A 137,500-nucleotide genomic window follows, 5' to 3' on the forward strand; every position below is an offset into this window, starting at 1 on the left:
CATTAATTCTTTGAAAATCTTCTTCTCTGCTCCTGGGTATTAAATAAACTAACTAAGTACATAGTTAGGATGAGCAAGAGTGCCTCTTCCAAAATTGTGAATTTCATGGCCCCTGGGTCAGGGGTTCTGGTGTTAGGGTGGGGCTCTATTGATTATAGAGCAAAAATGCATTAATTCTTTGAAAATCTTCTTCTCTGCTCCTGGGTATTAAATACAGTAACTAAGTACATAGTTATGATGAGCAAGAGTGCCTCTTTAAAAATTGTGAATTTCATTGCCCCAGGGGCAGGGGTTCTGGTGTTAGGGCGGGGCTCTATTGATTATATAGTGAAAATGCATTAATTCTTTGAAAATCTTCTTCTCTGCTCCTGGGTATTATTGAAACAAATTAAATACATAGTTATGATAAGCAAGGATGCCTCTTCCAAAATTGTGAAATTCGTGGCCCCTGGATCAGGGGTTCTGATGTTATGGCAGGCTCTATTGATTATAAAGTGAAAATGTTTTAATTCTTTAAAAATCTTTTTCCCTGCACCTGGGTATTATTTAAACAAACAAAGTACATTGTTATGATAAGCAAGGATGCCTCTTCCAAAATTGTGAAATTCATGGCCCCGGGGACAGGAGTTCTGGTGCTAGGGCAGGGCTATATAGATCCTTTAGTGAATGTGAATTATTTCTTTGAAAATCTTCTTCTCTGCCGCTGGGTATTGTTTAAACAAACTAAGTACATTGTTATGATACGCAAGGATGCCTCTTCCAAAATTATGAATTTTATGACCCCAGGTTTAAGGGTTCTGGTGGGGGGGGGGGGGGGGGGGGGGGGCTTCTATTGATTATAAAGTGAAAAAGCAAAATTTCTTTGAAAATATTCTTTTCTGCTTCTGGTTATAAAAGCAAAGACGCTAAGTGTATAGTTATGATGAGCAAGAGTGCTTCTTCCAGAGTAGTGAATTTCATGACCCCTGGGTCAGATGTGTTGGTGTGAGGGTGGGGCCCTTGATAATGTAGTAAAAATGCATTAATTCTATTAAATAATCCTCTTTGCTCCTTAGTGTTAAGCAGAAAAACAAAGTGATTAGTTATGATTAGCAAACTTATGTACCCAGGGTCAGAAGCTCTGGTGTTTTTTTGGGGGGGTGGGGGGGGCTCTATTGATAATATAGTGAATCTGTAGTAAAAATGCATTATTTTTTTAAAAATCTTCTCTGCACCTGGACATATCTGAGGCAAACAGTGTAAAAATTTTTATAAGGAAGGGAATTTTTACCAGATTTTTGAACATCTGGACCATTTGGTCAAGTGTTCTGGTCCTGGCCAGGGCTCTATTAGTTTGTATTCTACTGAGAGGAGTTATTCCCCTTTGCCATTTACTTTTGATAATTTATCACTGTAAATAATGTACCTGAAAGGTAAATAGAATAAGAGAAATATGCAAAACATTTTATTGTATAATACAAAAAGCACTTTCAGAGTTTTAATGATCAGATAGACTTGTAAGTAGCAGATAAATAAAAATGAGACAAAAATAACTTGTCTTATTAGATGTTCATCAAAGACCAAGAGAGGCCAATGTAAGACATTTCATCAAGGGATTAAAATAGTACAGAAGCATTGATAATTTGTTAATATACTATATGGTGATAGTGATAAATGGGGAACAGATTAGAACCTAATTTATGAACTGTTTATGAATATTAAGACCAATTATTTTGTTGATCATGTTCACCCTATTTTTCTTGCTTTTGGGCAACAAAGCTTCTTATTTCAGTTCATTTTATACTCTATGCATCCTTTAAATTGTTGTATCATACTCAGGTGACCGATAAGGCCCTTGGGCCTCTTGTTTTTTGTTTTTTTTTTGCAAAATATTGCTTATAGGGTACATGTATTTAAATGTAGTTAAATCCTCCAACAGTTTTCAAGATGAAAATATTTTTATTTTGCATTTCAACTGAACATATATATCAGAGATGTGCATATCATTTGTATTTTGATTTTTGGTATAAATATATAAGAAAAATACTGTGGAATCATTATTGTTCATGGAAATTACTAATGTTGGTAGATTTCACTGGTCACCCTTACTTACAAATTTACATCCCCACAAACGTTTATGTTGTAAATATATTGATTCATTGAATCTACCATATTAATGAGTAACCCATTACCTCCACACAAACAAGTAAAATATTGCTTGCCCCTGGACATCGATCCCCACGAATTAAATGATTCCACAGTACCAGCTGTTAAACTTTTATGCCCCTGTATTGAAAATTCGGGGGTAAATAGTTTTTGCCCTGTCCGTCTGTCTGTTTGTCTGTCTGTCCACAAGAACTTTAACCTTTCCCATAACTTTTGATTGGTTGGAGCTATGACTTTCATAATTCACATGTGTATTCCTTGTGACAAGACCTTTCTTTGGGTACCATCATTTTTGACCTTGACCTTGGAGTTTGACCCACCTTTGCAAAAATTTTTGAGACTTTAAACTTGGTTATAACTTTCGAACAGTTGGTGCTTGGGCTTTCAAACTTCACATGTGTATTCCTTGTGACAAGAGCTTCCTTTGGATTCCAACAACTTTGACCTTTTGACCTTGACCTTTGAGTTTGACCTATTTATGAAAAACTTTAACCTTGGCCATAACTTTTGAACAGTTGGTGCTAGGGCTTTCATACTTCATTTGTGTTATTCTTTTGACATGACAATCCTTTGGATACCAACCACTTTCACCTTGACCTAGGAGTTTGACCTTCTTTTTAAAAAAACTTAACCTTGGCTATAACTTTTGAACTGTTGGTGCTAGGGCTTTCATACTTCACATATGTAATCCTTGTGACAGTACCTTCCTTTGGATACCAACCACTTTGACCCTTTGACCTTGACCTAGGAGTTTGACCTACTTTTGAAAAACTTTAACCTTGACCATAACTTTTGAACGGTTGGTGCTAGGGCTTTCATACTTCACAAGTGCATTCCTTTTGACAAGACTTTCCTTTGGATACCAAAAATTTTGGCATTGACCTTAATCTTGGAGTTTGACCTACTTTTAAAAAAAAACTTTAACCTTGGCCAACATGTAAACATTTGGTTCTAGGGCTTTCACATTTCATGAACATGTGTATCACTTGTGACAAGACCTTCCCTTGGTGCCCCATTGACGTTTTACTTACTTTTAAAAAACTTTAACCTTCGCCATTACTTTTGAATAGTTGGTGCTAGGGCTTTCAAATTTCACAGGTATATTCCTCGAGACAAAACCTTTCTTTGGGTATCAACATTTTTGATCTCTTGACCTGAAGTTAGACTTGCATTCGAGAAACTTTAACCTTCGCCATTAGCTGCCATATGGGGGCATCAGTGTTTCACAAACACATCTTGTTTTTAGCAAGTATTACATATATGGTACATCATTTGTGATAATAGCTCCTTTTGCAGGTAGCAAGAAGGAAGTTTTTATTTTGCAGATTAATTGTACATATATTAGAGATGTGCATACTACTTGGATTTTGAGTTTTGATCATTTACTGGGAAAATACCATTTGTTGAACTTAGTCAATTTTGTGCAAAATATGCTTATAGGGTACATTGATTTTGTTGGGATATCATCTCCTACAGTTTTCAGAATAGAAAGTTTTTATAATTCATGTGAAAAATATAATTTACTGTTGATACAAAGGAAAACATGGTTGATGTCACATTGACAGCTTTCCCCTTGTGTTATGTTAATTTCCTTTATTTTTTGGGTGGAAGGTGGGGGGATTTAAGCCCCTCCTTTGTTCCCTCCATTTTGCTTTAGCCAGTTCTGTTCCCATTTGTCATTTATTATATCAACAATATTGTTTCATTATTTTTCATTAGATGTTAGATATACGTTTAAAATCCTTCCCCCCTTACAAATTGGCAAAAATAAAACTGCAGAAAAAAGTAGCCGAGTAAAAGGATTTGTCAACAGAACTAAAATATATAAAATGTTTGATAACAAAAGAATTTCTCACTGCTATACTTTATAACATCTATGTAAATCCGTACCTTTCAGGACTTGTTTGGCAATAGCTGGAGAGGATTTCGTTGTTGTGGGTTCAGATACAAGGTTAAGCCAAGGATTTTCTATCCACACAAGGGATTTACCCAAAACATATAAACTGTGAGTATTAGTAACAAACAAAGAATTTCATTAAAAAAAATTAAAGGCATTTGTTCATGTTGGTATCACCAAAATATTTTTTTTTAGCAAAGCAACTAAAAAAAATTATCTGCCAATAAGGCAATTTTTCACAAGATTTTGTTGTATGCAACATTTTTAGCTCACCTAAGCTCATAAGCTTTGATCAACAATTGTTCTGTGTTTATTTGTCGGTCTATTTTTAGTCTGCATATTTTCATTCTGACTGTATCCCTATCACATTCTTACATTGTCATCTTTTCCAAAAAAAATTCTTTCAATTTCTAGTTTCAACCTAAGTGTTGAACTTAGACATCTGTGTTGTAATAGCTGATTATGAACTGGGATATAGTATGTGTATCTGAAAATATCACCTTTATACTTCTCAATCTTTTTTTCAGAACAAACTCAACAGTGTTAGGAGCTTGTGGATTTCATGGAGATGTGTTAACTCTAACAAAAGTTTTAAATGCTCGATTAAAGGTAATTTATTACTTGTTTAAACTTGAATATGAATTTCTATATGTCCGTCTTAAGACCGGACATACTATATTATGGCGTTGGTAGACAGACACCTCGGCCCAACGACACCTCGGCCCGTCATGTTTGACACCTCGGCCCTGACAGGTCAGCCCAAAATTATTGACACCTCGGCCCAAGGATTTTTTTATTTTCAGAATTAGTATCTGTATTCCCTATGGTAATATAAATGTTTGTATGTATGTATGTATAATGACGATATGTAAACAATAAATAGGAGCAGATAATTTCAGAATTGTTGAAAGAACGACAGCATAGATATCAGCTAGTATCTATATATATTGAGTGGGAGGTAGGAGGCCTATTTATTTATTCATTTTGTTGCTTAATACAATGCAACTTTAATTTATTCATTTCATGATGTTAAGAATTCTTTTTTTGGTTAGGATATGTTAAAAATTGCATATAATCTAACATTTTTTTTCACTTAAAAATTTTCTGAGGGTCTTAAAAAGACTAACTGGTTTTCATTTTTTTTTTTTTAATATTTCATTCAACTAATCCCTATACATGCATTTATAAATTTAAAATATGATTAAAACAATTTAAAACGAAATCTGTATTAGTTGTTGACATATGTATTTCTATTAAAAATATCAAGCACCCAATGATGGACCTAAGTTCACTTGATTGACGGGGGTACACAGACCAGGTAAATCTGAAGGTGGTGCTTATTATCTGGAGCTTTAATCCTGCTCGTAATTAACTCCTCATTGTCACCACCCCATATGACTCTAAAGGATGCGCCGTGTCTTCTTATTTGTTTAACGATTAGCACTTTGAAATGGATTGTCTTTTTTTAATTACCGTCAATTTACTCTCGGAAGATTATTCATTTATTTTCTTTCTCGCTTCATGGATATATAACAATATAATCCATCGCATAATCCTCGTATAGTCCCTATCATAATAAAAATACTTCAGAATATATTGAATAAATATATTCAAAATAATATATTTTTGTTTGTGCCGAGGTGTCTTTTATGTGAGCCGAGGTGTCTCAAATCTTGGGCCGACCCGTCGGGGCCAAGGTGTCAATGGGCCGAGCTGTCTGACATTCATGGCGTTCATGTCCGTCTGTCTGTTAGTTTTCATGTCCGGCTCATAACTTTAATATTTTGAGGACTAGAATTATCAAACTTTGTCAGGTGGTACATCTTGGGTAGAAGGTGTGTCGCACATTAAAAATAGGTTGCTGTGACCTGTAATCAAGATGCTATGGCCAATTATGGAAAAATCCTGTCCGGCTCATAGCAAGAAAACTAACTGACATAGAATCATCAAATTTGATCAATTATTGTATCTTAGGTAGAAGGTGTGTCGCATCCTACTTAAAGGTCATTGTGACCTTCAATTAAAGTGATTTTTTTTTTAAAGCTATATTTTTTAACTTTTAAATTATGCAATCCCTACAGATGTAAGATTATTACAGTAACCTTAATTATTAAAAAGTGTTAAATCAAGAAGTTACACATTTTTTTTCACTATATGCTTTACAGCAATCTGTAACAAATATAATGTTTCTTTCATGTCAATAGCCAAAGAAATTCCACTTCTCCCATGGGTGTAATTATCAAGCAATGGTCAAGGAGAATTTTGATAACAGAAAATTTCATGTCGAATTAGAGATTAATTAATTAATTAGTGTAAGGAGATTTCTGGCAGAGTATCTCTGATCAAGCAGGTGTTATCTATATATGTCTTGGGCATTGGGCAGAGAAAATCTAGCCTCTAATTGCAATTGATAGTTTGTCAGATTAAATAGTCCTTATTGGCTAGCCATTACTTTCAAAATAAATTTGTTGTAAAGTAATGAAAACTAATTTGATATTGTGCAATACATTATTTTTTTCAATTTTAATTTTTCTATCTCTACAACAAATTGTAGTGTCATGTCTCACTATGATGACAAGAATAAACATAAACATACTAAGTATTTAGATTTTTTATTAGGCTATAGTATTGTTAACCATTCATAAAAAATACAATGAACAAAGTTGGTAAAACTTTAACACAACCAGCTGAGAAATATATGACGTTTTATCTGTTTCCTATTAATACCTACACCATAGGAGATGCACTTCAAATATTAGAAATGGAAAAATCATTGAAATCTTTGTATCAAGGTTGACATGATTTTCTTCCTTGCACTCTAAACTGTTTATGATAATTGAACAATATTTGACAGGCGTATCATATGCTGTGCAGTGCACTTTATTTTGATAGGTAAGATAGAATGGTAGCAGGATGTTGAAAATCGTGGATATATCACTTTAACTCTAACTTTTATGACTTGTTATTAGTACATGTATATGTTTTAACTTTACAGATGTTTGAACATGAGCACCATAAAAAGATGACTACATCAGAGATAGCAGCCATGTTGTCCACTATGTTGTACCACAGGAGGTTCTTCCCTTACTATGTAAACAACATAATAGCAGGACTAGATGAGGAAGGTACTTCTGTTAGACAAACCTGAATATTGTACATGTATCTGTGCACATATGAAAAAAAATTATTCATGTACTTTCAGCAATTATCTGACAATAAGATTTTGTGCCATACATGTATTTCAATAATCGTAACACTGAAATTTGTAAAAATAAATAATGTTAGTTGTTTGTCCTAGTTTGTTTTGTTCAATCCAAGATTGTCTTTGACAGGTAAAGGTGTAGTGTACAGTTTTGATCCGGTAGGGTCCTATGGATCAGATGGCTACAGAGCAAAAGGATCAGCAGCTCCTATGTTACAGCCATTGCTAGATAACCAGGTATATTAATTTCGAGACCTGCTTCAATACTCTCAGAATCTTCCGTTAGTGTAGGTTAAATCCTTATGATCTTAAGTTTGAATTCATAATCTATTATTTTTAGGAATGGCAATGGTTAAATGGCACTAATCGGTCTGAAAGATCATAATTGTTACATTTTTCATAACCAGTTAGTTGATCGTTTTTGTGGTAAATGTACTTTTGAAATATTTTCTTAATATTAAACCTCCTATGCAGCTTGTTTAATCTTGAAATTTTAAACCTCCTATGCAGCTTGTTTAAATCTGAAATGTAGCAATCAACCAATTAAATAATTCACAAGACACTATGGCAGTCAAAACAAGTCCCCATATTTTACTAGTCATTATAACCCTGAAAAATAATCAAAGTTTAAGTACCCCTGTAGCTACAGAAATCTGATTATCATAGTTAAGCATTTTTTCAATAGATTGTTCTATATAGATATAAATTGAATGTCATAATTCATTAGAAAATTACAAGCAATTTGTATCTGTTCAATTAACCAGTTACTCAATTCAAAGAATTTATGACTAACAGGTTGCACAAATTTTTCCGATTGCCATCCCCTAATTATTTTCAAAAATTTCCAAGAAGTTAATCATTTTATTCCACAATGAATGAACAAAAAGAAAATGTTCATGGACAAAATATATGGTAAAGTTATCATTAAGGGTCAAATTTTTGTTGATGTCATTTATACGGCTGCTTTTTTTAGCTCACCTGAGCTCAAGTAAGCTTTTCTGGTCACCTCTTGTCCGACTTCTGTAAATTTTTCACTTTGTTGAATTTTTCTCAAGAACCACTGGGCCTCTAAAAGCTGCCTCTTTGAATCAAAATTGACACAAAGCATCTTTGGGTAAAGGAAATTCTAAATTGTTGTAAGTGCTATCTATAAAATTTTCTTCATTTGGAAGGTTTAGTAATATGTACTGGCCCGGTATTTCAGTTCTTTTGAGAAAGCAAAATTTTATCGACAAGATTTTTTAAAAATTTCAGATTGGACTAAAAAATCAGCAGAATGTCCCCCGAGTACCACTGTCAAAGGAAAAAGTGGTGAAGCTGGTAAAGGATGTGTTTATATCAGCAGCTGAGCGTGATATTTATACTGGAGATGCAGTGGTGCTTCATATCATTACCAAGGATGGCACAACCACAGAGCGTTACCCACTTAGAAGGGATTAACCACAGGGAACATTCGGATTATCTCTTATAGTGCTATGTGAACAACTTAAAATGTTACATGTGATTATGACGTGCAACTCAGTGTTTATTTCATAAAGAAAATTGGAAGTACATCAGTAAAAGATATCATTTATTCATTAAATTTTGTAAGAAACAGATCTTAAATTTTTAATTGTGGTGAAATACAGTGTCCCTGGAATTTCATTTTTTTTTGCACAAGAATTCCATGAGCCATGACCATTGGTCACATTTATTTTTATGAAGGTTAGTAGATGGATATATATTAGGGATGGCAATTGGATAAATTTTTGTAACTGGTTAGTTGCAAATTTTTCCAACAGAATAACTGGTAAACCAATCAGATAAAATTTGTTTGTAATTTTTTTTTTATGAATTATTCAACTTATATTCTTTCAAAGCAATTTATAATCAGAATTCTTTACCTTTTAATCAAAGTTAAAAAAATTAACATGAACGTTTATTTCGCAAGTTATTGCAAACAGGGTCAAACCATATCTTCACTGACATTCGTGTCAATTTTCTTACTTTTTAAAAAATGATTTCATGACCACTGATGATGACTTAGTAACTTCACATATTATTCTCAAGAAATCACTCTGATGGCATAGATGTTCTTAGAATTGCAAGATATTTTACTGAGATTCTGAGAATCGCAAGATATTCTACTGATAGATTCTGAAAATAGCAAGATATTTTAATGATAAAATGTAAAGTTTTGAGAATTTAGTGCTATTAAAATGTTTCCAATGAAGGGGGGGGGGGTTCTGATCAGGCATACACTAGTTCACTATTGAATTGCACAATGTGAACTAGTGTACCATATTAAACAAACACCTCATTTCTTAATTGTGATTGCTTGGAGTTAGGTTTTTGTTCTTTTGTTTTAAAAATTTGAGGTCCCAAATTTTTCTTAATATATTGCCAATCTGTTAATGTTGGTGGCATTCCACTGAATAAATTGCAAAGTTTTGTAATGATTTGTTTAACAAAATTAATTACCCAGTTAAACATTACTCAGTAGAAAATTAGTTGTTGTTTTTAAAATATATAAACTGGATCAAAAGTGGATAGGATTTTTTGTACAGGGGTATGTAAACTTTGATTACCTGTAGTATTTAGGGTTATAATGATTCATTTGCTAATTGCTAGGATATGTTTTGCGTATTGTGAATTTTCGACTGGTTGATTGCTATATTTCAGTTGGAGAAGATTTTGTTGTGGTGGAAGTGCAACGTCATAAGCGAAAATCAAAATTCGATCACACTTACATTGCACAGAAGCTGTTGCAAACTTGCAATGGCTCTTCCATTAATTGTAACTTACCCGAAGGATAATACAGGGATTTTGAAATACAAACCCTTATTGCAGTCAAGGCTAGGAGTTAAAAAATGTAAATATAAGCATTGAATCATTATTTTTTGAAAGATACAGTCTCATATTTAATATGAGACGCGTTAGCGCGTTACGAAAATTTGTTTGCAAACACCGTTGCAGTTATGACTCATAACTGCGACGGTGTGTGCAAACAAATTTTCATAACGCGCTAACGCGTGTTATTCAATTTGTTTGCACACGCCGTTGCAGTTACGAGACTATATCTTTCAAAAAATAATGATTCAGTGCTTAATTATCACATCACCACTGACAACAAAAATTTTACCGGCTCATTGGGATGTAATTTTGAGGGTAACTCCTATACATATTGAATGCAAAGATGTGTTAGCAATTAATATCATCGTTCATGGGGATATATAAATTTAATTTCCTATTTTACCAACCATTGAAACATTCATCAAAATCAAAAATTGATACAAAGAATTATTATCAATATGCATCTTAGTCTAATAAACTTGTATGCCATGTGATAACAAAATCAGACTAAAACTGTAAAAGAAGTAATAAACATTTTGAAAGTATTAAGTAACCATGGCAACACCGTTCACTGAACTCAAAAACCAATAAACAGAATTATGTGTCTTAGTGTAGTCTACTTGCGTACCAAGGTAAATTGAAATTGGACCAAAACTGTAGGAGGAGTACTGTTTTGAAAGAATGTCAGAGAAATTTCAGTCTTAGTAACCATGGCAACACTGTTCATCAAAATCAAAAACCAATGAACAGAATAATGTATCTAAAGTTTACTTGTGTGCCAAGTTATACTGAAATCAGACCAAAACTATAGGAGGAGAAGCATTTTAAAAGTAATTTACGGAAATTTCAATTTTTAGTAACCATGGCAACATCATTCATTGAAATCAAAAACCGATAAAAAAAAAAGTGTGGCCTACTTGTGTGTGTGAAGTTATAATAAAACAAGAGGCCCAAGGGCCTAGAATCGCTCTTCTGAAAATTGTACAACCTATAATCTCATCTTTTTTAAGCCTCTTGGTAACCTATATATAAGAATAAAGCCTTGAAATTCCAAAAGTAGGTCAGCATGGCAACAATTGACAAAGTTTAATAATTCCAAGCCAATTAGCATCTTAAATATTTAAATTTAGCCATGAAGTTGCAAAAGTAGGTCACAGTGACTTACTTTTTGGTTGATACACTCCGAGGATGCATCAACTAACAAAATGCATCAAGATGAATTGGATGCATCATTATAGTATATGTAATGATACATCATTTTGGTCAACTTTGAAGTGACCTTGAGACCACGCCTTTTGTCCCAGGGCGATGCCTTGAACAATTTTTAATCTACATCATATCCTCATCCTTGTTTGTAAGTTTGGTGATAATCTGCCCAGTGGTTCATGAGAAAAAGATTTTTTAGCAACCAGTACTTTTGATTTTATTTTCCTACATGTAATTATCTCCCCTTGTTTAAGGGTTCCATCCCTATTTTTAGTACAAATGAGAGCCCTTGGGCCAAGGATACTCCGTGACAAATTTGAGAAAAATTGGTCAAGGGTTTCTTGAGTTATGGCCCATTTTCCAAAAAGTTCACAAATTTTGGTTATTGCTCTATATAATCTTTTAATAATATAATTATAGTTATACGACAGAATGAAATTTTTGGTGACTAGACACTCTCATGAAAATAAAGTTCTCGCAAATAAACAGTGATGTACACTATTACTTCTGAGGGGCAGTGCAATGATACAAGATTATTTTGTTGTTGTTTGACCATACTTCACTAATAAAGGCTGGTGAAAACATACAAGCAAAAACCATAATAAGTGTAGAAAGATGTTTATTACATCCATAATACAGATGTTCAATAAAGTCTGATTGTAAAATTGAAAAATAAATGGTACAAAACAGACATTGGATGTGGTGAACAATATTGATAAGAACCCATCAACCTAAGTTTTTATCAAAATAACTTGTAAAACAGTTTAAACTCGAACAGTAAAATACAAAACCATCAACCTTGCTTAATATAAAGAAGCAGAGTGGCAATTTGCATGGATCTGTCATTTTTCTTTACAGGTACAGTTAAGAAGCTTACAAGTATAATGACTCTATCTGCGCTGACAGTTTATATTACAAGATTACCACATCCATGTTCAAGTGTGGGCCCCAGAAAGGGATTCATCACTTTTTGGGGCCCCCAAGCGGTTGGCCCTTGTCTTTGCCACGTAATTTCATCCCTGAAAATAATTTTTTAAAAAAACAAAGTTAATTTTCTTTTCTACCATAAAAGCTACAACAATGTGAAATTTTTCTAATGATAAAATGCTAATTAGTTAAGCTTTCTAAAACTCACCAAGAACTCTCTCCATTTTGGCTAGTACTTGTTGGTTAGGGATTGCCTTTCCATTTTCATATTCAGTGATGATGTGGACCTTTTCATTTATTTTCTGAATTGAATAATAGAGAAACCATTATATGGCATTTCAAAATTAATTTTAAACCAGATATATCTGATAAGACTGTAGATTTACTGGTTTGTACTAAGAAAAAATGTACTTGTGGGGTCTTTTTTTAAGTTCTACATTAAATACAGAATCCTTAGGTGTATCTTAGTATAGGCTGTACCATGTTTTATTGAAATCAAACCAAAACTGTAGGAGGAGAACACTCTTTAAGATTTTAAAAAAAAAATTCTGTATTTAGTAATCTCACCAACATCTTAATGAAATCAAAAATTGATATTTAGAATTACATGTATATACATGTACATTGGTTTGATCTACCTGTGAATTAAGTTCAATTGATATTGAACCAAAACTGTAAAAAGAGCAAAGATTTGAAAGAATTTTGCAGAAATTTCTCCTTTTTGTGACTGCAGCAACATTTCTCATTAAAAAAAAAAATGGATATCCACAGAATTATGTATTTTGATGTAGTCTATTCATATTCAATTTATATATATATATATATATATATCTAGATTATAGGAAGGGTAGCATTTTGAAAGAATTCCACAAAAAAATTGCCTCTCCCCCTATAATTTTACCAATTATACTGTACAGTAGAAAACAAAGCTAAAATAATTCGTAGTGGTGCACCTCATTTAAAAATAATTTACAGTTGTGCACTTCATTTATAAAGTAAGACAACATTTCTTTCTTTGTCTAGGAATGTCTGTTAGGTTCTGCCCTCCCAAACAGATATTGCTTCCTGAGGGCCTGGAGATCCCTAAATAGGTCTATATAACTTGTAATTTGACTTCTTTTTATCCTTTATATCAATTCCAGATATTAATGTATGCTTTACTTTGTTCCTTATCTTCCAGGAAATGGCCAGGTATACACTATTCAAACCTTGCTTAATACTTATTTGTACATTTATAGTTCCCCAGAAAGCCAGTGACATGCCTAACAATCAATAAATTACAGATCCATGCATAAACATTAGAATTTACTGAAAAAAATGCAGAATAATAGAAAAATAAGAAGATATATAAGTAAGTTGGTTAATTTTTTGTTTATTACACAACATTTTTAACAAATTATGCTAAAATTTACATTTGACAATCTTAGGATATCTGTTTAAAACTTGCAGCCAGTTTTAAAGATAAACCTTCAATTGTTCAGTCTCATACAAAAAAAAAAAAAAAAAAAAAAAAAAAAAAAAACAAGATGTGTTTGTGAAACACTGATGCCACCGTATGGCATCTTATGGCGAAGATTAAAGTTTCTCAAATGCAAGTCAAACTCCAGGTCAAGAAATCAAAAATGTTGGTACCTAAAGAAAGGTCTTGTCTCAAGAAATATACCTGTGAAATTTGAAAGCCCTAGTACAAACTGTTGAAAAGTTATAGCCAAGGTTTAAGTTTTTTTAAAGTAAGTAAAACAGCAAGGTCAAGGTCAAATGGTGCCTAAGGGAAGGTCTTGTCACAAGTGATACACATGATCGTGAAATGTGAAAGCCCTAGAACCAAATGTTCAAGTGTTATAGCCAAGGTTTAAAATTTTTAAAAGTAGGTCAAACTCCAAGGTCAAGGTCAATGCCAAAATTGTTGGTATCTAAAGAAAGGTCTTGTCACAAGGAATGCATATGTGAAGTATGAAAACCCTAGCACTAACTGTTCAAAAGTTATAGCAAAGGTTAAAATCTTTCAAAATTGAAAAAGGTCAAGGTCAAAAGGTCAAGTTGTTGGTATCCAAAGAAAAGTCTTGTCACAAGGAGTAAACTGCATAGTATGAAAGACCTAGCACGAAGAGTTCAAAAGTTATGGCCAAGGTTAAAGTTTTTTTCAACAGTAAGTCAAATTCCAGGTCAAGGTCATAGGGTCAAAGATGTTGGTATCCAAAGAAAGGTCTTGTCATAAGGAATACACATGTGAAGTTTGAAAGCCGAAGCTTCAACTGTTCAAAAGTAATGGCCAAGGTTAAAGCCTGATAAAATTTTGCAAAAGTGGGTCAAACTCCAAGGTCAAGGTCAACAGGTCAAATATGATGGTACCCAAAGAAAGGTCTTGTCACAAGGAATACACATGTGAATATGAAAGCCATAGCTCCAACCAATCAAAAGTTATGGGCAATTTTAAAGTTTTTGTGGACAGACAGACAGACGGACAGGGCAAAAACTATATGCCCCTAAATCTTCGATTACGGGGGCATGAAAACAGATTTCAGTATAAAAATAAAAATTTTATTACAAACTGGGATGCTAATCTTAAAATTAAATTTGCTTTTTTTATTGAACATGTAAAAATTAAAAATATGCAACAAGACAATGGCTTTACATTTTTATGAAGAATGAAAACTGCCTTTAAAAAAATTTAGTCAAGTCACAAATAACCAATAATGTATAATAAATAGATCAAAGTTTTTAAATACCATGGACCAACACCTGAAATAATAAATCTTGAGCATAAGTATCTTTTCTTGTAAAATGAATCTATGCAATCTACTCAATTATTGCTAGGGATTTTTAAATGAACCTTGATGTGTTTATTTCAGGTTGTGATTTCCCACTTTGCTATCATTCTGACTGTTCCATTCCACAGAGAATTGCATCAATTCACAGGAACATTGAACAACCTTCTCAGTTTTGTCTGACATGAATTACATTTCTCTGAAGTTTAAGATTTGATATATACATGTATTTAGTGATGCCTGAACAGGCAAATCTAAATTCATTTATTTAAAGGATACTTACTCTTAGCCCCCTTATAAATTGTAAATATACCCCTGGCCAAAATGGCACCACTATTTTATCTAAATGTATCTAATGTAATGGTATATATCTATATGACATGCAAGGAATAAAATACAATTCAATCAATACTTAGAAAGTTATCAAATTTACAATTTAGTAACATAATTATTTAACCATATCATTTTCCAGTTACTTTGACTTTGGAATTTAACATTCAATATTCTATTTAAAGTTTCCTAAGTTATAACAGTGAACACAGTATAAATACTTCAATGCCCAACCTTGTTATCTCGAACTCAATGTGACCAAGAAAAATCTTCAAGATATTGGAGAAATCAAGATATTGAGGATAAAATACTTCAAGAATAAGCAGTTGGGACTTCAAATTACTTCGACATATCCAAGGTATTCGAGATATCAGTGTTTGTGATACTGAAGTTCAACTGTATATATAAACAGTGGTTTTAAAGAATGAAGATACATACACATGTGACCATAAATATATAATGTTGCAATATAGTTGACTATTTTGTGACCATAATCATAAATTGTGACAATATAGTTGACTATTTTTTTCATTCCAGTTATACTTTACTCATACTTTGATTGGGTGATTAACTTGATTTTATCCCAGTATGACAGCATTTCAGTAATTTTTCAGTTGATAATATGCAGCAAAATTTTGTGAGTCATATAAGCTATTCAAAGGAACATGAAAACACACTCACTGTAGCCAGATCTTTCTGAGTGAGCTTCTTCTCACTGCGTCCTTGCTGGATCAGTTTGGACACATCCATGGAGACTGTATCATGATGGAGCTCTTCTGTTTCACGGTCTAACTTGGCAGTGTTCTTGTCTCCCTTAACTTGTCTGTTATGACCACCATCATCTGTGGAAAAGATACATATAAATGAAACCCTTAGTGGTTTTATATCACACAATCATTCAATTTTAGTTAATAAATATTTTTACATTAGATCATACGGGACAAATCTTTTATTTTAATGTCATTGTATTCAAACAGGAAGAGGATGTATATGTAGAAGTCTAACTCACATTTCTTTGAAGTTTCCACAGTCAATCCTTGTCTTTGGGCTGAATTAATAGCCTACAATTGTCAAATATAAACAAACATCTGTAAAATGTGCAATTTACTGAAATATTTTAATGTGCAATATATTAAATATGTCTTGTTTTGTGTTGTTCCAGATGCATCATTCTTGAAATGAAAGCTTTTTATGATAATGTGCACACAGATCATTAAAAAATTACGCAGACTCTGTTTATATTATTTTACTCTTAGAGATGTCAAATAGCAATGAAATTTTACAGAATCATACTTCTTAAAAATTCATGTAAAATTTTTGTATTTTTTTAATACTGATTTATTTCTCCTTAAAAAAAAAATGCCGTTTTGATATACAGTATGCCAATGGTGACCATGGTGACATAAGGAGCACAGCAAAAACTTTCAATCTTAAAACTAACTTACAGAATCAAAAATGATACTTTATTTTCTATCTATAACTTGTCTGATTATTAGAAAATTTTCTCTAAAGCTTCTTAATTTTTTTGTTACATTATTACAAATTTAGATTTCTAATGTAATATTTGAAGTACCAACAAAAATATTATAATTTTCCTCTAATGCGTTCCCTGCAAATTCAACTGTAAAAATGATGTCCAGTGATTTGACTATTATCACTGTATACAATGGGTGAAGCGGGGAAGTCCCTAAAAAGTATGGGGGAGGCGTTTTCAGAGTATTTGGGAGTTTTAGGGCTTCTGACAGGTAAAACAGCAAAAGCAAGCATCTATCTTTCAAATGCAACAATTATGGCCTGTTCAGGCTATGCAAGTCGTAGATTGTCCAAATCATGCATGCTTTGACCACTTGATTGCCCTAAATATGAAATCTTTCAAATAGTTCTGAAGTGTTTGAGATGTATAAATAATATGGTAGCCAGACAAATGACCAAGACAAAGCTCAACTACTGCTGCCTTCCATGGGATATTTGTTTTTTGTAAATACATCTTACATATAATAAAAAAGAAAGATGTGACCTACATCCCTTTTCACTCCGAGGCATGAATTCAAAATATACTCCTCTATATGCTGAAAATGCTTCCCAGTAGTTTTTAGTGACTCCTCCGTGTAACCCATTGTATACAGTGATTATCAAATTGTTTATAGTGCTAGGGAAAATACCAAGTGAACAGAGACCCAAAATATGCTTGATGAAACATGTAGTATCAACACTGATGACACATGGAATGAATTCTATTGTTAAACTAAACTGGGTCCATGGGACAATACCATTTTAATGACAGAACATTCTAATATCTGGTTGATAATGAGTCAACCTTTCTGACCACAAAATATCAATAAAATTGACAATGAATTGTTTTAGACCAAGTGACACAAAGGAGAGAGAATCATAATTTATGCCATATTGTGGCATGTAATGACAATGGCCACAACGGAAACAGACCCGCTGTTCATCAGTCATGTACCAAACAATCACATAGAGTGAGACTAATCACGCATTCTAAAAGATCAGACCAAATTACTCCAACACTGATCCATCAGGGCCTGGGAAGGGGCCGCGCCATGCGCCATATGCGCATACTGTCGAAAAATGGCGCAATGAAATAATGGTGCGCAGCGCCATGCGGTGCACCCCGCAAAATGCGGGTATGCATGTTTTATTACTTTGTAAGTTCATCGCAGTCCGCGCTATCTGTATTCTTCATCGAAGTTAGATGGAATCTTGATATATTATATAATAAAATCGGAACCATCATTCGGTATATTGACATCCACTGGCATAGAAACAGTTTTTTTTCCCCATGTTGTTCGATTCGTAAGTGTCAATTCGTTTTCGATGGTTGACCACAGCTTTACCAGTTTACGAAAGTCACGCACATGGAAAATTTATATACCTTAAAATGAAAAACCCTTTCAACGAAGTCCACTTATTTTAGCCTGTCCCGTGATCTCTAAATCGTCATCGTTAAAAAATGGTGCTTTTGGTTTAAATACAATTTTTCTAAATACTAGTTGGTTAGAATCTAGATGACGATTGACGGAAAAATCATTTGTACTAGTCAATGTCATATGACTTGTCAATTCCTATCGCATTTTTCTTTTTAATTTTCCTAAATTTTATTGTCAGAGATATATGCATTATCCTATAGCATCATACTATGATTTATTTTGAATGGCCCCAATATATTTCCCCTCGGCCCCTTAAATTTCAAAATGGCCCCATCATTTTACGAACAGTGGGGCCATTGGCCCCACCTGTTGCTTGACCTTCCCAGGCACTGATCCATCTTCACTTGCTCTCAGTTCAATACAGGATCCAATATAAAATCCTTCTACACACTTTCAAAACTAGGGTTGGATACCGTTAAGGATGAAACGGTACGATACCATACTGGTATTTTTAAAACGATACGGTATTTTTAACGATACGGTACTATACCTCGATGAATGAGAAGAGAGCTCATTTGATAACAAATGTGCTTTCACCAATCTTCAACCATTCATTGTTATAATCTAAAATGAGTTTATAAACTATGTTATATTTCAATCTTTTAATAAATCATCAACAAAACAAATAAATTGAATCTCAAACAAATTAATTTAACTTGATACAGCTGACCGCTTCACCCAGTTGCCACTTGCTAGGACCAATTTTTGCTTGGTCGCACTAAACGACGAAACATTAAAAATGGATAGATATGCACATCACATTTTTTTTGCGACATTTTGCTTTTTTTTATTAAGGTCTTCCGTTCCAACGGAAGACCTTCTACTGATTCTGATGGTTAAGATTATTATTCTTTTTTTTTTCTTCTTTTTCCTAGACGCCAACTTTGAGACCTCACATCTCGCTCATTTCTCAACGGATTTTGCTCAAATTTGCAGAGTTTATAGACGTTACAAAACTCTATCAGAATGCTGTCAAACAGTTCAAAAAGTCACTTCCGCTTTTGAGTTATTGCCCTTTAAATGAAAATTTATTAAGCTTCATTTCCAGACAAAGGCTCCGAGACTACAAAAGCTGGAGCAGAAATTCTACCGAATTTAGATAATAGAAAGATTGAAGTTGTGCACATCGGTTTTTGTTTTTCGATTTCTGTATTAAAAATGGCGCTAATTAGGGGTCAAAATTTAGAACGCCTAAAAGAGCGAAAATTTAGACATATTTTCCTTTGTATCTTTAAAACTAAAAATATTTTGATAAAACATGTAGAATAAAAGTTGAGCACAATTTCAAGGCCTTTCATTTGACACCACTAAAAAGGGGCTGGCCCCTCAAATTAGGGATCTGGAGCCCTTTAAAGTTTTTGCTTTATAACTCAAAAACGGTAAATATTTCGAAATGGCTGTCGTTAAAAAAGTTGTTCTTTAACATCTTATTGATTTCATGAAAATGTTATTTTGTTCGAGTCTTGTGTTTTAAATGCGCCAGAAGCTTGACCCATATACAGGTAACTGTTTTCATTCAGCAAGTAAACGAGAGCTTTTCATGCGGGTAACTAAAATAAACTTACTATAAATAATAAATCTGGCTACATTAGATGCTAATATTCTTTAGAATAAGGTTCTTGAAGTGTTTTGTGCTTTATTTCCAAGTTATTTTTTGACAACTGTTCGTTTTATTTCATTTTTTTCAAAGTCGAATAAACCAGTCTACTAAAAAAGGGGAAAAAAGATAACCTTTTCTTCTTATCATATAAAAACAAACAATATACTGAGAAAATAAAACATTGAAGCATAGACTATTTACAGCCATTAAGTGTGCGCCTTTTACATTCACCTTGTGTGTTTACAATTATGTAACACCTCCCTCGATAGCGCGTGGCAAAGGAGGTCACCGGGGATCAATCGGCGTGTGTGATCCAGCGACCTAGTCATACACAAAACAAATAAGAGAATGGCCATTCCAAATTCATTTTGTAAACTAAGTCATGAGTGGATAAATATGTTGAATCTTTCAGATTATTTCATAATATCTTTGATTAAATCGCAAGTGCATTTTATTTAATATTTTATTCGCTGAATTACAGGAAAGTTGCATAGTTATTTTTATAAACAATTTATTTCTCGATATCGAGTTAATATCTGTTTTATTCATAATAAAATTCAAAATATGTTACCTTAATAAATTCCTACTAGTAATGGAACTTTTGAAACTTAAATGTACATGTATGTAATCTAATATACGTTCTTTTGTCGACGCCCTTAAAATGTACAACTGTATATATACAGAGCGCCCCAAATATATGCATATCGAGCGTATGGAAATACAAAATCCCACATTCACACGCGCCTCCAAAATATGTAGAATGAGACATACATGTACATGCGTAACTGTATTTGAATATTACAAATTAATTAGACACCTAACCTTGAACAAATTATTTTTTTCTACTAAACTTGTTATTGTATGCGAACAAAATGATAAACATGTAATTATTTATAGATTCCCATTATTTTTTCTGAAAATCAGAACACATTTATCAGCTCTCTTAAGGTTTTACGGATACATACAATGTACACGCATGCAAGTACAGAACATGCACGTTTAATTTATAAGTGCATATGCAAGAGCGCCCCAAATATATGCATATCGAGCGTTTGAAATTCAGAAAAATTCTAAATCCCAAGTCTTTTTTTCCCATTATCTTTGCAATAAAATATCGGTTAAACTGAAATGATTTTATTGATTTACAACATATATTAAAGTCAGTTATAGGTCCGCTGAGTTGATCATGAGTTGTTTTCATAACGGGTAGTCCTCCTGGCCAGTCATCGTCACGGTTTGTAACATCGTAATTACACAGGTAAATACTAAGATGTCAATCCATATATTTTCCATAAGAAATGAATTACCGGGAGATGTCTCGTTTTCTCTGATCATATATTAATTGACAGCGTTTATGAACAGCTGTTAAAACACAGACCTTTGTAAACCGGTAAATCACAAAAAAGAAAAATCCGAGACAAAAAACAGAAAATATAAATGTCTCTGGAAATAACATTGCCTTTAGATAACTAAAATAAATCAATGTCCGCCGATTTTTGAATTAATCTGAACATTCATTGATGTGTACCTGTACAAGCAGTGTGTATATTTTTTATGAAGCCTTCGTCCAAACGAACAATATAATAAATCTTGAATGAATTAACTAACCCCTCAGTACACACACATTCGACTACACCTGAAATCTAATCAAAATCAGATCTTTTTTACGGCCCGAAATTCTGATAGTCGCTGTATTTCTAATCTGATTGACTATACATGTACAGTACAGGCAACGCGGATCCCGTATTTCCCGCGTCCCGTCGCGGTATAAACACAACGCGGGATTTGGCCAGGTGAGACAGGTAAACCGCGTTCCCTCCGCGAGAAATTCATCACCTACCTGTCCCCGCCGCGGTTAAATCATCGATCAACTAGTATCGTAAACAAACGGGAGTTATCTCCCCGAACAGGAATTTTGCGAAATTCCCTCTTAAAAAAAAAACAAATTAAAATCCAGCAGTGTATGTATATTTATGAAAGTATTTTCTTTTATTTCGCAAAAGGTGAAAATAATGAATGAACAAAAAAAAATTGTAAAGCAGAATATATTTAATCTTTTTTTTTTAATTTTATTTATTATTATTAATTTTGTTAAGTTATATATCAATACTAAAGCGACATCTTTTTTTAAATAGTATCAAGAAAACTATTTATAAGCTGAGTCATTTGAGAGTTTAACGTGACAAATTTTAATATCGGAAATATAAGTTCTAATAACTTCTCTTTTCAAATTATATGCGATCTGCAATGTTACATACATGTACACGTGCTAAACAATAGTCAGTGCGAGTTCCGATTAACAGTTTTCAGCATTCCTATGAGGAAAAAAATATATCTATATACTGTTCATGTTTTTTTTTTTTTTTTTTTTTTTTTTTTTAACCAAATTTAGAACAATATAATTCATTTAAATAATTTCACTTTACTGTATTAACAGCTGATTAATGTGCAAGCATTTCCCTGAAATTTTCGAATGACCGGAAAGCTGTAATATTCGATGGTGAGCGTTTGCAGTGAGTGGGCGCGTGAACGTTATAAAAGATATCAATAAAATATAACAATTTTTTTCCCCTCGATATTTACTTCTTTTGTAAACAGTGGTTTGTTTTTAATTTAAACATTTCTCCAATTACAGAAGATGGAATGTGCATGGTGATGAACTTCATAAAACAATTAAAACGGGGGGGGGGGGGGGAGATATATCACTAAAACTTATTATTCTCAATAATACTCAAAAAAAAAAAAAAAAATCAATGCCAAGCTTACTTGAATATATTCTGTTTCTTTGTGTATTAAGTATTAGTCGCGATCATTTTCTGTGTATAGGGATTAGCAGAGCAAGAGCAGGAAACGGCATGCCCTAGGGGTTTCACACCTGTCCTAGAGTACCTGTGGTAAATTTCTCTGCATGTGCAAGGCGTTGTCTAGCCATACAACACACCAGTCCCTTCAACGTTTCATTATTTCTTCATTTTCAAATGTAACTACAACCATGAAAGATACGCGAGTCAATATATACTTTTTTTTTTACCCTGAGTGTATATTAAAAGGAAAAAGATCAATCATACTTTTAAAACAAATTAATAGAGTTTAAATGAAATAAAAAAGATCAAATTAAATTATGTTTTATTACTTTTTTTAAAATGCCGACGGGCTTGGTATTTATGTTTCTGTTTAACATATATGTACATAAGTAGAATGTAAAAAAAAAAAAAAAAAAAAAAAAAAAAAAAAAACGTACAGAATGTTACGGCACGTGCAACGTTTTTCCTTCGGTCAGTTTATTGATTTATCGAGTCCATCGATTAAAACAAAATATTCATGATAGAATTTCAATGAAATGAATTGCTTCTGGATTATTTTTTTTCCAGTTTCAATATGTCGTTTCTGTGAACAGATAATATACTGTAGCCGATTTATCAGTTTATTGTCCAGTTGTGGACTTTGACTAATTCTACGATCAAGTTTCTGAAAAACACCGAAATAGTGACAGCCACAGACACTGTTTAAGGTCTTCCGTTTAAATAGCACGATTAAAGACAAAAATATCTACCGAAACAAGATATAATAGCATATTTTGGTGACATGTGGTAGGTACATGTATATGATATTTTAGGCCCGATATCCAAGAGGGGTCCAGTGTTAACAAATGGAAGTGACTTACCTTCTCTATTTCATAATACCGCGGGTATGATTTTTTAATAAAACGTTAATTCCACGTTATTTTTATGGATTTTCCATATGGAATACATTGTAAATGTGTACTAGAAGATTAATTTATGGAAAAAGACGAATAAAAATATTCTTGGACTCCGGGGTGTATATTGGGGGGGGGGGGGGAGGGGGGTCCTGTCCACAAGCACCTGTACAGCATTCAAGCTTAAAAGACCATTCAAACAATACAAATCAGGAACAGTGCAAATCTTTTGAAATCAGAGGTAGAATCAAGTGCCATGGATCTGTCATGTTGTAAATTTTGAACTTACCGGTTGTCAGTATTTACTGCCGCCTGGTAAATTCAAAATTTATAGCATGAGAGATCCTTTTCATGCTAGCACTTACCCCGACACGAGACCTTATACGGTCTCATCCAAAGGACCGATCTCCACGTTTTACTACTTATCCAAACTGGACATAAAACATTCTCATTGAATTTTTTAATCATTATGTTGAACCTAACAAATTATTCCGACTCGCTGTATGATCTGAAAAAACATGGCTGAACTTATCCATTCAGAAACTCACAGACTGGGATTGCTTTTAACCAGTGTGTATTATGGCCTTGATGCAAGGTCATTTGGTCGAGTCAAGGCCACTGACAGAGAAACTGTAATTTCGCTACCGTATTTGTACTAGTGAAACATTGCTGGTATCATGCAGAGTGTGACATGGCCTTGACGCAAGTTCAAGGTCACTAAGGATTAGATGTTTTGACTGTATGTATGGACTAAAAGAACATGACATGTCACTGTGAACTTTTCAAGTCGTAACACACACATTGGGTTTTATGACGAGACTTTGTCATCGTTTGACGCAAGGCATTTGGAATGTTCAAGGTCACGTACATTCCTTTACAGTTTTTCCTAGCGAAATATTGTAAGTTGCTTCCCCTTACAAGATTGCTTACATGTATAACTTTAGAATGTGGCATGACCTTGACTCAAGGTCACTTCTTCCTTCCGCAGCTCCAACGGAAGACCTATTCGTTGCTTTGCAACGAGCTCGCTCTAGTTTACAATTATTATCAGTTTTTATAAATAAAATTAAAACACAATTAATGTGAATGTTTTTTATTTTTAAATATATGTATTGATTTACCTCGAATATCGGCAGTCAAAAGCAAGTATTGTACTAAGCATCCAATTAGCCTACCATTTCAATGCACGGAGAATTTTATTTTGGCGAGTCTGGAATCTCTTTTTTAAAAATCATTTTGAATGTATTAAAATGTTTCAAAGATTGGGAAATACCGTTATAAGTACCGGTATTAAATGAAACGGTATTTTACCGGTATTTTTGAAGTAACTATTCGGTACAGTATTGGTACCGAGTACCGGTATCCAACCCTATTCAAAACCCTTCATAGCCTATCCCCAGTCTACATGAGAGACATCATGACTGTTTAAAAAAGAAACTTAAACTTAAACTTCCATCATTAGATATCACTGATAACACATTTAGCAGCTACTTGAAGAATTTCTACATAAAAAAAATGTTAATTTGCAACTTCAGAACATTGAATTCACCAAATGTGGTAAATTATTATTTTTCAGTCAAATTAGAAAGAACTATCAATTACAAGACTACTTGAAATTTCCAATTAATAAATCTGCACGTTCTAAATTAACAAAACTGAGAATTTCTGCACACTCTTTAGAAATTGAAATAGGCAGATATTCAAAGCCTTGTATCCCAAAAGAATCTCGTTTTTGTCACTATTGTAAAAATGTTGTAGAAAATGAAATACATTTCATATATGACTGTCCTATATATAAAGATTTGCGAAAAAAGTATTACCCTTTGAACATCTATAATTTAAATGATAACATGTTGAAGGAAAATCATTGTAAAGTACTTTGTAATCCTGACAATGCAGTTCATTCTAGAAGACTATGCGAATTTTTACATGAATGTTTTGAATTGCATTCTAAAAATAGAGCACAATAATATATATTTAATGCATTAATTAGTTTATCTCTGTCCATATTATACTGTTTATACTATTTGCATAATGATTATGTATAACTTCAAGTTGTAAACGTAGTTGACTTCACTGATTTGTACACTTGCATATATGTATGTACTTTAGTATATGTTTTAGTAATCTGAAAACACACTGTATTTTTCATTTCGTTTGTAACATGGTTGTATGCCAACATGTTTGGTGAATCAATAAATTGAATTGAATTGAATTGAATTGTTTATGACCCACCACGATCACTACGTTCAAAATCCTCGCATTTTCTCCAGGTACCTCGGACACGCACGAAAACATACGGAGACCGTCGTTTAGACAAGGCCGCATGGAGTCTCTGGAACTCTCTGACTTTTAAACTTAGAGAATGTGTTTCACTGCCCAGTTTTAAAAAGGCAGGGTTCGAAATTCACTATATACAACTCGCAAAACGCGAGTTAGAATTCCCAAATTGCGAGTTAAAAATTAGGTAACTCGCAAAAACTTGCGAGTTGAGTTTTTTTTGCATTGAAACTGTAGCAAAATTATATAATATGACAGAACACAATACTTTTGATTTAAATCAGTAATTTAAATAAAAGTTACACTGTAGTTGTATTTTGTGTATTGTACAGTAGTTACTTTTTCCTTAAGTTACATGTATTTAATTTATATAAATTTAACTTTATATGAAAATTGCGAGTAGTCTTATAAAATTGCGAGTTCACTTTGTTGGTACTCGCAATTATTTGCGAGTTGTAATTTTAGGGAGTTTCTAACCCTGAAAAAGGATCATAAAACCCACCTATTTTTAAACTAGCTTTTAATTTGTGATTTCTTAATATAAATATGGCTTTATATTTAGATAGAGACATTATGATTAATTTTATTCACATGTCTTTTTTATGTATTTTAAACATTGTCTCTTTTTATATATTTTAATTGTAAAGCGCATTAGAGGACTCAAATTGATAGAGCGCTATATAAATTTTTATATTACAATTACAATTGAGTTTGATTACACTGTTTTACAGTAAAGGATGTGTTATTAACATGCAGATAACATTTACACCATGTTAAATTTCACAACTTAGTGAACTTACATCATCAAATTAAACTCTATATGTAACATTAGGATATTTTTTGTATGCTCTTCATCAATGTATCTCAAATAACTTTGAAGTGAAATACGACAATACAACTTCATTTGAATTGTAACAAATAAGGTTTGATAAATAGTTCCAAAATGCTGTTTTTTACGACTGATGTAATCCAAACATAGGGTAAACAAATGGACTATGTTACCTGCTGAGAACGCAATTGACTGGCTTTGGGTTGCTTTTTCCTAATATAAGTGACTTCATCCCACTCTGCCGTTGCCATTTTTACCAAATATATACTAAAATTACAAAAAACTAAAGCGTTTTTATATTAAGTTTGTTGCACAGTTACATGCAATGGCGTGTCCTTACTTTAGTGTTTACCAAATTAAGAAATGATGTCGTGAAATGTGACCTGGGTTTAGTAGATCTAAGATATTCTAGAAAGAAAATAGTGATAAAACAGTTGATAAAATAGATTTTAAGAATTGATTGAGAATTTCATAATTTCAAAACAAAAATTGACAAGGTCATTTTATTGTTTTACGACAACCAACAATATGGCGATTTCCAGTACCCCAAACTGACTTGACTCAGCACAGAAAATTTCCGTCTGTTTCACTTTGTGTCGGTGTATTGGAAATACTCAGTGTAGAGTAGGTATGGTAATTTTTTTGGTTTATTTTCAATAACAATGACGATTTCATTGTTTTGATAATTTCGATATCTACTGCCCGCACTGGTCAGGTCTGGTACAGTCAGCAGGTCCAGCACTATCTCTTGATTTAGCAATATATAGCTTGAAAAAACTATATAGCTTTTTTAAGCTATTCAAAATAGCTTGATAAAGGTATTTATTTGCAGTTTTTCACAATAATGTTTTTCATAAGAATTAGAAATAGACAAAAAGTTGCACATATATGTATTATGGGCAATCAGAACAACAGCCGAGATCAAATATAGTTTGAACATTGTAGCTTTTGAATTAATGCAACTGAAAACTGGTTCTCTGTTGGAATATTTCTGAAATTGTTGAAGTAAAATACGGATGCTTTTTGCTTTCATTCTATAAGGACTTCGAGACAGTGCAACTTTACATGATAACTTGAAGATAACATTAAAAAAAGTACATTGTAAATAATACTATACCTCGATGAATGAGAATGAGAGCTCATTTGATAACAAATGTGCTTTCACCAATCTTCAACCATTCATTGTTATAATCTAAAATGAGTTTATAAACTATGTTATATTTCAATCTTTTAATAAATCATCAACAAAACAAATAAATTGAATCTCAAACAAATTAATTTAACTTGATACAGCTGACCGCTTCACCCAGTTGCCACTTGCTAGGACCAATTTTTGCTTGGTCGCACTAAACGACGAAACATTAAAAATGGATAGATATGCACATCACATTTTTTTGCGACATTTTGCTTTTTTTTATTTACAATTATTATCAGTTTTTATAAATAAAATTAAAACACAATTAATGTGAATGTTTTTTATTTTTAAATATACGTATTGATTTACCTCGAATATCGGCAGTCAAAAGCAAGTATTGTACTAAGCATCCAATTAGCCTACCATTTCAATGCACGGAGAATTTTATTTTGGCGAGTCTGGAATCTCTTTTTTAAAAATCATTTTGAATGTATTAAAATGTTTCAAAGATTGGGAAATACCGTTATAAGTACCGGTATTAAATGAAACGGTATTTTACCAGTATTTTTGAAGTAACTATTTGGTACGGTATTGGTACCGAGTACCGGTGTCCAACCCTATTCAAAACCCTTCATAGCCTATCCCCAGTCTACATGAGAGACATCATGACTGTTTAAAAAAGAAACTTAAACTTAAACTTCCATCATTAGATATCACTGATAACACATTTAGCAGCTACTTGAAGAATTTCTACATAAAAAAAATGTTAATTTGCAACTTCAGAACATTGAATTCACCAAATGTGGTAAATTATTATTTTTCAGTCAAATTAGAAAGAACTATCAATTACAAGACTACTTGAAATTTCCAATTAATAAATCTGTACGTTCTAAATTAACAAAACTGAGAATTTCTGCACACTCTTAAGAAATTGAAATAGGCAGATATTCAAAGCCTTGTATCCCAAAAGAATCTCGTTTTTGTCACTATTGTAAAAATGTTGTAGAAAATGAAATACATTTCATATATGACTGTCCTATATATAAAGATTTGCGAAAAAAGTATTACCCTTTGAACATCTATAATTTAAATGATAACATGTTGAAGGAAAATCATTGTAAAGTACTTTGTAATCCTGACAATGCAAAAAGCTGGTCTTACGCAGTCTAATGTAACTATTTGCAGTTGTAGTGTTTTCTAAGTGATTAAGGTAATTTAATTATCTTGAATCTTACTAGGGTACTGAAGATCCTTCTGACTTGTATACCTGAGTTTTCATATGAACATTTGCAGGCCAGTGTCAGATTGCATGCAGGTCCAGCACAATCTTGATTAAGGTATATATATCTTGAATTAGCTATGTAACAGGAAAGGAGAAAAAGTATGTCTGGACCAGGAATAACCCAGGACCCCTGCATCAGTAGTTAGGTACTCTAACTACTGAGCTGCCCAGGCAATATCCACGGCCCAAAACCATCACATTCCCCCCTCCTTAAATTGTCTTTGCCCTCAAAGACACAACCCATGTTCTTATTTGCTCTTGGCAGGGCTTTCACCTACAGCCCAGGGGTGGTCAACAACACTAAATTAAGTAACAGGAAAGGAGAAAATGTATGGCTGGGCCAGAATCGAACCTGGGACCCTGCATCACTAGTCAGGTGCTCTTCCAACTGAGCTACCCAGGTAGTCTGAAATATCTGATGCTTTCCAAGCATTTTCACGATTTTGATATTTAATATGCCAGGAAAACGTCATAATGAAAAGTGGGAATTCTCTGCCTCAAAGCAGTTGCGGCATTCTCAGGTCCATTTTCGATACATGCAAACTGAATTATATGTCTAACTCACATCTTCGCAATAGTAGAATACTTCTAGTACTTACCAATATCCCTTTTTATTGTTCCTTTGTAATAGAAAGTGTCTGGTGAAAACATTTTATCAAACTGTCGAGGTTTGTTTGGATTTCCTGCATTTTGAAATCTTGTGAGACCTGTATTGAAATGTGGAGTGATATTTTCTTTTAAGTGAAATTAATGAGAACTAGAACCATTGTGCTTTTGATAAGTTTGACATTTAATTCTATTTACAAGTACTGAAAATTGAGTTCAGTTGGGGATGGCGATATTTCAACTATTCATAATGCCTTCGGTTCTGAGATTTTCCTGGCATGTCAAATATCAAAATCATGAAAAACGCCTGGAAAACATCAGATATTTCAGACTACTACTGTGGTCGATATGCACAGCCCAATCCATTCCAGCATTCCACAGTTACTTCTTGTAATGAAAGAAATTATAAAGGAGGTCAATTCTGGTCAACAAGATAATTGATTAGTAATACTTCAGCTATATAGCTTTATAAAGCTATTCAAAACTATATACATCCTTGAGTGAGGTGATGCACAGCTAGGTATGATTAACATTGTGCAAAAGTATCACTGACAGGTGTGGAAAAATATAACAGAATAGATTAATGAATGTGTTACACATGTGGCCTCTTATTTCTGTTCTTTAATAATATATAAATGAATTATTTTATTCATATGTCTTAGATGTCATGGGAATGATACCATGATATTGTAGTGTCTATATGTTAACTTATATTTATCATTTACTATACTTTTATAATACAATCCCGAATTTCCTCGATGAAACGAACCCGTGTACAATCATCCGTACTATAAACGGAGAAGATCCTGAAACAGACTCACCTTAATGTTACCAAGGCATCATTCTTTGACTTTATTTCAACATATGATGTATGCACAACCTTATAATTACTCCTAATCACTACTTTTTGTTCGAGCATAAACTTTGTGTACTGCAACTCAAACATGGCGCCAATCCGTGCGGTACCGTACGTTTTGCGCGTGGTATAATTCGCACTTACCAACTGAAAGGTATAAAACAGACGAACAAACGGCCAAACGGCAGTAGTGTTTAGCTGCTCACCTGGTATGGAGCCACAAGAGCCCATCAGAATGGTAATCATCCCATTATTACATTTTGTGCTACCCATTTAAGGTTGGGTAAGTCTGATGCCATTTCATACCCAGTACTTTTGGGTCCTCATCAGTTTCATTGGGTAAAGTTTCATTGGGTAAAATACCCATAACAAAGTTCTTAGGTATTATTGAGTTTATATTTGCCCATATTATAATAAATTTATGATTGTTTAATTATTTTAATTTTATTCTAATAAATTTATAGAAAACTTGCAATCCTTCTTTATTGGGTAAATTTCAGAAATAAGAGACCCACAAACAATATTTGTAACGTAACCCATCAAGCGGGTAAAAGAATATTCAAAAACAACAGCTATACCCGAAAACGTTACAACTGGTGTCAGAAGTGGGATTTCCATTTTCTTATTTCTGTTTACCAAATTTTTTCCATTATAAAAACAAAAGGATTTTTATATTTTTATACATTTTTATTGACCCAATATATTTTTGTACCCAATAATCACTATGGAAACTGAAGAAAGTTTTGAAGTAACTTTTAAATCTCGATCATCTTCACCCAACAACTTGGAGGATGATAGGGTTGCTACACCCATTCCCAATCCTCAATCCTCATCAAAGGCATCAGATATTGCCCAACCTGTGAATGAAAATCAATTAGATGTTATCATGTCTATTATGCAAAATGTAAACCAACAATTGTTGGGAATGACAAATGAGTACCAAAAATTGAGACAGCATGTTGATGATTTGGAAAAAGAAATTAAGAGTCCTACTCAAGATAGGGGAGACAATCATCACTTTCCAAATTTTATACCCAGACCCATTCACCCAGTCAATTCTTATGATGATTTCCATCCCCGCATTCATTCAGACTCAGTGTATGGACAAAGGGAATATAACCCAAGCACAATGTCGGGTACCCATTATTCCCACTTACCTGAAATAAACAGGAATGAAAACAGAATGCCATCCCCATTTATACCCAAAACCCATGTAACAATAAAACCCCAAACATTTGATGGCTCCGAGGACTTTGACGAGTACCTCGCCCAATTTGAAATTTTAGTTGACTTACATGGGTGGGATTATAAAACAAAATCTCTGTACCTTGCCAGTAGCCTTACGGGTGGAGCCCGGGCCCTACTGAGTGAATTAAATGAAAATCAGAGGCGAGATTTTAACTCCCTTGTAAAAATCCTAAACAGAAGGTATGGTTCTATTGAGAGATCGGAAATGTTCCGTGCACAACTCAAAACCAAAACTAGGGGTCCAAATGAGTCCTTACCCGAACTGGCCCAATCTATTAAGAAACTAACCCGCCAGGCCTACCCAACAGCTGACCCAACCATCATAAGCATTCTGGCACTTGATCAATTTATTGATGCCCTACCGGACCCAGAAATGCGATTGAGGTTAAGGGAAGCCAAACCCAAAGATTTAAATGAAGCAGAGATACTGGCCATTAGATTAGAAACCTATAGATTGGCAGATGCCCAAAGAAATAAAACTGTCAATACTATTAATGAAACTGACCCCATTTCTTCATTAAAGCAAGATAATCAAGACTTACGGGATGACTTACAATCCCTTACCAGAGAAATCAAAGCCCTTATAAGAAATGGTCCAATGCCTACCCATAATTTCGCACAAACTCCCTACGTGCATCAATCAAACAATGGCTCTTACCATAAGCCAGCTAGACCCAACTATCCAAACAAGAGACCAACAAATTATGGACCCAGACCCCAGGATTCACCCAACCACAGAAATTTTAACAGTGGGAACCATTACCCCAAGAACCCCAAACAAAGTCCTTTCCGACCTCAAAGACAGGGAAACTACCCAACGTCGAATTCGGGGGTCGGAAGTCGACAGGTTCAAGGGGCAGGCCCCAACACTCGCCATTAAATATGGCTCAACCTCTCCCACTAAAGTCCAAATCCAATGTTGAAAATGAGAATTTTAATGAAGTAAAACCTGAGAAAGAAATCTCTTGTAATACACCTACCCCCAAAGAAATTTTAGTGGGAGATATAAAAGGGGGAAATGATGGAATTTATATTATTGGGAAAATTGGAAATATACAAACAAGTATACTAGTAGATACGGGAGCTAGTGTGACCATTGTCAGTACCCAATTCTTTGAAAATTTAGATTCTATGGAAAAGCTCCAAATTACCCCAGTTTCTATCAAACTTACATCCGCAAGTGGTAATGCAATCCCAGTTAAGGGAGAATGCCCAATCAAAATTTCCCTTGAAAATTTTCAAGTCACCCATAAAGTACTTGTGGCTGATATACAAAACCCATGCATATTGGGATTAGATTTTATGACCCAAAATTCATGTGACCTTTATGTGAAAAAGATGAAACTAAAGGTACAGGGTATAGACATTCCCTGCTTTGGTAAATCTTGTATAGAAGATGTTTCTTGTAGCAAGATAAGTCTTGCTGAGGATATTGAAATTCCTCCCCATTGTGAATATGTTGCTCCCGCAAAGGTAGATAACCCTTTATTGATGGATGAGGTTGGAGTAATAGAACCCATCCAGAATTTTGTTGAAAAATATGAATTGTTGATTCCCCAAGCCCTTGTAACTGTAGACAGAGAGGTCACAGTTCGTTACATGAATTTAAAAGATGAAAGTATCAAACTTTACAAAAATACCCAAATTGCCACAGTCAACTGTGTTGACAAAGTACTAGATAAATGGGAAGACCCAGATAACACCCATACCCTTAATACTCTTAACCCAGAGCTCAACCCCCAATTTCCAGATCACTTGCAATGTATTGTTGAGAAACTCCCCAAAGAAATTACTTATGAACAAAAACAAAAATTGGAAAATCTCCTTGTTGAATACCAAAATAGTTTTTCTTTTTCCTCCTCTGACATGGGTCTAACTGATCTGGTTGAACATAAAATTAATACTGGAAATGTTCCTCCCATTAAACAACCCCCAAGAAGAATACCCTTAGCAAAAATGGGTGAAGTAGAAAAAGAAATTGAAGATATGTTAAATAAGAGAGTAATAGAAACCTCTGATAGCCCTTGGAGTTCCCCAATTGTCCTAGTTAAGAAAAAGGACGGGTCCATAAGATTCTGTATAGATTACAGAAAATTAAATGATGTAACAATCAAAGATAGTTACCCAATCCCCAGAATAGATAATACCCTAGATGCCCTAGCAGGATCCAAATGGTTTTCCACCATTGACCTGAAGAGCGGGTATTGGCAAGTTAAGATGTCTCCTGAAGACAAACCCAAAACAGCATTTTCCATACCTGGTGGGGGTCACTGGCAATTTCTAAATATGCCCTTTGGTCTGTGTAATGCAGGCGCCACTTTTGAAAGACTGATGGAAAAAGTCCTCTCCAACTTGTCCTGGAAAATATGTATGGTTTATTTAGACGATATTATCATACTCTCTAAAACCTTTGATGAACATATCACAAATTTGAAACAAGTTTTCGGTAGGTTAAGATCAGCAAATCTTAAAATGAACCCCAAAAAATGCTGCCTACTACAGGAACAAGTTTCATTTCTGGGACACATTGTGAATAAAGAAGGAATTTCCACAGACCCATCCAAAATTGGATCTGTTCAAAATTGGCCAACCCCATCATCAGTTAAAGATATTAGAAGTTTTCTTGGGTTATGTTCCTATTATAGGAAATTTGTTTACAAGTTTGCAGATATTGCCAGGCCCCTCCATAAACTTACAGAATCAAAACAAGAGTTCCGTTGGGACGAAAACTGTCAGGAAGCTTTTGACAAGCTCAAAAGAGCCCTAACAAGTTCCCCAATCCTGTCCTACCCTAACAATGAAGGATTATTTATCCTTGATACTGACGCTTCCAATAGTGGATTAGGCGCAGTACTTTCTCAAGAACAAAATGGTATAGAAAAAGTTATCTGCTATTACAGTAAGGCATTCAGTGCTACTGAAAGAAGATACTGTGTCACTCGCAGAGAACTTTTAGCTATAGTAAAATCCATTAAAAATTTTCACCATTATTTGTATGGCAGACCTTTCAAAGTTAGGACTGACCACGGTTCACTTACCTGGCTCCTAAACTTTAAAAACCCTGAAGGCCAAATTGCCCGCTGGTTTGAATTTCTGTCCCAGTATGAATTCAAAATAGAACATAGAGCTGGTAGATCTCACAGCAATGCTGATGCCCTCTCCCGAAGACCTTGTCCTGATAACTGCAAACACTGTAACAAAGCAGAAGAAAAATATGAGCCCGAATTCAACTCTCTTTCTTGTTCTACTGTGACAACCAGATCCCAAAATGCCACCCAAAGTATCCATCTTGAACATAATCCCAATCCCCAAGAAATCATTAATATTAAAGAGTCACAAAGTCAAGACCCCATCCTCAAAACCATTATAGAATGGGTAAAATCCAATGAAAGACCCAAGTGGGAAGAAATATCAAATCTTAGTGAAACCCATAAATATTATTGGGTTAGATATGATTCCCTAAAATTCTTACATGGTATACTCTATCATATCTGGGAAGATGTCCAACCAAAATATCAAATAATCCTACCCCAATCCCTGAAAAACTTAGTCTTCCAACAGTTACATGATAGTGTTACTGGTGGCCATCTGGGTGTCCGTAAAACTCTGTCTAAAATCAGAGACCGATATTTCTGGCATCATATGTCTGAAGATATTAAAACCCTCTGTAGAAAATGTGATATTTGTGAATCAAGAAAGCCCCCCTATAAATTACCCAAAGCACCCCTACAAAAATATGTAGTGGGAGCACCCATGGAAAGATTGGCCATAGATATTATGGGTCCACTTCCTCTTACTAAGAAAAAGAATTCCTACCTTCTTGTAGTGGGCGACTATTTTACTAAATGGGTGGATGCTTTCCCCATCAAAAATCAAAAAGCCCACACTATAGCTAAAATACTTATCGAAAGAGTTATCTCAGTATTTGGTGTACCCATGGAAATTCATTCCGACCAAGGTAGATCCTTTGAGTCAGGGTTATTCCAAGAAATCTGCGATATACTCGGTATAGTTAAAACCCGTACTACCCCATATAGGCCACAGTCAGATGGCATGATTGAGAGAGCAAATCGCACTATAGAGAATATGCTCTCTGCTTTTGTAAACAATACCCAACAAGATTGGGATGAATACATACCCTTACTTATGATGGCATACAGGTCATCTATCCATGAATCTACAGGAGTTAGCCCAAACGAAATGATCTTTGGTAGACCAATCCATCTACCTGTTGATCTAGTGCTTGGCATTCCAGACCCTGAAATACATAAGCATAAATATGGATCTGAATTTGCAAATCAATTGGCAAACAAACTAGAAGTTATTCATGACCATGCCCGCAACCAAATCCAATTATCAACAAAACATATGATTAGGGAATATAGTAAAAAGGTTCACCAACACTTATACCAAGAAGGTGATGCCATTTGGTTTTACTCCCCAAAATATGAAAGACATGGTAAAAAGTTATGTAGACCATGGACAGGGCCTTACCTTATCATGGAAAGAGTGAATGATGTTATTTATAAGATCAGAAAGACTCTAAAACATAAGCCCAAAATTGTCCATCACAACTTATTAAAACCATATAAGGGAGATAACCCACCTTTTACTGCCTAAGTGATGATTGGATCCCATATTATCTTTGACCCCCTCCTCAATTCATTTTTACATCTACTTAGTTTGAGTCCTTCTTTTAAATTACAGATCCAGAGATATGCATGCACCATTTGCGATAAGGAATTTGCACTACCAAATCACTGTGAGAGACACATTACTGCCACTCATTCAGGATTTGGACACAAATGTTCCTCTTGCGGACTCATCTTTTCCAGAACGGATCAGAAGCATGGTTGTTCTGGGTATACCTTCCAAATCACAAAGAGAGCCACTGGAACGTTCACAGGTGATGAGGCGCTGGAATTTCAAACATTTCAAAGGAACAGGTCCAAGTTCTGCCAACCTGTACAGAGGCCTGCCAGATCCAACCTTGGGAACACAAACCTGGCCCCCTCTAAAAGAAAGGCGAAATTCACAGAGCCTTTAGTTCCCAAGAAGAGGAAGCATTATGGCCAACCCCCCAACAGACCGTTACCTAAATTACCGTCCCTCATGGATATTTCCCTCTGTTCCACTGCTGGTGATGCATGCCCCCCAGTTACAGAACCAACCAGTACTACTTCAAGTTCCTCCACTTCCACATCGTTCACCAGCTCAACTCTAACTAAAGTTTCAACTTCATTAATCACAACTTCAGCAACTTCCACTAAAGTCAGTCCATATTCAACCAGCCTTGACAAAGACCTTTCACTGTCTTCAGATTCAGACTCCTCGTCCACAAGCTCCAACCATAACTCAGCATATGACAAAGACACTATTGTTTAAAAAAAACAAGACCAAATTTCAATCCTCACTGATGGCGTTATCGACCCACCACAGGAGTACACAATTCCGGAAACCACGGCTGTGCCATACCAACCTACCAGTAAACAGGAACTCAAAATCAAGGATATAATTGCTAGACAGAATGAAATTATCACTTTGAATGTCGGAGGCACTATATTCACCACCACAAAATCTACTCTACAAGAGGATCCTTCTTCGCTACTGGCCGCCCTCTCATCAAAGATTTCAGGACCATTCTTCATTGACCGGAATCCTAAACACTTTCTCATTATCCTGGATTTCCTTAGGAATGGATGTCGTGTGTCTGACATTGTCCTTCCCACTAGTTTACAGTCCATAAAGGAACTTTACCAAGAGTGTACCTTCTATGAACTAGACAACCTTGCAAAATACTTGGAACCACTGTTGAAGTTTGCCCCACTTCAGTGATTGACCTACAAATATGTGGACATTCTAAAGACTCAGTGAATGATGTGATTTAATGTATAAGCTTTTATATTAGAATCTATAGATGCTATATCACCATGTTTTCTTTGTATGTATAACTATTATTGCTTGAATGTTATTGTTTAAAAGTTATTCTATTGTTGTAAAATGTTTTTCATTGTATGTTATCCCATAAAATGTTGTAGTTGAACTCAAAAAAAAAAAAAAAGACTGTGTTTTCTTTAAATGGAGATTATCCCATAGAAACAAGTCACATTACTTTATGCGAGTTCTTACCTGCACGACATTCGGGACGAATGTTACAGAAGAAGGAGGGCTGTGTTACACATGTGGCCTCTTATCTCTGTTCTTTAATAATATATAAATGAATTATTTTATTCATATGTCTTAGATGTCATGGGAATGATACCATGATATTGTAGTGTCTATATGTTAACTTATATTTATCATTTACTATACTTTTATAATACAATCCCGAATTTCCTCGATGAAACGAACCCGTGTACAATCATCCGTACTATAAACGGAGAAGATCCTGAAACAGACTCACCTTAATGTTACCAAGGCATCATTCTTTGACTTTATTTCAACATATGATGTATGCACAACCTTATAATTACTCCTAATCACTACTTTTTGTTCGAGCATAAACTTTGTGTACTGCAACTCAAACATGGCGCCAATCCGTGCGGTACCGTACGTTTTGCGCGTGGTATAATTCGCACTTACCAACTGAAAGGTATAAAACAGACGAACAAACGGCCAAACGGCAGTAGTGTTTAGCTGCTCACCTGGTATGGAGCCACAAGAGCCCATCAGAATGGTAATCATCCCATTATTACATTTTGTGCTACCCATTTAAGGTTGGGTAAGTCTGATGCCATTTCATACCCAGTACTTTTGGGTCCTCATCAGTTTCATTGGGTAAAGTTTCATTGGGTAAAATACCCATAACAAAGTTCTTAGGTATTATTGAGTTTATATTTGCCCATATTATAATAAATTTATGATTGTTTAATTATTTTAATTTTATTCTAATAAATTTATAGAAAACTTGCAATCCTTCTTTATTGGGTAAATTTCAGAAATAAGAGACCCACAAACAATATTTGTAACGTAACCCATCAAGCGGGTAAAAGAATATTCAAAAACAACAGCTATACCCGAAAACGTTACAAATGTGCAGCTGATGGTACAAGGAAATACTATGTTTTCAGTATGATATTTGCTCTGACTCTCTCCTGCAAATGTCCATATGGCTAGGATAAGAGTTGGAGGAATTTGATTGCTAAAAGGTTCAATGAATGTCTTGTGAAAGCTTTTCTGTTGCATATTTTTTTTCAATTGTAGAATAATAAATAAAAATGATAGATGTAACAGTGAAAACTCTGGACTCTCAGAATAAGAGTTTCAGTGTCGAAGAAGAGGTAAGTGACTGCTGAAAATGATCTGACGAGAATTTTCATATTATTTATAGTCTGTTCCACATGAGCATTTCTACCTTATTTTGTTTTGAAGGAAAATGTTGATATAATCATTAAAGTTTTACCATCACCAAACCATTTGTAATCTGATTGGATACATACAACCATATAGCACAACTTTTAAAAGCCTTTTCAAATTAGCAAGGTTAATTTCAGCTGTAAAAAGGAGTCATTGTTATTTCCAAAGATCATCAGATTGTGATTTCCAACTTGATTCTGAACATGTGCAACATCACATGATTAAAAATCATGAATAATGATAGATATGTTTCTAAAGTATTAAATAATGTTAATTTCCCATAGACTTAGAGTTTGTTGCTGATTCAATATACTAAGTACTAGGTAATTTGAGGGTTGATTTGAAACCAGAAAGTTTGGAAAAAATATACTTCATTGAAACTTCAATGAACTTCAGTTTCAAACTAGTTTTTGAGGTCAAGGTATTTTTGTATTTTGAGTTCTACTGCAAAAGAATTATGTGGTGTGTGGTACAGATTTGTCAAATTTCATATCGTAATACATGTACTTGTTTATTGCATCTGAAATACATATTTCTGTTGGTTTTTCAAAAAGATGACTGTACGCCAGTTTAAAGAGAAAATAGCTGACTCAATTGTAAGTAAAGCATGCCTGTTTCTGATAAATAATATTTTTTTAGCTAACCTGAGCTAAAAGCTCAAGTGAGCTCTTCTGATCACATTTTGTCCATTGTCTGTCTGTAAACTTTTCACATTTTCAACTTCTTCTCCAGAACCACTTGGCCAATTTCAACCAAACTTGCCACAAAGCATCCTTAGGTGAAGGGGATTCAGTTTTGTTCAGTTTCTGTCAGGGGGAGATAATGAAGAATTAGTGAAAATTTGGTGGCATCTTTTAAAAATCTTCTTTTCAATGTAAGGACAAAATAATTAGTAAATGGGCCCTGTATGATAATGTATACAACAAGTGATCAAAAATGTTTTTGTTCTGTTTTTTTTTTTGGTTTTTATATCTTCACCTTTTGGTATATCCTTTTTTTTTTTTTTTTTTTTTTGATAAATTGCATGATTAACTGTCATATGTCTACATTTGTGTATATTATTTTATTTTAGAAAGTGCACTGTGCGAGTGTGTGTAAGTGTGATGGTGAGTGGGTGTAAATTGTGTGGTATGTGTTTGTATATATAGGTATGAAAAAAGGCTTCAAAATAAAGCATTAAAAAAAAATTCTTTTCAAGAACTACTGGGCCAAAAAGTTGAAACTTCTTTGAAACCTTCTTTACATAGTGTAGATTCAAGTTTGTTGAAATCACAATGGGGCTTCAAATTTTTACATAGGAATATATAGGAACAATCTTCTTCTGTAGAAAAGCAAAATGTAATAAGTCATAATTACATGGAAGCAACATCAGGTACTGTGGATTCAAGTTTGTTCAAATCATGACCTCCGGGGATAGGGTGGGGCCACAATGGGGGATCAAAGTTTTACATAGGAATATATAGGAAAAAATCTTCAAAAATTTTCTTCTCAAGAACAGCATAGCCATGTTTAATCATATTGATATGGAATCATCCTCGGGTAGTGTAGATTCAAGTTTGTTCAAATCATAACCCCCTGGGGTAGGGTGGGACCACAATGCACTATCAGAGATTAGCAGATGGATGTATGGGAAAAAATTCTCTAAATCTTTTTTTCAAGAACAGCAAAGCTATGATTAGTCACATTGATATAGAAGTATCTTGAGGTAGTATAGATTCAACTTTGTTCAAATTATGACCCTGAGGGATAGGGTGGGGCTACATCTATAAAAATCATGACACCTGGGGGTAGTGTGGGGTTACAATAGGGATCAAAGTTTTACAAAGGAATATATACAGAAATTCTGCTAATGAAGAACAGCTGGGCCATATTGAGTCAGGTGAATGTTGTGGCCCATTGGCCTCTTGTTTAATGTATACTTCAGTTTGTTAAAACTCAAGCACCCTTTTTACAACCCGGTACAATAACAAAGTAACAAGTGTTCCCCTTTCCTAGTTTGTGAGCACTCTAGGTGCACAGTGTCTGTTGTTTAATTATGGTGCATCATTTTGAAAAAGTGTATATGTATTGAATAGAAAAGAGATTAAGTTCTTTACTATCCATTTTTTTTCAGAATATTTCTGCAGACACACAAAGGTTGATTTTCCAAGGAAGGGTTATGCAAGATGAAAAGCTTTTGAAAGACTACAGTAAGCTCAAGTTCAAATAAGTTTTAGTATCTACATATAGCACAATGTAATAATGTATTTGTGTCAAAAATGAAAATGTTTAGATGTATTATAAGGGAACCAAAGTGTTAAGGAGATGTGAAATATGTTAATTAGAGATCCTTTCTAGCAGCTATGATTTTCTATTAAATTTTCTAAGCTACCTTTTGGCATTTCAGTCTGGAATATTGGAGGGGGTGGGTTAAATATTCTCAAAAAATTAGTCAGAATGTGTATGTGTTGGTTAAAACAGCCAGATATGGCATTTTGAAGATGTGAAAAGCTGGCTATTGATGAAATGTATTTTTTTTTCCTGTTAGATGTACATGGAAAAGTGATACACGTTGTTCACAGAATGCCACCAAGTTCTAGACCCCCAAGTTCATCACCTGGAGGTGCGACATCCTCCCACCGGCCTCCTGGGGGTAGAGATCTGAACAGTTTTGTCATTGGATCAGTGTCTGTCCCCTCTGATGCAGTGGACACAGATGAAATCCAAGTATGTATTGATTATATTTAAAAAACCATGTTCTGTATAGGAGAAAAAAGTTTTGTTTACTTTTGTAACCAAACCTTTGTAGAAATTGACAAAATTCATTGTGTTTATTTGATTATGATTGTAGGCTTATTTACCAATAGTCTTGGCAAGTAATTGTTATGTTTGGTCCACATTTTTTCATTTCTTGTTCATGACTTAATTTTTTGTTGCATTTGTATTTAGGAGTCTTGGATTTTTTGTACAAATTACATTCTTATTAAGACATCTTAAATTTGTTAGTACCTGAATGTAACATTTTACAGTCTTGAAGTTATTACCTTTTGGAAAACAAAAATCTTAAATAAGCACCATTAAATGCTTTTATTGCTATTTAACTATGCCGTGTAATTGTATTTATCAAGTTTTTAATTATTTGCATTTGTCCAGTTTTTGTTTTGTGTATATGGAAGTGTTCATATTTGACACTAGTTAACATTTGTAACAATAATTGGTCTACAGAACATTGTACAAGATGCCATCAGTGGAATGGGGGATATGGGAAGAAATGCCAGAGTGTCTACCAGAACATCAGTGAGTTATTTAAATAGGAAATCTCTGAGTTGTTAAGGCTATTAGAAGATCTCTAAATTATTAAGACTTGTTCAATTTCAAAACAATTGTCTATATACCAGGTGGTGTAAATGTAATTTTTAAAGTGTAATATTTTATTAACTTCAAAAGCTTTGTATGTTCTCTTTTTTATAATAAGATTTTGCCTTAAATTAATATATGATGTATATAAAAATGGCAGTTTTAAGAGTCGTCATTGATTTTTTTTTCATTATTATTGCAGAATGATGGATCATCAGTAGATGTACATATACATTTGGGTCAAGGTCAAGGTCAGGTAGAGAGTGAATCACAGCAAAGGATTAACCATGCCAGACAGATGTTACGAATAGCTCAAGAAAATCTGCAAACACTGGAGGTAGGAGTACATCACATAGAAGAAAGAAACTTCAGAATATTGACAGATGACACAAAAAATGAATGCCTGGATACTGTGGAATCAGTAAATTGGGGGGGGGGGGGGGGGGTAATTTTCATTGTTTTACGAGGTATAAAGACACCCATGAATTAATTTCCACCACAAAATGTAAAATATTATATACATAACTACCCAAAAATGTTCATCCACGAAAATATTAAAATGTTAAGAAATTTTAAACTTTCTATGATTTTTAAAATTCTACCTTTTTGCTGTCACCCTGATAAATTTAAAATTTTTAATCACTTTCTAGGATATTCTATTGGATATTTTACTTATAATGATAAACTTGGTTTAGTTTTTATTTTCATGATATTTGATGAACAATATCATCTATCCTCAAATGCAAAAGCTTTATTGAAATGTAATGTTAAAAAGTTTAATTATTTTACTAATGACCACCCTTTTAGAGCTGTAAATATTCTGTAATCAAGATTATATTTTAGAACATATCTTAATGTTCAACTTTCTGGTTTTTGTTGACCAGAATCGTCAGAGAGGAAGTGAAAGAACAGATGCTTCAGAATCATCGGCATCAAATGGCTCTAATGCCACACCACAGAGACCAGATCCACCCCAGCAATCAACTGAAGAGAATAATGATGTTGCCATGGAAAGTGAAGAATCACAGTCATCCAGCCAATCACAGCCACAAGCAAATCAAAACAACAGCCAATCACAACAGTCAAGTCAGGAGGGGACGGGATCCTCTCAAAGTGGAGCCACACCAGAACAACCCAGGATGGTGTAAGGATCTTTAATTTTCTCTTTCTTAATCTTACCTGAGAAAGTTACATTAAGTTATATATGTCTATATGCCCATTTTGTATGCCGGTAGATATATGATTTTGAAAGACATTGTACAGATTAGTTACCCTTCTGCCTTTCGTGGTTTTTAGCTAAATTTTCTTATAAATTGTATGATGTTCTGTTCAGTGCATACTCCTCTAAAACAGAGTGTATCGGTATGTGTTATACCTACATATACATTTTCTCAAGTGGTATACAAACCAATCTTCCACATATTTTAATCATATACATGTAAATCTTCTGTATATAGAGTTAATTCTCGAAATATTGCCATTCGATTCATCGCCATACTTGCAATAATGCCATGATATTTCAGGAATGTTTTTCCTGCTATATAAAAGTCTCTTTATAATGCCAAATTCACATACCGCCATCCACTACCCTGTTTTCACAACGAACGTCCATTTTAAAGTGTCCATTATCTTTATATAACGCTGCAGGTGCATGTGGTCAGTGAAGCATGGCTAATTGGTTGTCACTACCTACAGATCACTGTAAAAAAGACAGACAAAGTGATTAAAGAATTGAATAGACATAGTAATTAGAATTAAATATTCAATAATTTTTAAACAAGAACTTCACGACATTTGACACGGCAGGTTTGGTTTTTGTTTTTTGTTTGTTTGGTTTTTTTTAGTATCAGATGATCAGATTTACGTGCATGTACATGTATTTATTTTTGAATCACGTATTTTATTTTAAAACAAAATTATTGTGCCTAAAAAAACTATTTGAAGCATTTTCAAATTTTGAAGTGAGTTTTTATGTAATGCAATTGTTATAATGAATATAAACGCTAAATGTTTTATTTCCAAGAATGGCAATTCTATTTCTTGTTTCCCCAAAGAAGGGAAATTCAACTCATTGCCAATTTCATTATACCACCATGATTTCTAAATTACAAAAGTGGCAGTTTATCGAGAATTGACTATACGTTTACAACTACTTGTCCATTATTATTTTGATATTAAGGAATTCTTTCAGTCACCATTGTATATCAACACTGTTTTGTACATATGTATATAATGACTTGTCAGATATTACTTTGATATGCTATTTTTCTTTTCAGTCGCCCTCATATATCAGCTTAGGTCAGATATGACTTTGATATACAATTTTTTTCAGTCGCCCTCATATATCAGCTTAGGTCAGATATGACTTTGATATACAATTTTTTTCAGTCGCCCTCATATATCAGCTTAGGTCAGATATGACTTTGATATACAATTTTTTTCAGTCGCCCTCATATATCAGCTTAGGTCAGATATGACTTTGATATACAATTTTTTTCAGTCGCCCTCATATATCAGCTTAGGTCAGATATGACTTTGATATACAATTTTTTTCAGTCACCCTCATATATCAGCTTAGGTCAGATATGACTTTGATATACAATTTTTTTCAGTCGCCCTCGTATATCAGCTTTGGGAGAGGTACTGAATGAAGTTCATGAAATAAATCGGCGATTCCAACCCTTCCTTGAACAGTATCAACGACTTCTGCTGGATGATCCTGAATTGTCAGAACAGGTTCAGACCCATTGTTTTTAGAATCTCCTTTTAGAAGTTTATTGTTCTCTAGCTGAAAGTTTGACTTTTATACTCTAAAAATTTGGCTGTCACCAGAGAAATTGTGTTTCACATGTTGATGTTATCGAACAATGTGGTTTGTTTTTAATTAGTTATCAGATTACATTACACTGTACTTATTCATCACACTGTAAAGACACAGTGTAGTTAATTTTCAGTATAGTTTACGTTTCATTAGCTAGAAGAAAATATCATTGTTAAATATGAACAGGTATTCAACAATTACGTTATCTAAAAATAATAAATTATGAGGAGCAGCCCATGAGATGTGGTCTCATTGTAGTCATTAACACATTTAAAATTTTCAAATAAATGAAACATGTATGTATGATTTAATTTCAGTTGTATGTATTTATTGTTAAATATAATGCATATGATTTTTCAACAGGAAGTACAGGAAAATACCCAGCTTTGTAACTTAGTAGGGGAAATAACTCATGCGATCAGTCACTGTTACCACAATTTGAGTGATTTGATGATAGATCTAAATCAAGCTCGACCTCGACACTTATATGCTGCATTTATCTCCCCTCCTGTCCAGACAACCCTCATACATCAGCAAACTATACCAGTACACATCAATGCGGTAAGTTTTCTACATTTAGTCTGAATTTTTATATAGTAATTTTGTTTATCATAATGTTTTACAAGACCCTCTGAAGTTTTGAGAGTTTTTACTGGTGATTAAATCATCAATTAAATTTATTGAGTCTTACAGTGAGGGTTATGATCTCAATCAGATTGGTTTTATCATGAAAAAGTGATCATTTTGTGACTTGTAGTCTCCTCGTCAGAGTCCAAGAGCTGGAAGAAGAAATACTGGAACTCAGTCAACTGTGTCCACCTCATCAAGTTCTACATCCACCCCTACACCACCCACAAATGCTGCTGGATCTCAGGTAGTCAAAGATGAAACAAAAAGTTATTGACTATCATAAATAGAACCATGAAAAGTTGATGTAATGGCAATATAATTGTCAGTTTTATTAAGGGAATTCTATACACTTGTAATGGTTTGGGCCGTGGATATTGGCCTGGGTAGCTCAATCGGTAGAGGACCGGACTTAGTGATGCAGTGTTCCCGGGTTCAATTCCCGGTCCAGCCATACATTTTCTCCTTTCCCATTTCACACTGCTTACTAAGGAGTTCTGATTCTGTAGTATTTTTATGCAGTTACATGTACATTAATCTGCTCTTACATGTAGATCTAAAACAAGCATTCTGAGAGTATTGCATTAGCAATACTAGTCCCCTACTGGCAAGTGTAATCTGGTTCACGTTAGGAATTGAAAATGCCATAATTCTGTCAAAAATTAATGAAGTGGAATGAAATGCAAACTTGATATATAACTAATCAGGGTTAAGCCACACACCAAAAATCAGCTCAGTAGCTGAAAGCGTTTAGAAGAAAATTGCGGAAAACCCTTAAAAATTGAAAAGGCCGTAATTCCATCAAAAATCAATGAAGTGGAACGAAATGCAAACTTAATCTGTAACTCATCAAGATACACTCACATACCAAAAATCAGCTCAATATCTGCAAGCGTTTAGGAAAAAAGTGCGGAAAACCAAGTGGGACAGACTGACAGACAGACAGAGGGACAGACAGACAGAGGGACAGACTCAGAGGAAACCTATAGTCCCCTCCAGTTTCGCCGGTAGAGGACTAATAACATAAATTAAATTCTAGTGTATTGCATAACTTGTAATCAGTTCAAACATTCTTAACATTTTATAAGGCCAAGCATGTATCTTTCCCATTTATGTAAGCAACAGTGATTTCTGTTCAACAACTCCATGTATATGATATAATTTTCTCAATGTTAAAAAAGGGTCCTTATGAATTTTTGAAGCATAGCTAATGATTATCTTTCTCTGAATTCATGATGTCTGTTTTGGAAAAATGCATACAAAATTGATTTGTAAGGCAGGTAAGGAATTAATTTTAAAAGATCACAACAGGTTAATTACTTTCTTTTGTTTTGCAGACAGAAAGAACTAGCACCCAATCCACAGGGACAAGTACAGGGCCCACTTTTACAGCTGGGGTGCCCCAAGCTGGTGCCACAGGGAACCCACCTGAGGGCTCAGAACCTTTGTTCCAAATGATTGACATGGGCCCAGATTCTGTAACAGAGATTTCTGCTCACGTCATTACGACGGAGAGGGATATGCCAACAGGTTCTATACAAGGTAAGTCCATAACAACCCCACAAAAACAGGCTTTAATAGGATATGGGTAAGATTTTTAGCTCACCTCTACGAAGTTGGGGGGAGCTTATGTAATACCCGCAGCATCAGTGTGTCAGGTTAATGTTTTTGGAGCAGATTTCTTTTCAAGTATTTGTATGCCCTATGTTAATCAGAGATGCATGGAGGATGCTTCTAGTACGTTTTATTGTACCAGTCAAGGTTTCAGGTGCTGCAATTTTAGCAAAAGAATGACCAGGTTAATGTTTTTGAAGCAGGTCTCATTTCCAAGTAACTATAAGCCCTATATTGACCAAACTTGCGTGGATGATACATCTAATGATGCACACTACTGGACTTGCTGAGGATGCTGGATCCGACCTACATTTTCAGATGAGTGACCAGGTTAAAATTTTTTGGAGCAGGTCCATTACCAAGTAACTATAAGGCCTATCTGAACCAAACTTGCATGGATGATGCATCAAGGGATGAACACTTTAAAACTTGCTTCAGATACTGGATTTGACTTACATTTTCTGGATGAGTGACTTGTTTTAAGTTTTTAGATAAGACCATTCCCAAGTAACTGCAAGCCCTATAAGACCCAAATTGCATAAATGTTTCATCTAGGGATGCACACTACAAGGTTATTAGTCCCCTACCAGTGAAACCGGAGGGGACTATAGGTTTCCTCCGAGTCCGTCCGTCCGTCTGTCTGTCCCACTTGGTTTTCCGCACTTTTTTTTCTAAACGCTTGCAGATATTGAGCTGATTTTTGGTTTGTGAGTGTATCTTGATGAGTTACAGATCAAGTTTGCATTTCGTTCCACTTCAGTGATTTTTGATGGAATTACGACCTTTTCAATTTTTCAGGGTTTTCCGCAATTTTTTTCTAAATGCTTGCAGATATTGAGCTGGTTTTTTGCATGTGACTTAATCTTGGTGAGTTATAGATCAAGTTTTCATTTCGTTCCGCTTCATTGATTTTTGACTGAATTATGGCATTTTCAATTTTTAGCGGGAACCAGATTGCACTTGCCGGAAGGGGACTAATATTGCTAATGTAATACTCTCAGAATGCTTGTTAGTCCCCTACCGGTGAAACCGGAGGGGACTATAGACTTCCTCTGAGTCTGTCCGTCCATCTGTCCGTCCGTCTGTCTGTCTGTCTGTCCCTCTGTCTGTCCCTCTGTCTGTCTGTCAGTCTGTCCCACTTGGTTTTCCGCACTTTTCTTCTAAACGCTTGCAGATATTGAGCTGATTTTTGGTATGTGAGTGTATCTTGATGAGTTACAGATCAAGTATACATTTCGTTAAGCTTCAATGATTTTTGACCGAATTACGACCTTCTCAATTTTTCAGGGTTTTCCGCACTTTTTTTCTAAACGCTTGCAGATATTGAGCTGATTTTTGGTATGTGACTTTATCTTGATGTGTTATAGATCAAGTTTGCATTTCGTTCCGCTTCATTGATTTTTGATGGAATTATGGCATTTTCAATTTTTAACGGGAACCAGATTACACTTGCCGGTAGGGGACTAGTATTGCTAATGCAATACTCTCAGAATGCTTGTTAGTTTAGTGTGGGACTTTGCCTTATTTAAGACACCATTCGTTGAGGTGAGCTCTGTAATCTCTGATTACCTATGTTCATGTCATGCCATAACAACCTTACACAAACAGGCTTTGTTCAGAATAAGGGTTCCATAAATGAACAAAATACTATGCACACATTTTGTTTTTGGGTAAGAATTCTAAACATATCTATGCAGGGCAAGATCTTTGAAATAGGCCACAATCATTAAATATCACACAAATAAAATTTGATAAATTCATCTGTCAAGCTTCACAATGCTTATTTGTATTCATAACATATTTATGCAAAATACTTTCAATAATGTGCTTAAAATTACATTTTGGTGACAAACATCAATTTATGCACTGAGGGCATCAAAATATAGTACTCATTTAAAGTAAGAATACATGCACTACCTTTTTATTTGTACCTTTTATATACATGTAAATACTGAAAAAGCTGCATGTATGAAACTGTTCAATTTTATTCTATATGTGTGTTTCTTTTCAGTACCAGCAGCCTCCTCTTCTGGTGGCAGCATGCCAGCCATACCTCCTGATTTGATCCAGAACATCGTATCCTCAGTGATGATGGGGACTATAGGTATTTAATATAGATTAATACACACACATAATGCAGCAACTTTATCAATTTCTCTGTCTGAAGCCACAGAATAAGAGAACTGAATTTGCAGGAGCTGACATCATCAGTTACATGAAGAGTGTGTCCTTTTCCTTATTTTACAGTAGGAAATCTGGACAGAAAAACTTTAACTGTAAATTGCTTATTTTCTATTTAAGTCATTGATTTTCTTGTTGATTCAAACTCTGCAGACATTGCTTTTAAAAACTAATCATAGATTGCATCATTTAAGTTTTTTGAGATTTTTATGGCAGGAAATAATCATTGAGGCATAAATTCTTTTTTTTTTTCGTCTTTGTACATGTTCTTAATGTATTCTTATGGTGTGAACATGTGCATGCAAGGCTTTTAAAAGTTTGTTCTCGGAATCAGTGTTGGGGTGATACAAGGGGTTTCAAAGTTGTATATACAGATGCATGAAATATATCGAAAAGAAATGTTTTGAATTTAGACCCATCTGGAAGAGTGCAAGTAAATCTGCCTGGATCTAGAACCTATGCTGAAGCTGCCACATCTACCCCAGTAACAGCAGTTCCCAGCAATACATCAACATCAGAAACTAATTCAAGCTCTACACAGACAAACCCTGGACAGACAAACTCTTCAGAGACCCAGACTGCTGCCTCCGTTACAAACACTTCTGGCACCCAGACTCGTCCTCGTGCTGCAGCATTTGTAGTGCCTGGTTTACCAGGTGGATTACCCCCGGGACTTCCTGGTATACCTGGCATAGGAGGGATGGGGGGAATGCGAGGAGGGGTGGATCCATACTTACCCTGCTCTTCACGACATTTCCTCAGACAACAAGTCAGAAATGCTGCTGGACAAGGAGCTCAAGTACAGGTCAGTTGTTTGACAAGTTCCAAGGATTGTAATTACACCTTGAAAAGATTGTTATGGGATACAATTATTTGATCATATACATGTACATTCAAAGTACTGTAAATCACTTTATATTTGCAAGAAATTTATGCTCGCATAATTAAGTGACACTGCTGCTTGCGAAAATTTGATTCTCACATATATTTTTATTGTTAGGATAATATAAAACTATAACCAATATTTCTGAAAATTATGTCTCTCGTATAAATACAGCTTCTTGCGAAAATAAGGTGTCACAAAAATTTGGAGATCTACAGTATTGAAGTATAAAATTGTTTATTAGAATTCTTTTGGAGTAACTATGATATGCATGATGAATTTTCAGATAAGCATGCCAAATCTAATGGCAAATGTAATGGGTCAACTACAAAGCCAGCAGAGTGGACCCAGAACAACAGGAACAGCTAGTGCCATGCCCAGCTCAGCACCCAGAACAGCAACAAGCACTTCTTCTACCGGAGGGTCAGCACCATCAGCCCGAGTGGCAACAACCTCCACAGGATCTTCTACATCCACATCAGGGTAACCTTGCAGTAAATAACCATGCAATTTTCCATTTCCCAGTAAATAAGCATTAAATTTTGTACCTCCTCGTAAATAAGCATGAGATTTTTTATCGCCAAGTAAATAACTGTGAGATTTTGTTCCTGCCAAAAAATAACCATGATATTTTCTACCTCCCAGTAAACAACCATGAGGTTCTGTACCTCCCAGTAAATAACCACTAGATTTTGTACATCCCAGTTTATAGCCATGATATTTTCTTCCTCCCAGTAAATAACACTGTGAGATTTTATACCCTCCTAGTAAATATTCCTGAGATTTTCTTCCTCCCAGTAAATAACGAGGTTTTCTTCTATTGACCATATAACATTTTTTAATCTTAGGAATTTATTTTTCATTCCACCTACTTATACGTGTATCTACACTAACTTTTCTTACATACAAGACTTACTGAATACTTGTGTAAAATCAATGTTTCAGAAAAAGTTTATTAGATGATAACTCCAGCGTATTCATTACACATACAATGTATAATTGTAGTTCCTCATCATCATCTGGAATTCCTCCTAACTTCCAATTTGCCCAGTTTCCTGGTGGACCAGGGATCCCCAGTGTCTCTATACAGATGGGAGGTTTGCCAGCAGGAATTCCATTTCCACCAGGCATGTTTGGAGCAGGGCAGATAGGAAATATGCTAGGAAATATGATGGGTATGGTTGATTTTTTGTTTTGGGTTATATATATATATATATATAGAGGATATTCAATGTTTTGTAGATGAATATAGAATTTATTTCATGAGTGGGACAGGACTTTTTTATATTTTCATGAGTGCGAAGCTCAAGTGAAAGTATCAAAAAATTCTGTCTCACAAGTAAAATAAATTCCATATTCATCTACAAAACATTGATTTTCTGTTTATTACATTTTCTTTGATTTTCCCTTTGACTGCCTTTTCGTAACACGGTGTCATAGGCTGTGACGTCATAGTTGAGTGGTTGAGGCGTCATAGCTAAGTGATTGTGAGATTGAAAAACATTGTAAACATGGATTTTTAACAACATATTTGGAGAAACTTTGGCAGTTTTAGTCTCCGTCAGGATGATGCATTTACTCTATCTTATAACAGGCCAGGTTTTTTTTTTTTAAAACACTCTTTGTGATTGGTAGGAAAATCGAAAGTTTTGCCGCACTTCTGATATTCTCACACTGTGAGAATACCATTTTGATATCCTTTCAAAAGTTGATACTCCAAATCCATGAAAATTGGTCCCCATGAGTGCCTGGTATGCACACATTACCATACTTAATTAATATGAGAAAAAAATTATCTCTTTTCATAGTCTTTACTAAAGAAATGTTCCAGTATAAAGTTGTATAATTGGCTTGTACTGTATGAGGGAAATTCACAGTGATAGTATTATATTCCTGCTGATGATACATACACATAAATCTGAGTATTCTGGAAATTGTAAATAAAATTACATAATTTTTTATATACCAATTGATATGGATATTGATATGATATTATAAGATTGATATGGATTCAAACTTTGATTAGGTACCAAAGGAAATATAAGCAAATTATACACCAGCTAATTAAAATCCCCATTCAGTATTTTTTCTACTCTAAAATATTTAATTTTTGATGAGTGTATGGGTTGTTATAGGAGGTTTAGGAATGATGAGGCCAGGCGCTCCACCAGGTGCCCCTGCCACAGGAACAAGAGCACCCCCAAGCAACAGACCCCCACCTCAGCCCCAGGGAAGTACAAGTACTCCTGCTGGAGGTCCACAGACAGGGGGAGGAGGACAACAGGGAGAACCTGTGTTTGTTCAAATGCTGAGGTCAATGCTGGCAGGAGCTGTAAGTTCAAGTCATAACCAAGCACAATATGTTAGTCCTGCACAGTATCACACCACATACATAAAGCTTTGAAATTCAAAATGAGTTTTCCTGAATTTTAAAAATGAGATTGAGTTGATTTGAATCAACTGAGATAATTTTGGATTACCATATTAATTAAGCAGATATTGAGTTTTCCTATGTTACTAGCTTATTCCATGCATTCCTACCCTGCTTATCCTACAGCAACAGCAATCTGGCTCCCCCACCACCCCTTCTACTACAGCCTCCACCCCTGTTGGATCCACCTCCACAAGCAGCACCTCCTCCTCAGCTTCCTCTAGCACCACAGAACCAGTGATGACTGATGATGTGTTTGCTTCCTTGGTTCAGGGAATTAGCGGGATTGTAACCAGAACAGCACTAGGACAAGGTCCCCCAGAGACCATCTCTACTTTCCTATCAAGCCTGGGAGAAAATCACCAGATTGTGCCGGGAGAGGGTAAGTGTATTATGATGTTATATTTCATCTGTAAACATACTTTCATCAACATGTATGTGCAAATGATCCTTTTAAGATCTACAAAGGCTACAGCCTTCACCTTAGTTACTGTAGCCCTGCTGTGCTTAAGAATAAGAAGATTTTTAATAGATTTTTCTTGTACAGTTATTCCAATGTACAACTTTGATCCTATTTTGTGGCTACATCATACTCCTGGGGGACATAATTTGAACAATTTAGAATGTAAGCAACCTCAGGAAGCTTGCACATAAGTTTCACCTTTTCTAGCCCAGTGGTTCTTGTGAAAGAAGATTTTCAAATATTTTTTCCTATATATTCCAGTGTACAATTTTGATCGCCTATTGTTTCCCCAACCTGCTCCCAGGGGCCATGATTTGAATCAATTTAAAATCTACACTACCTCAGGAACCTTTCACATGTATGAAAGTTTCACCTTTTTTGATCCAGTGCTCTTGGAAAAATGAGAAGATTTTTCAATGAACCCTTTTCTCTTTTTTTGTCTTTTCTCAATTATCTCCCCTTGGAAGGGCCTTGGCCCTTCATTTTAAACAATTTAGAATCCCCCTTACCAAAGCATGCTTTTTGCCAACTTTGGTTCAAATTGGCCCTTTGTTCCCCCCAAAAAGCTGAAAATGTGAAAAGTTTATAGATAGATGGGCAGCTAAAACAGACAGACAAATGGATACCGAACATCTGGTGATCAGAAAAGCTCACTTGAGCTTTCAGCTCAAGTGAGCTTAAAATGTATACTCAGATTCAGTATTATAGGACCAGTAGTGACGTCTTAATATTAATATGTACATGTACATAGTAATTGATATAAATGGTTAACAAGAATAAAAGTTGTTGCTGTTACCACTGGTGGAAGAGATGTATTACAGATAAATATACAGAGTAGTTTACAGATAAATATACAGTGTAGTTTACAGATAAATATACGTGTAGTTTACAGTTATTTTTAGCTCTTCTGAGCCAAAGGCTCAAAGAGCTAATGCTATGGCCATTTGTGCGGTGTGCGGTGTGCGTAAACTTTTTAGAATATGGGCCATAACTCAAGAACCCCTTGGCCAATTATTGTCAAATTTGTCACAGGGTATCCTTGGCCCAAGGGCTCCCTTTTATACTAAAACTGGGGTTGTGACCCTTTAACAAGGGGAGATAATTAGGAAAATAGAAACAAAAGTACTGGTTGCTAAAAAATCTTCTTCTCAAGAACCACTGGGCAGATTATCACCAAACTTACACAAAAGGATGAGGATATGTTGTAGATTAAAATTTGCACGGGGATTTACCCTGGGGCAAAGGGCGTGGTCTCAAGGTCACTTCAAAGTTGACCAAAAATTACATTTTATTAAAATGTTGATATTTTGCTTACTATAAGGACTAGGATCATCAAATCTTGTCAGTTGGTGCATCTAAGGACCTCATATCATGTTGACTCAAAAGTAGGTCACAGTGACCTACTTTTCAAATTTTGCGGCCATTCTTTTTCATAATGATTTAGAGGCATATTTTGAACAATTTAAGGCCTATGATCATAAAACTTTGTCAGTTGATGCATCTTGGGTCGTCAAAGTACGTCACTTAAAAAGTAGGTCACCTTGACCTACTTTTTGAATTTTATGGCTAATCTTTTTTAAAACAATTAAGGTCATTAATTCGAATACGGGGAGGCTTAGAATCATTAAATCTTGTAAGATGATGCCTCTTGGGGCCATAAAACATATTTATTAAAAAGTAGGTCACAGTGACCTACTTTTTGAACTTTGCAGGCATTCGATTTCAAAGCGTTTTAGAGGCATAATTTGGACATTTTAAGTCCTATGATCATAAAACTTTGTAAGTTGATGCATCTTGGGTCCTCAAAAAAGGTCAACTGAAAAGTAGGTCACCGTGACCTACTTTTCAATTTATATGACTATAATTAAATATTTCAGGTACTAATTGGCTTAGAATCATCAAACTTTGTCAGTTGATGCATCTTGGGTCTTCGGAGTAGGTCGACTAAAGAGTAGGTCACAATGACCTACTTTTGAAAATTTATGGCGTTAATTAAATATTTCGGGTACTAATTGGCTTAGAATCATCAAACTTTGTCAGTTGATGCATCTTGGGTCTTCAGAGTAGATGGACTAAAAAGTAGGTCACCGTGACCTACTTTTGAAAATTTATGGCTTTAATTAACTATTTCGGGTACTAATTGGCTTAGAATCATCAAACTTTGTCAGTTGATGCGTCATGGGTCTTTGGAGTAGGTCGACTAAAAAGTAGGTCACCTTACCTACTTTCTGAAAATTTATGGCTTTAATAAAATATTTCGGGGTACTAATTGGCTTAGAATCATAAAACTTTGTCAGTTTATGCGTCATGGGTCCTCGGAGTACAACAACTGAAAAGTAGGTCACGGTGACCTACTTTTGAAAATTTATGGCTTTAATCAAATATTTCGGGTACTAATTGGCTTAGAATCATTAAACTTTGTCAGTTGATGCGTCTTGGGTCCTCGGAGTACAACAACTGAAAAGTAGGTCACGGTGACCTACTTTTGAAATTTTATGGCTGTATTTAATATTTTTCAGGAATTATTTGGCTTAGAATCGTCAAAATTTGTCAGTTGATGCATCTTTGGTCCTCAGAGTAGGTTGACTGAAAAGTAGGTCACTGTGACCTACTTTTGAAAATTTATGGCTGTAATTAAATATTTTGGGTACTTATTGGCTAGAATCATCAAACTTTGTCAGTCGATGTATCTTTGGTCCTTGGAGTACAGCAACTGAAAAGTAGGTCACGGTGACCTACTTTTGAAAATTTATGGCTTTAATTAAATATTACAGGTACTAATTGGCTTAGAATCATCAAACTTTGTCAGTTGATGCATCTTGGGTCCTTGGAGTAAAACAATTGAAAAGTAGGTCACTTTGACCTACTTATAAAATTTTATGATTATAATTTTAAAAAATATTTTAGGTATTAATTGGCTTAGAATCATCAAACTTAGTTGATGGGTCCTCAGAGAATGACAAGTGATAAGTAGGTCACCATGACCAACTCTCAGGTACTAATTGGCTTAGAATCATCTTGGGTTCTCAGTGTGTGAATTGGAATTTCAAGGGTTTATGTAAATATACAGGATACTTCGAGGCTTCAAGTAGAAGTGATAGGTTGTACAGTTTATCAGAAGAGCGATTCAAGGCCCATGGGCCTCTTGTTATCAACATATCAGTAATGTAAATCTGGCTTTAGTGCAGTATTAGTGTTAGCTATAAATCTCTTTCTTCAGCAGGTTTCATTCACGATGTTTTCAATGTGGTATCCAATCACCTGACCTTCCCACATCTAATCCAAGTATTTTATGGATCGGGTCAGCCTCTTGATCAGCTGAGGGGACCACTACAGCAGTTCTTCCGAGATAGGATACTGAATGGTCGGGAGGCGAGTGCTGAGAACATAGTCCAGGCTGTAGATACTCTTGTTAATGATATGCAGGAGGAACTTACAGAAACTGCTGTAAGACAGCTTTAAATAGAAACATATTCTTAAAAGTACCCAACATATCCAACATGTACAATTGAGGAAATATTGTATGTTTTAAAAGTCTGGAAAATATTCACTTTAAGTTACTGTATGCTTCATTCAATTTGAAAAAAAGAAAGAAAAAAAACTTGTTAACCATTATGATAGCTACATATATGTACGGTACATGTAACTACCTTAGGATATGTTTTAAAAAAGCAGTTCTCAAAAATGTATTGTTTGTTTTTTTCAGAATGTTTCAGAAGTAAAACCACAGATCAATCTAGTTGAGACATGGAATAATTTTTTCAGAACACAGTTAATAAGCATCATTACATTCATTATGAGAGCGGGTAAGTTCACCAGTTTATCAGCATTACTGTGGAGAATCGGTACGGACTTACATGTAAATTGTGTATCCATTATAATTGTTTTATAATCTGCTACAGAATCTGATGGAGGATTTGGTCAGGAGTTGTACAATAGAATGAGAATGGCGCTCTCCCTGCTGATAATTCTGACTCAGCACTGTTTAACCGGAGGCATGGCAGGTCTCCAGGCCCTTATACAAAATCGTCTGGTATGTCTCCCTTATTGTTTGGAGAAGTATTGACACAATGTGAGAAATGTGCATTTAATACAAGAAGAAACAAAACTCACAGAGACACTGTTTAGGGCAAAACAACATATTTAACGTGTATCTACTGTAATCTCCTCCTTGTCAGAGGCTAATTGATGTGCTTATCCATGTTTTCTTATTTACCGTTTATTTGTTCCTTGCTAAACATTTGATTCTTATTATGAAATTAAATTTTAAAAAAATTGGTAATCATTTTAAGTACATTTTTAGCTCACCTGAGCCGAAGGCTCAAGTGAGCTTTTCTGATCACATTTTGTCCGTCGTCCGTCCGTCCGTCTGTCCGTCTGTCCGTCTGTCTGTCCGTCTGTCTGTCCGTCCGTCTGTAAACTTTTCACATTTTTGACTTCTTCTCAAGAACCACTGGGCCAATTTTGACCAAACTTGGTACAAAGCTTCCTTGGGTAAAGGGGAATATAAATTGTTAAAATGAAGGGTCAAGTCCCCTCACAAGGGGAGATAATCAAGAGAAGACAAAAATAGGGTGGGGTCATTAAAAAATCTTCTTCTCAAGAACCACAGGGCCAGTAAAGCTGAAACTTATATGGAAGCATCCTGGGGTAGTGTAGATTCTAAATTGTTCAAATCATGACCCCCGGGGGTAGGGCGGGGCCACAATGTGGAATCAATGTTTTACATAGAAATATATAGGAAAAATCTTTAAAAATCTTCTTCTCAAGAACCACTGGGCCAGAAAAGCTGAAACTTATGTGGAAGCATCCTGGGATAGTGTAGATTCTAAATTGTTCAAATCATGACCCCCGGGGGTAGGGCGGGGCCACAATAGGGAATCCAAGTTTTACATTGAAATATATAGGAGAAATCTTTAAAAATCTTCTTCTCAAGAACCACTGAGCCAGAAAAACTGAAACTTATGTTGAAGCATCCTGGGGTAGTGTAGATTCTAAATTGTTCAAATCATGACCCCCGGGGGTAGGGCGAGGCCACAATAGGGAATCCAAGTTTTACATTGAAATATATAGGAAAAATCTTTAAAAATCTTCTTCTCAAGAACCACTGGGCCAGAAAAGCTGAAACTTATGTGGAAGCATCCTGGGGTAGTGTAGATTCTAAATTGTTCAAATCATGACCCCTGGGGGTAGGGCGGGGCCACAATAGGGAATACAAGTTTTACATTGAAATATATAGGAAAAATCTTTAAAAATCTTCTTCTCAAGAACCACTGGGCCAGAAAAGCTGAAACTTATGTGGAAGCATCCTGGGGTAGTGTAGATTCTAAATTGTTCAAATCATGACCCCTAGGGGTAGGGCGGGGCCACAATAGGTAATACAAGTTTTACATTGAAATATATAGGAAAAATCTTGAAAAATCTTCTTTTCAAGAACTACTGAGCCAGAAAAGCTGAAACTTATGTGGAAGCATCCTCATGTAGTTTACACTCTAAATTGTTCAAATCATGACCCGGGGATGGGGGGGGGGCACAATAGGGAATCCCAAGTTTTACATTGAAATATATAGGAAAAATCTTTAAAAATCTTCTCAAGAACCACTGGACCAGAAAAACTGAAACTTATGTGGAAGCATCCTGGGGTATTGTAGATTCTAAATTGTTCAAATCATGGCCCCTGGGGGTAGGGCGGGGCCACAATAGGTATTACAAGGGGGGAAGTCTGGTAATGAACAGCATGGCCAAAGTTACTCAGGTGAGCGATGTGGCCCATGGGCCTCTTGTTTGTAAAAGTATATTGAATATTGTTTTCCAGCAATACATCACACGAGGTGTGAATCCCATGATTCAACAGTGGATGATAACTGTGACTACACAACAGTTAAATCAATTCCTGCCAACAATTACAGTAACTGAGACTGACATTACAACTTACCTGGTCCTGAAAAAAGAAAAGAAGGCGGAGGAGGCTGCCAAACTGTCTCCCATGGACACCACCTCTCCTGGGGCCTCACAGCCAGAGGCAGGCGAGAGCAAGGTCTGCACAGGCTCAAGCTACATGTACCTCTCTTAATCGTGTGCTTAATTAATTAACACTGTCACCTTCATATTTTAAATTTTACGAAGTCATGAGATTTGCAATGAGATTTAGATGTAGTCAACATTTTTATTTTGAAGGATTGTATGCATATAAGATGAGATGGGTAAAAAAAAGACACCATTATTTAAATGTTTAGCTATTAATGTTCATGTTGATCATGTTAGCAGATGGATGTAGATATGTCTAAGCCAGAGGAAGCAGCTGCCCAACCCAGCACTAGCCGACTGGTGAATGGCAATAACTCCAGTAACAAGAAGCCTCTGACTACCCCCAAACCAGAGCCAGCTGGGGCTGCCATGAGCTCAGAGGGCTGGGATAGAGAAGTCCCTGCAGTAAGTTACAGTCATCTGTTACAGAATCATACAAATCATTGTGAGAATCAGCATACATGTACATGATTATTTCTGTTTTAACAGGAATGGGTGCCAGTGATAAATGGTGATGTTCAAAAACAAAAGCAACAGAGACACCAGCCTCCATTTAGTGATGCCTACTTGAATGGAATGCCCCCAAAACGTAGAAGAGTGAGTATTGATAACATTATTTAAAGTAAGAATTAAATGGAAGTGGTAGATTGTGCATTTACTTGCACTAGCTGTCTTCTGGAACTCTTCAATCATTTCAATACCTTATTTTTGTTGCATGAAATTCTGTTATTTAAACAAGTCTGTATTTGATGACTGCTGATGTTTTCTATGCAAGTATACAATTTTAAAATAATGATCTTTTTGTAGCTCATGACACAAGACAGACCTGGAGACCTTGCCAATACTCCGCAGTCCTTAACAGATCAGCTGACTGAAGCAGTGAGGGTTGCGGGGGTGGAGCCTATCAGTAGCATGGAGAACCTGAGGACAGAGGCTAGTACCGACACAGAGCTACAGTCAGCATATGAGGAACAAGTTCATAATGCTATATCTCACAGAGTGTCTCATGATACGGACTACAACAAAGATCGATTCCCAAACACGGAATCTTACTTTAACAATGATGATGATTAGTTCAGCTTCTAACTAAAACTTAACACCCCAGAGTAAGCTGTGTTATGTTCATAAATACATCGGTGTTTGTTCTATTTACATCATCACAGTCATTTCGTGGATTTCAGAAGAGTTAAGTTGGCAGCTTCTACACACTGACAAGTACAAAACATAATGATGTGTATTAAGTGTGGTGATTTTTGCCATGGAATGATTTGCTAATAGAAAACTTTTACTGCATAGAACTTGTTAAATTTTAATTGATGACCAAAATAATGGAACTTTCTGTTGTCATATTTTATTGGAATGTCCTGGAATATACAGACATTGTACTCTGATTAATTTTATTTATTTTAAATAATTTTTGTCATTGAATTGCATATTAAATTTTAAAAAACTTTTTTGTCATTTCTTATAGCGTAAATACAATTTTATCCTGTTACATTTGGTTACTGGTTACCAAAATTTGATTGGTTCATGGGTACGTAATTTCGTGGGTAACATGCATATTTTATTAAGATAAATAAATCAACTACACTAAATGTATGTGAGTTTCGATGTTCATCAGGTCGTTAAATTGTGGGTAAGGGCTACTTACAAAATCCAGGGACATTGATCCCCTAGAACAATGATGATTCCACAGTATTTCACATAATCAGAAATACATGTACATGTATGTCCTATTGTTTAAATGAATACTAATTTTTTTTTTTTTTAATTTTTAATACATGCCTGTATTTTCAGAGCAAGAAACCCTTGGACCTTGCTGTCCATTTTTGTATCATCCAGCAACTTTTTCCTGATAAATCTTTACTCTTAAAGCATGATTGTGATGTCATTTTTAACTGGGTTTTCCATAGGAAAAATCCAGTTACATGTATTCAAATGTTGGCCTGGCAGCTGCCAAATCGGTACATCATTTGTCTGAATAACCCCTCCTACAATTTTCAAAATGGGAACATTTTATTATTTTGCAGATGAATTGTGCACATATCATTTGCATACCTGTATTTTGTTTTTGATTTTTTATTATTTTATGAGAAAAATACCAGCTATTGAATTTTGTCATTTTTTGGCAAAATATTGCATATAAGGTACATCATTTGTCCGGATAACTCCTCCTACAGTTTTCAAGATGTTTTTATTTTGCAAAACATCTGTCCGAGATGTACATACTACTTGAAGTTTGATTTTTAGGTATTTATGGGGAAAATACCATATGTTGAACATGGTCTTTTTCTATGCAAAATATGCTAATAGGGTACATTGATTTTGTAGGTATGTCAGCTCCTACAGTTTACAGAAAAGAAAGATAATTCATGTGAAAAATACAAGAACACTTTACACAAAAGAAAACCCAGTTTGCTGTCACATTGACAGCTTTCCCCTCATTTTGTAATTTAATGGACAACATGTTGCCCTATATTTACAAGCTAACCTGTAAGTTAGAAACATGTTTACATGTACCGTTTTTATGCCCCGCCATGAATATGTCCATGGCATATTTATACTGGTAGTGTTTGCCACATCCGTCTTCCATCCTGCCGTCACATTTTGCATTTAGCTCCGTTTCAAAGAAGATATTCAAGATATTTTCATGGAACTTTGTGTGCTGATACATATTGGTGAGAGCTATTCATCTGCATCAATGACTTTGACTTCACTTTGATTTGTGTTTAGCTCAGTTTCAAGGAAACAATGCACAATTTTTTTTTAAATTTCATTTGATGATACATATTGATGAGAGCTATACAGTAGCATCAACATTTTTTCCCGAGGCCTTTCCTCTGACCTTAACTTCTTTTTTCATACAATACAGTTTCAAAGAAAATGTGCAATATATTTTAAACTGCATATAGAATTACTTATTAGTGAGAACTATTCAACTGCATCATAAATGTTTGACTTTGACCTTTCCTTTGACCTTGACCTCACTTTTCTTAAATTTGAAATTTAGCTCAATTTCAAAGAAACTATTCAAGATTTTCATCTAAACATATATACTGATAATTATTCATGAATAATATTCTACTGTCCAAAATGATCACCTTGACCTTACTTTTCTTTATTTTGCCAGTAGCCCAGTTTTAAAGAAACTTTTCATTTTATGTAAGCTTATGTAGTGGCAGGATTGACACATAATTGTTAAGAATTTATCAACTGTGTCCAAATTTGTTTACCTTGACATTCCCAATGACCTTTGATTTTACTATTTATTGTGTACAAACCTCTGTTTTAAAGAAACTATTCAAGATACTCTCTATCTTCTTCATATTCTCAATTTTTTTCATACAGGAATGGACATTGCAGATTAAGTTGAGCAAACAGAATATAAACACAAATAAACAGTTAAATATTAAGACTGCATTGCAGTTTATCAGAGACCACTGTTAATTCCTAGAAGTCGCAACGAAAAACACAATAATCCACGAACAAGAGGCCCAGGGGCCACATCGCTCACCTGAGCACTCTGGCTAGGAAAAAGCAGAAATCAGTCGAGTCTTGAAAAGTTTTGATATAAAAGTGGTTCGAGTGGGGGGGGGGGGGGGGGTTAAATTTGAACTTGAATCTATACTTCAAAGGGATGCTTTTGAATTAATATGACAAATAATGGTTATGCTGTTCTTAGGAAGACAATTTTTATTGATATATCATTTGTATTCCTTTGTATAACTATGATCCCCTGTTATGGTCCCTCTATTCTCCTGGGGGGGGGGGGGGGGGGGTCATGATTTGAACAAAATTTGAATCTACATTACCTGAGGATGCTTGCATTTAAATATGACTAATTATTGCTTTGCTGTTCTTCAGAGGAAGAATTTAAAAGGCTTGCTTTTTCCTATGTATTCCTATGTAAAACTTTGATCGCCCATTGTGGCCCCACCCTACCCCTGGGAGGTCATGATTTAAACAAACTTGAATCTACACTTCCTGAGGATGCAACCATTAAAAAAAACAATCATGGCTTTGCTGTTTTTGAGAAAAAGATTTTTACAAATTTTTCCTATATATTCCTGTGTAAAACTTTGATCGCCCATTGTGGCCCCACCCTACCCCCGGGGGTCATGATTTGAACAAACTTGAACCTACACTACTTAAGGATGCTTCCATGTAAATATGACCAATCATGGCTTTGTTGTTCCTGTGAAAAAGATTTTTACAGATTTTTCCTATGTATTCTTATTTAAAATTTGGATCGCCCATTGTGGCTCCACCCTACCCCCGGGGGTCATGATTGGAACAAACTTGAATCTACACTACCTGAGGATGCTTCCATATAAATATAACCATTCATGGCTTTGCTGTTCTTGAGAAGAAGATTTTTAAACAATTTTCCTATATATTCCTATGTAAAACTTTGATCGCCCATTGTGGCCCCACCCTACCCCCGGGGGTCATGATTTGAACAAACTTGAATCTACACTACCTGAGGATGCTTCCACATAAATATGACCAATCATGGCTTTGCTGTTCTTGAGAAGAAGATTTTTAAAGAGTTTTCCTATATATTCCTATGTAAAACTTTGATCGCCCATTGTGGCCCCACCCTACCCCCAGGGGTCATGATTTGAACAAACTTGAACCTGCACTACTTGAGGATGCTTCCATGTAAATATGACCAATCATGGCTTTGTTGTTCTTGTGAAAAAGATTTTTCCTATGTATTCTTATTTAAAATTTGGATCGCCCATTGTGGCCCCACCCTACCCCCGGGGGTCATGATTGGAACAAACTTGAATCTACACTACCTGAGGATGCTTCCATATAAATATAACCATTCATGGCTTTGCTGTTCTTGAGAAGAAGATTTTTAAACAATTTTCCTATATATTCCTATGTAAAACTTTGATCGCCCATTGTGGCCCCACCCTACCCCCGGGGGTCATGATTGGAACAAACTTGAATCTACACTACCTGAGGATGCTTCCATATAAATATAACCATTCATGGCTTTGCTGTTCTTGAGAAGAAGATTTTTAAACAATTTTCCTATATATTCCTATGTAAAACTTTGATCGCCCATTGTGGCCCCACCCTACCCCCGGGGGTCATGATTGGAACAAACTTGAATCTACACTACCTGAGGATGCTTCCACATAAATATGACCAATCATGGCTTTGCTGTTCTTGAGAAGAAGATTTTTAAAGAGTTTTCCTATATATTCCGATGTAAAACTTTGATCGCCCATTGTGGCCCCACCCTATCCCCGGGGGTCATGATTTGATCAAAATTGAATCTACACTATCTGAGGATGCTTCCATATAAATAAGACCAATCATGGCTTTGCTGTTTTTGAGAAGAAGATTTTTAAAGAGTTTTCCTATATATTCCTATGTAAAACTTTGATTGCCCATTGTGGCCCCACCCTACCCCCGGGGGTCATGATTTGAACAAACTTGAATCTACACTATCTGAAGATGCTTCCATATAAATATGACCAATCATGGCTTTGCTGTTCTTGAGAAGAAGATTTTTAAAGAATTTTCCTATATATTCCTATGTACAACTTTGATCGCCCATTGTGGCCCCACCCTACCCCCGGGGGTCATGATTTAAACAAACTTGAATCTTCACTACCTGAGGATGCTTCCATATAAGTTTCATATTTTCAAGCACAGTGGTTCTTGAGAAGAAGACTTTTAAATGATGCCATTAATTTTTCATGAATTCATGATTATCTCCCCTTGAAAGAAGGCGTGGCCCTTCATTTGAACAAACTTGAACCCCCTTCACCCAAGGATACTCTGTGACAAGTTTGGTTGAAATTGGCCCAGTTGTTCTGGAGAAGAAGATGAAATTGTGAAAAGTTTACAACGACAACGACAACAACGCCGACGACGACAGACATGGACAAATTTTGATCAGAAAAGCTCACTTGAGCCTTCGGCTCAGGTGAGCTAATAAAAGCAGTAAAGTTGAGTTATTTTGATTCAATATCAATTGTTTTCTTAAAGAATAGATACAAGTTGGAAATTTTCATTCAGTAATTTAACCCTGTGTAATGCATTTTCACAGAATAATAGAGGAAGTGTCAGAATGTATTTTACTTTGGAAGTCCAATTATGTTAATTATGATCAAAGAAGATCCAGAATCTTTGTTTTTTTCTATGTGGAACTTTCTGTTTTCTTGAACCAAGGAATTTAACTTGCTTTCATTTTGTACCTATCTTTCATTTGCTCTTTATTACAATTAAAGTAAATTAAAATGGCATTTGTGACCTTTCTCCGGGTGAGAAGCACTTTTGTTAACCAAAACTTTTCTGTCAGCTTTCTCCCCCTAACACAAGAGCAGAGCAGACCAAAACCCCATGACTAACAAAGATGTTTATTGATATATTTCTTGCTTATTGGTAACAGATAGTGTAGAACTAATATGCCACAAAGACAGCAAAGCTCTCAATATGTAAAAACTGATTTTAAGAAAATATTTTATTGAAATAGAGTATGAAAGACTTTCAATGTACATGTAAAACAGAGCACAGTTTCTTTTGAACCATGTCTCTTGTTTCTGTATCAGGAATAGCACAGGAAGTTTTCTGTAACCCAGTCAACTGATCCCTACACATTGTATCTATGGCAACCTTTCCACATAGGTCCTCCACCTGGCAAACAATGTCCAACAGCAGTATATTAACTGAATCGAGCATTTCTGGGGGGAAATGGCCTATTGCCATGGTGATATGTGAGAACACATGATTAAGCAGGAACATGCAGCAGCGGGGTGAAGTAGTTGTTTCTGACAAAACCACATTCTGTAATTTAAAATTCATAAAACATACAACTTCTAAATAAACAGTCAACTTTTTTAAAAAAAACTTGTTCGTTCGAATAAATTATTGAAAACTAGAGGTATTGTAGACATTATAAGTTGACCAGGCAGAATCTTGAATTCCGATTTAGAGGATTCCATGAACATTTTTGTTATGATGGATCTAATCAAAAAAAACCTCAACATAGGGATTCATGTGTAAAGACTACAAAATGTTCAGCATTCCATGCCAAAGAGTCATAAAGGGAAAGAACTTGCACCATACTTTAAATATCGATTGTATTAAGTTCACTTGGTACATGTATTGCCCAGTCAACTAATCTTGAGAGGATAATACTGACATCCTTAAATGATATAAAAAAGAACCTTATGGCAAGAATGCACTTTTTTTTTAAATTACCGGGGTACATGTATATGTGGGTACTTGTAATGGTGGTATAATAATTTCAAAACAAACAGATTGTTATAGACCCCTCTCTTCAAGTTTTCTCTGTAGGGACACAAATGTCACTTTTCTTTATCAACAAATACATGTATACTTTCTTGTAGTTAAAAATTTAGAAAGGTTGTAACTTTTCTTTATTTACAAATATTACATTTTTTATGGTTCAAAAATGAAATATGACATACCTTGTAGACAGCCATTGCAGACCTGATACAGTGTTCCACAGCTGGGGGAGGGAGCTGGCTGTGTGTTTGAGATAACAGCCTTAGGACATCACAAAGTAACTGAGATAGGGGAAGCAACTCTGAAATTTCTGAAACAAAAAAATTAAACGTCATGATTATGGAGTGCATCATTTCTTATGATATTTTTCCTTTACTTTTTTCTATTCAACTTACGGTATCTACCGTTACAGATTCATACATTAACCAAAACATCATGATCAACCTGATTTTTAAGTGCAGTAAATTATACATGACACCTGTTAGATTAAGCAGTGGCAATATTCCTGACATCTTAACAGACACACAAAGATGACCAGACCTGACCATTCCTCTCAGGAACTTGTACAACCGAATACATTCCTCCGATATTAAATGTGGTGTTACCTGAAAATATAAAAGAATTAAATTCCATACTCTGTCAGTCAAGTATGCAAAAAAAGTAGCTTGTTTAGAACTACAATATACCAACTTTCCATTGTGGACTTCTTTTTGTCCTTTCTTAATTTAGTTATTTAAACATCATCACCTATTGACTATATATCTTTCCTGTTGTCATAATTGAAGTTACAATAAAATTTGATGAAGAATCTTGAAGAAGATTTTAATATTCACAGCCCTTCTCATAACAGCCAGCATTTAAATATCAATAATTAAATAATGAACTTATTCAAACATTTATAATTTGAAAATCCTACCTGTAACAGAGTTAACAGTAGTGTTGGGTAATTGAGAATCCACCTGTCATGAAGATAACCTCCAATCATCTGAGAGAGTACCTCATGTTCAGCAACGAGTCGCAAAAAATTCCTATAATCTAGTTCTGTAATACAGATACCGAACACATAAACAAATAATTCCAGATGAGTTCAATACGTAAGGGTTAATGTACGAGTAGCACTCCATTCCTTAAAAGTAATGGAGCCGAGGCCCTGAAGGGACTCAGGCCCATTGCTTTTAAGGAATGGAGAGCTGCAAATATATTGACCTTGCTTAAAATCCTGACCATTGTTTTAAATGCTTGTAATTTTTGTTTGTCAATTAAGGAATGTTTTTAAGTTTTGTGTGATGTATTGGTGTGTAAATCACACAGACTTGTCACGTAGGCATATTTCATGAACCGCGCTAGCGCTTCATTAAAAATATGCCTACGTGCAAATCTGTATGATTTACACACCAATAAATCACACAAAACTTTAAAACATTCCTTATATTTACATTTTACAAGTTAAAAAGAACCAATAATATACTCAATATTTAAATTTCTTGCTGCCCTATATCGTTATATTTTTATTAATGTCTCTGTAGCCTCATTGTGACGTCACTTTAGCGCGAGTTTCACCGTGTATATTTCTACGCGTGAGTATACACAAAAATGACTTTCAAATCAATTTCACAGTTGGCTTAGTAGAAAAACACAGCAAATGTAAATATTATATAATAAAGGTATAATTTAATAAATACACTGTAAATATACATTTACCATATTAGTAAAATTTAATTTATGTATTGAGGGTACGGCAAAGAAAGTGTAGTGTCATGTAGTTATTAAAAACTTCTATCCTTCAACAGCTTCATTATAGCGAGATGCAGTGTCTGACTACCAAAGGGAAGGTGCAAAGTTTGACTCCCTGGAGTGCTACACTTTTTCTTAATATGACAATATAAGTTTATCAAATTTTCCAAGTTCTTGCCACAGTAGAGTCACGGGATAGAGATATTGTACACAACAAACACTGTTTTCAATGTAAATTGCAACTCTCCATTCCTGAAAAGTAATGGAGCACTCAAACAAAAGAGTGACGTCACGAGTGGATTTTAATTGTACTAAAACAGCCATTAACAATTTCTACTCACCTTGGTCTGGGTGGAGAAGATGTTTGCACAGAGTATCACAAACACTGTGAAACTCTTCATCTGTCAGACATACATGTAAAGTGGCCAGTCTGACAGTGCAGTCATAATCCATAGTGGTTTGTACAATCCAGTCAACTAAACAAAAGAGTTACCTTAAGGATTAGTGTTTCTGTTGTTAATCTGTCCTGATGCACATGTACATTGTAAATCATCATACATGTATATTTAAAATTCATTTTTTTCTGAAACTAATTTCTTCTATTGCGAAATTATTCTCTATGCTATTTAAAAATTACCAAATGATAAAGCATACAATTAATGGGGGTCCTTGCATATAAATGTGACTGTTGTTGAACTTCTGTTTAAACAAAAACAAAATTGTAAAGGCTTATTTAACTAGCCATATGTAACAAAAAAAAAAATTGACATCCTGTTTTTCCCCATCCAAGTCCCAATGACTTGCCATTGCACAAGGATGTACATCTTAAGTTGCTTTTTCTGGATCAACGATTTTCACTAAAGTACCAGTAAATAATTGTTGAGATTATTAAAAAAGAACATACCACAAAATGTCTGCTTTTCTTTAAACTGTCTTAGAAGGTTTAGAAAGTCTACTACTCTTGGTTTAATGTTCACATTGTCCGTGTTATACCACAGAGCCCTGCAGTTCTCCAGTATTTCAGCAGCTGATACAAGGCTCAATGTGAGGTCAATGTTTGATTTCCCTTGTTCCAGAATCTCTACCAATACTATTTTCCCCAGATCTAGAGCAAGTTTCACTGTCAACTCTGAGTCTTGACGTCTATGTGAAGACAAATGAGGAACTACTACAGAGAAGTAGAATTCCTCTGGATCTAGCACTGCTTCCTTGCCTTGCTATAATGAAGTAATGCTGATTACAGAACAAGTTTACATGAATTGCTCTTAAATTCAGGATATAAGAATTTCTATTTTTCAAAACTACCTTTATGAGATTCTGGAGAAATTTGATCATCGTGTCCTGTTCCTTCTGAGTGAGAGAGTGAGAAGTCAAGAAAGCATCCAGTCTACAGCAGAGCACACTTCTGTCTGAATCCTCACGAGATAAACACAGTTCTTGTAGTGTCTGCAGTATCTGTGTAATAAATACTGAATTCTACAGCATTTCTATATTATGTTATTTCTATATTTATTTATCTAGTCTATTTGTATATTGTAAAATCTTAAAAACTTCATGCAAAATATTGAATATGTAACCGAATGAAAATACTCTTTTATGTTTAAATAAATTACATGTCCATGTACCGGGTATATGCACTTTGTCAGTCTGGTGGAGTGTTTGTATACATGATAAAAGATAATCTGAACATACTTACTGAGCACACAATGTTTGCCTGTACTTTGTACTATAATGACAATGATATTATGTATGAAGTAAGTTGTACATACTGAGTATACAATGTCTGCCTGGTGTGTACCACCTACAGCTCTCTCCAAAAGTTGGCTTACTGTCAGATCAGCATTTTGTAACACAGCCTGATGAATCTCTACCAGCACCTAAACAAACCAGTAGAAAACATCACTTAAATATCACAAATCACAAACCAGTAAAAACTAAAAAGCATCACTTAAATATCACAAACCAGTCACTTAAATATCACACACCAGTAAAAAGCATCACTTAAATATCACAAACCAGTCACTTAAATATCACAAACCAATAAAAAGCATCATTCATCACAGGAGAATTTTCAAATCAAAATATCTACTTCACTCATAGCACATGTAGATATTGACATGTTTATAATCAATGACACATATGCATGTTAAATGACTCAACTGGTTTTTCATAGTAAAGATTTCACTTAAATTAATGTTAGCATTGACCTAGAGTATTACCTTTTCTTCCATCGCTGAGGTGAATTTGTTGAGGATTTGATTTAAGGAAACATGGGTAACTGGCTGGGGTTTGGGCCACTCTTTGTAGGTTGTGTACACATGTACAATATGCTGGCCACGTGATGGAAGGTCAAGCTGACTAAAACTGTCCATCACCAACTGTAATAAATGTGATTCTTAACAGGTGTTTAATTATGTCCTCTTTTGGAAATGAAAATGTAATACAAGAAGAAAAAAAAATAGCATTTCTTACTAAGAACCCCCTCCCTCTCCCACATTTAATAAGGAAATCTTTGGTTAGGAAACAGGATTCAAAAATACATTATTTTTAACATTCAATTTGCAAAAGTACCAGTGTTTAGACTGTTTTTTTCACTTATATTTGTCTCCAATTTCATTTTAAGAAGGGGAAAAAATTACCTTTGTCAGCTTTTCTAACTGAGTCTCTGCAAGTTTGTCATTTAATTTCCACACAAGTTTATACAAATACAGCATTAGCTCCTTCTCTGCTAACAAGTCCAGCTTTAATTGTAAAACTGATAGCAATCTGTGTGAAAAAAGTTTTAGGTAAGCATGAAACTTTTCAATTCTTGTGCAAGTGAATCAAAGACATTCATTCAGTTTACTGTGGAATTGAGAATACAGTCAGTTAAATCTTATACTAAAAAACAAAACACACTCAAAAATCAAAAATAACCTACTTGTCACATGACCAAAGTGAAGCAATTGGACTTGTCACAAACCTCAACAAAAAGTCTACAAAAATTTACACAATATTAGATACATGTACATGTATATTCATTATCAATAATCATTTTTTAATTAACCTTACTCTAACAGATGCTTGCCTTGGAATCTTGGTTGTCTCTCCTGAACTCGCCAAACTGCCGCTGTGATTGATATATCAGGGAACATTTCATCTTCAATGTTCACACTGTCTAACATTGAGGATAAATAACTGCAAACTGTCTCACTGTCATCTTTAACATTAGGGTCACATGTTCCTGGAAGCAACTGATTGATCTTCCTTACGAGGTTTCTACTATCAAATTTGACTTTGACTTTGTTCAAGTCTGATTTTTGATCTTGGTTTTCTGAATACATTAATATCTCACTTTCACAAATATATACCAATCTTAATTCAGAATCTGATGACAAAGAATCAAGTAGTGAACAGCATAATGTTGGACCACCTAAAGACATCAATTTAATAAGAGAAGTAAAGAGGCATTGTAATGAAAGATTTTCTCTCAGATAATTGATAACCTCGTCGTTCAAGTCAAAAAAGCATCCATGTATGTTATCCTTCATAAATTTACAGAAGTAGTCTTGGAAGCTTAAACTTTTCTCTGAAGTGCTACTCTTGGTGGCAATGGCATTTCCATCGAACCATTTTTGTAAATTTTGGATACTTTCTACTTTGTTGCACAAACACAGTAACAGAGAGATTTGATAGAAACAAGTTGTTATTATAATAATATCTTCATTTTCTAAGGGTGTCTCTTTTAGATTGTCAATTATAATACAACACTGAGTCAGAACATCTGACAAAAGAGATAATGCTCCCTGAATATTGTCTTTAACACTGTCAGATATCAAATATGACACCATGTGTTCAATAAAGCAAGCTCCTAACTTGAGATCACAGATATTATGAGTGTCTAGTTGGTTAAGATATCCTATTCCATCACTGATTAACTGACTTGAAAAATCATCTCTTAAGTGCCACAGAATCTGAAATGAACAAATGTAAATAGGCACTGTAAAATAAAAATGCTCTGCTGTAATTAATTGAAAATCATTATGCAGTATAAGAGGTCATATCTATTTTTTAGTATCCTATGTCTTTCTAGTTTTGTCATAAAGTGATTGCATCTTCATATCATGTGCAGCATTAGAAACAAATGAAACAATTTGAGAGAGAGAATTTATAATGTAAACTAATTATAGCGAGTGTAGCAAGTGGCACGAAGCGCCGCTCGCAAAGTGAGCTCAATAGACTAACATGTAAGAACAGAGGAAATTTGGGATGACAGGCCAATTTTAGTGTGAAACCTTCCCAGAATTCCCTCACTACCAGGATTCCATGCGATAATGGCAATAAAAAATAATATAAAATATAAAAGGCCATTCAGTTTGCCGAGAGCTTAAAATTATCAAAAAATAATTGCATTTACTATACAACGTATTTCGTTAAAAATTGCACTAGGCCTGCAGTCTCGTTCTACCAGATGCTCGGCTGTCTCCGTAAATTCCGACGTCATATGACGTCACAGTCTAGACTGTCTCATGCCCTTTGGAAGTTTGAAGAGGCAGATCAAAGTTTACAAGTGTAATTTGATGATACAACTGCGCTTGCCCCAACGGTCACACCGTAAAACATATTAGCAATTGTTTTTCAGCATAACATGTGCAGTAAATTGAAGATGCTATAGGTTTACATTTCATTATTTACAGTATGGGTACTTGCAACCTGTTTCTACATTTATAATATACCTCCGTCAAGAATCTATGCCAGCTGCACTCCTTCACAAGACTGAAGTACAGTGACTTGCTGATAAAAGGCAGAATGTCCGACAAAACATCTTGACTGTCAAGCTTTTTTGGTTCTATCCATCCATCTTTGAAGTTGACCTCCTGCACTGAGTAAACAGTGGGCTCATCTGGCAATTTCTCATAATGTGAAGCCAGAACCTTGTACAAAATTACTGAATGAATCCTCTTACTCCACCAAAACTGTAAATAAATAAATAAATTTAAAAAAAAAGAGAGAGATATTCATAAACAACTTATGTATATTATATACACCTTATAAATAAAACTGAAATCTGTTTTTTTTTTTAATAACAATTTCCTAGCAGGTATACCTTTTGCTTCGGCTCATTGTCTTCCTCTACCCCGTTCACAATCTCTTGTACAGCTAGTTTAACTATACACACAGGTTTCTTGGCTTTAGTCTTATCACAGGCCAATTTTTTCTCCTTTTAATAGAAAAGCATGAAACATGCAAATATCTTTTAAGCCATTTCTTACTCTCGATGAGAAACTGAGGAAATTCGGGTTCATTTAAATGGAGCTTACCTGTTTTTCAACCAGTTGAAGAGCACTCTGGAGAATGACAAATTCAGTACAATACAACATAGTTGAAATTTACAAAAAAACATCGCTTTCTGTGTCAATAAAGTTGTAAAAATAATAGCGAGCGCAGCGAGCGGCGCGAAGCGCCGCTCGTCACTGCGAGCTCTAACGACAACGCCTGGGCGAAGAGAAAATTCGGACTACTGCACATTCATTCAATAGAATTTTTTTCCTCAGTAATTCTGACCCACAATGCATCGCTTCTTGTTCTCGCTGCTAACTTCGTTCATGCGGTGACAACAACTAAAATTTCACAAAAAATAAACTCACCTTAATTTGATGGTATTGCATGCAGATAGTAGATTAAACGTTCTTTGTTAAAATATTTGCACTTTTTAAACTTTGTTTATGGAAATGCAGCTAACCAATCTCTACCCAGAGTTATCGTTCCACTTATAGCGTTGTAGCGAAGCGTAATACGCCCTCTGGTGAGAGATTGGCAGCTAACATACGTCATGTGACGTCACAGTCTAGGCGTTCCAAATGTCTCGTGCGGTTTGAAGAGGCGGATCTTAAAATGAAGTGAACAATGCGCTCGCCCCAACGGTCGCACCGTCAACATATTACATTTACTTAACCGCCAGTTAACGTTTTGATAACATTTACATGCTTCTACAAAATTTATCTTTAGCACACAAGAGAAGTATCTTGATAATTTGGTCTTTAACGGATTCGTTTATGTGTGGTGTGTGCTCTAAACACAAATTGCATTTTTTTTAGTTTGATGTCACAATATATGTTATTGTTTTATATTACCTGCCACCTATCACAATGGATAAAATTGTAACCTATTTTTCTATTTTAATTATTATAAAAGTTACGATTAAATTGTATGAAAAAAAAAGAATTAATTTTATTAATTATGTTTCAAATAATAATTTACGAAAGCCTAGAAGGGTCAAATAAGAAAATAAAAAAAATACTTAAAAAGTCGTAATAACGAGATAAAAAGTCGTTATTACGAGATAAAAAGTCGTTATTACGAGATAAAAAGTCGTAATTACGACTAAAGAAAGTCGTAATAACGAAATAAAAAGTCGTTATTACGACTTAAGAAAGTCGTAATAACGAGATAAAAAGTCGTAATTACCATGATTACGACTTTAGAAAGTCGTAATAACGACTTTTTATCTCGTAATTACGGCTTTTTAATTTTCTTATTTGACCCTTCTAGGCTTTCGTAATTATTTTCATAAGCCCTCTGCCCACTCATATAAAATTTGACTCTGAAGGGGGTGGTGTGTGTGTGGAGGATTTTGGAAATAATTATCTGTCCTTGAAAATGTTGAAAATAAATAATCTGTCCTCAATTAAAATAATCTGTCATTTCCCCCGTTTTCCTCCCCCTTTTCAAACTTTCCTCAATTAAGAAAATAAATTCAATTCAATTCACTTTATTGACAATTACCATGTCGGCATACAGTCATGAACAATAATAACATAAAATAAAATGGAATACATAATCTTTTCCTCATCACCTTGAAAATATATAATCTACGAAAGCCCATTGAGCTCATTTTCGTAGATAAAAAAATATATTTTTCGCGTTATAACGCGAAACTTTCGCGAATAAACGAGTAACTTTCGCGTTATAACTCGAAACTTTCGCGTTATAACGCGTAACTTTCGCGAATAAACGCGAAACTTTCGCGAATAAACGCGTAACTTTCGCGAATAAACGCGAAACTGTCGCGTTATAACGCGTAACTTTCGCGAATAAACGAGAAACTTTCCCTGTAAAACAGAGACATTTGCATAAGTCTACAGTTTGTTTTACTTTTTAATGATCTAGTTTATTCATTACAGTGAAAAACGAAAGACTATTTTGAACTTGGATTATCACGAGCTGAAATTTTATGTTTTCTCGCCATTGAATGTGTCTTTCCTCTTTCTAAATCTTTTTTGCCGTCACATTTTGTCTTTCTCAATGCTGTTCAATACAAGTGTTGAAGCATATAGTAGAGGAGCGAAAATACAAGTCTAATTTTAATTAGATTGAACATTCTATGTAGAATTTGAAATAAAAGATCTCAGAAAATTGACAACAATGAGGTAAATTTGTATTTCACGGAACAATTGTGTCACATCACATGAGTAACCTAATGTGAAAATTGGATGACAAATATTCGTATTAAATATTTCATAGACTCACTGAAGAAATACAACATTGTATTTTAAGGTTGCACCATTTGGTCATACCATTACTTACTAAAACATTGACAATTTATTCAAAGAAAGCAACGAGTGGAGATCTTCCTGAGAAAAAAAATTAGTCTACAGAATTTCTTGGATTCAACAAGTGAAAAACAAGAAAATCTTTAAAGAAATATTCATTTAATTAATTAGTAGGGTTTTGAGATTAAATGCAAAATCAACACTAATCTATCCATTTCTCGCATCAATTCTCTTTTATATCTTCTGAAGAAATGTCATTTATAAATTCATAGAAGTCCCCCTCTGCGTTCATGTTTTTTATCTGTCAGTCAAGAACACAGGTTCCTGAGTAACATGACTATATATGTATAATTTCGCGTTATAACGCGAAAGTTTCGCGTTTATTCGCGAAAGTTACGCGTTATAACGCGAAAGTTACGCGTTTATTCGCGAAAGTTTCGCGTTATAACGCGAAAAATATATTTTTTTTATCTACGAAAATGAGCTCAATGGGCTTTCGTAATAATCTGTCCTTCACTGGCATGAAAATAAATAATCTGACAAAACAAATTTGCTCCCTCCCCCTCCTAATCAAATAATTGACTTATTGAGCGGCATTTTTTCTCTCTCCAGAAATGGACTCCTCTTTGTGGGAAATATTGATACCATTCTTTCCAGAGTTTTGCATCACTGTATAGAATTAACAGGTTTTTCATGCTCCCCCCCCCCCCCCCCAATAGAAAACATATAGAAACATAGCTACTATGTGCTTTGTGTCCCCTCAGTAATAACGTCTGATATGACCTTATTTTTATTTATTTGCGTGTCAAGGAATTTTTGGTAGTTGATAGTGCCCCCCCCCCTCCCCCCAACTGAAAAAATACTAGTATATGGATGTGCTCCCTCAAAGGGAAATTGCTTCCTGCAGGTCTGTTTTTGTGGCATCTTGAAAATAGCGGTTCCGTTTCCTCCCGACTTCGTGCTTTGCCGTTTTAACGACAGTTCTTAATTTGTATTTAACATTTCCAAACTATAAACCACGTATCTCTTCCAATTCTATCATATACATGTATAAGCATTATATAAATTATACATAAATTTAATTTTGTGACTTATTATAAACTGGCAATTGACCTAAAAGCTGTCATAAGTCATAGTTTTAAACATCTGCAAAATGCAATGGAATAACAATCCGTAACATGTATATATGTGTCGCAAAGGATGAAGACTGGAGGAAATATGCTGAAAATAGCCCGGGATGTTTTCCTTGAGGATTGAATTTCGTCAGTTTAGTTCTAGAGCATGCATCAGGATATCATTCAAATGCACATCATATATTTTCAAGTTTGGAACAGTCACCACCTGTAGGGTGGAAACATCTCTCATACTTCAGCTTGACTTGCCTTCTAATAATGCTTGGCATGGAACAAGCTCCAAACAGTTCATCTCAAATAATTTATCATAGTGGTATTTCAAACCAAATATACATGTACCTTGAAAACTAAATTTGTGGATGCTTGTCATGATGAGCTTCAGATGATGCACCTGACCTTAACATTACACTCAACCAACTCTGATTAAAGGCTGACGACACATACCTCAAATATCTGATTTTGTATCTCATTATATTTATAATTATTTGTACTATCTGATTACTTACTAAATCTGCCTATACTACGGAGGCCCATTTAGGACCTATCAACAAATATTTTTGATTTCGATATAACGAATTGTGGAATTTGTTGTATTGAATTTAATTCGTTATAACAATTTCTTTGAATTCGTTATAACGAATTTAATCTGTTACAACAAATTTATTGAATTCGTCAAAACGAATTCAAAAATTTGATACAATGAATTAAATTCATTTAAACCCATTCTAAAATTTGTTATAACAAATTTAATCCCTTTAAACAAATTCTAAAATTTGTTATAAAGAATTAAATTCGTTTAATCAAATTCAACAATCAGGGCCTATAGAAAAATATATATGAATTCGATATAACGATTTGTTGATTTCGTTTTAACGAATTTTATTTGTTATAACAAATTAAGGAATTCCTTTTAACGAATTTAATTCGTTATTACAAGTTTTAGAATTTGTTATAACAAATTTTTGAATTCGTTATAACGAATTCAACAAATTTGTTATAACAGATTGAATTAGTTATAACAAATTTAAGGAAATTGTTATAATGAATTAAATTTGTTATAACAAATTTAACAATTCGTTATATCGAATTCAAAAATATTTTTTGACAGGTCCTGAATGGGCTTCCGTACTATACAGTGTATGTTGCATATGTAATCTGATGTCAGCTTCTGTGCTCCCTTTTGATATTATTTCTGAGTAACTCCAATTAAGGGCAGCATTTATGACTGTTCAATGACATAAAACCCTCCATTCATCATGAATCTTCCTACGTTTTGTCTGGTGAATGATTCAAATGCCGTATCTGACCTACAGTGTATGTTCAAGTCACCAAAGAAAACGAAACAATTTAGGTCATTGTAGGCTTACAGGTGATGTACAATCAAAACTTGATAGACTGGTGTAAAAAGGATGCTTTTTACACAAGATTCAAATTATACTATGTTTTAAATGTACTCACAAAAGAGTACTAATTGCCTACGTAGAAGTTTTAGTAATCGAAGTCTTAGTATGAGATCAAACAACATTTATTTCCTTACAATAGACATACCATGATATGAACCATAAAAATGTTAAATAAGGTACATGTATGTATTACAGTAAAGGTATATCATTCAAACAAAGTCAATGATATGACATGATAAAAAATAGTTTCTAACTCAAGATAAAATTAATAGCAAGATACAAAACATATAATAGGAAAAAACATGTATATGATAGCACAGAGATCATGGCATCTATTTTATATGAATTTCCATGTATACTGTAGCTAGTACATTAGGAAGACCTTAATTAGGATTGCTAGATAAAATACTGGTACTAATCCTTCAGAGGGATATGTATATGGCACAACCTATTGTTAAAGGTTTATAAATAAAATGTCCCTTACACTTTAAAATTGATTAAATAAACATGCAAGGATTTCACATATCAGGTAAGATACAATGGGACTTCATTCCCTTCTTCAACAGATCTGAGGATTTTCCATCTCACCACGCAAGTCAGACCATTTCTCTTAAAACTTCAAGTCAGACCCATTGCTATAGAGGATTTCCCTAGTACTGCCAGGTAACAGGTCAGGTCCTTCTCTGTAGAGATTTCTGTAAAACTTCCAGGAAACAGGTCAGACCCATTTCTGTAGAGATTTCTGTAAAACTTCCAGGTAACAAGGATGGACATGTGTACCATCAAACACTACAAAATAAAAATATTTCATATAGTTTTTATAAATATTTCTAACAAAGTTTCATCTGTTTCTTTAATTATTTTTTTCAAATTATCCCTTGTTACTTCACGGTGTGTGTGTGTGTGAGTGAGGGTGTGTTTGTGTGTGTGTGTGTGTGGGGGGGGGGGGGGGGGGGGGAGGGGGGGTTACAAACCAAAATACACCAAAAATGCTTATTTCATCATTTTATGACCATTTTCAAATAATATACAACTATACACTTTTACTTAATGACTCAGATATATTTTGACCGGAAAGATTAAAAGGCCATTTATTAAAATCCATGAATAATTCAAAATCAGGTTAAATTTTAAAGACCTATTTCAATGGAAAAAATTTAACCCTCCTCCCTTCCTCTTATCAGAAAGAGTTGTATTTAACAGCAATCAGTTAATTAAACTGGTGTTAGTGCTATCAGTCATTTATCTATGAAGTCAACTTTGCATTCAACAAAAAGATTTAATAGCAAATATTTCAAACTTGCTGAATTATGAGCGTGTAAAATGTAGACAGAAATCAGTAGTTAGCATTTGCAGTTCATATTTAAGTTTTCGCTCATTGATGAGTTTGGACATTGAATTTCTCTCTTCCAAAACTAACCATACTGCTTCTTTAGCTTTAAGTCTCCATTTTCCTTAGTCAGCAGACTGTCCACAAAATCTAGCCATTTCAAACTGGTCTTGGACAATTTTTTCATCATTCTCTGGTTAAACTGCATAACAACATCCCTAAAGATAGTGTAAATGGAATTTAAAGATAGTGTTAACAGAAAGTAAAGATAGTGTAAACTTAATGTAAAGATAGTGTAAACAGAAAGTAAAGATAGTGTAAACTAAAGATAGTGTTAACAGAAAGTAAAGATAGTGTAAACTTAATGTAAAGATAGTGTAAACAGAAAGTAAAGAAAGTGTAAATGGAATTTAAAAATAGTGTAAACAGAAAGTAAAAGTAGTGTTAATAAATAAAAGCATGATCACTATTGGTAAAACTTAACCTGGTCATAACTCTTATTACCACACTTACCTGGCTAGATCTAGTACAGGTAACACATATATGTCTCAGTGATCACACTAACCTGGTTAGATTTAGTACAGGTAATACTGGTGTACATATATGTCTCAGTGACCACACTTACCTGGTTAGATCTAGTGCAGGTAACATGGGTATACATATATGTCTCAGTGACCACACTTACTTGGTTAGATCTAGTACAGGTAACATGGGTATACATATATGTCTCAGTGACCACACTTACCTGGTTAGATTTAGTACAGGTAATACTGGTGTACATATATGTCTCAGTGACCACACTTACCTGGTTAGATCTAGTGCAGGTAACATGGGTATACATATATGTCTCAGTGACCACACTTACATGGTTAGATCTAGTACAGGTAACATGGGTATACATATATGTCTCAGTGACCACACTTACCTGGTTAAATCTAGTACAGGTAACACCAGGTGTACTTATATGTCTCAGTGACCACACTTACCTGGTTAGATCTAGTGCAGGTAAAATGGGTATACATATATGTCTTAGTGACCACACTTACATGGTTAGATCTAGTACAGGTAACATGGGTATACATATATGTCTCAGTGACCACACTTACCTGGTTAAATCTAGTACAGGTAACACCAGGTGTACTTATATGTCTCAGTGACCACACTTACCTGGTTAAATCTAGTACAGGTAACATGGGTGTACATATATGTCTCAGTGACCACACTTACCTGGTTAGATCTAGTACAGGTAACATGGGTGTACATATATGTCTCAGTGACCACACTTACCTGGTTAGATCTAGTACTGGTAACACCGGGTGTACATAAACGTCCCAGTGATGGAGACTCTGTAACCTTGTCAACAGATCAATGTAAATTTCTATCACCCTGTCCATTCCTTCCTCCAAACTCTAAAATTTAGGGTGAACAAAAGTTTTATCAATCCAGCGAAATTTTTATGTGGATCTGATTATTTATTTTTTGAAAAATATCTTTAATATGCTTATTTTTGAAGACTTTTAAAATACTTCAAGATACAAGTATAAGTGATGAGTCATGGAAAAAAAAGAATTGAATTCTTTAAGCCGAAGTTACTGATTTTATCAAAAATATTCTAGACTTGATATTCATCTTTCTATACATGTAACAGATTCCCTTATTTTGTTTGTAAGATTAACGGGAATAGAACTGGTATTACAAACACACACTGTTTTACTTATAGGTCAATTTTGTAGTGATACAAACTGTTTAATATTTAAACTACATTGTAATATTCATTTTTCACATTGTAAACTAAACATCAGGACACTACATGTGATAAGGACATTACCTCACTTTTATGTCAAGGTTATGAATAAGGACAAAGTACACTTGGTACCCTGATAGTAACAAAAATATGTTTACGTCATATTTGGCTTTTTCCACACATAGCAGTAGAGCTTCTCTGCAGTCGATCTCTCCAAAACAAAACACTGTAGTTGCACCATCGGGAATATTGCTTATTGCTGAATTAAAGTTGTGTTTAGGATAAAATGTGCTCTCCTCTCGTAGATGCCAGATTTTTGTCCCAGTGGACAAGATTGGGTGGATAATCTTGTCTTCTCCCTGATTTTTTTTTAAACACATAAAAATAAACCTCAATAACTTGATTTAAAAAAAATCTGTTGTATAAGATTAGCATGAACATGTGACTGAACTTTCATCGAACACATTAATAAACCTACCTTGAACTGTATGGGCTGCCATGCTGGTGGAACACAATGGCTGTCTCCTATAAAGTATACATAATGATCTCGGGAAACTACATGGTTGACCTTGACTCTCACTTCCTGCAACTTAGGGTAAATGTGGCGTGGTAGAATATTCTCCCATTATCTGTGCAATAAATATTGAAAGAATTTTGCTGTTTAAAGCTTACCTGGTTAATACAGGAGAAGTAAGCAGCTTCATTTCTTATGTTTGTTTTGTGGAGTTCATGTCCCTTTGTTAGTGGATCTGAAATATTAGAATGCATATTTATAAATCAAGGACACCTATTTATTTTATACATGTATCTTTCTTTGAAAAAAAAAATAGACCTTAAAAAAATAAATATTTTATGAAAGATGGATAATAACGATTTTTTCAAACAATTCCATTAAATAGAATAGAGTAATTAGTTGTGCATGGACAGAGCACATTCTAATTTGTAATGAAGGTTGATTTATTGATTGAATTTGAACCTATGATCAACATTACCTATCAAACTAGTGATGGGTTTTATAACACTAATGATCAACATTACCTATCAAACTAGTGATGGGTTTTATGAAGGCTAAAGCTCCTTTGATGAACAGGATCTTGACCAGAGTAAAAATAACTGCCAGTAGATAGTTCACATCCTCAGGATAAGGCTCAGAATTAGTTACTATGGAAACTGAATTACTGGGCAAATCTGTTTCTGGAACTAAGTAATGGAAGCTATTCATAAATAGCCAAAGTTATTTCATGAAAAATATCAGTTTAATACTATAGGGTTATTGAGCTTATATTGATGAATATTGGCACGAGTTGGCTGTACAAATGCACTCACAAGCTCATGCATTTGTACAGCCAACTCGTGCCAAAATTCATCAATATAAGTTCAATTTGTACAGCCAACGAGTGCCAATATTCACCAATATAAGTTCAATAACTCCTTTATTATATAGCTACAACATCTCCCATTGATTTATATTAATTATTTCAATCAAATATCTCAAATTAATGAGAATTTTTCAGTATCGGTATTTAAATTAACGTCTGTCCTATAAATGTTAAATATCACAACATTCTAATGACCCTACCAAGCGTTATGATTTACTTAATGAGGTTTTATTGAAGCTAATACATACTAAATTATTGATTAATAATTTCAATTTTGTGTGAAAATAAACACATCTTACCTAGCTGCCACTATCTATCATAAATTTGCCTTTGCAAGATTGACCAGACGACATTTTTGTTTACAGAGGGGTGTTCAATATTGAAGGCTCGTATTCTGAATGTTTCGGGTATACTCATTTACATAATACAAACTAAGCGTTCAATAAAACACCAAGATACTGAATGCTAAAATTCTCTAGACTTTTAGTAGTTTTTATTATAGACTATTTATTAGCTATATAACAATTAAATTTATTTGTATGGATTAAACACTATTAATATCACAGTATTATTTTACAGTATTATACTTTATTGAAGCCATCAATGATGTCAATTGATGTGTATAATCTATAAAAATAATACAAGTGTATCATGTGTATTATTACTTTTCCTTTGCAAAATATATGTGTAAGTTACACATAAAGCAGTTGTACATGTACTGTTATATACATAATTCTAACAAATGAATATTTTCTTACATTTGTATACTAAATCTTATTGTATGAATAAGCACATAAAGAAAATCAGTCTTGTATTTACCATTAAGGTATACATCACCGTGGAAGTGCTTCATGATTGGCAGAAGGGCTCCAATCTTGAAGTTCCCTATTTCTTTATCTGGCCAACGAGTTATAAAGGTAACAATTTCTTGGACGGCTTCTGTATGTTTTTCTACCAGCTAAATTTTAAAGAATCAGACATTAAAAAGCAGCAGCATCTTGTACCTACATTCACACAATAACATTAGTAATTAATAGTTGGATTTTAAAATTGATACTTATCATACATGTAATTATGGATTACAAATTGAATTCGTTAGATCTGTTTGTTAGAAATTGCATTCCAATTCTGGGTATCAGATTGAATACATCAAACAAAAGCCTATTATGTGATTTTTATGATCAGCCTTGCCGAGTAAAGATATTTTGTTGAAACTGAAGGAAGCATCCTCACCTCTAGAGTATGAACGTAAGTTAACAATGTGTGTGGATTTTCTGGCTGCAGCATATAAGCATGCTTCAATAATGCTTCAGCATGCTCAATGGCTGTAGGGAACAAGTAATCAAACATGAGTAAGATAACATTCTGATAGAGAGTGGTACAGTATGGAAAACTCTGATGCATGTTACTTTCAGAATTTGAGAATGGTTCTCACCTCCAACATCCCGGAGGCTAGTTGCCATAAAAACAACAGCTGGGACATCCCTCCAAGCTTGACCTGACATGCTTCAGTGAGAAGTAACGAATAGGTTTTTACTTAGTAAAAAGTGCTAACTGTTATGAAAGGTAGCAAGGATACAGATACTGAGAAATGCATAGTGTGAATAGAATATCTCAATAAGGGATGTTGTGTATAAGTATTTCTCCAATTTGCTAAGCATTAGGTGTTTTCCTGTCAAGTGATGCATCAAAATGAATTTCTACCAGAATAATTGTCTTTTATAGCTACATGTATTTAGATATTAGCTTTTACATATATTATACTGTGTATAAGCAGCAGAAATGATGACAACTTTTCACATACCTCTCTAACACCTGCATTCCATGTTCTTGTTGACATAAATAGGCAAATTTTTCTTTCACATAATTATCATCTACAATAAAGATAAACAAACCCCTTCGTGTCTCCAAATCAGGTGATGAATTTTAATTATTTCATGGATTACAAATTTGAGATTTATCTCCCTTTCTGTCCACTACTTACCTCGTTTGTTGACTAGCACTGTCAGCATGATGGTCATGGCTTCCTCCTTTTGTTTAGGACCCAGAGGAAAAATCAGGGGAGCATACTCTGTCAAGGCATCCAAGTGTTCCTGGTTTTCCCTCAATACACCCTGCAAAATTCTTGTGTATGAAGAAATCACCACACAGAAAACAAAATACCTGTGTATGAAGAAATGACCACACAGGAAACAAAATACCTGTATATGAAGAAATCGCCACACAGGAAACAAAGTACCTGTATATGAAGAAATCACCACAAAGAAAACAAAATACCTGTATATGAAGAAATCACCACACAGGAAACAAAATACCTGTGTATGAAGAAATCACCACAGAGAAAACAAAATACCTGTATATAAAGAAATCACCACAGAGAAAACAAAATAATCACCACAGAGGAAACAAAATACCTGTATATGAAGAAATCACCACAGAGGAAACAAAATACCTGTGTGAAGACATCACCACAGAGGAAACAAAATACCTGTATATGAAGAAATCACCACACAGGAAACAAAATACCTGTATATGAAGAAATCATCAGACAGGAAACAAACTATCTGTATATGAAAAAATCACAACACAAGAAACAAAATACCTGTATATGAAGAAATCACCACAGAGAAAACAAAATACCTGTATATGAAGAAATCACAACACAGGAAACAAAATACCTGTATATGAAGAAATCACCACAGAGAAAACAAAAAAAATCACCACAGAGGAAACAAAATACCTGTATATGAAGAAATCACCACAGAGGAAACAAAATACCTGTATATGAAGAAATCACCACACAGAAAACAAAATAATCACCACAGAGAAAACAAAATACCTGTATATGAAGAAATCACCACAGAGAAAACAAAATACCCGTGTTTGAAGAAATGACCACACAGGAAACAAAATACCTGTATATGAAGAAATCACCACAGAGGAAACAAAATACCTGTATATGAAGAAATAACCACAGAGGAAACAAAATACCTGTATATGAAGAAATCACCACACAAAAAACAAAATACCTGTATATGAAGAAATGACCACACAGGAAACAAAATACCTGTATATGAAGAAATCACCACACAGGAAACAAAATACCTGTATGAAGAAATCACTACAGAGAAAACAAAATACCTGTATATGAAGAAATCACCACAGAGAAAACAAAATACCTGTATATGAAGAAATCACCACAGAGAAAACAAAATACCTGTATATAAAGAAATGACCACAGAGGAAACAAAATTCAAATAGATAACCAGCCCACCTTGACAAAATCCTAGATAAATATTTAAAATTGTACATGTATTTATAAAAGCACTGAAGAATAAAGGAAAACACTGGTAATCAAAGATTACAAAAACCACTTAATGTCATTTATAAGTAAGGCAAAGCCTCATGAATGTCAAATGAATGTTTAGTAAGCTCATTTCATCATTATAAGCCTTTCATTAAAGAACAAAATACATGTCACCCGTAACACCATGAAGAAAGTACATGTATTTATGTATTTTTAGATGAAATATCTATGCTAGTTTGGTCAAGGTATGGATTTTACTTTTTTTGAAAAGGACTTGCTCCAAAAACTTTAATTAAACTGGCTATTTATCAAGATAATAAATACATGGATGAATTATTATTACTTGGGAATAGATCTGCTCTGAAAACTTCAACTATTCTAGAAATGTAGATCATAGGAAGAATCCAAAGCATGGCTGGTAGATAAACATCATCCATGCAAGTTTGGTCTAGAAAGGACTTTCAGTTACTTTGGAATGGACCTGCTCAAAAATGTGAAACTGGAGCACTGCCATTGGAGATATAGCAATGGCTTCATCAAGTCAGTTACATAAAGAAGGTTCTTATAAAATATACGTGCAAATTAAAGATACTTTATCTAGCAACCAACATGACCAACTACACATGGAAATATGTTTTCTTGTATATTACCTGTAAAACTACTAGAGCCATATCTGTTTGCCCTTTCCCAACATATCCTCTTGCAAGCCATACCTGGAATACATCACAGAGATTCAACAAGATGAGGAAAAACATTCAAGCATATTGAAAGTGAAAATTTGTTTGACTTTTCTCATTGATTTGTACAGAATCATCACTCAATGCAAAATTAGTAATGCATGAGTATTTAGGATGTCATTCTCATCAATTCTCTTTGGTAAGTTTACATATTTTTGTGAATCTATGATAACTGAAATGCCTTGTTTACCTGGACATCCTGTTTATGAGCTGCTGAAGTCCCCCCTCTATTCCGCAATTCCTTACAATACCCCATCAATGTTTCTATAGCCTTATCAAACTCCCCCAGCTTAACGTAGCATTGTCCAAGTCTAAAACATTGTATATTACTTCATAATTTACCATTGGTTAAATCTATTTCTATAATAGTCATTAGTGTTATATAAGCTCAGTAGCATTATGACACATTGCAGAAATCAACAACCAATTTAAAAAAAAAATCTTACCTGAAAGTTGTGTCATTTACTTTCTGTCCTTGTTTTAAATATGATAGTGCTTTATTGGGTCTCCCAGCCTGCAGATAGCAGTCAGCTTAAAAAAGAATATAGTCAAATGCTGAAGACAGTATAATATACTTGGTGAATGATTCATTATGTTATGGATTGTTCACTTCTGAACAGATATTCACTATGCAGATTTGCTTTTTACTGTACTGCAATACACAGTTGCTATATATGTGTTGTACTGTACTGCAATAGTTGCTATAAAGTGTTTTCATGTACGACAATAGACAGTTGCTAGAAAGATGTTTTACCCTACTGCAATACATAAATTAGCCTTACCAATGCCATTGATAGCTGATTGATTGTTAGGTTCTTTCTTAAGGATATCAGTGTTTAAAACAATGGCATGCTGAATTCGGCCTTTGGAAGACAAGGCGGTAGCTAATTCTAGTAAATCTTTCACCGAGTACAAAGAATCCATTTTATTTAAGGAGTGGTCCTTTTCAGATACATTATCTGCATTTATTGAATTCTCCCTACTTGATGGTTCAACGGTTTCTGATGGCAAGTTCTCTACATTTTGTTCTCTCTTGTCTTTCTCTTGAGAAAAAAAAAAATATATGCTACATTAACACATGCTCATATATTTAGGTTCAGATTACAATTAAAAAAACAGTTTCAAAAGAATAAATATTCTTAAATGTTGACTTCTTTATTTATCTTGCATATACATGTACATGTACAAAGATTATACTAATGACATGAAGATAGTAATGGTTTCTGCATGCTTTTAAAAGCCTTCAGAAATATTCAATATAAATCTTACCATGTGGTTTTGTCATCCACTTTATATATATGTCATCCATATTCTTCACCTTTTCCAAAACTTTGCTAGTCAAGTCTAATGACTTCCTCCTAAAACGTAAAGATACCATTAGTATTTTCATAAACAAGACATGCATGGATCTAGAGAGTGTGGAGGGTCCGGACCCCTTCTGTGATTTTCAGAGTTTATATTAAATTTCTATGTAAAGTAAGAAGAAAATGAAATTGGAACACTTCCCTTTCCTAGGAAACATGGATCCCTACTCATAAAGATCATAAGGAGAGTCATGTATCTGAAGTAAATAGACTTATACTATACACTTAAGAAATTGATGTGTCCTCCTTGTCCCCCCCCCCCCCCCCCCTCTTTAAATAGATTTTTCAAGTAAGGGCAAATGCAAATTGTTTACTTTTTAAAAAAAAAATTGTCAAAAAGTCTAACATTTGTTTGAGTTTGTGTGGAAAAAATCCTGGATCCGTGCATGATTTGTGTAACTTTTTCTTTTCATGGCCAAAGAAATTTCATCACAGATAATCAAAATATCTTCACATTTGCAACTTTTAAATTTTATCCCTACCCTTTCCATACTTCAACTGTTGATTTATCAATTGTTTCCTCCACATCTGGGTATTTTGATTTGAAATTGCTCCAGAAAATCTGCAATGTATTGAAGTTAACAACATGTAGCTGTAATGCACTGATCATGACCAACACCTTAAACATTATCTAGACTTACTATAACATTGTGATTCATTTGATTTGTTTCCAATACATATATATTTTGTGACTGTTTGCACAAAAATAAAATCTAAAATTACCAAGGATATACTGCATAACATAGAGAGTGTTTGAAACAAAGTCATGCACTGAGTAATGAAAAGCCAATTTAATCTTTGGTAGTAAAATTGGTCATGTTTAGGAAAGATCCTTGATTCAGATAACTTTTAAATGAACATATAATTCTTTAAAAATAAGATTTTAAAACACTCCACTCTCGTATTGGGTAAGACCTGGTTATGGTTAACCTTTCAATCTTCTAAATACAATATGTCAAAGTCTTACATCTACAAGATTCTGCATACATTTGTCGTCATTTTCATTCCATCTAATAACCATGGTGAATGGTGGATCTTCTGCATGCACATAGAACTTCATCCTCTTTTATTCCTCAGCAACCAGACTGAAAGTTTTAAAATACAGTTAAACTTTAGTATCTCTATTACCAATATCTCAAATACATGTACCTTGGATATGTCAATGCAAGTTGAAAGTCCAAACCACTTTTTATATCTGTATTTAAACTTGATATCTCAATTCCTTAGATATCTCAAATTTTTTTCTCTGTGTCACTGAGTTCAAGAAAGAGCACTTTCAAGAAAAAGCAGTGCTCATCTCCAGACATAGAAAATCACTGTGAAGATCATGATCATCATCACCAGCTTTTTATGTTACGTTCCTTTCTTTATTATAGAAAATGTTGGATTTGGATGTTATTTGAAGATTTCTTGACTGAAATCACCAATTTGTAAATTTTGTAAAATTGTGCTTCTTAAAACTTTTTCAAAACAAATTACCTTTAATTCTAACAGAACAGGTTTCATCACTTTTATGATATCCATAAAATCATTTAATTTAAAAGTAACTTTACTCTAGAATTACTGTAGAAGGTTTTCTTGAAATCAATGGATAAAAGCATAAAATTTTTCACAATTTTCAACTACTTATCCTATGTAAAGCATCCATGGGTAAGAGGGATTCAAGTTTATTCAAATAAAGAACCAAAGTCTCTTTCTTGGATAAATAGCTATTAAGCAACAGTGAACATATGGTTGGGTCACTTAAAATCTTTTTCTCAAAAATCACAAAAGACAAAACTTTCATGAAATATTTCTTATTTAGTATGCATTCAAGTTCATTCAGAAAATTACCCATGGGGCTAGAATGGAGTGGCAGTTGAGTCTTAGAAGGAAATAATCATATTGAAAAGCAAGTGTTTTAATGAAGTGTAGTTTCAAGTTTGTTCAAATTTTGACCCTAGAATTGGGTGGCCACATATGAAGGTCAAATTTTCATAAATACGAATTACAAAACAAAGGGAAATTCAATAAAAATCTTTTAATCTAGTAATTATAAATAACTCACTAAGAATACATTTTTAATCTTTAAAACCAAGCTAATTCAGGGAAATTATGTCCTCCGCTTAAGGACAGAAGTTTATTTTAGATGTTTTCTGGAAACAATTTGTGTAAATATACTAGTTTGTGACCATGACCTTTCACCTAAATGCAAAAGGGGTCTTTTTAGCTACAATATTAAAGTAAATCTGGAAACCATTTAACACCTTATATGAAATTTGTGACCTTGACCTTTTGGTCTCAAAATCAACAGGTCTTCCAAAAGATGAAAGAAAGAGAGTCGTTGCCTAACATTTCTTTGCAAAGGCTTAAAGAGAATTTAAGTGGTCATTCTGAAACCAATTTATGCAATACTTGAAATTTTGTCCTTGACCGTTGATCTTTTAATCTCAAAATTAATAGGGGTCTTCTTTTAGCAATACAAAATTATGATTAGAAAAAAGAATATTGCAAAAGCTAAAAGACTTTCAGACATATCATCTAGAAACTAAGGTGCTATAAATAGACAGAATGACATAAAGACAGACGGACGCACTGACCCACTTTAACATTCATTCAAAATTACATGTAACCCAGCAGTATCGTACTTCGGTATTTTCAAGTTCAACAAGATCGTCTGTTCTATTATGACAGCACATTATGCACCTTTGAATCTTCATTGAAACATAATGTTACGTCAAGTATCTTAAAATTGAATTGTGTCAATCAATGACTAAGGTTAACTTTTTAAACTTTGAGCTAAAGTTGCCCTCAACATCCTCCGACTTTGTTTACACCGGAAACCGGAAGTTGAAAATGAAGCAGAAGTGCGCAGGTGCATGAGGAGTTGCTGGCAAGTGCTTGCACAGCACAGGAGTAACAGTTGATCAAACAAGTTATATGGGATGGTGACCTAAATCGGAATCAGTATTTTAACATATAGAGTGTATAGGATGTAATCTGTGTGTTTTGGATATGCTTTTGCACTGCTCTGTCTGAAATATCCATTAATTGTATATTAACATTCAAATCCACATCAGCTCGCAAGTCATCTTTCCTGTGAAAATTCCAATGATGGATTTATCGATCAGTTTACCTATCAATTGAAATTTTTCATAGTAGTGTAGGAGTTTTTCTTTATGGAATTTAATAATGTAACTTTTCAGAAATTAATCTGAAGTTGGGAATTCCCACAATATCAGTATGACATGACTCTCATTTCAAAAATGATGTCTTTATTCATTATGAAGAAAAAGAGGTTCAAGTTTAATGTTAACTTTAGACTTGAAGAGTTGTCTTCAGTTCCATTCATTAGTGGATTGCTCTTTGCCAAAATTCGGCTCTTGGAGGGAGGAAACTTTTCAGAACAAAGCACAAGGTAAAATACAGGCTTAAAAAGATGCAATGTAGGGCTTCTGTGATATATTGGGAAAAATTTCTTCACAATATTGCTGCTACATTTCAATGCATGTCAAAATCTGTAGCTTTTGTATAAGCCCTACATTGTTAAATTGATTGTTGTATACAGTAATTGGTATCTACTCAGTATATTTTGATATGAGGCACAAAGAAAGTAAAATATGTTAGATCCATGTACAATATAACACAGTTACGAATATTCTCTTTAGAGAAGTGGACAGACATAGCCAATGTATAGGCTAAGCCTACATGTAAAATATGTGAATTGCCTGTCCACTTCTCAGAAGAGAATATTTAGTAGGTCAGTGGGTTGGAGTTAATTTTGAAGTTTTATTTACTTCAAACTTTATTTCAACCAAAATTAACCATATAATCAATTCAGTGTTATTGTCATCATTGACAGAGACTATCAGAGGTATAAAGTGAAGCTGTCACCAAGCAAGCCTCATGATAAATAGATTTTAAAATGTCTTTATATTACAAACTTTTTTTGATAATTTATTCAGATTAAAAAAATGAAATCAATTTAATTTAAATCAATTTCCACTGGAAATTAAGCAAATTTTGTTTTAAAAGAAATCAATCAGTATGGGGCAATATTGAAGTGGCTCAGTTAGATTCCCTAGGAAACAAACGTAGCCTTTTTATTTCACTTGTTGAGACTTGTTTAATTAATGTTCCTTTGTAGTCATTGTCTTTAATGCCATTAAAATTACTCCTTTGTATTTCATAATTTATTACAGTCTCACCCTTATAATCAACTGCTAAATCAATAGGAACATGCAGGATAGTGACTGTGTGAAGTATCTGTATTTCTCTCATCTACTGTTAAGGGAATTTTAATGTTTTAAACATGTTTGTCTATTTTATAATAGTTTTTATCAAGTAAACATTTCATATTTCACACAATTTGACTCCAGTATAGATTCTGATGACTCATGTGTATGTCCGAAGATTTGCAGGATTATTGAATAGATTTGGCTTGTATCCATTAAACTAAATTTGGCTTCAATACTACTTTCACTTAACTTGAAAAACCCAACATGAAAATAATTTCTTCATGTGCTTTTAAAATTTTGCTTTTCATTTGTTACAGATAATTTTTCTTTTTCACATGTATATAAAGCAGTGTTTGCTTATAATTTATAAATTGATGAAATAAATGTCCTAATGGTCATGATGGTTGGGTTTTAAATGAAATTGTTACTCCTTTTACATCTTTTGCAGATATAATTTACCATTTTCAAATTTCATTGAATTATGTGTACCTATGTAAAATGTGAAGATAACGAACAGTGAGCAATCTCATAAATCCAGTATACTAAACGAATCGTGAACACGGCATAAACACGGACCCCTGGAAACACCAGAGGCCAGATCAGGTGCCTAGGAAGAGTAAGCACCCCCTGTTGACCACCAGTCATGCCTTCTGTGAGCCCTAAGTATTAATCAGGTATTCAGAGTAAACCATAGTCAAATTTAGTATAAAAGCGATGACCTAACAAATGGTATCCATCATGTCAGACAAAATTCAACCCAATGGTAGGTGGTTTTTATAAACAAGGACATTATAGCAATCATAGAATTTGTGAAAAGCTGACTTTAAATGTGGCTGTTGAAGTCCTTGTAAGATCAATATTTTTGTCAGCAGCTTGCCTCAATTTATTAAGAATTGATCATACCATAGCATAGTAACATTTGGTGTGTAATACTTGCAATTGTTTTTTTTTAAATACATGTTTATTTAGACTATTTTATTTTAAGAAGTGATATTACAAACACCAAGATTAAATATGGTAACTTTACTATTGTTAAGGCTTAAAGTAGCCCTTGTGGAGCACTGGTTGAGTGTTTTGTTCCAGAGTTGCGGAGTAAGGATTTTATCCTTATGGTACCATTTGAATCCCTGTGTGGGCCATGTAGACCAGTCCCTCACATGACACCATATAGACCGAGGTCCCATGTCACAGTAAATGCTGGCACAAAAAAAAAGATCCCTCACTTCTGAGTTCTCAATGGCCATAAGTGCCAAGTACAGTTCTAAATTTGCAGCCTTCCATGGTCCACCAGCAGTGGTTGGTGTCCCAATATATGTGAACAATTCTTAAAGGGATATAGAGGAAACAAACAAATAAAATTATCATTTAATTATGTTTATTGGTTAATTTTGTAACTTATGTTATTCATGAACATGCAAATTTGCATGTTCAATTTGGAATTAAAGTCTTATCTTATTATGTCATACAAGATCTGTTCATGTAAAGCTTACAAAGAGATGATTATACACATTGATGGAGGAGATGGAGGAGTATCCTAGACAGTAGATTAGGTATTATGTGTGTAGCATCTTTATTTAAGTCCCTAATCACAGCTGGATTGCAAATGTTGTACATCTTGTCTTGATTGAGGATTTCAAGAAGAAATAAACTTTTAACCTAGAATAAATCAGCTTGAATGTATCTAGTTCTTAATGTGTCCATTTATATCCACACACAAAACAGAGTCCAATAATGCCCTGCTCTGCTGCAGTGTAATTATTATGCTAACAGGAGTTGCTGTTTTGGATGAAATATAATACATGTACCTTGCAAATCTAGAAACACAGGTGTCTTGTGGCCAAACATTTAATTAAAACAAAGTTTTGATTTCTATTTTGTAATAATTTTAGTTGAATATTAGACCCCTTTTTGTTAAGTGTGAAATGTTTAGTTACTACTTTTATCTGTGATAAACCATAAAGTTACCTATTTTTACCGTCTATTGAACTCCTACATAAACTTTGAAAAGTTTATGAACCATGAAATGTACAATGCATGTAGGTGTAGACCCCTGTTTAACTGGTTTTAAATCAAGAGATGCTTGTGATTCATTAACAGTTCCTCCCAAATATTCCTTGTGAATAGATTTGATAGCCAGCTAAAAGGACTTTGAAACATGAGCTCCTCAATGGGAAAAGAAACACTGTTGTCAAACTTGTACTTTGAATAAGAAGTGTTGGCTTATAAATGTAAGAAGCCCGTTGTTAATTGAATGTCAATTCTGCCAAAAGGAAGACCCTCTTATGGATAATAATCTTGAGAAGCTGCAATAACCAAACTTCAAATGAAGAAATTCTTTATTTTCCCTTGATATTAACTACAATCACTTATATTGTTCTAGTGTTTCATATATACAAGTATGGGGAGCAATGGATGTAAATATTTTGAATGTCTAATTATACCCCTGCAAACAAAGTTTTTTTTGGAGGAGGGGGGTATGTTAGAATTGGCATGACCTTCCATCTGCATGTCTGTAGACTAGAAAAGATTTTTTTCTGAACATGATTTAAGACTGCTTGGATTTGTCTAAAAATTCATGCACTCTTTATTCACCAAATGAAGATGTGCACCTGGTACATGGATTTAAATTTGATTGGACAATTTTTCTTCATTTTACTTTTTTTTTTTTTTTTTAAATTTATGGACTCTGTCATTTTGTTTTGGATTTTATAATTTTAACTTAAGTACTATACTATAAGGCTTAGAATCATCCAACTTTGTCAACTTATGCATCTTGGGTAGATGGTGTTTCACACATTTAAGTTAGGTCACTATAATCTTTAATCAAGATAAAATGGCAAATATGGTAAAACCCTGTCAGGCTCATAACTGGAAAAGTTTTTGGCTTTAAATTTTCAGTTGCATCTTTGGTAGAAGGTGTGTCTCACCCTACCTTAAGGTCACTGGTGACCTTGTATTAAAATTAATTGAAATGATATGCAAAAATATGTCAAAAGCTTTTTGGTGCTCATGTAGAGTTAGACCTAGAATAAAGAAACTTTGTCAGTGCATCTGTAGAGAATTGTGAACTGCAGCTTAAAACCATGTCATAAAACTTAAAAAGTGACCAAGTTTTAAAAAAAAAAACCTAAGTGGGAGGTAATCACCACAAATTTAGGGTAATCTTATTAAAAATTGTTGCATCAAGAGATGGGAATACACATTTTTTTTAGGTCATCTGAGTCACTAAGGTGACCTATTGGTATCTGGGTTTTTTTTTTCTGTTGTCATGCAGTTGTGTTTCATACCTAAATTTTCACATTTTCAACTTCATCTCAAGAGCTGCTGGACCAGTTTCAATCAAACTTGCCTCAGAGTATCCTTGGGTGAAGGGGATTCAAGTTTGTTTAAATGAAGGGGTGCCCCTTCCAAGGGGAGATAAATTAAAAAAAAGGCAAAAATAAGGTGGTGGCAATTAAAATTCTTCTTCTCAAGAACCACTGAGCCAAAAAAGTTTAAACTTCTTTGAAAACTTCCTGACATGTAGATTCAAATATGTTCAAATCATGCCCCCTGAGGGTTGGATGGGGCCACAGACGAGGATCAAAGTTTACATGGAAATATATAGGATGAAGTCTTTTAAAATCTTCTCAAGAACTGCAAGGCTTGATTGGTCATATTTATATGAAAGCATCCTCAGGTAGTGCAGATTCAGTTTGTTCAAATTATGACCCCCTGGGGTTAGGATGGGGCTACAATGGGCAATCAAATTTTTACATAGGAATACAAAGGAAAAATCTTTAAAAATCTTCTTCTCAAGAACAGCAAAGCCATGATTATTCATATGTGCATGGAAGCAACTTCAGGTAGTGTAGATTCAGAATCTTGACCCTGGAAGGAAGGGCTGGGCCACAATGGGTGATCAAAATTTTACATAGGAATATTAAGAAAAAATCTTTAAAAAATCTTTTTCTCAGAGCGATAAGTCATATTTATATGGAAGCATCTTCATGTAGTGTAGATTAAAGTTTATCAAATAATTAGCCCCAGAGGGAGGGGTACCACAATGGGCAATCAAAGTTTTACATAGGAATGTATAGGATTTTTTTTTAAATTTTATACTCAAGAAAAACTAAGCAATGATTAGTCATGTTAATATGGAAGCATCCTCAGGTAGTGTAGATTTAAATTTGTTCAATTCTTGACCCCCGGCGGTCAAAGTTTTACATAAGAATATAAAGGGGAAAAAAATTTGCTAATGGAGAACAGCAGGGCCATAATAACTCAGGTGAGCGATGTGCCCCATGATCCCCTTGTTTTTAGTACTGATAAGTACACATATACATTAGAGAGAAAGAATGTTATTTTAATCTTATCAGTAAATAATTATTAGTGGGACTGAGCTGATTGAAAGATGTGTTTACCTATGCCAATGAAGAGTACATGTTCAGTATTGATAGAGAGATAATGAGAGAGAGATAGTATGTGTATGGATAGATAATAAATTGTTAACCTTCTGTTGATAGAGGTAGCCCTCTGTGTGTACCTCTGTTTGATATTACAATTAGTCTTCGTTTGACCTTAGTATCAGCCAACTCATCCTGTTTACATACAAACAAACAAGACCAAGTAGTAGATGACTTAGTCACTTAGGATAATTAACGCAGGCATCTTTATTTTCTTGTTTGACACTGAGGTTACTCTCCGGATATTTAAATTGAATACAACTTATCATTGATAATATGAATAAGTTAATGAATGGTTTTCTTTTCCACAATGAATGGTTTTCTTTTCCACTTTATTCTCATCATATTACATAAAATATGTAAAATCACATGGATGCAATACTGTTGTGGGGCTTTGTCATGTTTATGTCAGAGTTACAATTCAGTATGCAGCATATTATCTTGTAATATGATGTCACATAATAACAATATTTGTTTAAAATGCTATGGAATGGAATGCATGTTTACACATGACAGGAAAAAGTCCTAGAAATTGGTTCAAACTCTGTACTTTACTCAAGTATGTGATACAAGTCAGTGATATGTAGGAATGGGAAAATGAATGTCATTTGATTCAGATAATGGTTATTTGTAGATTCTTACAGAACTGCTGTTTATTTGTCATACTCAGCTCCATCTATTGGTGGTTGTGGTTGTACTATGGATCAATAAATCTCGCCATCTATAATATTGATCTGTATCAATTAGCTATTATTTACATCACTGGGTATTGATGGAATAAGTAAATTACTGCACTTCATATTGGACTTCAGTTCCCTTAGTAATGCAGTAAAGTCTCCAATGATTTGTATATTTTTTAGAAGAAAAAAATCTGAGAATAAATAAAATGTAGGTTTCTGATGGTATAAAAAGGTATACTTTACATCAAAATTGTAAGATAAACCTTGGGAAAGTTCAGATTGAACAGTAAATGCTTGTCTGTGATGTGAGAATTTCCTCCAAACTTGTGGGAACACATCTGAAGTGCTAATGGCATGTCATTACTTAGATTCTCCTGTGCAGTCATTATTTATGGAGTCTTTGTCATGTTTTATGTTGATATTGTAGTTAGATGAGTTAGATAGGTGGGTGATTACTAAGGATTTTAGTCAGGATCTGTATCATGTAGAGAAAATGCTACATAATTGCTGTATACTGAAATGACCCTAGGACAGGATTAATGAAGGTCACTCCAAGGACAGTCACCCTGTGCAGGGTCTAAAAAAGAGTCATGTTACTTGATGACACACTCAGATAAAAATTTGATGCTTTCAATGGATTCATTTTACCATTAATTTCCTGCTATTTCATTTCTTTTCCTAAGTTGTATTGTTATCATTGTGTTATGGCTTTGGTGTTTTCTTATTTGAGGTGCTTATATATACACAAATCCCCAATAACTTTGTAGGATTGATAGACAATCAAACATTAAAGGTTTTACAGACAGTATTCTGAGTAAAACTGTGTGTGTATTTGGGGGGGGGGGGGGGGAGAGGTTAGTTATTACATGTACTAACTCTTTTAGAACTGATTTTGACTTACATAGAATCTGCCCTAAGGCCATTCCAAGTTTTTTCTCTGTTTAGCGTTCACCCATCTTTCAAAAACCTATCTACCTATTCGCAAAAAACACACAAACCAAAATTTTAAAAATAAAACACAGACTTTATAGTCATAAAAATAACGTCGCTCAAAGATTTGATTTCATTATTCTATTTTTCTCGCAGAAAAAACCTATTCTTCAGCAAAATCAAGGTATTCAATGCTTACAATATTCCTAATTTGACATATTGTAGACAAATATTTTGAGAAATTGACAGAATTCAGTGATTTTGACCAGAATATTCAATTTGAGGACTCATGACTTTGTTTTTTGTGATATGTGGTGTCAAAAACCAAGGCGCACGCGGACGCTAAACATAGAAAAAACTTGGAATGGCCTAATCTCTGACGTTGGCAACCATTTTCTTATGTTTTGCTGCAGACTGATGAATTGAGTGATAATTTTCCTTGTGAGTGTATGTATCACATTCTAGCATGATTGTCTGATAATGATTGTAACAGACTTTTGTAAAGAAAAAAAATATATACACCCTATATACATGTATGATCTGTAAATATTAGGTGTGTTATATGTTTTTGTAATACATAAAGCTACAAATTGATAAGTTCTCTCTTTCTAAGTCACTCTCATTCCAACGTATGATCTTCAAATTGCAAGATTTTTTGCAAGACACTGGTTTTGTTTCAGCTTCTTAGTGTGGAGGAAAACACAAATCCTACGGCATTAATATGGACACATTTAATTTAACAGATTGGGAATGGCAAAAAGATCTAAAAACTTTTTATGTCCTTTCCTGAAAGGCTGAATGGGACTTGAGGATATATAATCCAACCCTTGTTTTATTTTATTTTCTCATGACATTTGTATTAAGTATTATTATTTTGCAAAATAAAACATTGAGAGTCACTTAGAGCAATATAAATCATAGGTATAGAACATACTATATTTTGAATGAACTGATTGTAAATGAATAGAAACATATAATTTCCTAAAAATATATGACACCCACACAAAAAAGCCGTTGTTAGTGATCTCTTATATTAAATACCAAGACTGATTCTTGGAATAAAGGGCTGTTTTCTTAAACTTAATCTTTTATCAACACAAACTGTTAGATTTAAGATAGTTGTTAATATGTGCAGACAACTGTGTAAAAAGTCTTAAAAGAACTTGTGATAATATTGTTCGTATATAGCATTTCCCCTCACCAAGTATATAGCCAAATGTTTGTAACTATAGGGAAAGGGAGTTGCTTAGTCGGAGGTAAATTAGTTTGTTCAGCAAATTCCATCTTCAAAGTTTTCTCCTACAGTCATACAACGACTTAATTGTGAGTGAATTGCACTGCAAATGAGTAAAAAAAAAATAGGGGAGAAACTCAATTCTTATTTTCTCACCTTGTATCTAAATACAGGTTTCTTACCTATCAGAAAAAACAAACAAAATTTATCTTTGAGAAACAAATATAAGTCTTGTGCTAGACAGATTTTGTGTTAAAGTGATCAGCTTTTTTTCTGCTATCGACTCGGTTTTTGGCAGAGGCTAAAATAAATGTTCTGTGAAAACTCAAGGCCATTTGTAAGGATTAGGATTAGAATTAACAGTTCAGGAAGAGTTCTATAAAGCCCCAGTAAAGTTAGACTTGATTGTTTACTATATCATACTAGTATAGTCCCAACAGAGCAGTGCTATTGATTAGGATACAGCCTAGCACTCTCTCAATTCCCACCTCCCTATTCTGTTGCAGTATGTCATGGTTAATTTTCTATAATTGGATTGGAAAGTTGATTACATGGCTGAGTGCAACACTGAACCTTAACCAAAACTGTTTGTAGAAATTCACTACATTCCAAATTCATTTGGGGGTGGGGGGTGGAGTGGGGGCAGTTCTCCTCTCTAATTTCTGTATTGTTGTTTGTTATACTGTACCAACAATTAAATGCCCTTTTATAATAAAAAATAGGGTATATTTTATATTTTCTAATGTTATTTAGAGGGAGCTTTGCTTAAAGTTCTGGAGTACTCCTTTGGTATAAGGACAGCCATGATGATAGTTTGATGTTACTGGAACTATTCTCACCTTGTATATATGATGTATATTCCCTAACCATGCAGAAAAAAAACTAGAAAATATCTGACTCATCTTATATGTACAATACAGTACCATTAAAGTAACTTATTTAATCATTTCAGTATCTTATGTGGTATTGTTTGTACCAGAATTCATTTACATGTATCATTATCCTAGGTTTACCGGCAGATCTACCATTTTATATTGTTCATTCCATTACCTCAGAGAAGTTTATATTGTCTTAAGTAAGATCTTACATAAGTGTTCAATATTTGACACAGAAAAGAAAAAAAAATTTCTACAGATAAAGTTTTAATTAATTAACTCTACCAGCTTTTCTGTATATTTATTTGTGTATAACTTTATTTCTTCATTATTTTTTTTTACCATAAACATTTACTGCCTTTGGGTAATGATCTACACTCTGTTGTAGATCAAGTGAAGTTTCTTTCATCACCTCTGCCTGTTACATAATACAGATGAGATTAGAAAGTTTTAGGTCATGATTAAGGGTTTGCTTCAGGGTGGTCATGATTCTGTTTATAGCATCAAATAATTCATCAACATGGCAGTACAGTCTTCTGAGTTTCATTATAATGTGTTACTCTGCACTGACAGTCTCTTATGAACTTGGTTATCAGTGTCAAAATAAGCCAGTATGAATCTGCAATGTATCTACTGTTAAATCTGTCTAAGACTAAAAGTACTCACAAAATGTCAGTTATGCACTATTGAATGAGGAATATATAATTATTCAAGAAGTATACTTTGTAACAGGATCTATGATATCCCTGTAATTATATAAACTGTACTTGATAATACATGTATGCGGAATGTGCCATAATCTGACCAGATACAATTACACTCTACTCAGAATCCTGCCTCAGGTTCTGGTGCAGCGGTTATCAGGTTTCCTAAGGTTGTAAAGTACTCTTCTCTGTACCAGTTATAGGGTGGTAGATCAGTGCAGACCTGGGGTCTTCACCAGTTCTGTCTTTATTCTTCCTCCCGCTAATGATCAGCTGCATATGTTTCTTCAGTGCTAACTTCCTAAGACTTTTTAGATATAATAGGTTTTTCAAGTCTAGCTCTATGAATTGATAGGATAGAAGCATTTTCATTCATCTTTGACTCTAAGTTGATGAGGCAATCTAAGATACATGGTTATCATCAATAGGAAAAGGAGTTCAGTTATTAATAGGAAATCTGTCAATGCCAGCCACCATTAAAGGTGTACTTCTACACATACTGACCTAGATGTTTTTATTACTTTGTAGGGAAGAAATAAAGAACCACAGTGTATCGTGGAGGACTTCGTACAATTTCCAATGTAAAGTAACAGCCAATGCCAGCACAGGCTTTCTGGACCCCTGTGTGTGCAGAGTCTCTGTGCGTATGGTATGTAATTGACAGAATTCAGACTACAACTGAATTTACAACAGCAATGTCTGTCCTTGTCAGTAAATCTTGACAAGAGACTAGCACCCAGCTGAAATCAGATACAGAGAAATTATTACAAGTGTTGGGGAGGCGTATTTACTAGCTCTCAGAACAGCTGTGCTTGTAAAATAAATAGAATCTACATGTATAAGATTTAACATCTGAAAACTTTTTAGTACTTATTGATTAGATACAATAATTTACAGTGTAATACACACGAAGATTTCAAAGTTACTACTTAATCACATTTCTCTGAAAGAATTATGAATTGTTTTAAGTTAATACACATGTAATTGTTTTTTTCATAGTTTATAGTCTCAAATGAATCATGATTTTGTGTTGTTGAAAGCAGTTTTTAGATTATCTTTACCCATGTATAAATTAGTAATTATACACATTATTCATTACAGGATCAGAAAGGAGGGAAGGCATATCAGAAGCTGGGCTTTGTGGACATTAATCTGTCCGAGTTTGCTGGATCTGGACACCAGACCAGGAAATTCCTGTTGGAAGGTTATGACTCCAAGCATCGGCAAGACAACTCCACCATTGAACTCACCTTGGAGATGACCTTGATCTCTGGTGACCCAGTTTTTAAAGTGTAAGCACACTACTTTAGAATGAGTCATGTATTTATATTAGATATTCATATTTTGTGGATTAATTTCTTAAATTTTTTTGTTAAACACTCCCTCAAAATGAAAACCGTACATTATTTACCTGGTCCTCCTATTTAACCAACAATGTCATTACACTGTATGTTATAAATTGTTTTTCAATAGAAGCTATACTAGGGTCTATGGAATCATTTCACACTTTTAAGAGCATTCCTGTGTTTCTTACATTAGACTTGCATACTTGTACATATTATGTAATATGGAGACTAAATATTATTTTAGGGCTGGATAACATAGGTTTAGATACTAGAGAATCTAAGTATCAAATGTTAAAGGGATTTCAAAGAACAAATGAATTCCTTCAATATTTGTTTAAACTACAAAACTTTCCTTACATCGATGTGTCATTTATTTTTTTTCTCTTAGATTAAATCAATTTCCTTAGGACTATCTGCTCAGCTTTGTACTCTTAAAGTGATTTATCAATCACTCTGTAGTTTACTTAAGGAAAGTAATTTAACTAAAATAAAATAAAATGAATCAATATTGAAGGAGAACCTATTTTGGGACTTAAACTTCCCATGAAGTGTCTCTGTTTTGAACTTTTTCTAAGATAACCTGTCAATGGTCACACATTGACTCAAAATACAAAGGTAGACATTTGAAAATAAAGATTAATGAAGATGGGGAAGACAGCATTGATGGAATAGTTTTTTGTTTTTTTTTAATTCAGCCCACGTCACACCACTAAGTGGTATGATGATATAGACCAGCCAGCCGTTCGTATAGAGGAATGTAGTGAGGGCAGTCTAGCCTCTAACAGTGCCAGTAGTGGGTGTGGTAGTCTACCTCGCAAGGACCGTCCAAATATCATAACAGGTATGGTATTCTACCATGCTAGGACTGTCCAAACATCATATCAGGTATGGTATTCAACCTCGTAAGAACCGTCCAAATATCATAACAGGTATGGTAGTCTACCTCGCAAGGACCGTCCAAACATCATATCAGGTATGGTATTCAACCTCGTAAGAACCGTCCAAATATCATAACAGGTACAGAAGCATTAACTCAAACTTACAAATATTGTTCTGGTAGTAATCGGTTATATTGCATCAGATAATCATTAATCAAGTAGTTCTTGTATTGAAACCAAAAGCTTGATGAGTATAGTATGAGTATGAAGATAGACTTGTATTATTATAAAGAAGCTTACTTAAATGAAACCAAAGGTTTTTTTTTAATTTGACAAATATTCCATAACTGATTGTACATTTTATCCCCTCAGATTCTCCTGAAGTAGATATGCACCCCCAGAATCCCGACAGTGAAGGATTGAAGAATCATCAGAGAAATGACAGCTATACCAGTCAGCACTCACGAGGATCTACAGGGTATGCCTCCCTTGGCCATAGTCGGCAGTCTAGTGTAGGGAGCGAGAAGAATCCTTACGCTACTCACACAAGGTAAACAAACAGCAGCTACACCACAGCAACACCACAGTCATTGATTTACCAGTCTTACAGCTACACCACAGTTATTGATTTACCTGTCCTATAGCTACACCACAGTCATTGATTTACCAGTCCTATAGCTACACCACAGTCATTGATTTACCTGTCCTATAGCTACACCACAGTCATTGATTTACCTGTCCTATAGCTACACCACAGTCATTGATTTACCAGTCCTATAGCTACACCTCAGTCATTGATTTACCTGTCCTATAGCTACACCACAGTCATTGATTTACCTGTCCTATAGCTACACCACAGTCATTGATTTACCTGTCCTATAGCTACAACACAGTCATTGATTTACCAGTCCTATAGCTACACCACAGTCATTGATTTACCAGTCCAATAGCTACACCACAGTCATTGATTTACCTGTCCTATAGCTACACCACAGTCAGTGATTTACCAGTCCTATAGCTACACCACAGTCAGTGATTTACCAGTCCTATAGCTACACCACAGTCATTGATTTTCCAGTCCTATAGTACACCACAGTCATTGATTTACCAGTCCTACAGCTACACCACAGTCATTGATTCACCAGTCCTACAGCTACACCACAGTCAGTGATTTACCAGTCCTATAGCTACACCACAGTCAGTGATTTACCAGTCCTATAGCTACACCACAGTCATTGATTTACCTGTCCTATAGCTACACCACAGTCAGTGATTTACCAGTCCTATAGCTACACAACAGTCAGTGATTTACCAGTCCTACAGCTACACCACAGTCATTGATTTACCAGTCCTATAGCTACACCACAGTCACTGATTTACCTGTCCTATAGCTACACCACAGTCATTGATTTACCTGTCCTATAGCTACACCACAGTCAGTGATTTTCCAGTCCTATAGCTACACCACAGTCATTGATTTTCCAGTCCTATAGTACACCACAGTCATTGATTTACCAGTCCTACAGCTACACCACAGTCAGTGATTCACCAGTCCTACAGCTACACCACAGTCAGTGATTTACCAGTCCTATAGCTACACCACAGTCATTGATTTACCAGTCCTACAGCTACACCACAGTCAGTGATTTACCAATCCTATAGCTACACCACAGTCAGTGATTTACCAGTCCTACAGCTACACCACAGTCATTGATTTACCTGTCCTATAGCTACACCACAGTCATTGATTTACCTGTCCTATAGCTACACCACAGTCATTGATTTACCAGTCCTATAGCTACACCACAGTCATTGATTTACCAGTCCTATAGCTACACCTCAGTCATTGATTTACCAGTCCTATAGCTACAGCTCAGTCATTGATTTACCAGTCCTATAGCTACACCACAGTCAGTGATTTACCAGTCCTATAGCTACACCACAGTCAGTGATTTACCTGTCCTATAGCTACACCACAGTCATTGATTTACCAGTCCTATACAGATACCTAGTCCTGTGTTCTGAAGGGTTAAAGAAACATATGGACAGCATTAAATTTACACTGCAAATAGATTCGAAAAACTTTATTTTGGTCTTGGTTTTGCAGTTGAATACATAATGTTTCTCCATGTAAATTTTTTTCAATTTTCCCAATAAACATAATTTTCTTAAAAAACAAAAAAGTGGGGATGAAATATGTATTAGAAATTCACTGGTCTTTCATAAGTTTTCAGAAATTCTTCAGAGTATTTTTGAACTGATACATTTTATGCATAGTACAAAGATGAATTTATTTATACTTTTATTGAAATAAATTTTAGCTGAGAATGAAGTGAAAGAATGTATAATATTCAATATACTTTACAATTTATAGAATATATATAGTTTAATATTTCTGGAAATTTAAAAGCTGTGAGGTATCAAGGATTAAATTTCTGCCTTAGAATTACACAACTGATTTTCTTGTCAATTCAGCAAACTTTTAAAATCATGAATGACAAGATAATTTAAATTCTCTGTGACATATTCAACCTGTATGGTTATTAAATCAGCTTAAATTTAATCTTTAGAAAAGAATTTTGAATATGTTATCAGTGTTAAATGTAAGATTGATAAAGGTTATGATTTATTTGAAAAATGAACCTTTCTGTGAATTCATTTTTTATGTTACAACAGGGATCAATTTTATAATAATGCTAACACAATACAGCTATATATAAAAAGTAGGATATGGCTACAAACTATGTATTCTCTCGATTTAAATGTGCTTTAGAGAGCCGTAATTTGTGTAAACTAAAATGGTTTTCATTGTCCAATATCATGATAACAAGGAAAGGAAAAAGCAATTAAATCTGATATATTGATTTGTTTTTATTGATCTTGGTAAAGTATAAATGTCAGGATATGTTTCTTTAAGTAGCTGTATTACTGATGAAGCTTGACGTTTTTGTTTTTTTTTTGTAGGAGCTCTAGCGCCGGCTCAGCTTTAATCAATGATCTCACAAAAGGTGACAGGAGAAAGGTACGTCGTACAGCTGACAGTCTCTAGTTACCCTACAGCTGACAGTCTCTAGTTACCCTACAGCTGACAGTCTCTAGTTACCCTACAGCTGACAGTCTCTAGTTACCCGACAAAATCTCATTACAAAGGATAACAGCTCTCATATTCAATATAGCTGTCATCCTTTTAATAAAAATGTTATTGAACACATGGGATGTTAATCCCTTTTTTAGAAACACTTACAATTAAGAATTTTCATGAAGATTGTTTATGTAAAAAAAGATAGATTACAGGCAATTTTTGCACATTTGATGACTAAGTTTCTCCAAATAACAAGATAGATTCCATATTTATTTATTCAGATTCATTTAAGGTCAGGTGACATGTTCCTCAATAATATATAATTTTTTCCACAAATTGAAGTATTGCTACTTTAACAAGTTTCCTCACAAAAAATTAAGATACCTTACCAGGCATTTGTGTAAGATTCCAGAAGATGCTATTTGCTATATAATCCTATTGAAAATCACTAGCATTGCCAATAATGCAATTTTTTGTTGTCTTTATCTCCTTAGACATTTTGAAAACAGTTTAAAAATCACATGACAATGATAACTGCGATGAATTCTTAGCATATTATGAAGGGAAACAAAACAGATATTCGAGCAACATGTTGTCAGACCTTAACCCATAAAAAAAATATTCTAGTACTTTAAGATTCTTGTCTCTAACTTTAAACTCTTTTTGAGGTACAGTTCAGTACACTTCAGTATAAATTACTCAGTAAAAAAATTAAATATTCACTTTTTAAATTGAAGAAATTGAGAATAAAGTGCTAATGTACTACTATTCTTGTAAAGTTTGTGTTTTATATACATGTATGAGCACATCAAATATGTACAATAGTGTTGTAATTGGAGCTTGCTGTGTGAATTCAAGAAGAAGCCAAAGGGAGGTAATATTGTGATTCCTAACTTTACAGAAACTGGAAGAGTTGGAGAAGGGTAAACGGGTGGATCAAACACGGGTGAATGCTGGAGAGGTGGTGGATGACTTGTTTAAAGAGTTCATGAGTTCAACAGAACTCAGCACCAAAAACCAGCAGAGTAAGAGTTCTCAACAAAGATCACAATTTATTAATTGAACCTCATTATCTTGAACTTTAAGGGGATATTGAAAAGCTGCAAGATATCCAAGCTTTCTAGAGATCATAATTGATGATAAAATGAGCACTGCTGACACACCTCCACATATCTGTATATGTTTATGCATAGTGTAGTATTTGACGTTCCCTCTGTTTTCAGCGTAAACACGTTTCTTGTATTTCACATGTTCTTTCTATTCAACATATCAGTGTTCAAGATACTAAAGTTCAAATACATATTTTTAAATTTAGAAATGAATTTTATTTCACAAAGCATTTTATTTATTTTGTTGATAAAGAGGATGTAGATTAAATCAATATAGATGGTGGTTATTATTATTTAAAAAAAAAAAAAGAGTAGGTATAGTTAGTATTTTGATATGTTTCCTTTTCTAGGCACAGGTCTACAGCTTCAGTTTGACAAAGAAGGAAATCCCTTTGTACGGTGACACAATATTTAATTAACCATGGCAGCATTCCTTGGGATGGTTCCTTGTTGATCATGGAGAACAAACCAGACTACAAGTCACACACAAAGACGGCTAACACAGTCCCAGAAATGTTTTGTGATATATTTATTCAGATTGCTGAAGACATTGAGGTATATCAGCATCTCTTTATGTTACTTAAGGATTTTAACTTGAGATGGAAGGAGGCAGAAGTGAGAGAAATGTGAAAAAGAAAACCATTTCCGAGCCACTAATAGGTTTTCAAATGAAACTAAATCACATTTTACAAAAAAGTAATAATCTATGTCATCTACTGTATTTATTGTAAGTGCTCTAGAGAACATATACATGTAAATTACATTAACTTTTTTTTAATCATTTACTGTTTTTATTAATCTCCAGACAAATTATTCATTCATAGGAAAAAATGGTGCTTACATTCACTTAAACAGTTTCACTTTCCATCTAATCTCACAGCTCTAATGAATGAAATGGATAAGTACCTGTACTGTGTTTAAGAAAACTTTATGATTCTGTGTATGATTTACATGTACATCGTCATTTAAAAGCTATTAGTAAAGGGTTTTTGTCTTTTTACAGAAGTTATAACTATGTTTGCAGTGTTGTAGATTTTGTAGTCTTAGTCGAGCTCCCTTTCTTCTGTTGTGTAGGTCATTAAGTAAACAGTTATTTAAGAGGTGCCTTAAAACCTTTTATTTTGAAAAAATGCATGACTGTCACAGGGACCAAATCATGGATTACCAAATTTTTATTGAATCAGTCGAGTTTTTTTTTTAATTTGAATGATAATTATGTATAATTTGGTAGAGAATTGATTACCTGGGTTATATTTTTGCCTGAGAGACATGGCAAAGTTTGTCTGTTGATATAAACAGAGAATCATGGAGTATCATGTATGTCAGTGCTGATCTTAAAAAAAAAAATATCCAACATTTTGTGTCTTCATTTTATGTGTTCACACATGCTCAGAAAAGTCTCATTGATGCCAAAGTAAATGCTACGTATGATTATTTTGTTTTATATTCGTATTGTAAAAGTTTTATTTTTTTAATCATTAAGTGAAAGATTTTAACAGACATTTGAGATGTGCTAAAGTATTATTACATGTATTATAAAACAGTCTTGTTTAATAACTTGTACTATGAATTAGATCCCATCCCTTAGAACAGATTAAAGAAGAAATGTGCACAGTGAAATCCATATGAATTCTCCATCAGATCTGAAGGTGCTACAAGACAATTCAAATCTAGACCACGATATTGTACCTTGATTTATAATGTCATAGAAATGAACTGCTGATTCCAAATTGGCCTAATTCCATCCATGCTTTTTTCTTCCCTTTGAGAAATAAGTGTAAATCTTTAGTATGCTGCTTAAAATTAACTTGCACATTTTTTTTTCTCCTTCAAACACATCATCACTTGATTCTTAATGATGTATGGTAAATTACATAAGAATGGAGGCAGTAATTCACCTTTGAGTGTATCTGTACAAGCAGTTTGTTTTCTTTTATTCTGATCATGGAAATGCCAGTACATGTATTTTAATTTTCATTTTTGGTTTAATATTAATTTAAAAGCTAGGTTTATAATAGATATCATCTTAATCTTTAAAAACTTGATTTAATTCTTGTAGAGTATTTTTTTATGTTAAGAATCTGAATGTTTACGGTATATCAGTGCAAGGTGTTTGATAACTACCTGAATTGTGAATTTTACTGTATTCTGGGAAGATAGTAAGAAAGCTACTGCTGGCTATACAGTTCTGGCATTGTTAGCTATACTTTTGTAATTTTTTGTCATGTTTTTGTGAATATACTCTCCTCTCTAGGTGTTGTACTACTTACAATTTACATGTAGTCACTCAGCTTTCATATCATAGCACCTTACACAAGTGTCACTCTTTTTACCATCGGAATAGTTCCTACTAAATATGTGTATTTGAATATATATCAGTATTTATAAATAAATGTTTGAAGAGATGGTGAACAAGGAAATCTGTACACATGTCCCATGTATAAAAGTACTTTTTCATGTAGAATAAATTGTTCTGTAATTCTTCATAGATCAACAAGTATTGTTAACTCCCTTTTTCTTGTGTTATTAACATTTAATTTGACAGTGTTGCAAACATGGTTTCAAAATACAATTGAAGTGCCTTTCGGAACCTTTTTCCCCAGCAGATATTGGTAGCTACACATACAAGTAAATCAGTAATACATTGTAGCTCGTTCTTTTGCCTATTTTGTAACATGAGATCATGACATACATGTATTTACTAAAGATTTTTACATGGAATCAATGATTGTTTTAAAAAGTGCATTCTAATGAAGAGAAACTTAAAGTCTTCCCCAACATGGAAACTGAAAATTGTCAAACAGAATCTAGTCCCCTGTACATGCTTTTTGTAATGTAAAAAGCAAAATTTCAATTTTGATAATATTTTTTAATGTGTCTTTTTTCTTTCTTTTTTTTTTTTTTTTTGCTTTCCATTAGATAATGCAGGTTTGTTTATTTTACATAAAAACACAAACAATGAAACTAACTAAGCTGTCATTTTAATTATACATATCAGGAGCACAATAAATGGCAGACTGGTTGTCAATTTTATCCCTCTTGACCTTGACCCTTGTGGTTATATGCCAGTAAGGGCATCTTCCCAAGATATTTTCCAAGTTACTTCTCATGCATAGTGCTGTTTTGTTTGTAGATGTCTAAAATAAAGATTTTGATCAATATCAAATGCATTTGTTGGATTTGGTTTTTACACTAAGCAGTAATTGCAATACGAAGGTTTAACATGCTTATGTCCATGTCCAGGGGTGTCCATAAAAACTATAAAGGAAAGTTGCTGCACATCCCTTTTTTATAGACACACTGTGTAGTGTAACGGGAAAGGAGAAAATTTATGGGTTGATTAGGAATTGAACCTTGGATCCTTACATTATTAGTCTGGTGATCTTACCCTGAATCATCCATGGACCGTATTGCCCAAGCCACTACACATATCTCTTTTTAAATTGTCCACACCCTTAAGGCACACAACCCAGATTCTTTACCCCTGGCAGCACTTTCATCTACAAGTCCAGGGATGGTCAAAAGCACAAAATAAAGGCAAATGATGAAATATGTGGAGATAACAAACTGTATTTGAGCTCAAAAGTCCATTAAACATTACAAAATAGAAGCAGAGCAAACACGGACCTCTAAGACATCAGAGGTGGGATGAGCATCCCCTGCCAACCGGTTACACCCGCCGTGTGCTCCTTGTCATGATCGGAAATAACGGATAAAATTTATGGCTGAACCAGGAATTCAAAACAGTATCCCTACATGTTAGATGCTTTACCCACTGTGCTATCCAGGTTGATATCCACGGTTCATGTAGCCCAAACCACAACAGGATAAGAAATGCAAATAAATAACATTATAATTCTTAAGTTCTTAACTTAAATTTCAGCTGGTTTAATGGTCACAAACATATTTCATCTGCTTCACATATGCATTGCCAGCAGAACTCATTCTGCATATGATAAAAAAAACATTAAAACCACATAAAATTTTACCACAGTGCAGGAAAAAGGAAATTTTCATCTTTGAAGCCAACACATACATTTATGTTGAAAAAATACAAGAGGCCCATGGGCCTTGAATCGCTCTTCTGATAAACTGTACAACCTATCACTTCTATTTGAAGCCTCGAAGTATCCTGTATATTTAGATAAACCCTTGAAATTCCAATTCACACTCTGAGAACCCAAGATGATTCTAAGCCAATTAGTACCTGAGAGTTGGTCATGGTGACCTACTTATCACTTGTCATTCTCTGAGGACCCATCAACTAAGTTTGATGATTCTAAGCCAATTAATACCTAAAATATTTTTTAAAATTATAACCATAAAATTTTATAAGTAGGTCAAAGTGACCTATTTTTCAATTGTTTTACTCCAAGGACCCAAGATGCATCAACTGACAAAGTTTGATGATTCTAAGCCAATTAGTACCTGTAATATTTAATTAAAGCCATAAATTTTCAAAAGTAGGTCACCGTGACCTACTTTTCAGTCAACCTACTCCGAGGACCAAAGATGCATCAACTGACAAATTTTGACGATTCTAAGCCAAATAATTCCTGAAAATATTAAATACAGCCATAAAATTTCAAAAGTAGGTCACCGTGACCTACTTTTCAGTTGTTGTTCTCCGAGGACCCATGACGCATAAACTGACAAAGTTTTATGATTCTAAGCCAATTAGTACCCGAAATATTTTATTAAAGCCATAAATTTTCCAAAAGTAGATCACGGTGACCTACTTTTTAGTCGACCTACTCCGAAGACCCAAGATGCATCAACTGACAAAGTTTGATGATTCTAAGCCAATTAGTACCCGAAATATTTAATTAACGCCATAAATTTTCAAAAGTAGGTCACTGTGACCTACTTTTTAGTCGACCTACTCCGAAGACCCAAGATGCATCAACTGACAAAGTTTGATGATTCTAAGCCAATTAGTACCTGAAATATTTAATTATAGTCATATAAATTGAAAAGTAGGTCACGGTGACCTACTTTTCAGTTGACCTTTTTTGAGAACCCAAGATGCATCAACTTACAAAGTTTTATGATCATAGGACTTAAAATGTCCAAATTATGCCTCTAAAACGCTTTGAAATCGAATGCCTGCAAAGTTCAAAAAGTAGGTCACTGTGACCTTCTTTTTAATAAATATGTTTTATGGCCCCAAGATGCATCATCTTACAAGATTTAATGATTCTAAGCCTCCCCGTATTCGAATTAATGACCTTAATTGTTTTGAAAAAGATTAGCCATAAAATTCAAAAAGTAGGTCAAGGTGACCTACTTTTTAGTTAACGTACTTTGAGGACCCAAGATGCATCAACTGACAAAGTTTGATGATCATAGGCCTTAAATTGTTCAAAATATGCCTCTAAATAATTTTGAAAAAGAATGGCCGCAAAATTTAAAAAGTAGGTCACCGTGACCTACTTTTGAGTCAACATGATATGAGGTCCTTAGATGCACCAACTGACAAGATTTGATGATCCTAGTCCTTATAGTAAGCAAAATATCAACATTTAAATAAAATGTAATTTTTGGTCAACTTTGAAGTGACCTTGAGACCACGCCCTTTGCCCCAGGGTAAATCCCCGTGAAAATTTTAATCTACAACATATCCTCATCCTATTGTGTAATTTTGGTGATAATCTGCCCAGTGGTTCTAGAGAAGAAGATTTTTTAGCAACCAGTACTTTTGTTTCTATTTTCCTAATTATCTCCCCTTGTTAAAGGGTCACAACCCCAGTTTTAGTACAAAAGGGAGCCCTTGGGCCAAGGATACCCTGTGACAAATTTGACAATAATTGGCCAAGGGGTTCTTGAGTTATGGCCCATATTCTAAAAAGTTTACGCACACCGCACAAATGGCCATAGCATTAGCTCTTTGAGCCTTTGGCTCAGAAGAGCTAAAAAGGGATAATAAAACATTTGACTGTGTTTTTGGGCAAATTGCATTTTGTCGTCTCCAACTAAACATCCAAATTGTGAAAATCACCTGGAAACGACAGATATTTCAGATTAGGGTCCGCCAAAATGCATGTTGGCCTTGAACCCAGTCAATAAAATTGACTCTGTTTTAGATTTATAATTCAAATCTGGAAGTAAACAAACATTGACGCAGCTCAATCTAACATTACACATCCTTGTATACATTGAAGATTTCCATAAGTCTGATAAAATTTTTCAAAATGCTTCACCGATATCTTTTGTGTAGAAAAAAAATCTTGAGGCCTCAAATGACAGCAAATTAAGACAGGATCAAGTAACCTCGTTTAAAACCGACATTTCCTCTGTTAACAAGTAATCTTTCAGTGACAGATGGACATCCAATGTTTCTCCATTAGAAACTTATAGACCTGACATGAATTTTACACTTTTTACCAGCATCCTGGAACTTGCCGGAATGACCTTTGGTCAAGGTCAGGACACATCCTCTGGTCATAATCAATCTCTGTACCAAGTATTTGCTTTCAATAATTCTCAATCATACACAATGTTATAGCCCTGACAAGAATTTATATTTTTTTGCCAGTGACCTTGAACATGCCTTGGGACACACCCTTGGGTCACGAGCAATCTTTGTATCACTATACCAAGCAACTTCATTTGCACTGGGGAGGGGGGGGGGAGGGTATAAAAAAAGTTTTGACTGTAATAATAATCCTATGCTAACCATAGTTGGAGGTCATTTCATACCATATACACTCTCTATGTGCAAAGCAGAAAAGCATTGCCTAAGTGTAGACCTGCCTACCCCAAATGAATGTTATCATAGTTATCGAAGTAAAGATTTGGCTTTTATAAAGATTTCCTTCCACTGATGCAGAAAGTGCGAGTTTGTTCACTTAAAACAACATTTTCATTGTACTAGTGCATGACACTCCTGTATAAAATGATCCTGATTATAGAAAATGACGAATTTTGGGGGAATCTTATTGTAATTTTTTAATAATTGAAAATTGTTGGAAGATTTAGTACCATAAGTAATAGTTTTAGAATTTTAAAATGGTTAAAATTCAGAAATTACATTTTGCTTTTAAATCATAGATCATATGTAGCGGAAATCATAAACATAGGTAATCAGAGATTACAGAACTCACCTCAACGAATGTTGTCTTTAAGGACAAACGCAACGTAGTTTGAACTTTATTGACTTTTTCCCTGGAGTCGAAGAGTTCCAATTCTTAAAGGAACTGTGTGCTACATTTTAATGTCTATATATGCTGTTGTACACTTCTTCTAAAACAAGTTTGGATAAACAAAACATCTAGAATATATGGCTATTAATTTTTGTATATTTTTCTTTGAATTATACAAGAATTTTAATCAATTGATATCTTTTCATAACCCCTGGTAATGCATGCTGATTTTTTGTCTATGAACATCTGATGGCACTATAATCTTAAAGTAAGAATATCTTGAAAATTTATCAGTAGGTAAGGTACGTTGCGTATGTCCTTAAGTAAGGCAAAGTCCCACACTAAACTAATAATCTTGGAGTGTGCATCCCTAGATGCAACATTTATGCAATTTTGGTCTGATAGGGCTTGCAGTTACTTGGGAATAGACTTATCTGAAAACTTAAAACTAGTCACTCATCCAGAAAATGTAAGTCAAATCAAGCATCCGAAGCAAGTTTGAGATTGTTTGTCCCTTGAAGTTTGGTTCAGACAGAGCTTATAGTTACTTGGAAATGAGATCTGCTCCAAAAACTTTAACCTGGTTACTCATCCGGAAAATATAGGTCAGATCCAGCATCTGAAGCAAGTCCAGTAGGGTGAATCCTTAGATGTATCATCCATGCAAGTTTAGTCAAATAGGGCTTATAGTTACTTGGAAATGAGATCTGCTCCAAAAACTTTAACCTGGTTACTCATCCGGAAAATGTAGGTCAGATCCAGCATCTGAAGCAAATCCAGTAGTGTGAATCCTTAGATGTATCATCCATGCATGGTTGGTCAATATAGGGCTTATAGTTACTTGGAAATGACATCTGCTCCAAAAACTTTAACCTGTTCCAAAAACATTAACCTGGTCATTCTTTAGCTGAAATTGCAGCATCTGAAACCTTGACTGGTACAATGAAACACATTAGAAGCATCCTCCATGCATCTCTGACTAATATAGGCCATAGAAGTACTTGAAAAGAAAACTGCTCCAAAATCCTTAACCTGGGATGCCGATTTTATTACATAAGCTCCCCCAACTTTGTTGAGGTGAGCTCAAAATTAACAGATAAATCAGGAGAGTAGACAGATTTATAAGTGACAGAATGGTCTGGTCAAGCAATGACAGACCGAAAAACTGCTTAATGTATACTCCCTAAATGATATTCACAACCAGTCCTTGCTATTCTCAAACGACAAATTACCAAATATACTCGCCTATGGGTTGGTTTTTTGGGAGTTAAACTTTGATCCAAAACTCTTAATCCGACTTATAAGCGAGTTATAAAAAGATTGGTATTCTAGTGGGTCAATCCCTCTCATTCAAGTTCAAAAATACAAACGACTTATAGGCAAGTATATACGGTATCGTACTTTAGAGTCTTACAGAGCGTTCAACTTGCTACATATATAAAATATTAGAGAGAGCATTTCATCAGCATCTAGTGACTAACATTTCCTTATTCTATGCATAGTTTATAAAATATATGAATAATGCATTTAATACACGTACACCAGACAAATACGCATACATCTTGATGCTGGGAGTGATTACGTATTACCCAGACTTTGTAACTGACCTTGGGACCATTCTCCTAAATCTAGCAGATTGACTCTAGCTCCATGGTACATTCAGATCTTTTGGTGCTCCCTCACAAGTCCAAGACCTACTTCTTACATAGTAATTGACAAACTCCACCTTTATTATTAAATGCAACATTATAATTAGGATGGTCACTGTCATGCCTTTTTTTTCCCATTATTAAATTGGATGATACTGCTCAAGCAGTCTAAAACCAGAGAATTTTGATGATGATAAACATTTGAATTTGCATGTGTTGGAGAATTTGCATTTTTTGGATATAACCATTTAATGGTTATTTAAATTTTCAACATGAACACACAAAATGAATAAAGAAATCAAGACAATTTTTACATCTTTTACATAGCCCTTTATTATTTCAATGAGCTACATTGTTTATAAGCTGAGATTTTTCAAGGTCAAAAATGAATAAAACTTTTTTCCACAACAAAAATCCCTCTGTGCTGAACATAACATTGTAATAGCAGTCTTTGGCTAATATACTAAGAACACACCCATCATCACAAGACTGTCTTCACAACTGACATAACATGAATCCCTCACATACTTATAAATATGTCAAGACTCTCTCGTCATACTAATCATGTCAACGTCAGACAGACTCAATGATAAAAACAAACTCATCATGCTTAGTGTCCTTGGACAATATGTGAAAACAACTAATAAAAAAGAACATGTGAGAGGGAAGGACAACATCTAAATACATATATGTATATTAATATATATACTGTCATGTTCTCAGACAAGGGTGAGGTTAGGGGCAGATAACCTGCACCCGAGTCTGATACAGAAGTAAGAACCTGGGGCATGGCTCTCCATCTTCTCCTACAACATTCCCCTTCCTGATCCTCTGCTTGGGGCACTCAGAATCTTCTTTCACTTTCTCTTGTATCTTATCAGCTGTCACTTTTTTAAAATTTTAATGTCAATGACAGACACAAGATTTAAGGTTCATCTTGGAGCTCACTTGGTAACAATTCTGTTAACTAGGGCTAATAAAAACAAAACTTCTATAAAACCAAATCACATTTTTGCTTATTTAAAATGAACCAATCATTAAAAAGATTACCACAGACTTAATCACTCAGTCCATTCACTGTAACTTAAGTGTCACTGAGTTTCATTAAATTCCTCAGTTTCTTTATATAATCAGCATTTGAATTGCGGAAGAACTACAAGAGAGTCCAGGTATGTAAAATCACCTGTGAAAGTACAAACATTCTTTCAAACATTCTGATTGATTTACTACAGATTGATGACTATTTACAAATTCATGACATCTGTACAGATTCAGCCAGGAGTCAAACAGATGACCAACAACATGGCTTATTAACATGACAGACCTCAGCAGTATGTCTGACATAAAATATTGTGGACAAATTCACATCAATGCACAACTCTAAACTCCTGTAAAGTATAAAACTAAATGTATAAATATAATAAAATTTGATATAACACAATAATATGCCCAGACATAATGCTTCCATATAATTTACTGGGATTTCTCCCCAGACTGTGATCCTTCAGTGGTAGGGTTAGAATTCTTACTGTCAGTTACCCCACCATTAGGAGTAGGAGAGGCTTTCTTTTCTGGGGCAGCAGTGTCACCTTTGGGTGGCACATTTTTGATGCTAGGCTTATTTTGTGGATTTAAGAAACTCTGTGCATGAGCTAACAATCCTTGTCTCTCCTTAGCTTGCTGGGCTTTGAATGCTGCCCCGACTTTTGAGGTGTTTTCTTGAGTGGGTGGGGGAGGACCCGGTGGTTTGCCCTGAGGGCGTGGAGGCCTGGGATTGACATTGACCGGCATCTGTCCAGCAGGTCGCTGAATTGGGTTAGGGAAATTTGCTTGGCTTGGTTGAACAGTTGGCCGGAAATTACCTGTGTTGATCAGCATTTGTGGTCTAGCAACTGTTCCTGAAAAAGACATATAAAATTTATATCACACATTTGCTAACACCACTTTCTAAATACACATCTGCAATGTAGATCTTCAAATACAAGCAAATTTCAGAATAACTCACCTCCAGACTGCATGTGTTGACCATAAGTTGGGTTCATCTTTGGATTAAATGGTGGTGCATTTATATTGTTATGCACATTACTACTACTGAAGTTGTACCTCTGATTTCCAGATCGGTTTTGTAGCTGATTAGTTCCAAAGAACTTGGAACCCCCTTGTGTTTGTGGTACAGATGATGTTACTCCAAAGTTTGTGCTTTGTGGCGGAGACTTCATCTGTAATATTCAATCAAATTAAGAGCATAAATATACTTGGATGTGGAAATTATTTCCTCCCATACTTGTCAGTAACTCAACAAAACAGCTACTGGTATTCATTATTTCTATACATCTAAGTTAACCCATGACCTCTAACAAACAGTGAGTAAAGTATATGTACATAATTCAGCAGCAAAATTTTGGCAAGCTTATACCATAAAGCAATAAACAGCAGAGGTAATTTTCAGGCTGTTGACACAGATGTAGTGTCATTAGCCTTGATTACTGGTGCTGTTTTGGGATAGAGTGAAGGGAGGGCTTACAGGTGTGCTCTGAGGAGAGACTGGAGTCTGGCTAGGCTGCTGCAGGGGGTGACTGAACTGTGACACTTTCGAGACATTTGTCTGAGGCCCAAGGCCCAGAGCTTGTTGAGCTACAGCGGCAGCTGGGTTGGAGGGTTGCAAGGAAAGATTCAGTCCAGTGGCGACTGGGTTATTGGTCTGATTTCCAAAAGTTTGCATGGAAAACTGAGGTCCTGCTGCGGCAGCTTGTTGCAGAGCTCCTGATAGTATGCATGCTTGAAACATCAGTTGCTCCCCGCCTGTTTTGCGATTTCCATTACCCATAGGCTGAAGTAAATTTATGCAATTGTTAAAAGCTATGGAATGCATATGATAATCTATGCCTTTCTACAGTGGGATGTTTAGGATTTGTTAAAATTGACTTGTCTTACACAAGATTAGTTTCATACAGAACAGCAGAATAATGAATAGTATAGGGAATTAAGTGTCCTTCCATAAACAAAAGCCTCCATCTACTCTTTTCTGTGATAAACCTATACATGTAAGATTTATCAGTCAACTATGTTTTCAAGTGCATATAAATTATGCAAAAATTAGAGAAATTCTGTTTATTGAGGTAGGGATGTGATCATGTAGAAAGGCATTTCTGGCAATACTAGCCTAATTTTCCAGTTACAGTTCAATCACTTCCAAATCAACATCAATTTATCAATAATAAACCTTTTTTTCTCTCTCCCAATAATAAATCTAATGTATAAATATCATTCAATAGGATTTTTTATTTGTCATTTCTTTAATTCTGGAGTGACATTCATGCAAATCCACCACCGTTAATGTCAACCTATATCATATTGCATGCAAACCCTTACTCTTTCATTCTAAATACCTGTGCATAAAAAAATTATTTTTTAATTGCATTTTCTTTGTTTGGTTTCTGTATGTCAGCTCAAGCATACTCCTTAGAAAGTATTAAAAGTCTCTGTAATCTACATGTATGTGTAAAAAAAGGAATCACTTTGTACCTGGATACTGTTTGATTGAGGCTGGTTTGAAAAGAAGCTCTGTTGTAAGGGTTGCTGTGACTGTTGATAAAATGATGTCGCCTGATGTGGTTGCACCCTAAAATAAAATAATTTAAATTTTCAACTAATGAAACTTTCATTATTATTAGGGATGTCAACGGGTACCTGGTTAACCGGGTACTCGATCGAACGTCCGAGTATCGAATACTAAAATCGGTACTCGGTTACTCGGATGCATATTTTTTCATATTTCAAAGTGCATATTTTTATTAAATATTTATCAAAAAATGTGATTTAAATGTTTATTGTCTATGTCTATACAGTAATTAGCGTCACCTACACCAGTTAATACCCGCTATCACCTTTGGCTTTGTACATGTGTATACAGTAATTACTGTGACCAATCATTGGACATCGTACACAGGTGTTCTCACCTCTTATGACCCTAATTTTTGAATGGCTTTAATTATTTGTTTTCAATGAACATCTTTTAATTATGACCTATTAATTATCCTTAGATTAATTAATTAGCATACGGTAGCGAAATCAGACATAATTATATAGAAATATCAGCGTATACGGGGGTGAAACAACCATATATTTAAGAAATTGCTGTCTAGTTTGTTGGGTATGCTAGAGCATCAACGGCAGTTGGAAATGTGGGATAATTTATGCATAGTGGGTGAAGCTGTAAATATCGAGAAATCAACATAATTAACTTTCAGAGTTATCAAGAGAAAACTTTGAAATGTACATAATATACATGTACGACTCGCGATCTCTTTCGCTAGTGTAATCATTACAAAGTTGCGTCCTTCTCTTCCGTTGGTCAAATTGTCTTCCTAAAAAAGAACTGTAAATCATTTGTAATTGTTGGTAATAATTGATCATGTCTTTTATGTTTGTTTGATATATAAATTAAGTACCAAAAACCATTTTCGCTGGTTGTTTATGTACATGCATTATAAACGAAAACATCGATGGGGTAAACAGGTCTCAATAAAATCAACAAACTTTTACATGTATACCGCTTTTTCCGAGTACCCGGGTACTCGATCGGAAAATCGTCCGAGTAACCGGTTATCAAATATTGACCGATTTGACATCCCTAATTATTATATACCTAAACGCCATCATACCGTTTCTAAGATACATTGCCCATATGCTTATTTATAATTCTATTTATGCATCTATTCTAACATTTTATTGTTCCTTCATGCATTGAATAAAAGTTTCCACGGAAGTCAAAGATGGGGACTAAATCAACAGTCATGACAAATCTTGGATATAACCTGTCCTGAAACCTAATGAAAGGACTATTAAATGACCTTAATTGGTCCATAATCATAATGGCTGGGGATTGGCCTTTTCTGACAGATGGAAAACTTTAACCATACTATTTTTTATAGTAGATAGCATCAAGATGGTGACAGTCTTAAAGGGCTCCACTTTAAGTAAATGTAAAGGATACATCTGTAAAGGAAGAACCTTTTGTACTTGGAAAAAGTCACTACACATATATTTCTCCAATATCGATAATATTTTTGGGGGGGGGGGGGGATATACATGTACCTCCTAGTGCCCCTACATGCTTACATAAAATATTCTGAGCTGCCTTTTGAATTGGTTTTAACTCTGCACACATTTAACTCATAGTACTCAATGACTTGCGAAAAATGGTTCTAAGGCAGAAAATGCTGTAAATGTGCAGATTTTAATCCTAGTGACCCTACATGCTTACATAAAATATTTTGACCTGGCTTTTGACTAAGTTTTAACTTTTTAATTCTGCACACATTTTACTCATAATACTCAAAGAATGACTTGCGAAAAATGGTTCTAAGGCAGAAAATGCTGTAAATGTGCAGATTTTAATCCTAGTGACCCTACATGCTTACATAAAATATTTTGACCTGCCTTTTGACTTCAGTTTTAACTCTGCACACATTTAACTCATAGTACTCAATGACTTGCAAAAAATGGTTCTAAGGCAGAAAATGCTGTAAATGAGCAGATTTTAATCCTAGTGACCCTACATGCTTACATAAAATATTTTGACCTGCCTTTTGACTTCAGTTTTAACTCTGCACACATTTTACTCATAGTACTCAATGAATGACTTGCGAAAAATGATTCTAAGGCAGAAAATGCTGTAAATATGCAGATTTTAAAAAAGACCCAATTTTTTTCTTGACTATGACTTTGCTTCAGGGTCACTGTATATCCAGGCAAGTAAAAAGGAACCAACATACTGAAAACTATAAGGCTGCCTTCAAAGAAACAACCCTTATCAAAAATGTGTTCTGAATACATGTACTGTATATCTCACACAGAAATGTGCCATTCAGTATTTAGTGATAATGATTTCACAGTGTGCTGGCAAGACTCTGACCAGTATAGTAGCCAACATTGCCTTTATTGTCATATTGTCTACCAAGTACAAAGTAATGCCATGTGTACCTTTGTTGAACAACGTGGGAGTTGAGAATCTGTGAAGTGTTAACATTCTGAGTAGGTTGTGTTAGATTTCCAAACAGTGTGCTTGGGTCATACTGAATAAAGGACATCTGTGATGGCTGAAGGGAAGTGCTGTTCATCTGTTGTCCAAATTGCAGTGATCCTGGGGCCATATTCTTCTGTAATGCTCCTACAAATGAAAGCAAAATTTATACATTGTTCAGGTGGTGTCAAGTGTAAAATCATTTTCTGTGGGGTATGTTCACTCCTCTTTGCAAAATCTGCATCAACTTTTTAGCAAACAGATTTAGCCACAAGGAGGGAAGATATATGTGTACCACACACTTTTACCCAAAAAATCTGTTTTGTTCTTGACCTTTGGGCAAGAACCTTGGTTTAAGTTCAAGGTCATTGCAACCATGTTAAAAGGAAACTTGGAGATGAAGTACATGTATGAAGCAGTTTGGGTAAAAGGGACAGAAGATATACTTATCAATAAAAAAAAAAAGAATCTTGAACTGATGTATATCCAGATATATAAATCACAACAATCAAATAAGAAAATTTTGCCAAAGTGCATGATAAATTTAGAGCTCAAAAAACTTCTTAGTACATTTGAAAAGAAAAAGAAATACCATAAGCTGTGTTTTGATTTGGTGGCTTGATGGAGGTTGACATGAGCGAGGAGGTGGCTGAAGACACCATGATAGTGCTTTGCTGTGGAGGGGTTTGACCAAACTGAGCATGTTGCTGCTGTTGTTGAGGTTGGGGCTGGTTCCTATTAGGGAAAGCTGACATCTGCGGCATTGAAAAAGATTCCTGAGAGGGAGTCATGAACAGGGACTGCTGGGCCATTGGTGGAGGTTGTTGTGACAGACCATAACCATAGCTTGACTGGCTCAACTAAGATACAATATTTAAATAAAAATCATTATTGTGATATTTACATTTTACTTCAAATCTCTAACCTTCAATACTAATGTCAAACACTTTTTTTGTATAAAATACTTGATATGCAATGCCTACTCTTGGTTCTTGTTGCAAAATCTGTGACGTTCCCAAAGGGAAACTCTGGAAAGGATGTGGTGAGGTTAGCATTGATTGTAGAGTAGAAGTGGGATCTTCAGCTGGAACTCCCAACATTCCCCCACTTCCAGCACTGTTTGACAAGCTGTCTGACTCCAATGGAGACTGCAACTGTTGGGGTTTGACCTGTAGAATAGTTTACAATGTTAGACTTCCAGTATTTGTCATTATTTGGTCCTTTACAAATAATAGAAACACAGATACACTGAATTGACCTTGCATACGTTGGTCTGCTCTGCGTTTTTGCTATCCATCGTTGCCTCCATAGAAGAGGAGCTGAATGTTGATAATGCATCCTGCACTCTTGGAGATAAATTCTTAGATCCACTTCTGCTACCATCATCTGCTGACATGACTACAGAATCTAAACCAATACCAGACCCATGGTCAGGACCAGCCAAGTTAGGATCTGAGCTAAATGAGTGAAATGAAGATGCATTTGCCAGATCTGTTTCAGTAGTTGTAACTGTGTTGCCTAAACCTGCACTACTGGCAATCCTATGAATAAAGAAAAATTCTAACTATATGGGACTGACATGTATTGTATACTAGCATTACTTTATACAAATAATATAAATTTACGTGAATATTAAACATCTCTGTATTTGTAATAATGAGCTCTGCTTACACATTAAAGACATCAGTCTGATCACTATCCCAGAATGTTTTCACAGCCGCTATTTTGGAGTTCAGATCTTGGGCAGCTGGAGATGCAGGCCCTGCATTGTGATCACTACTTGTTCCCCCCGATAATGACACTGTGACAGGAGAACTCTCCTCTATTACACTGGCTTTCTGTTCTGCTTTGTCAGGAAAGCTAGAAGCAAGATCATCATCGTATATAAAGTCCAGTTTGATCTCATTTGACTCATCCTGAAAAAAAAAATTGTTTACTCTCGTTGATTCTGCATTTTCTAGTCTGGCCCATCAAGACATGATATGAACAATTTTACTTACAGCTCCAACAAACTGAAATAGTTTATATCATTGCTGTTTTTTTCCCCACTTACCATTGCTACTTTACTGAAGCTGGGAGGGAGCTGGATAGGCTCCGGTTTCTCTAAGGTGCTTGTTGTTCTGGATTTCTCTTTCAGTGACTCTGGTTTCTTGATTGTTTTCATTCCTTCAGATTTCTCCATTGTGTCCTTTACACTAACCTTCTCACTTCGAGTTATCTGTAGAAACAGAATATTACAAGCCTTGAAAAAAGTCCATTCATTCATTATTCTGAAAAGCCACTTACACATTTTTTTTATTTGCAATATAACATACCTTGGGTTGTCTCTGTGGTTTTGGAGATCCAAATGACTTGTCATTATGGGCAAGTTTATCATCTTCCTGTTGTATTGCCTAATAATTTAGGATATTCAATTAAATAGCAAGATAATTACAGTATCAGCATCTATATATTTGTCCTTTATATACAATGTATTAACAGCATACTAAGTAATAAGCAAGCTAAATATGTGAAAGAGTTGCATTTTTGTTCAAATTTAAATGATCCTTCATTGCAAGTCAAAATTTGAAGCATGATTGAACAACAGTTATGGAATACAAATTTAAGAGCTTCAACATGCAAACTAAATGAAAAAAAAATGACATAAAATTTCATAAGTGTTTACAGAAATATTACTTTTTATCTTAAAAAGATATGCAACAAGCAAGCAGAGATGAACATACATCGATACAAGTGTTAAGCAAGAATACAATATTTCTCTTGGGACATTTGGATAAGTGCAGAAAAAAATTGACATCTTTACTTAGCTCGTTCTGGGGTATTGGGTCACTAAAGGAGATCTTCAATACATTTTTGACAAATTAGAAGAATTCAGTTGTTAATTCTGGTTTTAAAAACCAAATAAACAAAACTGAAAAAATATCCATGCAAACTTTTCACTACATTTTTTTTGGTGATCCAACTAAAAATGTACAAAACTTTGGGGTGTGGGGCACATTTGTCACCTTCTCATTCTTCAATTTATTTTCTGCACTTGGGGAGCTTCGCGTGGAGGAACTCGCAGAATTAGGTTGGTCACTAACATCAACTCCACTGTCATGATTTTCAGGTTTCTCCACAGATCCAGTTGCTGCAGCATAAGATATGGGAGGCTTGGAACCCCATGCACTGGCCACAGGTAAAGGAGCTGTCACCAATGATCCCATATTGCTATTCTGAATGGTCACTGAATTTGGAATCTGCCCTGTAGTTACTTGTGGCATCATATTCATGTTAGGAATCCCTGCAATGTACAGAACTTAAGTATATCTGTTCAATAAACAAAAACACACAAACCTGAAAATGCACAATACTTCTGAAAATGTTACCTTTAGAATCTCGAGAAATGCCCATGTTGTCAGAGTGAGTAGGAATATTATTGGCCAATTCATTGTCCCAATTTTCTATCTTCATTTCAAACCCCTTTGCCTCTTTTCTCTCCTTTTCCATCATTTCTTTTTTCTTGGCCAATCTTGGAGGTAGTTTGCTGGTTTTATATCTTGGTTTTTCTACACTCACTTTCACATGTACACTTTTGGGTTTTACAACAACCTGCAATATAAAATACACATTTTTTAGAGCCATCATAAATGCTTAAGGACAAATAACACAAACTTTTGCAGAAATCAGCAATATTTCTCATAGATTTATATTCAAAAAGGTAATCTGAATGATATTTTCAAGTTTAAGTGGGCAAATTTTGCAAGATTTTGTTACAATGTCAAAAATATGTGCAAAATTTTGTATAGAATAACATAGAAAATGATACAAAGTTGCATACCTGAGCACCAAAAACTTATGATTTCTTTATTTTTTAGGGATTGATTATTTGTCATTTCCCTTCAAAATCAGTCAAAAAATATATATCAATCCATGCATCAAATTTTTGTTCATGTTATGTATCCTTAATAAAAGTTTAGTTTCCATAAAACAAAAGAAAATGAGCCATCAGTTCGGTAGGTGATGAATATTGTCATCAAAAAAGCAGCTCCAACTGTTTTTTCATCCTCTGGCTTCACAAGAGTAAGAGTACTTTAAATCTTTATCATTTAGGATTCTATCATAATTTATTTTTCCACAAAGCCTTTAGATGTCATATCATATTAAATTGAGAAAAATAATATTCTCTGAAAGATATATATAAATTGAAGCATAACTTTGAAAGCACTACCTGTAAACACATCTGTTGGCAAAGTCTGACTTACAAATCAAAATGAAATGAGACTCAGGGACTGCAAATGTGATTAGAAGTATTATTTTCATTCAACAATATCATTGGAAAGACCTGTCACATTATCAACATTCATAAAATCATCTTCACCGACATTTGTCTAGCATATATTTAACTTGCATTCCAGATTTTCTGGAAGCATGGGTGGATGGCTTGTCCTTCAAAAAAAAATGTTTCTCCCTTGACAATGATGTTATCATATGAAGTTGGGGCTTGAACAAAATTTACTGAAGAAACTATATGCCATCAGATCGGTAGGTGATGAATATTGTCATCTGTAATCAGTTCCAAGTTTACGATTTCCTCATTTGGCATTTTATTTCTACAGCTTTTGCTCATAACACAATTCCATATACATGTACAAGTTACACAATATTACCCATGTTATATAACAACAGATACTGGTGTTTCATTCTGAAGAAAATAATTTGGCACTTCTGTTAAAAAAAAAATAAGAGGGAGGGACGGAAGAGATGGTGGTTTGATGGTCATCTCACATTAAGAGTACCATATGATTTTAATAGGCAATATGCAATGTTGAAAAGCTTTGTGAGCATATCTAATGAGAAATAACTACATCATGATATTTAAAATGAAAGGAAAGTACATCCAAGTAATAAACCTAAAATTGAATATTAATGTCATATTCATTGCATGAATGCACATCTACAAATCCTAGGTCAAAGTGAAAAAAAAAAATTTAAAAAAATTAAGGTTCGATCTGCTATGAAGACAAAGAGAAAAATTTATGCATCTGTTCTCATAGATTATAAACATGTAACTGATTGCACTGTTACTCATACATAATTTTCCAATTTAAAATTTTTCTATCATCTATATATACATGTATGTACATCTAAGGAAAGGAAAATCATATGCCATCAGATCGGTAGGTGATGAAGATTGTCATCACTAATCAGTTTAAAAATGATAATTTCCTCATTTGGCAGAAAGTTCTTTATTAATGCCTATCAAAATTCTATGTACAGAGTAGAAAGTGATACCTTTGAGACAGATTTTTTGGTTTGTTCTTTTTGCTTCATGAGCTCGATTTCTTGCTGAGCCTTCTGTTTACTCCTAATAGTACGCTTGGACGTCACTTCCTGGAAACCATCATTTTGTTCAAACAGGAAAGCAGGATCATCGTTGGTAACCTCTGGTACTTCATCAATAACAACCACACCTAATAAACACAAATAATGAAATAAGGTAGAATATAAAAGTAAATCATATAAGTTTAAGGGTGAAAAAAGCTTACAAATATGCATACTTGCATAGTTGTTGATGTCTATATTTGCCAGAGCATTTTTTTTCTCCTCCACTTTTACTGGTTTGGAGACATCACTGAGGTCTGCTTTCCTGCCATACAAGTTTCTAAAATAAAAGTTCTCATAATCACTTAGAACATCTCAGAATCACTTGTAACATTCAGATAAACTGATATTAATTAGAGTCTTACTTTTGATCGAGATTGCTGATGGCTGATTGGATAGCATTTGGATCATCATGTACTACTTCTCCCACTCTGTACACACTATTCTGTTCTTTTTTACTTGAACCAAATGGCTTTCGGGGTCCATCCCTCTGATGAACCCTACCTGACCCGTTTTTTGACCCACTTTCTTTTCCTGCACCTCTCCCTTGATATACCTCTCCATTAGCTTTCCACTCATTGTTTTGACCCCCCTTTCTGCCTTGTCTATCACCCTGAGGCCGCTGACTAGAGAACTTCTTCCCTGCTGAATCTCTTTTGTCTCTGTCTTTCACGTCATTTTTTGACTCCTTTTTTTCCAACACATCACTGCTCTCTGAGGCAGTTTCCCACTCTTCCCCTTCAGGATATTCCTGCGAGTTCTCCTTGTTTAGCTGTGGTCGCTTAACAGGGAGAGCAGTGGTGGGAGGGGCACTACCACCACGACCTCTGCCGCGGCCACGACCACGTTCAGCACCCCTCCCCCTCTCGTTTAAACCCCCCCGTTTCTGGGCAAATCGTGGGGGTGGGGGATATCTTTCCTGCCTTCTGTTTTCTTTCCTATGAACAAATATATGCAAACCAAATCACATTTTACTTTACTTACAAGCTTATAATTAATTCAAAAGCATCATTTACATGGAAAATTTTCTGAATAACATGTATATGGCATTACCTGGGTGGGCCTTTTTCGGAGACCTCTCCCCCTTCCCTTTGTCCTTGACGGCCAAATCCTCCACCTCTTGATGGAGCTGAGTAATTTCTTCTTTCTCCTCGTTCTCCTGACTCTCGCATAGAACCTCTTCCTCGTCCTCTTGTACTTGAAGATCCTGAATCAAAATTGGAGTAAAACAGTAAGCATATTGCATCTTCAAATCAAATAATGCAACACAATTTTTAATAATGAGTTTTAAATGCTTTCAAATTCAGAATTCCCAGCACAAAATTTTACCTCCTCTTCCTCTCTTTGAAGGTTCACCTCTAGGCTGGAAGCCTCCACGGCCATTCCTAGATTCCCACCTCTCATCAGCTGGTGGCTTTCTACTTATTTGACCCTCATCCAATTTTTTTTCTTCTTCAAATTGCTTCTGCTTTTCTAAACTGTCTTCCTTCTTCAGTTCCATATTTTTTGCTCGGTTTTCCCAGCTGAACGGCTTTGGTTTCTGTTGTTCTTGACTAGCTCTCCTCTCTTTCTGTTCCCTGACTTTGCCAGAGTTAGCCTGATCCACAAACTCCTCAGGTGATCTGGATCCTTCCTCTCCATCATAATCAACTTCTTCAGCTTTCTCTCTCCTCCTCTGCATTTCTTCCTCCAGCTCCAATTCATCTACATGATCTGACCACTGTCCACCAAATGCTTTAGACCTCTCAACTCGGTAGCTGGTTCTCTCCCCTCCACGTCTATCATAGTTACGGGGAAAACCCTCACGATTACCTCCTCGACCACCTCTGCTAGGAGCGGTACCAGGTTTGCTTCCCCTGGTAACTTTGCCACCTCTTCCCCGTACGAACTCACGGGCTCTAGAAGATGGTTGTCTCCTGTCTCTGTCTGACTTTTCCTGATTGTATTCTTCCCGTTTCTTCTTTAATGGTGGTTGACTTCTTTCAGAACGTCTATCTCCTTTTCCATCATCTCGCAATGGTTTATCCCATGCAGACGGTCTTTCCTCTCGCCCAACTGAATCTTCTTTTTCTCTTCGGTCCTCTTTTACCTTAGACTGCTGCTTATCTTTATTTGAGTCTACTTTTTCAGACCGGTCCATGCTCTTGTCCTGTTCATCTATCTGCTTTGGTCTGAAAAAAGTAATTTGACTGAAAATAAATGTGCAATTTTTTTTCCACCAGTTGTGAATTTGTGACCTTGAATTCTACACAACTTACATAAATACATGTATAGATATTAATAAAAGTATGACTGCAAATTATGAATTAAGCTCAAGCAAGTGTTGCAAAGTTTACCTTAATCAACACATACATGTTATTATATAGATATTTGAACAACATTCTATAGTTGAATCCTCCACAAATAAAAAAGAGACAAAGTTGCAGCTTGACAATAATTTGGTAAAGAAAAACAATAAAATTGCCAAATAAACATGTACACTTGAAACTTGTCTTCTGTTCAGCTTACTAAAACACAAAAGAAAAATCTACCTCTCCTCTCTTTCTGCAGACTTGTTTTCTTTACCAGACTTGAAATCTCTTTGTTGATCCTAAAAAAAAAAAATTTTTTTTATCAAAATGTCTTTTACATACAACACAAATACACTATAATATGCACAAAGTCTACTCTTAATTATTTTCTAAAAAACTTTTACCTTGCTTGTTGACTTTGATTTTGCCTCGCTTTGCTCTTTCATATATTCAGCTTTCCTGTCATTAGTGTTTGATAAAGGTCTTTTTAGTGTAGTGTAGTTGGATCTTGGGGGAAGGTTCTGCTGTGATTGTTGAGCAGGAATAGGTGGGGGACAGTTTGGATATTCTCTCTCTGAAAGTGGACATTTAAAGTACAGATAAACTCTTCTTGTTAACATAACATACAATGGTCAATTCTAGTATTTAGGTTTCGTAGTTCTTACTTTCCCGGTAAGATCGACTTCCATCATCTGTAGACCATGGAGCTTTACTGGAACGACCCTCCTTGTTTCTGTAACTCTTCTGCGAGTCAACTTCTCTATCTTTTCTATCATCTCTTCGGTCGCTACCTTTATCACTTCGTCGTTCTTTTCTGTCATCATAATGATCCACTCTTTCTCTCAGATCCTCTTTTGACTGTTTTTCATCTTTCTTATCTTCTAACCTACTCTCTTTCTTTGAATCCCTAAATAACCAAAAGTAATTTAACAGATATGATTTTTTCCTTCTACAGCTAGGTTTCTCTTCCTTTAACACTGATTAATAATTAGTATATTTTTGGACAAAAAAGTACATGTGTACTTACTTGGGTGAAGGAGTGTATCTATCATCAGGTGTATCATCGAATGGATCCTTCTGTAGTCGGGGTGTTCTTTTTTCTGGGGCTCTTGTTTCAGGCTCTTGTTCCTCTTCATAACTACGATCAGCTCGATGATCCTTTTCTCGTCTGTCCTGATCCTGCCTTCTTTCATATTCCATCATTTGTTTCTCATAGTCTGAAAACATTCTTTGATCAAAGTAAGGTGGAGGTCCACGCCCATCAAACTGTAGGTGTGGAGGCATTGGAGGATAAAACTGTCTGGGGTCACCCCTTTCATATCCTTCTGGTCTTCCCTCACCATCTTGACCATCATTGCCAGAACCATGACTGTCATTTCTACGCCGCATTGGTGGATACATTGGCATCCCTAAAACAGCAAGATTTCATTAACAAACATTTAGTATCTCCAAGTGTCTTAACAATTTGACTGGTTTCATTCTTAGGGCTATTCCAGGAAAAAATGTACTGGAGGGTCAGACAGTACATAAGAGTATACTGTAGACGTACTTGGGGTACATTTGACCTATGTACACTGTCACAAATTTACCGTGGAAATTTATACAAGTACTTTAAGTGCATACAAAAGCTTGTAAGACATTCAATGTCATTCCAAATAATCCTTGCAGATGGAACAGAAATTGTGAAAAAGACCCCCTTGGAAAAAAAAAGTTTTATACAGCATTTTTTCATGGGTAGTGTTGGTCTGGAGCAATCAAAATTCATATGAATGATTGTCCTCCAACAAATATTGTTAGGGATGGTTGTATTTACCTTGTAAATAATCAACTGCAATATATTTTGCCTTTTTCATATAAATTAATAACTACTTTTTATGAAACGCTTGCTCGAATTATTAGCTAGTGTGGTTACACTTGGAATGAAACCATTATCGAACAAACAAAAACAAGGGCAGATAACTGTAAAAGCATGTGCTAATAAAATTGCGATGGCAGTGGTGGACATTTGAGGACACCAGATTTAATATTCCTTGGGCTTTGCCTCCATACATGTACTGCTTTTTGCCAATTTAATCAAAAATGATATCATTGGTTAGTAATATTAGAAACTACCAATAAAATTGGGATTGTTTCTAAGCAAAACGAGAAAAAGAATTAAATTACTTGTGAAGAAAATCAGAGCATACCTACTGAATTCACCTGATTAAAGTATGTTGTACATTGCACCAAAAGAGCAGAAATATTCAACATATACAACTTCAATTAATTGAAGGAATGTCAAAGTTATGTCTACATCAGTTTTGCATGAATTTATACAGATTTCATAATAATGTTACAAGTTGCATAAACATACAAGTCATAATAAGGCTCTCAGCTTCTCCCTGCATAGCTTTTTCTCTATAGAACATGGCCAAAAAAAATCATTCATTAAAATAAGATATTAATTCAGAAGGGTGGTTGCATGAAAAGCCTGTTGAATTTGATGGAGGTGGGTTAAAGGTAATTTAAAATGTATGGGTCGTGGGGTAAAAAAAAAGTACCTACCAACCCCCCCCCCCCCCCCATTTTTCAAAGAATAGCACTTGCGCCATTACACACCATATCAATAAGCAAGACTTACCCTGCATATCTACTGGAGGTCTTCCAAAAGCATAAGGAGGCATCTGCATGGATGGGTGCCAAAACCATGGAGGTGGAGGCCCCCCTTGCCCTGGTCTCATCTGAGGATGGGGCTGTGGTGATGTAGGAGTGCCCTGACCTGTCTGCCTCACTGATGTAGGTGGATGTTCATTAGAAAGCTGCTTCTGGAACCGTGGTGGAACAGCTGATCTTGAGCTGGCTTTGTTGGACTGAAAGATATATTTTACTGCTGAATGGGAATGACTTCATATTTAACTCTCAATATCAAGAGGCCCAAGGACCTTAATGGTCACCCGAGTATAATACAACATTGTAAAGGATCCATAGAAGTACATGTATAAATAAAACAAAATAAACTGATTGATTAAGCTATGTCGTCGCCCAAAAGCAAGAGAAATGGGATGATCAGGGATCAAGAAAATAATAGTAGTTTAGTACTCTGTAATAAATCTTAAAGTATCTATTTACTCTTGCCTGTACTTCCCATTTTTCAGTACAACCTTTTAAAATAAATAAAATGATAATGCTTGAACACAATTAGTAAACCATTCCAATCTCTCTCTCAATGGCCTTTCTTGGTCTTAAAAGAACATTTAATGTACAGAAATGAGGCATTTTTGTCTCATTTTTATTTACCTATTATTTTCAAGTCTATGTGACAATTAAAACTATGACAGTACTTTTTGTATTATATATTATGAAAATTCTTGCATAAATTTCTTACTCAATTGACCTTTTAGTTACATTATTTACAGTGATTAATTATAATAGGTGAATCGCAATGGGAAATAACTTCTTGTAGTAGAAAACAAATTGATAGAGGCCTGCCTGGCACCAGAATACTTGACCAAAAGGTAGAGAATTTCACTTTTCTGGTAAAAATACCCTTGCTTATTACATATTTGTACTTTGCCTCTTAGATGCTCAGAAGCAGAGCAGCAGATTTTCATAGAAAAAATGCATTTTCACTATATAATCAATAGAGCCCCCTCAAGAGCCCATTATCCTGGGGTCACAAATTTAATAAGTTTGCTCATGATAACAATGCACCTAGCTTATCTGTTAATTTTACTGGGGGAAAGGAGAAAATTTTTAAAGATTTTAAGCATTTTCACTTAATGATCATTAAAGCTTGCCCCATCTCCAGAACCCTTGACCCTGGGGCCAAGAATTTCACAATTTCGGTAGTAGATGGCTCAATGCTTATTATGATCATGCCAACAGTTTGACTGCCTAATGTTCAGAATGTACAGAAGATTTTTGAAGATTGCATTCATTTTGATGGTTTTGGCCCCTACCCTCAAGTCTCTGAGAGGCCGATACAATGAAATTCAGTTTTTTCCCCTTCGCCAATAGATGCTATATACCAAATTGGTCAAAATTTGTTCTGCAGTTCCAGAGTAAAAGCTTAAAATGTTCAAATCTTAACAGACAACAACAGACGAAAACAGATAGCAATAGGTCATCTAAGCAACTCAGGTGACCTTAAAAGACCTTGAAAGTATGCAGTATCTGGACCACTAATGTGCTAAATGTGTGCTGTTATGTTCCAGGCAACATCTATAATTCAAAGGTTTGCAGGGACAGAACACCTTCTTCTTTGATGACAATGATCAGAAGTTGCAAAAAGTATGTACATGTCTAATCCATTTTATATGTCTGAGTTATCAATTGCTAGTTTGAAATGACAGCTCATTGCACTAGGGATAGATTACTTAACAGTTTTATGATAAATGTACTTTGTATCAATGTTGGGAAAAACACAAAGAGACTACATTTTTGATAGAAATGTAAGTCTACCTCTGAGTGCTTGTGCTGTTCTTTATGAGTTTTGAATTCTTTTTCGCTACTCTCAGATGGTGTTCTACTAGATCTTCCTCCCTCTGACCTTCCCTCTGACCTGCTGTCAGATTCCACATCCTAATAATAGACAACATGATATTAGAATGATCATACAACCTACAAGTTTTATTTGTATCTGAATTGTTAGCTTATTGCTAACCTTTAGTAAATGTTCTTAATAACCTTTAAAATGCAAAAAAAGCTTTAACAATTCAGAGAGGACTTATCTATAAGAGGCAAATTGAAAACTGAAATTAAAATTTTTTTTAGTTCTGTTCATTTCTGCGTAAAACTGGAAACCAGAATTGTTCACACACCCGATCTTCACGTTTCTTGCTGCGTTCATCCAGTTGTCTAAGTTTTTCTGCAGCAGCAGATTTCCGCTCCACTTCCATTCGTTTCTCCTCATCTTCACGTCTCTGACGAGCTCTTTGGATGGCAGTTGACATCTCCTCTGTTCGCTGCAGGCGCTTCTCCTTCCAAAGCTCCTCCTCCAATTCATCTTTTGTCTCACTCTTTTTTGGAGTCTGATTTGGACTCGGACTTGGTCCTGGACTCTGAGGACTTTGCGGGGGATGTGGTGGGGTCATCTGGGGGTGGGGATATGGCCCTGGTGGACGTTGACCTGGAGGGGGTACTCTATACTGTGGATATGGAGGTCCTCTTGGGGGAGGTCCCATATAATCAAATGGAGGCATCTGCCACCTCTGAAAAACAGACTTCAAAATCAGCAAACGGAAAACTCTACATTTAAAAATTAAATACTTATGAGCAGATTTCTCTTACCCCATCCATTCCCATAGGAGGTCTGCCTCTATATTGGGGAGGAACAGGTCCACCACCCCAGGCCTCTCTTGGCATATTGGATCCTCTTTCTCCCTGCACACATAAAACATTATATACATGAAGCATGCATGTCCTGTACATCAAGAGAAATATTTAAACTGTGTGTACTGCACCAAGGGTATACTTCCTGTTCAAACAGTATTGAGAACCTTCTATTCTTAATTTGGAGTAACAACATCTTTCCAAGTACCAACAAATCTTAACGAGTGTACAGATATTGAAAAGTATGCATTTTATTACTGAAACAAATATTAAAAGCATGTTTAAAACCAAACCAATGGAATATAAGGAAAAAAATCACACACCTTGCCACCATCATCTTCCTCATTCATAATGTCCTTCCTCTCTCTCTTGTCACCTCTCCTAGGCCGAGATTTACTACTGAAAATGTATCATCAATCAAATTCCAATGAAGCAAAAAAAATTGTGTCTAGTTTTTTCAGACACCGCCACATCAGGTCAAACACTGCCACATCGATCAATTCTATTGACATTGAAAAGGGAAATAGCTCAATTTTCTACTTTTTCCAAGTTGCGAAAGAAAATTCAGTTATTTCTCTTTTCACGCATGCTAATAAAAAGACGTCTTAAGTATATACGTTTATAAACAAAATATCTCTTGACTTATAAAATGTTTGGACTAAAATTAATTTAAGTTGATATAATAATCAAATTATAAACAAGACTCCAAAAACCTAAAAAATTATAATAAGTATATTTCATCATTTTGTTGATTTACAAGAAAAAAAGAAATGACACCTGCAGAAAAAAACTGCCTGTGGCATTGAAATTTTTGGCCCGAGAAACTAAAAATCAATTTTTTGGGGGGCCTAAAATTCTAGCACTTTCTCTGGTAATTCTTCATGATGATTTTTAATCTTTACATCTACTTACCTTTCTTTATCGTCATCTTCTTCATCACTGAAGACAAGTTTTTCACTGAAAAATAAAATTAAAGTTTATATAAACCTAAATATAAATTACGATTAAGGTTCATTCTAAATGAAAGAAAAAGTGAGCAAGCTCACATACCCCACGCTTCCCCAAAACTCGACAATGCAACACGTAATGAATGGCACAGTGCATTTTAAATACACAGTATAATTCAAAAAAGGGGCATTACTTGCAAAAAATCATCACATCAAAACTTCTTGCATATAAGGACATTCAAATCTTTGTATGTTACAAATTTAACTGGGCTGAAGTTTCTAGATAAATAATGGAATCAAAATTTCTTGGTAATATACAAATCTATACATTATTCTGAAATACCTACAAAGTTTCAGGAAATTCAGTGCCGGAATTATGCTGACAAACTGTTATTTAAATTCCTCAGTGATTTCGATTTGTTAATGAGTGTAAGTCCATGTCCAACACATGACAGTTTACACATTTAAATAATTGATGGAAACAAAATTATGATGTAGTCATATGAATCTGTTTATATACTGTACTTATGAAATTATTTAAGGCAAAGCACACCAATTTGAAGGGGGGGGGGGGGGGGGGGGGGGGGGGGGGAGAGAGAACTATCGAAGATGGTGTGTGTGTGAGTGTGTGTTTGTGTTAAACCATTAATATTTTGATCTCAAAATCAATAGGGGTCTTTTAAGGTCATAAAATATTTCACATAGAATTTCATTATAAAAAGCTGATTCCATTGGAGTTTCTTATTACCTAGCTGGAAAGTTTCTTCAATAAAAGGCAAAACTCTTAAGGCAAAAATAATGGAATCG

At 34.6% G+C, this 137,500-nt stretch overlaps 7 protein-coding genes across 13 annotated transcripts in view; 3 read left to right on the forward strand and 4 right to left on the reverse strand.

Annotated features, from left to right (window-relative positions):
* Positions 1 to 8,843, forward strand: part of LOC133173966 (proteasome subunit beta type-1-like) — a 16,986-nt gene extending 8,143 nt beyond the window's left edge. Inside the window, exons 2-6 of the mRNA XM_061309025.1 lie at positions 4,043 to 4,150; positions 4,570 to 4,651; positions 7,038 to 7,167; positions 7,375 to 7,481; positions 8,499 to 8,843. Coding sequence (XP_061165009.1) covers positions 4,043 to 4,150; positions 4,570 to 4,651; positions 7,038 to 7,167; positions 7,375 to 7,481; positions 8,499 to 8,684 — 613 coding nt within the window. The 3' untranslated portion in view covers positions 8,685 to 8,843. The remainder of the gene's footprint in view (positions 1 to 4,042; positions 4,151 to 4,569; positions 4,652 to 7,037; positions 7,168 to 7,374; positions 7,482 to 8,498) is intronic.
* Positions 8,844 to 11,884: 3,041 nt separating this feature from the next.
* Positions 11,885 to 27,010, reverse strand: LOC133173748 (endothelial differentiation-related factor 1 homolog). Its single transcript, XM_061308772.1, has 5 exons — positions 26,838 to 27,010; positions 16,317 to 16,368; positions 15,989 to 16,149; positions 12,418 to 12,511; positions 11,885 to 12,301 (listed from the first exon to the last, which is right to left on the reverse strand). The coding sequence occupies exons 1-5, from the start codon at positions 26,913 to 26,915 to the stop codon at positions 12,246 to 12,248; spliced, it is 441 nt and encodes a 146-aa protein (XP_061164756.1). The 5' UTR covers positions 26,916 to 27,010; the 3' UTR covers positions 11,885 to 12,245.
* A 182-nt stretch (positions 27,011 to 27,192) lies between these two features.
* Positions 27,193 to 60,942, forward strand: LOC133173423 (large proline-rich protein BAG6-like). Of its 4 annotated transcripts, none has more exons than XM_061308407.1 (25): positions 27,193 to 27,292; positions 38,995 to 39,071; positions 39,702 to 39,743; positions 41,261 to 41,336; positions 41,675 to 41,853; positions 42,352 to 42,423; positions 42,686 to 42,820; positions 43,368 to 43,627; positions 45,096 to 45,219; positions 45,668 to 45,865; positions 46,062 to 46,178; positions 47,269 to 47,473; positions 49,557 to 49,649; positions 50,140 to 50,531; positions 50,896 to 51,092; positions 51,615 to 51,784; positions 52,745 to 52,941; positions 53,167 to 53,422; positions 56,724 to 56,950; positions 57,210 to 57,309; positions 57,406 to 57,536; positions 59,319 to 59,540; positions 59,771 to 59,935; positions 60,020 to 60,127; positions 60,338 to 60,942. In XM_061308407.1, the coding sequence occupies exons 2-25, from the start codon at positions 39,009 to 39,011 to the stop codon at positions 60,602 to 60,604; spliced, it is 3,996 nt and encodes a 1,331-aa protein (XP_061164391.1). In that variant the 5' UTR covers positions 27,193 to 27,292; positions 38,995 to 39,008; the 3' UTR covers positions 60,605 to 60,942. The 4 variants fall into 4 exon arrangements, with proteins under 4 accessions (XP_061164391.1, XP_061164389.1, XP_061164390.1 ...); XM_061308405.1 differs by having other exon boundaries at positions 59,768 to 59,935; positions 60,338 to 60,941; XM_061308406.1 differs by having other exon boundaries at positions 56,727 to 56,950; positions 59,768 to 59,935; positions 60,338 to 60,941.
* Positions 60,943 to 65,995: 5,053 nt separating this feature from the next.
* On the reverse strand, positions 65,996 to 73,912 carry LOC133173265 (uncharacterized). Its single transcript, XM_061308250.1, has 15 exons — positions 73,837 to 73,912; positions 73,623 to 73,736; positions 73,252 to 73,491; positions 71,604 to 72,489; positions 71,457 to 71,511; positions 71,176 to 71,302; positions 70,756 to 70,914; positions 70,306 to 70,413; positions 69,842 to 69,991; positions 69,441 to 69,753; positions 68,878 to 69,012; positions 67,719 to 67,843; positions 67,281 to 67,407; positions 66,985 to 67,112; positions 65,996 to 66,337 (listed from the first exon to the last, which is right to left on the reverse strand). The coding sequence occupies exons 1-15, from the start codon at positions 73,894 to 73,896 to the stop codon at positions 66,041 to 66,043; spliced, it is 3,024 nt and encodes a 1,007-aa protein (XP_061164234.1). The 5' UTR covers positions 73,897 to 73,912; the 3' UTR covers positions 65,996 to 66,040.
* Positions 73,913 to 78,784: 4,872 nt separating this feature from the next.
* LOC133173286 (uncharacterized) lies at positions 78,785 to 91,245 on the reverse strand. 2 transcript variants are annotated; one of them, XM_061308273.1, is made up of 20 exons: positions 91,093 to 91,245; positions 89,433 to 89,550; positions 88,948 to 89,027; positions 88,371 to 88,459; positions 87,884 to 88,144; positions 87,548 to 87,632; positions 87,292 to 87,412; positions 87,015 to 87,077; positions 85,042 to 85,171; positions 84,862 to 84,931; positions 84,493 to 84,563; positions 84,291 to 84,382; positions 83,877 to 84,015; positions 82,717 to 82,878; positions 82,351 to 82,427; positions 82,157 to 82,267; positions 81,837 to 82,037; positions 81,222 to 81,343; positions 80,025 to 80,152; positions 78,785 to 79,393 (listed from the first exon to the last, which is right to left on the reverse strand). In XM_061308273.1, exons 2-20 carry the CDS (start codon positions 89,523 to 89,525, stop codon positions 79,323 to 79,325), a joined length of 2,166 nt encoding a protein of 721 aa, XP_061164257.1. In that variant the 5' UTR covers positions 89,526 to 89,550; positions 91,093 to 91,245; the 3' UTR covers positions 78,785 to 79,322. The 2 variants fall into 2 exon arrangements, with proteins under 2 accessions (XP_061164257.1, XP_061164258.1); XM_061308274.1 differs by having other exon boundaries at positions 91,045 to 91,245.
* Positions 91,246 to 91,325: 80 nt separating this feature from the next.
* Positions 91,326 to 111,131, forward strand: LOC133172985 (early estrogen-induced gene 1 protein-like). The gene is made up of 8 exons (XM_061307852.1): positions 91,326 to 91,862; positions 102,079 to 102,199; positions 102,652 to 102,842; positions 103,592 to 103,737; positions 104,147 to 104,324; positions 106,739 to 106,796; positions 107,758 to 107,881; positions 108,316 to 111,131. Exons 1-8 carry the CDS (start codon positions 91,693 to 91,695, stop codon positions 108,366 to 108,368), a joined length of 1,041 nt encoding a protein of 346 aa, XP_061163836.1. The 5' UTR covers positions 91,326 to 91,692; the 3' UTR covers positions 108,369 to 111,131.
* Positions 111,132 to 117,063: 5,932 nt separating this feature from the next.
* The window catches only part of LOC133173801 (protein PRRC2C-like), a 38,505-nt gene continuing 18,068 nt past the window's right edge, over positions 117,064 to 137,500 (reverse strand). The window contains exons 10-37 of one of the 3 annotated variants that reach the window (XM_061308845.1): positions 136,659 to 136,703; positions 136,070 to 136,145; positions 135,705 to 135,797; positions 135,236 to 135,625; positions 134,877 to 134,996; positions 133,057 to 133,285; positions 131,464 to 131,845; positions 131,102 to 131,343; positions 130,841 to 131,010; positions 130,677 to 130,735; positions 129,475 to 130,316; positions 129,199 to 129,352; positions 128,511 to 129,083; positions 128,322 to 128,425; positions 128,056 to 128,234; positions 126,150 to 126,372; positions 125,865 to 126,064; positions 125,097 to 125,174; positions 124,835 to 124,999; positions 124,453 to 124,697; positions 124,040 to 124,322; positions 123,765 to 123,950; positions 123,374 to 123,641; positions 122,742 to 122,928; positions 120,282 to 120,378; positions 119,281 to 119,586; positions 118,762 to 118,975; positions 117,064 to 118,654 (exon numbers count right to left, since the gene is read on the reverse strand). In XM_061308845.1, coding sequence (XP_061164829.1) covers positions 118,230 to 118,654; positions 118,762 to 118,975; positions 119,281 to 119,586; positions 120,282 to 120,378; positions 122,742 to 122,928; positions 123,374 to 123,641; positions 123,765 to 123,950; positions 124,040 to 124,322; positions 124,453 to 124,697; positions 124,835 to 124,999; positions 125,097 to 125,174; positions 125,865 to 126,064; positions 126,150 to 126,372; positions 128,056 to 128,234; positions 128,322 to 128,425; positions 128,511 to 129,083; positions 129,199 to 129,352; positions 129,475 to 130,316; positions 130,677 to 130,735; positions 130,841 to 131,010; positions 131,102 to 131,343; positions 131,464 to 131,845; positions 133,057 to 133,285; positions 134,877 to 134,996; positions 135,236 to 135,625; positions 135,705 to 135,797; positions 136,070 to 136,145; positions 136,659 to 136,703 — 6,535 coding nt within the window. In that variant the 3' untranslated portion in view covers positions 117,064 to 118,229. Of the gene's footprint in view, positions 118,655 to 118,761; positions 118,976 to 119,280; positions 119,587 to 120,281; positions 120,379 to 122,741; positions 122,929 to 123,373; positions 123,642 to 123,764; positions 123,951 to 124,039; positions 124,323 to 124,452; positions 124,698 to 124,834; positions 125,000 to 125,096; positions 125,175 to 125,786; positions 126,065 to 126,149; positions 126,373 to 128,055; positions 128,235 to 128,321; positions 128,426 to 128,510; positions 129,084 to 129,198; positions 129,353 to 129,474; positions 130,317 to 130,676; positions 130,736 to 130,840; positions 131,011 to 131,101; positions 131,344 to 131,463; positions 131,846 to 133,056; positions 133,286 to 134,876; positions 134,997 to 135,235; positions 135,626 to 135,704; positions 135,798 to 136,069; positions 136,146 to 136,658; positions 136,704 to 137,500 lie in introns of all 3 variants that reach the window. The other 2 variants (XM_061308844.1, XM_061308846.1) reach the window with 2 other exon arrangements.

Source organism: Saccostrea echinata, unplaced genomic scaffold, assembly GCF_033153115.1.
Source record: "Saccostrea echinata isolate AGI-Se365-2 ecotype Australia unplaced genomic scaffold, CSIRO_AGI_Sech_v1 ptg000056l, whole genome shotgun sequence".
In the NCBI taxonomy this organism is placed as follows: Eukaryota; Metazoa; Mollusca; class Bivalvia; order Ostreida; family Ostreidae; genus Saccostrea; species Saccostrea echinata.

Bases quoted from the DNA above. Each gene is read 5' to 3' on its own strand.
- LOC133173748 (XM_061308772.1), bottom strand. From the start codon at position 26,915: ATGGCAACGGCAGAGTGGGATGAAGTCACTTATATTAGGAAAAAGCAA. The intron at 16,369-26,837 runs GTAACATAGTCC...TGACAATTGTAG, and splicing joins GTCAATTGCGTTCTCAGCAG to GCTATTAATTCAGCCCAAAG. The intron at 12,302-12,417 runs GTGAGTTTTAGA...AATTATTTTCAG, and splicing joins CAAAATGGAGAGAGTTCTTG to GGATGAAATTACGTGGCAAA.
- LOC133173423 (XM_061308405.1), top strand. From the start codon at position 39,009: ATGATAGATGTAACAGTGAAAACTCTGGACTCTCAGAATAAGAGTTTC. The intron at 41,854-42,351 runs GTATGTATTGAT...ATTGGTCTACAG, and splicing joins TGGACACAGATGAAATCCAA to AACATTGTACAAGATGCCAT. The intron at 51,093-51,614 runs GTAACCTTGCAG...GTATAATTGTAG, and splicing joins TCTTCTACATCCACATCAGG to TTCCTCATCATCATCTGGAA.
- LOC133173265 (XM_061308250.1), bottom strand. From the start codon at position 73,896: ATGTTGTATTGTACTGAATTTGTCATTCTCCAGAGTGCTCTTCAACTG. The intron at 67,408-67,718 runs GTAGGATTTTCA...TTATATTTTCAG, and splicing joins TACTGTTAACTCTGTTACAG to GTAACACCACATTTAATATC. The intron at 67,113-67,280 runs GTGTCATGTATA...TTTTTGTTTCAG, and splicing joins GCCACTGCTTAATCTAACAG to AAATTTCAGAGTTGCTTCCC.
- LOC133173286 (XM_061308273.1), bottom strand. From the start codon at position 89,525: ATGAAGTTCTATGTGCATGCAGAAGATCCACCATTCACCATGGTTATT. The intron at 87,078-87,291 runs GTAAACAAGGCA...GATGTATTCCAG, and splicing joins CTCATAAACAGGATGTCCAG to GTATGGCTTGCAAGAGGATA. The intron at 84,383-84,492 runs GTGAGAACCATT...TGTTCCCTACAG, and splicing joins TAGCCTCCGGGATGTTGGAG to CCATTGAGCATGCTGAAGCA.
- LOC133172985 (XM_061307852.1), top strand. From the start codon at position 91,693: ATGACTCTCATTTCAAAAATGATGTCTTTATTCATTATGAAGAAAAAG. The intron at 91,863-102,078 runs GTAAAATACAGG...ATTACTTTGTAG, and splicing joins TTTTCAGAACAAAGCACAAG to GGAAGAAATAAAGAACCACA. The intron at 104,325-106,738 runs GTAAACAAACAG...TTTTTTTTGTAG, and splicing joins CCTTACGCTACTCACACAAG to GAGCTCTAGCGCCGGCTCAG.